The 111,423-nt window shown below is 48.6% G+C and overlaps 1 protein-coding gene across 1 annotated transcript; it reads left to right on the forward strand.

The window, feature by feature from the left end:
* Nucleotides 1-28,754: 28,754 nt before the first annotated feature.
* LMX1B (LIM homeobox transcription factor 1 beta) lies at nucleotides 28,755-111,088 on the forward strand. The gene is made up of 8 exons (XM_071454107.1): nucleotides 28,755-31,038; nucleotides 31,367-31,553; nucleotides 103,749-103,981; nucleotides 106,673-106,851; nucleotides 107,229-107,306; nucleotides 107,702-107,768; nucleotides 108,592-108,753; nucleotides 110,455-111,088. Exons 1-8 carry the CDS (start codon nucleotides 30,900-30,902, stop codon nucleotides 110,610-110,612), a joined length of 1,203 nt encoding a protein of 400 aa, XP_071310208.1. The 5' UTR covers nucleotides 28,755-30,899; the 3' UTR covers nucleotides 110,613-111,088.
* Nucleotides 111,089-111,423: the final 335 nt, after the last annotated feature.

Genomic DNA, 111,423 nt, shown 5'->3' on the forward strand with positions numbered 1-111,423 from the left:
ACCCCAATGCTTTTATCTGCAGGAGCAGTGAAAGAGTTAATGCATTAGTTAAAAAGATTTTTAGCACTGGTCTGAACTGAGGTTGACAATCCATTACTCATGACTCCTCAGAAACCTAGCCTCGTTCTTTTCTCTTTCTTTTGTGATTTACAGATTTTTACACCAATTGCAAGCACTTTGCAGTTGGATTTTTATTAGAAACTCCGAAGTGAAGAATTACGGTTCGGGATTCACAATGAGCAAAGCGTTCTGCTGTTTGTAGACCCTTTTCATCTCGTGTGTCCCCAGGCTGGCCCTGCTCAGAGCAGGCAGCTCCTGAGTGCACGGCAGCTGTGCTGGGCTGAGCGTGGGGCCAAGCTGCTGGCTACAGCCATGCCCCGAGCAGGGCAGCCCTGGGCACGGGCGAGAGCCCCTGCACATCACACCAGGCTGGCAGGTGGGCTTGCAGAGCCTTCCAGGGCAGGCTTGGCTTAGATCATAGGGAAAATGTCTTCACAGAAAGGGCGGATCTTCAGGCACAAGGTGCCCAGGGCAGTGGTGGAATCCCCATCCCTGGATGGGTTTAAAAGTCACCTAAATGTGGCACTTGGGGACACGGGTCAGTGGTGGCCTTGGCAGTGTGGGGGGAACAATTGGTCCCCATGGTTTTAGAGGGTTTTTCCAACCTGAACAATTCTGGCATCTCTTGGCAGTGGTGGCATGAAGACCCTGAGTGCCCCGGCAGCCCCGAGCAGGGGTGGGTGTGAGCCCAGTGTGAGTTGAGGTAAAAGGCCTCGTGAGGAATGCATTTTGGGATTGGTGGAGACTAAAACGCTCCCTCCTCTGCAGCAGCTGCACCAGGGCATGCTGCCAGCATCCTGCCTCATGCTGGTGTCAGATAGAGCAGCTGCTCACTGCTGCTCCCATCAGCTCCTGAAAGAAAATAATTGGAAAGAAAGCTCTTGCAGCTACAGGAACGCCTCTGTGCACAGGGTTTGTTGGTTTGTCTGAGGGCTGCTGGGCAAACGCAGTTACAGAGTGGTCCTTCATCCAAAAAGCATTTGGGTGCAGTTCCAGCTCTCCTTGGCTCTGGAAGGACGACTGCAACCAGAGACAATTTTTCATTATGGACAAGAGAATTATGAGGTACAAACGAGTGTGCACAAGAAAGTTCATAAATTACTGGGGATTAGCATCAGTGATGGGTAGATCTGCTGTGTGCAGCCTTCGCCTGGCAGAACAGGCAGGATCCTGCACAGTGTTTGTCACAGATCAGAAACAACAGCCCTTTGACAGATGCCACGTAGATCTTCATCTCCAAATTCACCCATCTGAGAAACATCTGTGCGCTTAGGCTGGCAAATCTCAAGGAATGCTCTGCCAAGCAGCCTCCTTCCGCTTTTATAGCTCCGTAATCCCCATTCCCCCTCTGAAAGGAGCAGGAGTGTGTGCGGCTCTTCAGGAAAACTGGGTGGGTCCGGGAGAGGTCTGCGAGGAAAAGATTCATGGCATGATCAAAAAGCACCCAGCCTTTTACAGGCAAGGCTCAATAGGTGCTTTAAGCAGCTGTAAATAACGGAGAGGAGTGAGGGAGCAGATTAAAGAGCCGGGCCGGAGGCCTGCGATGGGTTAGAGCAGGACAGGCAGCGCGGCTGCTCCCACACGGCCCCAGCCCCTGGCACACCACGGCTCTGTGGTCATAGCTGTTGTCAGGCCAGAGCACAGGGCTCTGGGGCTTGGCTCAGGCACCTGGTGTTCCAGCAGTGGGGCCTTTTCCCTGGAAATTCACCACAAAACGAGCACCGTCCTTCAGAGGGACTCTGCCCCCACGCCTGCCCAGGCCTCTGTCCCCAGGCTGGCACAGCCCGGGAGCTGCAGGGGTGGTGCCCACGTGGAGGAGAGCAGTGTGAACGTGGGCACAGCTTCTAGAGCAGGTCTGCCACAGCTTTCCTGCCCCCATCCCAGCCTGGGGTGAATTACCCCAGCACCAGCTCCCTCCTGTGCCTCCGCCCCTTTGGAGTCACTGGCTCCTGTACTTCTTATAAAACAAGGCCCATTTCCCCAGGGAATTTTGAATTTGAAGTAATTCTGGGAAGTCTATGGATTTTGCATAGTCTGCAGCAGCCACTAGGGACTTTTTTATAGTTTTGTTTTTTGTTTTATTTTGAGAGAAACCTTTGGAGAAGTATTACTTGCCTCAGGGCTGCCCCAATTTTTTCCATTTGTGCAGGCAAAAGAATATTGATGGGGAGGGGCATAGACACACACAGCACCCTCAGGGCTAAAGATGTTTCATAGGAAATTGTTGCTTTCAGGCAGATGAAAGCAGATCCCTTTAATTTTTCGTTAGTGCACGCAAGGAACAAAGTGCTGCTCAGGTGTGCTGATGCTGTCCCTTGGGTCCAGGCTGCGTCCCCATGGAGCTGGCTTGGAGCTAGCCTGGAAATGAAATGTTAAAGAGGAACAGCAGCGTTTTGTTTCAAAGAAGTATCCCCTGCAAACGGGTCCCAGCAGGCTGGGGGGTTTCAGCTGTCCTGGGGGACACAGTGACACACCATGGCTGTTGTGACACACCACTGTCACACGGTGACCCACCATGGCTGTTGTGACACACCACTGTCACATGGTGACACAGCATGGCTGTTGTGACACACCACTGTCACACGGTGACCCACCATGGCTGCTGTGACACACCACTGTCACACGGTGACCCACCATGGCTGTTGGGACACACCACTGTCACACGGTGACACACCATGGCTGCTGTGACACACCTCTGTCACACGGTGACACACCATGGCTGTTGTGACACACCACTGTCACACGGTGACACACCATGGCTGCTGTGACACCACTGTCACACGGTGACACACCATGGCTGCTGTGACACACCTCTGTCACACGGTGACACACCATGGCTGTTGTGACACACCACTGTCACACGGTGACACACCATGGCTGCTGTGACACACCTCTGTCACACGGTGACACAGCATGGCTGCTGTGACACACCACTGTCACACGGTGACACACCATGGCTGTTGTGACACCACTGTCACATGGTGACACAGCATGGCTGCTGTGACACCACTGTCACACGGTGACACACCATGGCTGTTGTGACACACCACTGTCACACGGTGACCCACCATGGCTGCTGTGACACCACTGTCACACGGTGACACACCATGGCTGCTGTGACACCACTGTCACATGGTGACACACCATGGCTGCTGTGACACCACTGTCACATGGTGACACACCATGGCTGTTGTGACACACCACTGTCACACGGTGACACACCATGGCTGCTGTGACACCCCACTGTCACACGGTGACACACCATGGCTGCTGTGACACCACTGTCACACGGTGACACACCATGGCTGTTGTGACACACCTCTGTCACACGGTGACCCACCATGGCTGCTGTGACACACCTCTGTCACACGGTGACACACCACTGTCCCCTCTGATGGACACTGTCACTGCCTGGCACTGCCTCACGTGGAGCTGCTGCCCGGTGCTGAGCTGCCAGCCCTCACTGTCCCTCCAGAGCAGCAGCTCTGCCCGGGGCCTCTTGCCACAGCACCAGGGACACCTCACCTGGTCCCTGCCCACACACCCCTGCTGGCCCTTCCCTCCCCTCCTGCCAACAGGCAAGGCAGCGTGTTTGCTTAACATTTGAGGGCATGACTTATAAACAACCCTTAATGAACCTTTTAACTTCTTTTTTTTCGTTGTTTAAATTTCAATTTTTTTGGATGCAAACTCCTTAAATCAGTTCAATATGTTCTGAAGGGCTTTGCTAGAATTTGGGCCGAATTGTTTCCAAATGGAAATACAGCTCTAAAAAAAAAGCATGTCAGTGATTTTAATTGACTCTCCACTGTGTGTGTACCCTGAAATAATTGAAGTGTTTCCAATACTCATAGATGCCTCGATTTGGCAGTTGTTTGGGTACAGGCATAAAAAAAGGCAGAATGTAGAAGTATTATACCTTGGGCTTCACAAGGGATTCCCCCTGGATTTAATTTGGATTCCTGCAAAGCTATGCAGAACATTGCCAATGAAACTGGAAACCAGGTGAGCTCTTGGTGAACCTGTGTGAGGTTTGGTATGACTCAAGTGGCTGGGAGGTTTTGGATGAGAACCAGGCAAAATTCATTGATTTCACCTGATCCTTCTTTGTAATTTTGGAGTTTTCTTTACTTGAAACGCAAAACCAAATCTGAGTGCCCTCAGGTTCTCTGTCTGGGGCTTTCTTGAACAAGGTGGATTGAGAACCAGGTTTGATGATTAGGCTGTTTCTCCCTGGAGGATCTGTGATGCTCTCTGCTGGCTCTGCACCCACTCACACCAGGCAGGTGACATTTCTTCGCTTCCTGTGTCAGCTCAGCACAGGCCTGAGCTCTGGTTGCAAACAAGAAAGTCATCAAGAGAACAGGAAATTCACACCTAAACACCATAACTCTGCAAGTTTTGCTCTCATCAAGTTTTACTGAAGTGAGTTCCTCCTAATCCATTTAATATAACATTTCACAGGCATGATTTTTAACTTGTGGAATACGAGAGACAAGGTGGTGTCTTGTACAAAAGCTGCTGTATGGGTAACCAAGTCCTCTCAGCTCAGCAGGTGCCTGTTCCCCTTGTCTGGCTGCTCACCTTCCTTCTCGTTTTTCAGAGGCACCTGCCCTGCACCTTGTGCAGAAAAACCCCTTCCCAGGTCAAGGGGCTCTGGGGAGAAAGAGAAGAGAAAATGGAGGAACTCTCTCATGTCTTTCCCCTTTTCATGAGGAAAACTGTATGGTGAAAAAATAATTTTCTGTTGATTGTTTGCTTTTAACAATCAGGGAAATGGCAGCTACTATTTCATGTCTTTCCTCCTATTTAAGGCTACTTTACTAGAGTGGAAAGGGAGAACTTATTTTTTCCTGCTTGTGTTCAGTCAGAGAGATGTCCGATACTCTTATTTTCCTCCGAGAAGGCAGCTGTGGTTGAGTAGTACAAGCACGCTAAAGAAATGCCAGAGCATTCCAAGCACCCGTGTGATCCCGGCGGGCTCAGTCCCAGCTGAAGCACCGCAGGGGCTGCTCGGGGCCGTGCCCTCCGGGGGTGTCCCCTGGTGTTACTGAGCTTCAAGGGGACTTGGAGCTGCTGGTGCCCGCACTCGGTGCCCAGGGCACGGCCTGGCAGTGACCCCCCTCTGCTGTCACACTGCCCGGGGCTGGGGCTGCCAGCCTGGCTCACACACGGCCCTGCCCACGCACCCGGGGCTTGTGAACCCTGCCTGGGTCTGTCATGGTGTCTGTGCCTCCAGGCGTAAAAACCTCTGACCCAAAATCCACATTCCAGCCCAAACGCTGCCAGTCTCATCCATTTAATATCACAGCTTTTTCAGTGGGTTTCCATTATCGATAAAATAAGCACAGTTTGGTTTCTAAAGTGTGTTTTACCACACAAATCATACAACCCTCAATGGCAATTATCTCCCACTCATCATATCACAGCACTTCTCACAACCTGACTGTATGTTCAGGTTTCAAACAGATTCCCCAATGCCCCCAGGACTCAAATTACCAGGCAAAAGAGGGAACTGGCCCACCATAATTGACTAAAATGTTTCTTCCCTGGGTACAAAAGGTGTATTTTAGACACTATTTTGATCGTGTGTAAAATCAGTTTCCAGCTTAGGTGCTGCTGCATCACGGCATGTTGCTGCCCTGCAGGGAGCAAAGGTACCCCACAGATTCCTCCCTCCTTCCTTGCTGGAAAGGAGGGCACACCAGATGTACCAGAGCAAAACAGATACACGTGCACGTTTTGCAGACCAAAGTCCAAAGCCTCACCTGCTCCTGCAGCAGTCCATTCTTGGGATTTCACTGTGCATTGGTACACGTTGTTCAATCTTTTCCTGTCTGGGAGCCAAACCATCAGGAAAGCATCTGGGTAGAGCAGCTCATCCCCTGGCATGCAAACTATGCACATGGGGAAAGATGCTGAGGAAGAAGAAAGAACTTGGAATTTCCACTGGCTGCAAGTCATGTTGCCCAAAGCAGTCTCAGAAGATGAGTGTTCTAATGAAGCACAGAGCAGGCAACCTTTCCTGGGGCTCCCACAGTCACCCCATCCTCTTGCCCAAGCGTTGGCTGCACAGCATCAGCAGGGTGTCTGAGGCAGAAAACTCTGGGGGATTTGCTCCTTCTATTTCCTGTCATTCCCTTCTCTGTGACCTTGTGCATTTTGTCTCTCCCTAGTCTCAGGTTTGGCTCCTGTCAGGTCCCAGGTGGCCAGATTCAGTTGTGCTGGAGCAGCACTAATCAAACCAGTTACAAACGCTCCCCTCTCTGTGCTGTGCTAAAGCAGACTTCAGGCAAACAGAAAAAGCTTCTTTTGAAGCCTCAGGAGGGAGTCTCCTCCGAGGCCTGGGGCCATCCTGGTGTGTGTGGCAGGAGGCTCCTTCTTCCACCACGGGCACTGCTGTGGCCCCTGTGCTGTGTGGGCAGGGTGGGGAGGAGGAGAGGAGCCAAAGCCTTTGCTCTTCTGGCTGCCAGTCGTGCCCCCAGTGTTTTGCCTGTTCCCTGTTACTGCCCGCTGCACTGAGCAGCTTTTCCCTGCAGCTTAATTGCCTTCCTACTTTCTCCCTGAGCTTCAGGAACAGAGGCAGAGTCTGATCTTGGCCAGGGACTAATAGATAGCAAAGCTTCTCTGCTCTGGCTGCTGACATGTTTCCAACCTGGAATAATTAAGAAGTATCAAGCATCTTGGAAAGTAGTTGACTCCCATTAGATTTCCTGCCTGATCTCCAAGTCAAAGAAATCAGATAAGATGTGGTGATGTTGGGGAATGTTTATACAAACCAGACTCACTCTTCTCACATGCTGCATACATGAATCCATTACAGCACTCATCTTTCAGCAGACATCTCAATAAATAGCCTCTAATGTATAAAATAATTAAATCCTCCTCATCTCCCTGTTAAATCTTTCTTGTGTTTTTTTCTCTGTTGTGCTTTCCTTTCCTTCTGAGCTGTCTTGCTGACACCAGCAGGACTTGTGGGTGATCCCAGCCCTCGGTGTGTGTGGTGGCACTGGGTGTGACCGTCTCCTCCTCTCCTGTCCCCGCCCTGCTCAGCCTGTGCACAGGTGGGGGACAGCTCTGGGCGAGGGCAGCAGTACAGGTTGTGACCCCAGGGGTCCCCAGGACTGTGCTCTGAGTGTTGTGCCTGCACTCTGGGTGCTGTATCCCCTTGCTGTGCCTGCCCACGGAGCTGGGGGATGGCAGCAGCTTGTTCAGCCACTGCTGGGGCTGTTTGCCAGGCCTGGGTGGTGCTGATGGCCAGCACATGGTAGTGATGGCCAGCACAGGGCTCTGATGGCCAGCACACAGCTCTGATGGCCAGCACAGGGTTCTGATGGCCAGCACAGGGCTCTGATGGCCAGCACACGGTATTGATGGCCAGCACATGGTATTGATGGCCAGCACACAGCTCTGATGGCCAGCACAGGGTATGGATGGCCAGAACACAGCTCTGATGGCCAGCACAGGGCTCTGATGGCCAGCACAGGGTTCTGATGGCCAGCACATGGTAGTGATGGCCAGCACAGGGCTCTGATGGCCAGCACAGGGTTCTGATGGCCAGCACAGGGCTCTGATGGCCAGCACAGGGTTCTGATGGCCAGCACAGGGCTCTGATGGCCAGCACATGGTAGTGATGGCCAGCACAGGGTATGGATGGCCAGCACAGGGCTCTGATGGCCAGCACAGGGTATGGATGGCCAGCCCAGGGCTCTGATGGCCAGCACACAGCTCTGATGGCCAGCACAGGGCTCTGATGGCCAGCACAGGGTATGGATGGCCAGCACAGGGCTCTGATGGCCAGCACAGGGTATGGATGGCCAGCCCAGGGCTCTGATGGCCAGCACACAGCTCTGATGGCCAGCACAGGGCTCTGATGGCCAGCACAGGGTATGGATGGCCAGCACAGGGCTCTGATGGCCAGCACACAGCTCTGATGGCCAGCACAGGGTATGGATGGCCAGCACAGGGCTCTGATGGCCAGCACATGGTATTGATGGCCAGCACAGGGCTCTGATGGCCAGCACAGGGCTCTGATGGCCAGCACACGGTATCGATGCTCAGCTGCCAGAAGCCTTTGCTGGCTCTGCACAGCATGGGCTGTGACACAGCCTGGGTACCGGGTGGGCACTCCACGCAGTGCACAGGTGGGCTGCAGGCTCTGGCCCAAGCACCCCGAGCTCCAGACAGTCTCCTGTTCCCTCCTCCCGTCCATGCAGCCCAAGGCACAGAGGGCAGAGCCGGCTCAGCCTCTCCCAGGTCGGCTGTGGCCTACCTGGAGCAGCCCCTTGTGGCTCTCACACCTTTGAGGCTGTGACAAGAAATACAAGTGTTCTGAGGTTTCTCTCTGTCACACATACAGGACATTTGCACGATGTAATTAATTGCACCCACAGTGTAAATATCCAAGAGGAAATAAATAGTTTTAAAGGTGCATAACGTCTGGGAAGCGTGCGCTGATCTCTGGGGAGCAGCTTGATTTCCTGAATGCATTTTGAAACTACCACTTCTGACAGGTCTCAGTGTTTCTACAAGCCATTTTCCCATCAGTTACAGAACCCACTTCAAGCCCGAAATAAGGTTACCAATGTTTTCTAGTATTTTTTTATTAACCACCTCCACCATCTTGTAATTTAAAGCACCTGTCCATTTAAATTTTCCTCCTGACCTACTAAATAACCCTGCATGATACATACAATGAAACTAATGGCTTTTGGATGATGTTGTTGAAAACTAGCTTATGAAAAGTGAGTTGAACGAACCACACTGCAGGAAATCCTTTTCATACCCCCTGGAAAACTGAGCTGGAACACCTTTCTGGTTCAGCATACGGGCCTGAATTCTTAAACAGTTATCACTCACTTTGCACTTGAAAAATGAGGACTGTCTTGTGATTTCTTGTGCTGTTGGTGTCACTGTGCAGCCCTTCCCATGGTATTTTGTGAGGAATACCAGAGGCATGGCACACTCAGGAGCACTTGCCCACTGAAAACAGCCATGCAAAGAGACTGTCTGCTGCCTTCTGCTTCACTTACTCTTGTTCTTACAAAAATAGAAAGCTTTGGCTTTTGTCGAGGAGTAATGAATAGATTTTCTCCCAGCCAGAAAAAGAGCAGCTCTGTGCTTTGACTCCAGCTACCACTTTAGTGTTGTGACTCCTAAAGCATGAGCCTGGTGAGGCCCTGGGGAATGTGGGCAGCAGGTAGGAGAGATGGCAAGTGGCTGTGGTGCTCCAGGTGCTTGCAGAGGAGGTTTCCTGCGTCCCTTGAAGCTGGGAATGGCAGTGACAGCACAGGTGTGTGGGAGGCATAACTGCAGCCCTGTGCAGGAGGCCACAAAAACAGGAACTTTGTTTTTCCATGGAAAGCCACCTCTCCTGACGGGCAGTCAGGCATCGTTATCCACATCCTGCAAGGGCTTGCCACAGGCCCCGAGATTCGTCATAGCAAGTAGGAAAAAGATAGTTCAAGAGTTAGGTAATGATGTGCGCTGAGAATTGGAGACTGCAGAGATAAAAGGCAACTAGTAGCAAAGCATAAAGACTGACACCACTTAAAAGGGCAGGAGAAGTAAAATGGCTAGACACATCATAGCCCTAATGGGAAACACATGAGAGATGTTGATCAGAGAATGCTGGCAAACAGATGAGGTCTCTGAAAAAAAAGGGAGAAAAAAAAGGAGGAAACAGAAAACAAGATGGAAAGATAAAATTTCAAAGCAATCCCTAAATGGATAGCAGCTCCAACTAATAGGAAGACCTGTAGTGATTTTGCCAAGTAGTACACAGAGAAGCTGATGATCATTAATATCTTGATAAATTTATTATCAGACAATTCCATCCTGTCAATGTCAATTCCCTCCAAGAGATTAGAGGTGGTTAATGTGGGTAAAAGCAAGTGAATTCCTAAAACCACTGATCCTCCTTGTCTGCATCTCCACACACTAAACACTCAGGAGTTAAGACAGGCACGAGAGCAGCCACCAGCAGCTTCAGGCCTGCAGTTCTGTCCCCTCCCTGTGTCCTGTCCCAGCATCTCCTGTGTCCCCTGAGGGGATGCTCACTCCACAGCATTGCCCACTGGCACAGATGGAGAGCTGGAGAGTCAGTCCCTGCTCCGTGACACAGCTTCCTGCCTGCTGCAGGGTCTGGGAAATGCCCTTTCTAACAGCCCCCGTGCTCGTGGAGCTGAGGGACACATGCAGGCAGGGAGGGCTCCCCTGAGCACACTGGCTGCGTGTGCCTGTGCTGCTGACAGGTGTTGTCTATGCAAAAGCTGCATGCCCACATCCCAGCTGAGCAGGCACAGCAGCCACTCTCCACACACAGCCACCGAACCCCACGGAGAGAGAGAAAACTGAATTTCAGCAGTCCTGTCTACTCCTGCCACCACCTGGAGAGCTGCTCCTGCATTTTCCCCATTGTTTCTGAAGGGTATGTGAGTTCTGACCCTATGCTGAAGTCATTCACGGGGCAGGGAGTCACTTGTGACTCACTGGCAGTAAGGCACAATAAAAGCACAGAAGTTCAGTGAGAGCCAAAGGCTCGGCTGTCCCACAGGCAGCACAGCTGGGGCACCGCGCTCTGCACATGGATACAGCCAAGGCAGAGCTCTGGGGAGGATTCCCACATTTGCTTTATGGAGTTTGATATACCTTGATTTTTTAAAAAAGTTAATTACTCACGCCTTACACCATCTTTTGCAGCAAGGCTCTGACACATTTTAAAACTAAAAATACTCTTCTTACATTTTGAATGAGGCTTCGTTATGAATGGCAGATGCTTGAAACTAAAGTGAAAATCATCATCAGTTGTATTTATTGGCTAAATTCCTGCAACACTCAAAGCTTGAGAAAAATCAAACATGTTTGACAGCTGGTAGAATGAAAGGAAAGGATAAATCTTACCCTGACAGCATGCACCATATTTATCATAAGCTGTTAAACTCAGAGAAGCATCAGCCTTCCCCCAGAGTACCATCACTGCTCCAGCAGGGCCCCTGAGCTCCTGGACAGCTGCTGGGGCAGCCGTGGGTGCCAGCTCTGCCCAGGCTGGGCTGTGCCAGGGCGGGCAGGGCTCTGTGCCAGCCCCAGCAGGGCTGCAGGGGGACACGGGCAGCACTCAGGTGCCACCCACCCCTCCTGTCACTGCCCCCACAGTGGGGAAGGGCCAGGCACTTCTCCTCAGCTCTGCCCTGGCAGCACGCTGCTGTTGTGGGCAGGCAGGCGTCTGACAGATGTGATGGCCTGGGTGCCTTGTAGGGCAGAGGGGCTGGGGCTTGGGTGCCCCAGAGGGGTTGGTGCTTGGGTGCCTTGTAGGGCAGAGGGGCTGGTGCTTGGGTGCCTGCCAGAGCAGAGGGGCTGGTGCTTGGGTGCCCCAGAGGGGCTGGTGCTTGGGTGCCATGCAGAGCAGAGGGGCTGGTGCTTGGGTGCCATGCAGAGCAGAGGGGCTGGTGCTTGGGTGCCATCCAGAGCAGAGGGGCTGGTGCCTGGGCACCCCAGAGGGGCTGGTGCTTGGGTGCCATCCAGAGCAGAGGGGCTGGTGCTTGGGTGCCCCAGAGGGGTTGGTGCTTGGGTGCCATCCAGAGCAGAGGGGCTGGTGCCTGGGCGCCCCAGAGGGGTTGGTGCTTGGGTGCCTTGTAGAGCAGAGGGTTGGTGCCTGGGTGCCCCAGAGCAGAGGGGTTGGTGCTTGGGCACCCCAGAGCAGAGGGGTTGGTGCTTGGGTGCCATCCAGAGCAGAGGGGTTGGTGCTTGGGTGCCGTCCAGAGCAGAGGGGCTGGTGCTTGGGTGCCTTGTAGAGCAGAGGGGCTGGTGCCTGGGCGCCCCAGAGGGGTTGGTGCTTGGGCGCCATCCAGAGCAGAGGGGTTGGTGCTTGGGTGCCTTGTAGGGCAGAGGGGCTGGTGCTTGGGTGCCTGCTAGAGCAGAGGGGCTGGTGCTTGGGTGCCATCCAGAGCAGAGGGGCTGGTGCTTGGGTGCCATCCAGAGCAGAGGGGCTGGTGCCTGGGTGCCCCAGAGGGGTTGGTGCTTGGGTGCCCCAGAGCAGAGGGTTGGTGCTTGGGTGCCATCCAGAGCAGAGGGTTGGTGCCTGGGCGCCCCAGAGGGGTTGGTGCCTGCTGCACCCCCGAGCACGGGCAGGGCTGCAGGGGAGCCGGGAGCTGGGGAGCTGTGCCTGGGACCCTCCCCAAGGCAGCCACGGCTGCCCTGCCCAGCAGCGACCCTCAGCCCCTGGGTAAGCAGGGCAGCACTGGTATCTCTTCCATCAGGGCTGCAAGATGATTTCCCAGTAATTTAAGTACAGAAAGATAAAGTTTCAGCTAACTTGTTAACCTGATTGGTGAGCACTAACTGCAGTGTCACATTTCACCTCCAAATAATTGGGAAATTGTGATTTGCGTTCATTCCCTCTTCACCTGTGGGTCAGAGGTCCGTGGCATGTCCTACAGCATTTGAACAGCTGGTTTGAGGTAATGCTAGTGCGTCAGTGCCTCTGAGCAGGTTACACCACTGTGGGCGACCTCCCCATCCCACCTCAGAGCTCAGTGTGCCTCAGTGCTCCTTCCTCATCACCAACAGTTTTGTGACTCTAGAACGCCTTTGCTAACTTTTTGTTGATACGTGTTTTATGGGCTAATATTGCTTGAAGACTGTCTGTAAAATGGATTTCCAAAGAGAACACTGAAAAAAAACCTGCCTAAAATAGAAATGCATGTGTTACAGAAAAATCCCATTTTACTATCAGAAGTTTGCAAATTATTATTTAGGTCTGTTTTCACTTGATTTTACATGATGTGGATTTATTAGGTTGCAATTAAATATTGGGGTAAAATAATTCTGCAAATGAGTGATTTACTGTGCTTATAACCCCATGATCTGTGTCTATAGAAATTAGCATTATATTTACTTTCTACTGAATGTAATCAATACCAAATTCTATCATCTTTCATTAAATATACATAAAAATACTGCAAAGGGCAGTAGAAGTGGCAAACTTTGTCTAATCCAAAAATGAGCAACAACTTTGCACTACACAGAATCAACGCCAGTTTTCCAAGTAGAGAACACATTATTTCCCCAAGCCTCAGCACCAATGAGTGTCCAGTGTGTTTAGAAGACACGATGCACTAAAAGGAAGACCCACGTGAGTTAGATTGACCCTTTTTAAACATCAATATGGGTAAGGTAGGCTTCCTCCTGATCCTGGGACTCCTGTTCAGGAGCAGTAATTCCACGCCTGACCCTTCACTGTCACAAGACTGCGGCTGCTCCCCTGCCAGACACGGGGCAGAGGCCAGGGCTGAGGGAGGCAGAGGAGGCTCTCGCTGGGCAGGGGGTGCACACAGGGGCTGTGCTGGCCATGGGCTGGGATAGCTGTGGGTCAGCTGAGCTCAGGCTCTGCGGGCAGCACTCTGAGCCCTGCTGGATTCAGTAACTCTGAGCCCTGCTGCAGTCAGTGACTCTGAGCCCTGCTGGATTCAGTGACTCTGAGCCCTGCTGCAGTCAGTGACTCTGAGCCCTGCTGGATTCAGTAACTCTGAGCCCTGCTGCAGTCAGTGACTCTGAGCCCTGCTGCAGTCAGTGACTCTGAGCCCTGCTGGATTCAGTGACTCTGAGCCCTGCTGCAGTCAGTGACTCTGAGCCCTGCTGGATTCAGTGACTCTGAGCCCTGCTGCAGTCAGTGACTCTGAGCCCTGCTGCAGTCAGTGACTCTGAGCCCTGCTGGATTCAGTAACTCTGACCCTGCTGGATTCAGTGACTCTGAGCCCTGCTGGATTCAGTAACTCTGACCCTGCTGCAGTCAGTGACTCTGAGCCCTGCTGCAGTCAGTGACTCTGAGCCCTGCTGGATTCAGTAACTCTGACCCTGCTGGATTCAGTGACTCTGAGCCCTGCTGGATTCAGTAACTCTGACCCTGCTGGATTCAGTGACTCTGAGCCCTGCTGCAGTCAGTGACTCTGAGCCCTGCTGGATTCAGTGACTCTGAGCCCTGCTGGATTCAGTGACTCTGAGCCCTGCTGCAGTCAGTGACTCTGAGCCCTGCTGCTGTCAGTGACTGAGCCCTGCTGCAGTCAGTGACTCTGAGCCCTGCTGGATTCAGTAACTCTGACCCTGCTGGATTCAGTGACTCTGAGCCCTGCTGGATTCAGTGACTCTGAGCCCTGCTGCAGTCAGTCAGAATCTGCATTCTGGGGCAGGCCCGTGGTGTGCCCCCTGCCCGTGGGGCAGCGCAGGCTGCCAGGCACAGGTGAGCTGGGTGGGCCTGGGGCAGCTGGGTCTCCCTGCCACTCTCCTGTTTGCAGAGGGTGCTTTATGCAGAACCATAGCATAGACAATGTGTAAACTGTTGGGAAAGAAGAAAATGACTTGGGGTTGAGCTCCTTGTCTGAACTTTGTCCTTTTCTCAAGCAAAAGAAAATATTATTTCACCTTTTAAAGAGCCACACATAATAAGAGGCAAAATGTCAAGACCAGTGTTGATATAAACCCCCAAGGAAAACAAACTCTATGTGACTTCTCCAAAAGGTCTCACTTCCTCACCCCTCTCCCCTAGTTTAAACAGATTTAGTAACTGAGGAGGAAGGGGGGAGGGAAGGCTCTCCTCTGGTTGCCGCTGAAGGTCCTGTGCATGCACCCACTTGTGCAGCATCCTTGGTGCAGGGGTCTGGCCCCACGCAGCACCTGGCAGAATGCACATCCAGCATGGCAGAATCTCTGACTCTGCCAAGGGAATCTGGCTGCACAAGGACAGAGAGCAGGACAGAGCCACAGATCCATTTCAGCACGTGGGGCAATGCAGACTGCCACAGCAAGGGCTCTGTGCAGCTGGGGAGCACCAGGGCTGAATGGTGGCACTGCTTGTGCTGTGCTGTGGGGGCTCCCACCAGCCCAGGTGGGCACAGGTGGGCACAGGTGGGCACGGGTGGGCACAGGTGGGCACAGGTGGGCACGGGTGGGCATGGGTGGGCACAGATGGGCACAGGTGGGCACAGGTGGGCACAGGTGGGCACAGGTGGGCATGGGTGGGCACAGGTGGGCACAGGTGGGCACGGGTGGGCACAGGTGGGCACAGGTGGGCATGGGTGGGCACAGATGGGCACAGGTGGGCACAGGTGGGCACAGGTGGGCACGGGTGGGCACAGGTGGGCACAGGTGGGCACAGGTGGGCACAGGTGGGCACACCCTCGGGCTGTTGCCTGTTTGGATCCGTTGGCTTCTCCAAGGTTAAAGCTGTTGGCAACTGGCACTGAGGAATGAAAAACTGCTTCTATGCGGGGTCATCCCCTTCTTGTGTCCCTTTGGTCAGAGGCACAGCGAGGTCTGAGGCCGCTGGCCGGGCCAAGGGCACTGCACGTTCACAGGGCAGGTCTCCCCTCTGCCTCTGCCCTGTGTCTTCACAGCTGCTGCTGGTCTCGCCTTCCCCCTGGGCTCTGCATTCCCCAGCATCCTGGTCCTGCCAAGGATCTTGTTTTAAATGGCATGTACCCCCTTGCTGGGGACAGGTTAAAGCTCTTCCAAAGCCATTCAGCAGTTAGCCTGAAATATGAAATTCCCAATGATAATGCTGTTACTGGGGAACACAGACCCAGTAATTCCTACCCACAGCCACAATAACTGTCACGTGGTGCAACACAAAGTACAGAAATTAATAATTAATAGCCTTGAAGAGGCTTCAGAAGAGCTGTGTTATTACGTGCATCAGAACCAGGATAAATCACAAGCAATTCAGAAGTATATTCCCAGGTTCACTCATAACCAGCATGGTATTTGGAGTCGCTTTGGGAGCAATAAATGACAGAGAGCCCATATTATAAAAATAAACATGAACTTAAGTGGCAAGGATTCATTTAAACCAAAAGGGAAAAGACTTCTCTACTTGCACTATCAGCTTTATGTGAGTAGAGCAACCTTTACCTTGGAGTATCTGCCCCGTGCTGGGAGGAGGAGACCATAGTGGAGGGAACTGCTTGACGCTGGCTGCTTCATCTCAAAGGTTTTAACTAAATTCTCCAAAACAGGAGCCTCAAAATGCTGTTCCAAAGTGAAAATAAAAGGCAAAATGCAGCTGTTTGTCTCATGGCACTCATACTCAGTCTTTTCTTAGATGTGACTGTGACCTGCCTGTATACAATACTGGGGTTTTATCAGAGGCATCATGGCATTTAAGGTAGCCTTTAGATCTGCCATCCCAGGAGCCTCAGTGAGATGCCCTGCACTGAGATTCCAGTCCTTGCACTCACTGCCAGAGCTGACAGTGCCCCTTGTGCTGCTCTGAAGGCACAAGGAACTCAAACTTTATTTATTGACATTAATGGTTTTAAGCCACCTGAGTGGATTTTAAGAACCTGGTTTGAAGCTTTTTTGCTAAGTAAGAATTTCAGCATTTTGCCCAAAAATGCTTGTTGAAGTTTATATGATGACAGGGGTTTGCAATCTGGCATCACTTTTTTTTTCCTTTGGTAGAAGCAATCTTACAGTGTCCTCCAGCACAGACCAAAAAATACCAACCGACCAGTGCCAATCATCTGCTCAGTCAAGCCAAATGTGAAATGCCATCCTCCCTCTGCTTGGCGGGGCCGGGAGGGGGCACAGCATGGCTCTGTAGCCAGCTCTTGGCACGAGAGAGACTGCAGGGAGCAGACAGAGTGCCAGCACTGGTGGAGGCAGCCCTGCCTCGCTGCTCGGGGAAGTTACCCAGAGGCTTGAGCAAACCCACCTTGCTCTGAGAAATCCGCGTTGCTCGGACAAACCAGCCTTGTTCTGATAAACCAGCCTTGTTCTGATAAACCTGCCTTGCTCTGATAAACCAGCCTTGCTCTGATAAACCAGCCTTGTTCTGATAAACCTGCCTTGCTCTGATAAACCAGCCTTGCTCTGACAAACCCTCCTTCCTCTCACAAACCAGCCTTGCTCTGACAAACCCTCCTTCCTCTCACAAACCAGCCTTGCTCTGACAAACCCTCCTTCCTCTGACAAACCATCCTTCCTCTCACAAACCAGTCTTGCTCTGACAAACCAGCCTTGCTCTGACAAACCCTCCTTCCTCTGACAAACCCTCCTTCCTCTCACAAACCAGCCTTCCTCTCACAAACCCTCCTTCCTCTGACAAACCATCCTTCCTCTCACAAACCAGCTCCTGGGGAGCCCAGCGGGCGCTGCCAGCCCGGCCTCCCCGCTCCGGGTGCCCACGGACCCCGCCCGCCCTCTGATCTGCGCTGCTTCTCGCTTCTGATGTCGGCTCCTCCTCGCAGGCTCCGTTTCAATTAGCTCCCTAAATAAATACAGTTTTGATGTGTGGTCTCATAGCGGGTTATTAAACTGGCTCCAAAATGCTTTTCAGCGAGAAGCAGCTCACTTTCCACTGGATTATCCTACTTCACACTTCTGATGTAAAAACCCCGCGGGGTAAACACACACAAGCACTTGTCTTTTCCTTCATAGCAGCTCTTTTCCTAATCTCTCGAAGAATTAGCCTTTAAACGATTCTCGGTGGCAGGCAGAGCAGTGCCGGTGCCTCGGCCGTGTGCAATCTGCGGCGGCAGCAGTAGATGGAGCCAAGCGAGAAAGGAAAGGTTTGAGGATTGCGGCATTTCTCCCACGGTGCAGCTTTAGCGCTTGACTTAACTCGATTAAGAAAAAAATTTCGTTTAGTTCCTGATGCTTTGAAGGTAATACAGGGAATAATTATGTGTAGCTCTGCCAGCACAATACCCAGTGGAAAACGGTGACTTTTGGAAAAGTAACAAGTCGGAGGCAGTTTATCTTGAGGGATGAAGTATATAGTGGAAGGGAGAACAGATAGTTGTATTATTTTTTGGGAAGTTGAGAGATGAGGAGAGTAATCCGGGGAGGTGGCAATAGGGCTTTGGGCACTGAAATATTCCTTCCTCTTCCGTGAGTCCTGAAAAGGCCTCAACTGGGCAGAGCTACCCTCAGCATGCCCAGGGGTGCACTGGGGGTGGTGTTGGGGGGCAGCAGCCTGAGAGAGGGGGCAGCACTGCTGCCATCAGCCATTGCCCAGGCCTTCCCCAGGGACACTGCCTTCTTGCCAGCAGTAGCAGGAGCTGCAGGGAAGGTGGCATTCATGCTCTGTGCTCTGTGGTGGGCTGGCACAAGCTTGTACCGAGGCCCTCTGCTCTGAGCAGGCTGTGGCTGGTGCATGGGAGGCTGCCTTCTCTAACCGTGGGCCACGCACTTCCCGAGCTGTGGAGGTGGTGTGTGCTCAGCAAACTTTGCTGCAATGGATGTTGGAACAATAACATCTTGCCCAAGGCACATTCTAGAATATGTGCTGGCTTGGTGTAAGATATACTTAATATCTGTGTTTTGGGGGAAAACACTTTGCTAACTGGGAGAAATGGAAAAAACCTCCAGTGCTCACAACGGCCTCTGTTTTGGTGCAGGAGAGGTACAACTGCCCTGATGCTGCTCAGAACTGTGCTGCTTGGGCTGGGCCTGCCTGGGGGCAGAGCTGCCCCCACCAGGGCTGCCCCATCCTGCCCTGGCTGCTCTGTCCCGGCCAGCTCTGGGGCGTGGGTGAATGCCCAGGTGAGAGCTCCGCAGAGCCAAGGAGAGCATTTACAGCATTTAGCCCGTGTGCCAGTGCCCCTGTGCCAGGTGGAACTTGGTTGGCCCTGGGAGCAGCGGATGGCTGGGCAGAGCAGGGCAGGGGCAGTTGGCACCTGCACGCCTCGAGCAGTTCGAGCAGGTTGTGTAAGGGGCAGGAACCAGAGCTGGCACAGGAAAAGATGAATGAGACCATATTGAGCCCTCCCTGCAACTTTCATAAAGCATTCCCTTGTTTAGTGTTTTTATTGGGCTTAACTCCTTCTGAATGTTGCTGTATGAAGATGCTGTTTATTTGGAAGTTGCTGCATTCTAGTGGTCAGTGAATACATCTCTGTGTGCTCCGAGGGCTATTAAACATCACATGGAGACAGGTGATGGAGAAAGACAAGATGTAATCTAGTCCAGTTCTTTCTCTTTCTACATTTGTTTTATTTTCAGCATCTGAGGTTTAAATCCTTGCCAGGAATACTTTGTATGGGAAGAATTGAGAAAGACAAATCACTTAACATTGTTCCCTTCTTCCTCTGCTCTTTCCTGTCTCTGTCCCTTCCCTGGGAAGGGGCTGCCCTGGGCGTGGCAAGGCCAGCATCGCTCTGCAGGCAGCTCTGGATTCTCACACAACACTTCTAGTACACGTCCAAAGGTGCCAACAGACCCAAAGGAGACGAGTCAGATGTTTTAAAGAGGCACAGAGAGCACTCAATCTGTACAGTTTAATAAATGCTTGAAGCAGTATTTGGTTGGGGGGATGTGGGGCCCCTTGGCTGCAAGAGATCTGGGGGAGGAGAGCCGTGGCTGCAGGAGGCCTGGGGTGTGTTCTGCCTTCACAGACCCCGGGGCAGGTGTCTGGGAAGGGCTGGCCAGGCCTCCTCCTTCCATGCCTTCTCCGTGTGCTGTGACCATGTAGAGACAGAAACTAAAGAGTAAGAGATGTGCAAGCAGGGAAAATATATGGAAATACTATGTTCCTCTGGAAGTATCCAGAAGGTGAATAAGAATCATAGATTTAAAAAGATTTAAAACTCCAGCCTTTTCTACAGTCCATTTCTACAAACACATTGTGCCCATGGTGCTCCAGTGTCAATCAGTCAATGCAACTGGCAAACAAAACAATGCTTTAGAGTTGTAATTACCTAAATGTTCTACACTTAGAACATAAATATTAAATCCTCATAAATAATGTTGTCAGATATATTTGATTTCAACTGTATTGTACAGTTGTTAAATGAAACAAACCCTATATTTAAATTTATTCCCCTTGCGGTCCCATTGTTCGGATTTATTTTGATTTCTTTTAAAAGACAAAGAGAAAAACACGTCCATCCTATGAAGAAGGCTACAGCCAAAACAAATGCACATCAAGTAAGTTTATTTAAGCAGATGTGCTCATAAAATGTTAACAAGACACGAGATAATTACAGGAAAAGGCTAAAGTCCAACTCAGTATGGAGTCCAAAGGTCTGAGTTTTATTTAAGACTGAGATCAAATAACTTATGCACTGACAGTGTAACACCAAGTCTTCTATCAGTAGTGATGCAGCCATTGTTTTCAAGGCCAATAAACTTTAATGTACCAGTGGAGTTGTATCCAAATCACATAAAATGCCTAGCCATAGAACATGTAGAACAGACTGAAATGGGGGCTACAGTTAAAAATATTGCCCTAGTGCAGATTTATTTATTCCCACTCCCGGTTTGACATGGAGGCTGTTCCTTACATCGAGATGGTGCTTCAGTTGTTGGTGTTTCTGCTGCAAACACACCTTTGTTCTTTGCAAAACGATTGTCTTCAGTCACCTAAATCAGCACACAGGCTGCAGATCCCTTGGGATCTCCCTGGGGATCCCTCCCCAGGCAGCTGCTGTGACTGTCACGGTGTTGGTGGCAGGGTGCAGCCCCGGCAGGAGAGGCTGAGGCCCTGGGGAGGGGTGGCTGCCGTGCTCTGCCATCCTGTGCCGGCACTTCTGGCTGGAAACGCCGGTGCTTGCTCCGCTCCCGTGCGGGAGGGTGCCCTAGCGCCTGGGGCAAGCTTCAGGCCCAAGAGCTTCTCTGCCCGAAGGTCTTCAGGCTCTAAATAAATGGCTTATCCCCTCTTTGTTTCCACCCTTTCTTATGGAAAGGGCTGGAATGCGGCCCCTCAGCAGAGAGCTCAGCCCCGCTCTCCCGCGGTCCGTGGGTGCCCGCAGAGCCCCGTGAGCCCTTCCCAGGGGCACGGCACGGACAGAGCCCTGGGGTGTCCCTGCCTCCGCGGCTGCAGGGGCCGGGGCTCTGCTCCAGCCGGGAGCCCGCCCTGGACATGCAGGTGCCAGTGCTGGGTCTGGCTCTGCGGGCAGCGCTGCCTCCGCTCAGTCTGTGCAGAATCCACTCGGGATGCGCGGTGCACAGAAGTTCGGCTTCTCCCCCACGCAGGCACATCCCGAGCAGCGCTGTAAGGTTAAGAAAATGCTTTCTCTGGATGCAAAGAAAACTTACAAATGTGACCAGAAAGGACCCTGTGCTTTAGCCACTAGGAATGAAAATAAAGGCTGGTTTAAGATCCTGTGCTTTTAAACTGCTCTTATAAGCTCTCTAAAGCTAAGTGATGAATTTTGAGCACCTTGGCTTAGTGCTACCGGAACTGCCTTCCCCTCGATGATTATTTTATTTCTTATTAATTCACTAACAATAAGCAGCATTCCTACCTCCACCTGCTGGAGACGTGCAGGTCTCGGTGTGCCGTGTGAGAGAAATTTGGGTAACATCTTTCACGTCATTCCAAATCATGGATCCAACTGATACAATTTGCATGTAGTAGCAACTGTAAATATTCCGGATTGGAGTTGTAGGATGGTGACCAAAATGTATGTGTTAGCAGATGCTCCTTTTAATGTGTTTCGCTGTAGTGAAATTCATCCTTTTGTTTTCTTTTTGAAATTTTCTTTTTTATTTTCCTTCTTATTTTTTTAAGATGCCTACTAGATTTTATATAATTTTCGAATATATAAACAAAGTTTAAATTGTTTTCCCTGGACATTGTCTGGATTGGAACAGCAGTCTCAGAGGTGAAAGTCTTGTAATTAATACAACCTGCCAATCAAATCCCATCAGTGACACAGATTTCTTTAATATCCTCTTTTTTTATCGTTGAGCTACATTATAAACATTTTAGCAGCTCACATCTGTCTTTCATAGAACAATTGTAATTGAAATTAAAATTCTATTTTTTCCTACATAATTATATTTTAGAAGCACACATTCTTGCTTGACAATACGATATTTTCAGCTCCATATCTCACAATGCTGAAAACTCTGTTAAACCACCAATAGCAACTGTTCTGTCTTTCACCTGCCACAGCGAAACAAAATATTACCCTGAAAATTCCTCTTCATCCATACCCTGTTTTGCCCTCTATACCTCCTGCTTTGGCAGCAGAGATGCCTTAGGACTCCCCAACAAAATGAAAACGTGCAACGTTTCTCTATTTTCTTTGTAGAATTGAGCTTGAAATTCAAAATCTTGCAAACTTCACACCTGTTTTTTCCCATTTAACAGTAGCGTTTTAATATCTTATTAAGAAAAATATATTTAATTAATGTCTTGTTTAAATGTATTCTTTTACTAATTAACCACAATTTTTCTTAACATTTTTGACTGCAACTCCCGCTTCCCACACAAAGGCGGGGAAAAGACTCTGCAGCGTACAAGGTGTCAGAAACGAGATCGTGAAGGCGCTGCCGGCTGTGCGTGCGCCGGGGCCGGGGCAGCGGGAGGAACCGTGCCCTCGGCGTGCTCTGCGGCGAGATCCCCCTCGGGACAGAGGGAGCCCGACCCAGCGACCCCTCACCTTCCCCTTCCCCGCTTCCACGGCGCGGCCAGCGGGGCTCGGGTGCCGCTCGAGCGGCTTGCGTGGGCTCCGGAGCGATCTCAGAGCCTTCGTGTGCGAGCCCACCGACACGCTCGCTCTGCCCTGCGTTTATGAGCAACGCGTTTGTTCCTTGGCACTTATAAAAACCGGGACCCGGGAGCTCATGCGCTGCTGCTCCCGGAGGGTCTGAGCTCGGTGTCGGTCCCAGCAGCTGCCGGGCAGGAGCGGAGGTCCCGCACCGTGGCGGGGCTCCGGAGCCTCCGCCGGAGGAAGGCGCGGACCCGCAGCGGCAGCGGGGCCTCCGCCGGCTCTCGCCTGCCCGTGCTGCTGTTCATTGTCCTTCCGAGCCCCAGTGGGGCGAAACCGTGCGGACCGGGCTGGTTCCGCTGCGGGGCTGTGCGCAGCCTGCGCTCGGCTGTAGTGCCCCTCTGATTTATCATATATTATCATATAAACTGATTTATCGATCAGTTTATATGATGGGCTGCTTGGGATTGAGGGGTTGGGGTCTTTTTGTTTTCTAAATCGGGTTTAAGCAAAGATGAGGAGTTGAGCACGCACGGAACTCGTTCTATGTGGGCAAGTGATTGAACAAATCACTTTTTGCAACGGAACTCGCTTCGTCCAGAGCATAAGATCATTCCGGCGAGGGTGGTAGGCTGTCCCCGACCGAGATTTCAGGTGACCGCGACTGAAAACGTGAATGTGTTCATATCCACAGGGGCCACATCGAAAATCACACTGTGAAGTTCTCAATACAGTCTTCCAGTTCCCTCTTTGCAGTCCCTTTACCCAGGTTGGAAGGATGCTCCAATCTGTAGTAAATGTGACTGTTTGGGCACGCGTGTGTCCCATAAACTGTCTGTTCCTGGGGAACATCTTTCCCCGTCCATTACGCAAATACTGAACTTCAGAAATACCCAGGGAATCCCTACGGAAAGGGCAAAGCCAAAACTGGTCTAGGAACGGGGACCCTGCTCCATCGCCCTCTGACTCTTTATCCCCGTTTCCACATGTGGAGCCCCGAGACATCAAAATGTCTCGATTAAGGCAGAATCGGTCACCGCGACTCCAACGAAAAATATGCGGGTCCCTGGTTTTGAGATGAGCGTGTCCGTGTTGCGGGAAGGGGTGTCATGTGGACCCCGTCCTTGGCTAACTGAGGCTGCGGGTGAAATTGCTTATTGTCCATGATAACTTTTTAGCCGTAGGATCAGAGGTGATCCTAAAGGAAAAGACCTTGGGAAAGGGATTCCTCAACAATTCGATGCCGCAGCTGAGTTTACATAAATTTACTAGAGATAAATAGAAATAGTAAGCAATAAGCTGGGTTTATTGCTAATGGGAGGAAAAATTAGCCGTGTTCCTCCATGCCCGCCGGCAGGAGCGCGGGCAGCGGCCGCGGCAGGGGCGATGGCAGCCCTGCGTCCCGGAGCGCTCCAAGACCCGCTCCAGGTTTCTCCGTGCCAGCACCTAGCACGTCAGGTAACTCAGATATGCAAGAAAAGGAGAGAGAGGACAAGGAAACGCTGCCAGAAGAGCCTGCAGCCTCACGTGTGTCTTGCGAGCGATCAGCTGGCAGCAGGTGAGGAATCCCACGCTGGGAATTGCATCACGCACCGCTCGGCGCGCCGAGCTGCCAGGCGCGAGGTGCTGGAGAGCAGGAGGGTCTGAGGGGAGCGGGGCAGGAGCAGCCCCCGGGGCTGGGCTCGACCTGGGGGGTAGGAGGGACGGCCTCCCCCGACTCCCCCTTAGCCTCTCTCGGGGTTTGCTCAGCGTTATCCCCGCTTTCTGTGCGGCACGCAGGCTGCAGCATTTTGCTTCTCTCTTGAACCGTGTGTGTTTCGAGTCCCGAAGCAAATCCTTCCACCCCTGCATTCCTTAATGACAGCACAATAATCGCTAATACAAACCAGAGCGGAGCGCTCCGCTCAGGACAGCGCTGCTTACTCGCGCGGCTTCTGCTATTTCCCGTTGTAAGTGATCGTTTTCTATTGACAAAGGCAGCTCCGGAGAGCCTCAGCAGCCGCTGCAGCGCCGTCACCCCTGACTGCAGCTCCTGCTGTTCATATCTTTACGTAAAAGCGACGTCGTCTGCAGGCAGAGTCCACTCCTCTCTTCTCTTCTCCTCTCTTCCTCCCCAACGCGTTTTTTCACGTCTCTTTTCAAGAAGAGCCGGGGCAGCGGCGCTGCGTGGGCGCGCAAAGGGCGCGGCGGCGGAGCGGTGTCTGCGAGCTCCTGCCGGGCCCAGGCGCTTCATTGGCGCTACGCGGAGCTCTGGGCGGCCCCGGTGCGAGAAGGAGAGCGGCTCGGGGCGGTAGCGGCCCGCGCTCCCCTCGGCACGGCGCGGGGAAACATTAGTTATAACGGAGAGGCCTCCCAGAACAAAAAGGAAACGATTTCTCCTTGTTGTTATTTTTTTCCCCCCTGAAAATCGAGCTGTATTTAGGTTCCTCGATTAAACCTACAGAAACCATCCCGCAGCGCTTCGGAAAAGCAGAGGAGCGGCCGGCCTCCTCCTCTGAGGAGCTGACCCTGTGACGAGAGCCCCGAGCGGCCTCGCCCCGGCCCGACGGCTCCCAGCGCCGCCCGGCACGGGCAGCCCTCTTGCACCGGCAACCCCAGATACAGCTCGGGGGGCGGCGGGTCCCGCGGGGGCCGGGATCCTGCCGGACCGCCCGCGCAGCTGCCGAGCCGGCGGAGCGGGCTCCCGCCCCGTTCTCGACGCCGCCCGGCCGGCGCCGAGCGTTCGCCGTGCCCCGCGGACAGCCCTGGCCCGGGGCCCCCGCCCGGGCTACTCCACGCACCTGGCAATTCTCGGGAGAAAAAGCAGAAGATTGGGGCGGCCTCGTCCTTTCCCGTCCTACTGCCCCGCTCAGGCCAGCTCGGGAGACGCGGCTCTGCCGAGCGCGTCCCTGCGGGAGCACGTCCCGCCGAGAGGGACGGCCCCGGGACAGGAGCGCCCGGAGCGGCTCGCTGATTGTCTCGGCCCTCGCCCGCTCTCTGGGGCACCTGCCGAGTGTCTGTGCGGGGAACGCCACCGGCGCGGGCACGGCCTCTGCCTCGCCGGCCCAGCCCGCTCCCCGGCAACGGCGGGGCACCGCCAGAGCCCCGGGAGCGCCTCGGGGGCTGCCGAGCCCCGCGGCCGCGCAGGGACCCCGAGGGCAGCACGGGTGGGGGGCGCCGCCGCCCCCATCCCGCTCCGGCCGGCGGGGCCGGTGCAGAGGCTTGGCAGATGAAAGGCTGCGCTCGCAGACGTTCCCCGCGCCGTCAGGTCCTGTCGTTCCCCCCCCAACCCCCCCGGGTGCACATGTCAGAGTTCACAGACCTGGCTGCTGCCTTTTACAACACTGAGCTGTAAAAGAGCGGATATTAAACCCGTATAATGGATCCAGCTCCAAGGAGAGGTTGAATTTCCCAGTGAAACGAAGGTATTTGCCCTGAACTGGGGAAGGACCCCTCCCACACCCCCTGGGCTGGAAAACCCGCAGAGCCGTCAGAGACCGGCGGTAAACTCTGCCCCCAGCCTCGCACCTGGCATCGGTCGCCGCGGGGGCACATGTGCGCGACACGCTGCTGCCAGCCGGGCTCCTCACGCCCGCCCCATCGGTCCCTGCCCCCGGCGAGCGGCCGCACAGAGCCCTTGCGTTCGGGGCGACCCGGCCCCGAGCCCGGCGGCCGCCACCGCTGTCACGGGGCCCGTTGGGTCGCTGCGGCTCAGGGCGGGTGAGGAACAGGGCTGAGCCAGTAACAAGGCCCGCGCTAGAGCTCTGCGAGCGGGCAGCCAGAGCCGGGGCCTGATGAGGATGAGGAGCAGCCTCCGCCTGGGGCGCAGCCCTTGCGGGTGTGCCCGGCGCCGGGTTAGTCGCGGGCGCAGCACGGAGCCGCCGGTCGCCGCAGGAGGGGCCGAGTGGCGGAGCTGCTCCGCGCCGGGCCTTAGAGCCGAGCCCGGTCCTGCGGCTCCTTGGGGCGGGCGGGGGGCTCGAGCCCTCCACGCCACGAGGCCATCAGGACGGGCGCTCCACGGGCGGAGGGAATGCGGAGCCCGAGCTTGTCTGCCGCGCTGCCCTCAAAAATCCACTTAGGGAAGATGAAGGCGCATGCAAATGCGTGGCGCCTCCTCGCCTGTGCCTTTAATCATGGTAAATTGGCTCCCGTTCCTCCAGGCCCCCCGAAAAGGCACTCGGCGGCACCGCACCGCGGTGGGGTTAGGACTCAGCGCTGCGCAGCACCCGCCGCTCCCTGGGGCTTTCCGGCTCCTCGGCGCGGCACCGACGCCCTGCCTGACCCGCCTCGCTCAGCAATTTTCCTACCCAAATGCTGTCGTGACGGGAACAGAGAGCAGAGATAGATAGCATCAAGCGGCCTATATCAAAGAGGTCCTGCTTAATTAAAATACCGGCTCCGTGCTCGCCGCTTTTCACGCGGCGCGGCCTCCGACCGCATTCTGCCTGATACTGCCGGCACCACCTTCCCTATCGGCCACCCTGGCTGGCCCCGTCCCTGATCGCTGGCCCTGTCACCTGCTCCGTGAGGCCACCGGGCGAACAGGGTCGTCTCTCTGGGCCGTGGAGCAGCCGCTCGTCAGACGGGCCGGTCCCGGTGGGGCTGCTGCGAGGCACGGGGAGACTCCGCGTGGTTCACGGAACATTTGTTTGCATTACTGAGCAACAGTCCGATAATTTATTGTTATTGTTATTAGTAACTACACTTAGTAGCTCGTTCACATCCATCCTTCCGAGGGGGGAGCGCGGGCTGGATCAGTCACCGTCGTGCGCCAGCGGCGGCTCCTCCCGGGCCGGGGCCGCTCCGCTAGGGCCACCGAGCCAAATCGGCCCGGTCCTGGGACTGCACGCACGTCGACGGCCGGGGGAGAGGCCCGGCGACGTGGAAGCACCGGGCGGCGGGCGCCGCCACCGGGGGCTCGGTCGGAGCTGCGGACTTGCAGCTTGGGGAGCGCCCTGTTGTGGGAGGCTCCGCGGACAACCGGCAGTGAGGCCGCCCGAGGGGCGGCCGCCGGTCTCCGTGCCGGTGCCGAAGCCAGGCAGCTGTCCTCCGTGCCGGCAGCCTGGTGCCCCGGATCCCCGAACGCCGCGGGTGTTTTTCTGTGCACCGGCGTCGGCCGCTGGCGAGCGGGGAAGGCCAGGGCTCCGCAGGGGAGCGAGTTGCGGAGTCCGGCTGTGGGTGGAGAAGAACAGGACACGGTGAGCCGTTGGCACGCGGCTGCCCAGGGCCTCCCCCCACGCCCCGCTGCCGCGGTGCCGCAGGGCTGGGGCCGGCGGCCGCGCACCGCTAGGCTGGAGGCCTGTCCGGCCCGTCCAGGGGTGGGAAGCGCCGCCGTCCCGGCGCTGCCCGGCTCCCGGTCCGGTCGGCCCCGCTCGCCCCGGCCCCGCCGCTCGCCCCGGCTGACCCCGCGCCCGCCGAGCCCCTGCCGTGCCGCCGCGCGCCGCCAGGGGGCAGGCTGCGCCCGAGCCCCGCCGCGCCGGCACCGGGCCCGGCCCAGCCCCGCTCAGCCCGGACCGGCACCGGCACCGGCACCGGCACCGGCACCGGCACCGGCACCGGCACCGGCACCGGCACCGCCCGGGGCTGCCCCGGCCGCACGACCGGACCGCACGGCCCGCACCAAACCGCAGCCTGCGGAGCGCCCGGCACCCCACTGGTCGTGCCCACCTCAGCAGGGGAGCGGGCGGTGCCCGTCGGTACTGGGGAAAACACGCGTCCGGGCAGCCGGGAACGCGCACAGACAGACTGCACGGACGCCCGCGCATCCGCCGGCACCGCACGCTTTTGCGGAGAAAGCCCGGCGCCCCCCTTGCCTCGTGCGGAGACGCCCGTGGCCCTCCCGGGTTCCCGCTCACGCCCGGGGTCCCGCTGCGCTCCCCGCAGCGCCGGGTACCGCGAGCATTTGCACCGGGCGGGACCGACGGGCCAGGAGCCGGGACGGGGCGGCGCGTCCCGGCGGCCGGTGGGGGAGTCGGTGCGGAGGGCTCGGCCGTTGTTAGTTATCCCGATGGTTCCTTCCTCCTGCCTCGTTTGGGAAGGATTGGGACCGACTGCTTTTCTTGTTCGACTCTCAAATTTAACTAAAAACAAAGAGATTTGCCTTGCAAATAAAAGGACAATTCGAAGGAAGCCGCGGGGAGGTGGGGCTACGTAGTCTGGTTAGGGTTTATTTCTGTGATGGTTTTGCGCGTGGGTGTTTTAATTGCATTTCGTTTTTCGTTAAAAGCATTATATAAACCTATATAACACCTCATCGAATTGTTCTCGGGGCAGGAGCGGGGATAACAATTACCCGGCGCAGTGCTCGTATACACACACGGAGAGAAGCAACAAACCTTTAATGTGATATTTGCGAGTAAAAGCCCACGAACAAAGCTGGAATTACTGCTGCGGGTGCAGGGCTGGGGGCTTTCGCTCTGCTTCCCGGTCCCGCTGCTCAGCGCTGCCTTTTCGTTGGGTTTTGAGGAGGTGGTTTTTTTCTTGTTATTTTATAGCCAGAATTTATGAAAATTCCTGCGAAACAGGGGCTTTAATTTTCCACGCAGTTGTAGAAGATAATTTGATGGAAGCCCTGTGTGATGGAGAACTCCGAATCCTTACACGAAAATAGGAAGGGGACATAAAAAATTAATGTGAACGATCAGCTTTTGCGCCACTGATTGAACTGTGAAATCTTAGCAGCCTTTATCTTGATCTCAGAATTAAATAATCATATATTATTTTTTCAGCATTAACGACAAAGATTTTCCGATTTCTACCGTCTAGAACAAAAACAAATAGGCTGTGTTACTGAAAACCTTTTCCAAAATAATTTACTAAAACACTGTGACGAATTTTTATCAAAGATTTTTTCCGTGCGAAAACTGCATAAAAAGAAGTTTTATCTTAAGACCCACAAAACAGAAGCATTAAGTAATTTAAGTTAACATTCGTCCTGCTTATTAAGTATCAATATTTTAGGAGCATTACAAAATATACTCCTTCTCTTGACAGGGTCATGGCATATCACAGGTCACATTAAGAATCTCCGCAAAGAATTTTTTCTGGATTTTCATTTCCTCATATTTAGATTTTAACGGTATCAGGAGAAAAAAGCAAACAAAGATACAAACAAAAACGAACGAACCAAAAAACAAACAAACAAACAAAAAAAACCCAAAACAAAACCACGAAAGGGGAGCCGGCAGCGCGGGGTCCGGCGCTCCATGCAGGATCCCTTTCCCGTCGTTTTCTCCTCGGAGGGAATCGCGGCGCGGTGAGCGCGGGCTGTCCCGCACACGCGCGCACCGCACCGACCCCGCGGTTCAAAAGCGTTGGCGACCAAGCCGAGCGGGCAGCGCCGCTGCGGGAGCGGGCACGGGCTCCGCCGCCGCAAAGCGCCCGCAGCCCTCGGCCGCTGCTCCCCCCGAGCTTTCCCGCTGGCAGCCTCGGCGGGACGGTTCGGAGCCGCCCTTCGAGGAAGGGCGTGCGCGGCGCGATCCCCGGTGCCCCGTCCCGCGTGCCCGCCGGGGCCGGTCGCGCCGCTGCCGTCCGCGGGACAGAGCCGCGTCCCCGCCGGTCCCGGGGCCCCGAGGGACGGTTCTGCAGCCACCTGCCCGCGGCCCGGCGCTGGACGCGCGCTGCTACCTACCCCGGCCAGGGCAGGAGCCGAGAGCCGCCGTCGGGCCAGGAGCAGCGCGGGGCGCGGACCGGGGAGCGGAGCAGCCGGGGTCCCGCTCATCCGCCACCCTCGGCAGCCAAGACCGCTCTCCCCCTCCGCGGCCCGCGGGGGCGCGACCCGGGCCCGCGCTGCCCGCGCCGCTCGGCCGCCCCGGGGTGCACGGAGCCGGCCGCCCCGGGCGCCGCCGCGCTTCAGGGGCCGCGGGGGCCCGGCGGGGCCAGGGCACTATTTGACGTCGAGGAGACGGATCACCGCGGCGCAGCGATACGCCGCGCACCAATGGAGTTCAAATGTCAGCAAGTTTGAGGAGGGGTGAGGCGCCGGGGGGTGTGTTCCTCCGCCGCGGCCCCTGCTCTAAACGGCGCGGCTCCTCGGGCCGCCGCACGGCTCAGGGGCTGGGAGCGCCGGGAGCCCCGTGCCCCGCCCGGCCCGCCGCGCCCGCGCTCCGCCCGGCACGGCCCGCCCCGGGAGGGCCCTCCGCGCCAAGCAGGGCGTGGGTCCGGCGCTGCCGGCGAGCAGGTGACACCGCGGCTGCCCGGCGCCGTGTGCGCGGCATGTGCGCGCCCGTGTAGCGGGGCGGCCCCATGGGCGGCGGCGCCGGCTCCTGCCTCTGCCCCCCGTCTCTGGAAGCCCGGGCAGGAAACGCTCCTCATGTCTTCCAGATAAAAATAAAAGCGACTCCTTCCTCCCGGCCGCAGAGTGTCCCCGCGCCCGGCCCGACGCGGGGCTGAGCTGGCCCCGCCGCCCGGCAGCGCCTCTCGCCGCCGCTCATGGACATCGCGACGGGTCCCGAGTCCTTGGAGAGGTGCTTCCCGCGGGGCCCACCGGACTGCGCCAAGATGCTGGACGGCATTAAAATGGAAGACCACCCCCTGCGCTCGGGGCCGGCCACGCTGGGAGTGCTGCTGGGTGAGTTGCCGGTCGCTTCTTGACTACGCCGAGAGCCGTCCCGCGCACCGCTCGGTGCCCGGGGCTGCGCTCCGAGGGGCCCGGCCGGTCTGATGCCGACCGTGGCCGGCCAGCCCCCGAGCGGTGCGGGGCGCGGGACCGTCTCGCCGGCATGTGCGGGGCGCGGGACCGGCGGCAGCCGTCGAGCTCGGTGTTACCGACCGGCTGGGCCGGGCGGACCGCGCTGCCCGGGACGGGGACTGCGGAGCGGGGCCGGGTTGTGTCGGGGCTGGGAGCGGGGCCAGGTGGGGCCAGGGCCGGCGCCTGACGCCGCCGTCTGCCGTTGCAGGGTCGGAGTGCCAGCACCAGGCCGTCTGCGAGGGCTGCCAGCGGCCCATCTCGGACCGGTTCCTGATGCGGGTGAACGAGTCCTCCTGGCATGAGGAGTGCCTACAGTGCGCCGCGTGCCAGCAGGCGCTCACCACCAGCTGCTACTTCCGGGACCGCAAGCTCTACTGCAAGCAGGACTACCAACAGTAAGGGCGCGGGGGGCGGCGGGGGTCCCGCCGGGGCGGCCCGGCCCGGCCTGGCCCGGCCCGCGGCGCGCGGCGGCTCGGGGCGTGTTCCCGACCGGGCCGCGCCCCGTGCCCGGCGGAGCGGGGCAGCCCGGCACCGGGCTCACGGCTACGGGTGGCGGCCACGGCGAGCGGGGACCCCGGCGTAGGCTGCGCGGCGGGCATGAATGGGACCGAAGACACCGAGCCGTGGCGTCCGGCCCGGGCAGGGCTGCCTCCCGCCCCGGGCCCGCCGCGGTCCGGTACCGTGCGGTGCCGTCGGGCGGGACGGCGATGGGGCGGCCCGGCCCGGTTTGGGCCGCGCAGGCAGCGCCGCGCCCGGAGCCGTCCCGCGGCTCTCTCCTGCCCGCCGCGAGTCCCGTCCCACCCGCTGCCCCGGAGCCGCCCCGAGAGGCCGAGGCCCCAGAAAGGCCGATGCCCCTGCCCGGCGGCGGGGCCGGGGGCTCGGCGCGGCCGTCGCTGCGCTGCTGCGGGCCGGCCCGCTGGAACGGCCGTCGGGCGCGGCGGGGCCCGGCCGAGGGACCGGCGCGGCGGCGGGAGAAGGCCGGCGCTGAGCCTGGCCCCGGCCCCGGCCCCGGCCCCGGCGTTGCCCGCGCTCTCTCTTATTGCGGCTTTATCCCCAAATGTCAGGCGCTGTCGGGAGCGGCCCCCGCCGCGCCGCGGCCCCGCGCAGGGACGGAGCCCGGCCCCGCGCCGGGCCGCCCTCCCCTGCAGAAGCCCACTTCATGCTTGTCACCTAAATTGAGGATCCTTTTTGTGCCGGGAGGGGGGCGAACATGGGCATTTCAATCACTAGGACATAATATGGCTCTGCTAGAAGTCTGGCAACAAACAAAGAACAACAACTATTGGTTTGCATCAACTTTTGTCAGGCATTCAGCAGGCATCCAGAAAGGCCTGAAGTGGCTTAGTGGCAACAATGTGCATTTCATAGCTACAGCATGAAAATCCATCTCCATGGAAACGGGTAGTAAATGCTAACATGACATGCTGAGTATAAATATTGTGAGGGTTATAACTCTTGTATAAATGGCCCAGATAAATGTCCCCCTGTTTAGGAATTACAACAAAACATGTTATTTCATGCTGCAGCCCTCGCTAGCTCCCAGAGTCCTCCATAGCCCGGGCACTGTGCATGGGAATAACTCCAGGCTTGCCCGCGGGCCGCCGCCATCCCGCCCTTGTGGGGCTGGGGCTGCGGCACCTTTAGGGTTTTCTCGTGCCCAGTTTAGGGACCCCGTGCACAGGCTTTGCCTTTCATTTCTACGCAAAATAAACCACCCTGTGGTAGCTGTAGTTGTAGATCGGCGAAACTTCTTTTTCTATAGGTAGTAACACCTTAGACACTTTTGTTAATTAGTAAAGAATGTCGAATAGTCTTTAGGCTACCTAAAAAAGCATTATCTGGCAATGTAAATATTTACATTAATTGCAAATAAATGTACTCTCTAAAGTTCCCAACTTTAGTTTCTGTAAAAAATAAAGAATTGTACTTAGTGACCTAAAAAGCAAGATCAGAGAGTATTGCTTTGTAAAACAAAAACACTATTCTGACTGAAAACAGAATTGTTGCTGCTTCAGAACTTCCCGTATTACCAAAAGCGTCCAATTGTAGAGGGGGAAAATGGGGTAACCAGGCTGCCGAGCAATAAAAAGATATCAACATGTTGGCCTTTGTTGAATCCCAGCACCTAGTGTGACATGACATGGTGCCCTGCTGTGTGTGCCCCCGAGGACTGACAGCGGCAGCGGCTCACGGGAAGGGGAGGGGAGACACGCTAAATCAAAATTTGTTTTCTCTGAGATTTTATTAGCCCAAAAGAGCAAACATGTGAAACTGTGCTGACACGGATTGTGTGCCCTTTCAGAGCTAGAGAAATACTCGTTTATGGTAGCAAGAGGATAAAAATAGCTGTCTGTCCGTGCAAGTGGCCCTGGGCTGTGCGGTACTGAGGGTCGGTTTCATCCGTCAGGCTGGGGGAGTGAAGCCATGGGCGAGCTGTGAGAGGCAGAGAGGACATAGCCGGTGGTGGAACACCGGGTGGGAAACGCTTGTGCGCCCACAGAGAATGCCTTGGGGTAGTGAGATGGAATGGAACCCGTACGGAGCAAGACAGGCATCCCTAACATCAGATGCTTTTTGTTATCCTGAGTCCTATTTACAAATATCTGGGAAAAATTAAAAAAAAAAAAAAAAGAGAATAAAGTTTATTTAAATATCTCAGTTCCTGAAATTTGCCTGAAATAGATTTTTCTGTACGTAGTAATGTAATTTAAAAGGTCAGATTTCTCCAGAACTCCCAGGACTATAATCAAGTGCTGTGTATATATCTTTGGGAAAATGGTGTCTCATCTTTCTAATGAAAGCAAGCTTCTGATGGGTCAGATATCAGACCTTACACCTTTCCCTGGGTCAGGAATGATTGCTGCCCATCCTTGGATGAGGGCATTTCACATTAGGGGGAAGGGTGAAAACAGTTTTTCTTTTCCTTTTTTCTTTTTATTTTTTTAAGAAAAATGTTGGCTATGGGAAGCTACCCTTATGCCTGGAATGTTACAGCAAATCCTGGGGGAGGTGGATTAGTAGCCCAAGCCCAGTTTGAAGTAGTCAGAGGTGCCTGATAAATGTAATTTATCACAAAAATATCATCAGTATGTCAGTGGGATAAGCTGGACATGTATTTTGGTCTCTTTTTAAAGAAGGAATTCAACTTGCAATGAGTACATACTGATGTTTTAAGTTAATGCAAAGTACTTATTTTGCTAAAATTTAGGATTTTGAGGGTCAGGTGCATTTGATGGCAAGGTTTTTAAGAAAAAAACCCCAGAGCAGTGGCATCAGGGAAGGCTGGCTTTCACAAGCCCCAGTCAAGCAGAATCTCTTTGATTTTAATTATAACTTTGCCAAATTGCTCCACTTTTGGAACCTTACACTGTGGGTTTTTGTTTTGGCGTTTTTTGTTGTTTTTTTTTTTAAGAAGTTTGCTTTCTGAGAAATTGAAACCTTCAGAATTAATGGTTTTGGGTGGGTTTTTTTTTTGCTTTTGTTTGTTTTTTTTTTTTTTTCAAAAATAGAAGGCTTTTGGTAGTTGTATTTTGGTTCTTTGCTTAAATGAATTTACTTATTGTATCACTCATAACAGTGCTTTCTACTACAAAATGTTAGCATTTATAAATGATACATTTATTTTCCACTTGTGATTTAATTTTTTTTCTTTTGTGATTGTGCCTTTCTGGTTTGTTTTTCTCTCACTGCCCAGTGTTATATAGAAATTTGCCCTAGTTCTTGCTGATAGTGAAAAAAGATATGTTATGAAAAATAACTGTTCCAGGATATGTATTTCATGTCTAAGCAATGCATATAATTTATAGAAAGATCTCTATTCCTGTTTAAGTTTTGGAAATAAAGGCTCTAAAAGAGCTTTTTATTCAGGGGACCAGATAGCAAACACCCACAGTCGCTATGTTAATATTTTTCATTAATGCATTCTAAGTTTTGCTTAGGATGAGAAAGAGAAATATTCAGGCTTTTGTTCTTTTCCATGTGTCAGGTATCGTTTTAGCATCGCTTTTGGATGCTATTAAAAAGACCCACCGTGTATTTCTGTTCTTCATCTTTGAGTCTTTTCTTGTCGGTGGCTGGGCTCGGTTTTGCTGTGCAGTCGGAGCAGCAAAGGAACGTCCCTCGCAGAAGGAAAGGAGCCCCTGAAGCCTCGGTGCTGGGGGAAGCCTTGCCCCCTCCAGATTTTGGGAATGCTTTCACGCGAGCTAACGCTGAGGCTGATGTTTCTCACTTCAGTTGCGTTTTAGATTCAAAATATAACAAAAGCTTTCCCGTCAGTGAGTGTCTCTCGGTTTTGTGCCTGTTATTTCTCGCAGAGCGCGGGCTGTGGAATGTGGTGGGAGCCCGGTGCGGGAGGGACCCGAGCTCCCGGATTCTGCTGCGTGCACAGTGGACAATAGCCATCCGCGAAGGGCAGGATTTGATGTGTTTCCAGGGTTCCTGTTTTATTTTTAACGGAGGATCTGTTCGGCTCGTGGGTGCAGTAGTGCAGCACTGTGAGCTCAGCGGAAGAACTGCGGGGATCGGGGATGCCCCCAGCTGCTTTCGCCCTGCGCTGGCCGGGCACCGGTGCTTGCGTGCGGGTCACTAGGAAACAGCACGGAAACCAGGTGAAACTTAGAGACAGGAGCAGCCTAAGCACATGCCCAGGACACGGAGTAATGATTAAAGTTATGTCATCCACTAAAAATGCTTTTCCAAGTCGCTGGAGCACTCCGGCGTTCTCTCTGGCAGTCCCGCCGGCCCCGCGCGCTCCCCCAGCCCCATTAAACGCCCTCAGCGGGGTCAGAGCTCCGCGGGGGGAGCGGGGCCGTTCCGCAGCCGCTGACGTCAGCGCAGCGGCCGCGCTGGGGCCGGGCCCGCGGGGGCAGCGCCGGGGAGTCCCCGCCGGGCCGGGCCGGGCCGGGCCGCGAGCGCTGCCGGGGACCCGGAGGGAGCGGTGCGGGATCCGGGGAGACATTTTGGTTACTGCTGCAATCGCTGCAGCACCGCACAAAATAACTGCGATGCAAAGATATGCGCTGATCCGTGACGGAAAACGATAGGGAAGATCTTTGTGCGGTACAGGCAATATGCAGTTAAATTAACAGGAGTATAATTTATAATGCTTTACTTCTAGCATGAGAAAAAAAAAATCATAGATGTGAAATACATTGAAAAAATTTTTTCACTTATTATAACAAACAGGAATACTTTGCATTCTGTTTAGAAACGGAGTCTGTTATTTTTGGGTCTAAATTTTTGAGGTAGTTCAAAGGCATACATCCCCTTTCCAACTATCAATAATATATCATGATGAAACAGCTGGATTATAACGTCTCTTTTTAAACTAATTATGCTATTAGTGTGTTTCAGTGGTAAATACACACCCCTGTCACTTCCCTCCGTTTTGGAGCAGCCTATAAAGCCTGGTATCTCCTAAAGTGCTCACTGCTCTGGTGAACCTGAAAGGGGGGGCGGGGGGGGCAGATTCAGCCAGCGGCTGCTTCATTTGGTCAGATATCTGGGCAGAAATATTCGAGAGAAAATGGAGTATGCTTTTCCTAATGCAGCTGTAGTTTTTTGGTTTTGCTTTTTTTTTTTTAATTCCAGATAAAATTTGGATTTAGGCTAAATCTGCTTTTTCTTGCTTGCAACAGGAACTGACTCAATTTTATTCACTATCTCTTCTGGAATGGCGAGTGCAGCAGATAAAGGGATTGGTTAGAGGGGAGCTGAGCCCCCTGCGCTCGGCGTGGAGGCCAGGGGGAGCTTTGGGAGCTTTGGGAGCTTTGCGAGGCTGCGGCGCTCGGGGAGCGAGCGGGGCCCTCCCGGCTGGCAGGGACCGGGCCGGGGCTGGCGGCTGCTCCGGGCTCCAGGGGCGGCTCGGGGCCGTTCCGTGCCCGCCGTCGCTGCCCCGCTGGGAGCTCCTGCGGGGCCCGGGGACGTGCGGACGGTCAATGCAACAGCAACACTTCAGGGCAGAATTGCAAATGGATTTTACACGGCTTGGGCCAGCCTGGACCAGGCTGCATAAAATTCAGAGTCAGAGAAAGGCTTTGGATTCCAAACCCCAGCACGATGGGAAAAGGCCGTTGCTGTGTCCTCTGTAGAAGGTGGGCAAGGGACAGGCTCACAAAAACCAGGAAAATTCTTCTCTTTGCCTACAGTTTTTTCCCCCACGTGATAAGTCGTGTTAATGCTCAAGTGAGGTAATGAACAAGCAAATAAATAAATAAAACGGTGAAGTGACTTGATCAGCAATCTCCGCTGAAGGTAAACAAACCAGGTATTGCTCTGGTATGGTTTGCTGTGGTAGGAAGGGGTTTTGGCATGATTTGGGATGAATACATTACTCACAGGGCACAGATTGCCTCGAAATGACAGTTTCTTGTTCATTGCAGAACATAAAATTTCCACATTTGTTTTAAAACAAAGGACAAGATTAGTTATAAGTAACCATGTGTTGTGAGCCCCAACAGCTGAGTCTGCAGCAGCCAAACAAGGGAACTAGAAGACTCTCGAGATAAATGGGTACAGTTAGGAACAGAATTTTCCTTTCTCCATGTGAATTGAAATAACTAAATGAAGTGGGCAGGAAGTTTTTATTGAATATCCACCTTGCGTACTGTGTAGTTGTGGTTTGGTATAGCCAAGCTATGAATGAAAACTGATCTTTTTGATAAAAAAGTATTAGAATTTATTTAGCAAGCAGAGGTGTTTTCTGAGTTATGGTATTTTATGAAATGTAACAGGCAGATAACCTCATTTTGCAGCAGTAGAGCATTAACAGCACTGTTTACATTTGGGAAAGAGACATCACTTTTCTCTATTAGTAACTAAGTAAAAAAAATACATTAACAGCTTCATATCTAACTTAAAATAAATGGTGAAAGTCAAGCTAGACTTCTGAGTCTGCGGGGAGAATGTATAAAAGAGAAAAAAGATGAAAATACTCACAAGGTAAAATGAGCCTGAATTTTTATTTGAAATGCAGTGTTAGTGTTTCTAACATGCATGCTAATATAGATCTGAATCTTCAGTGTCTTGTTCAGGCAAATTATTCACTGGTTTTAGAAGCCCCTTTGAATTCAATACAAAATTGAGACAGATACTCAACTTTTTTCCTTTTTTTAAAAAAAATATTTTTACATATCAACTTACGTTTACTTTACATTCCTGGACTTGCTTTAGCTAGACTCACACTCCTTGGAAGCAATCGTGCCTTAGCCTTGCCTTGCTCCTCAGCATACCTGCAGTTTCTCTGGCCACACCAGGAGCCCGGAGCCCAGAGCCAGCCCTGGCCCCAGCAGCAGGGTGGGAGGAGAGGGCTCCTGCCCTGGGCCCCAGCAGGCTGCTCTCGAAACAGCCATTTTGCAACATAGGCTCTGCTTGTTAAAAAACAAATTACTGGTAATGTTGTCTCCTCTTACCGACCAGCGCTACCCCGGATGAGTGTGCTGCCACGGCCCTGTTCGTGTGCTGAGCGTGCCTCACAAACACAGCACCATGTGCCCTATGGTGTGCACTTCTAATGCAGATCATTTTGAAGCAAAACCCTTAAAATGAAATATTTGTGGTGACCACAAAGCGTCTGCAGTCTCCGGAGGGTGCAGAGCTGAGGTCAGCAGGCACGCAGGGTCTGACGGCACCGGCAGCCCAGCCCGGACCACCTGCGCATGGCTCATCACCTCACTCTCACAGAATGGGAGGGGGTTTTACCTTTCAAAAACTATTTGCCTGTGGGCAGCCAACAAGTAGACTTTTCTGAGATTGTATTACAGTGAAGGGATTGTTAACATGACTAATTTCAGTTCCTTGTTTTCCTGGGTTTGAAATTTTACAGCGATCTTCCTCACAGACACAGCAGAACTGCTGCAGCACAAATTGAATAAATACCCTTGATATCAGCATAAAAAAGATATAGCAGATTTCTTTGTGACTTGTTAGATGTTTGTGCTCTGATTCTTCTGTAACAGGCAAATAGAGCACTTGTTATGGAGGTCATTTCTTTGCTTCCAAAACATAATATTTTCTTTAATATGCACAAAATTTTCCTCTGCAAACATTGACATGAACTTGTGAACACGCAATTCCTATTGGCTTCAGTGAGAGCCATCCTTGCTCATCAAAGGAGGGAATTTGGCTCTTGATTTTACTGCAATCAGTGTTTTATTTATAATGTACAAGAGTGCACGTGCACTCTCCCAGTAAGAGCTGATGGGATTTATGTACACATGCTGAGGACCAAATCCTCCTGGTAGCTGTCAGGAAGTTTACTTTCACATGCTTGTTCCTTGGTGTAACCTGAATCACCATTCACTGATGACAAAAAACAAAACAAAACCAAACAAAGAATAATTGTCTACATCAGTATTTTTTTTGCAGTTGTTACTTTCATCATGTTAGTATTATGATAGGGAGCAGGCAAGCTGGAATTTGCAGAAGAAACTACAAAAGCAGTTTTAAAGCATTTTTAGTTACAGCCTGATAGAGAGAAGCACCCCTGCTCTTAGAGGCTGGCTCTGGTGCATTCCTTGTGTGTCAGTGAGGGAGCACGTGTGGTCAGCCTGTGGATGGGGACATTTGATGGGCACAGCTCTGCAGTCCCCAGCTGAGGAGCTCACAGGGTGCTGGCTCTGCTCCTGCAGCTGGAGCCGAGGTCTGGCAGCTCTGTGGGACTGGGCCCTCGGGGGTGGCACCATACCTGCCAAAGATCCTCACTGAGAAAGGCCAAGTTCTCCCCGAACACCGAGCCCCCAAACAATGGGGTGTGACCTGTGAGATCCTGGCAGGAGGAGTGTTCAGATACGGAGCTGTGGTGGTGTGCAAGGGTCCAGAGCCACGGGCTGTGGTTGCTGGAGGGCAGCTGGCATGGGGGAGCAAGCTGGTGCTCCCTGCCTGGCTGGGGTGGGGTCATGCAGGTTACCTGGGCAGGTGGGTCTGCTGCTCTTCCAGCATTTCTGCCTTTCCAGAAGAGGAAGAGCTGAGCCTCCCCCCCCCCCTCCACCCCACTGTTAATAATCATGGTTTGCAGACTAAATATCTGTTCTGTGAATGTTTGTGTGTACGTGCAGGCTCGAGCCAGCCCTGCCATCTCCTCGAGCGCTCGTGGGGCTGGCAGTGCATTCCCCAGCAGCTGGGGACATTCCCTGCACAGGGGACTGGCACTGCCACTCGGCAGGCCCCGGGCAGGGGCTTGAGCCAGCAGATCCCTGCTCCCAGCAGTGCCAGTGCAGCCAATTGCCCTGGCGTGCAGCAGCTTGCAGTGTCATGCAGTGTCATGCAATGTCAGCTTACCTGACAGCAGTGGCGAGTGAGGGCTCCGTGGAGCTGCTCACTGCAGTTTCTGGGGCTTTTCACAGGCCTAAGCTTCTCACCCGCCCTAAGCAGAAGTTGCAGTTTAACATCATGAGATGTCTTCACAGTTGGATCTTGGCATGGGCTTCATCTGGCAATTAGAAAAGTTTCCCCTATGGATTTGACCCTGTGGAGTCAGGTCCCACTCGCACTGGAGTCGATATGGAAAGTGTGGTGGGACCCTGCATGAACGTTAGCACCAGCAGTGAGGCTGGTTATTGTTAAGTGTGCAAACAGTGCAAAAATACAAAAGGAGTAAAACAATTTGAGGGAAGAAATGGCAGTGTAATCTTGCAGCAATGCGATCTCTGCATGGCATCATTCATTTGAGCCTGCCAGGCTCACTGCTTGGAGCTGCAAAAAACCAAGTGATCTAGCTGATGGGAGCAGAAAGTGTTAATAGCACTGACAGCTCCTTTGGTAATGGAGGAGCAGGCGGATCCTACTACCAGGGATTCCCGCTGAGCCCTGGCTGCTCCTGGCCGGAGCTGCTGTGGAAAAAAGTTCCACGGAGGAGGCAGAGTTTGTATTTCAGCAGCAGGTTTCCTTCATGTCTTGCACTGGGGCTGCAGGGGCACCCATGACCTTTGTGGGGTGGCTGAGGTCCCGTGGGGGTGTCCTGGGCTGCAGGGAGCGGCTCTCCAGGGTGTCCAGCTCCCCCCGGTTCCCTGGATCTCGCAGCCTGTGCCGGGGCTAGTTCCCAGCATGGCTCTCCGAGCTCAGAATAAATTAGTCGTGATGGCGCCTGCATTAATTTTATGTGTGAGAATCCCCGGGGATTCCGGAGCAATTACAGGGAGCACAGTCTTGCCCCAGTGCAGCGTCCTTCCCATCCTGCTGCTGCTCCCCGCAGGAGGGCTGGGTGATGCAGCGCTGGCAGCATCCTCCTGGCAAAGCCAGTGTGGGTGCTCTGTGGTCCCACTGCGCTCCAGGCTGGCCCCAGGGTGCCTGCCTGGAGTGCCAGCAGCAGTGGGGCTCACTCGGCCAATGTGTCCTACAGAAAGGCTGGAAAACAGGCCCAAGGCAAGTGCACCATCTTGGCTTCATGCGTGTCCCTTGAACACTGCTTGTCTTGAGTAATTGAAGGCTGTCCCATTTGTGGCTTTTTTCTTAAAAAAAAATCAGCTCATGCTTTGGCAGGGTTTTGTCTGAGTGTGTAGCGGATACATTCAATTTTGTAATGTTCGGTTTGTTGGATGCCACAATTAAACCTCAGGTTTTTCACCCAACCATTCAAAAGCTAATTGGACATTGTCACTCAGGCAGGAACACACACAAACAAGGGCAATCCACAGCCCCGGATCTCAACAATGTGATTTTCATCACCTTACCGGTCTTTGGGGAGTCTTCAGCTTCCATCTGGAAGTACCTTCAACCCTTTCCACCTACAGATCTTGAAATAGCTATAACAGAGAGAAAACCAAAATTACATGGAGTTTATTGCCATTTCAGAAGGAAAAAAGTGTTTGAAAAAGTTTATTCAGGAAGCCAAGGGAAGTTAAGTGGGAGACATTTGCCATTTCATCAGTCTGTTGGTGATAGCCATTCATGTCATAAATGGCTTGTGTCATTTGATGCCAAAAATAACACTATTTTCCTCCCCAAAGGCCTATAGGGTTTTTTTGCAATAAATGTTTATTTGTTAATAATATACTTTAAACAGTCCAGCCTTGACCTCAAGTCTCCAAAAGAATCCATCTTCTCTCTGAAAAATCCTACAAAGTTTGTGTAATTTTTTCTGGGAAGGTGTAATTGATGGCGCAGTGAAGGGCAGTGTGTTTGCTTTAACTACTGCAGCTGCGTGGATTAACTGTTTATAAGGGCCTACTGTGCTTTGAATGGCGACTTGCTTAGATTTCAGGCTTTAGTTGACAGCACTTCCTAATTGTTCCTTGGATTTGCTTAAGTTCAATCAGTAAAAATAAATTTCTGCACTGAGCTCACCCATGGTTCTTCCCTCACTGCTGCTTCAAACCCTTTGAAAGGCTCATTTGTAGGAGTTTCATTCCATGGGTGACCCTGCAGCCGTGAAATGGGGGTGACCAGGGCTGGTGCTGAGAGGGGCTGAACTTGTTCTACATCTCCTGTTGATTTCAGAAAAAACGTCAGAGGAGTTTGGGTGCTAAGCAAATAACCTGTATGCAGATTTTTTTTGATGGGCTTTTGGGTGTACTAATGGGAGTCTCTAGAGTCGAACATAGAACTGACAGGTATGAAATGTGATTAAATATTCAAAAATGTAACAAAGGGTTTTGTAAATATCCTTAATATAGAAACTGTTGTTTTGGGAGAAAACAGTAAGTAAGATAATTAATTTATAATATGCTGCACTGTTTTGAAATTGCCCTGCCAAAAGCTGGAGTTGGATTTCTACTGGCAGAGTATTTGTGGAATGCCAGTGACATGTGACCAGTACCACAGTAAGGCAACAATTGTCTCTTCACTAAATCATCAACTACCACTGATTTAACCAATGTTAAGTCACATTTTTAAGCTGTTTATGTTCTGCCATCAGCCACTCTGATCCTTCTCATACAATTTTTCATGTGAACTTTCACTAAACAAGCAAAGTATTAAGGCATTTGTCAGATATTTTTTTGTTAGTCCTTAAATGAAAATGTGGTTTTCTAGAACTCTGGAGGACTTATTTCCTTTATAATCATCTGAGTTGTTGGAGAGAGTTACACATTTAATTTCTCAAAGCAGTTCAGATCCCAGTGCTAGTTTGTTTTCAGTTCAACAGGCACTTGGATAAAATAAAGAACAGTATGTATAAAATGAATGGAATTCATTTTTTTCTTTGAACATTTCACATTTGTGGAGCTAAATCGTTTGGATAACATGGACACTCAGGTGCTTTGTATAAAGCTTATTTTAGTGGAACTCCATACTACTAAATGGCACTAGTTGTTTACTGACAATATGTTTGTTGTGTATTAATTGTAACAATTATATGATGCTTTAAAAATCTGTATTTTGAGAATCAAAGCTTCTGGCTTGGGCTGTGCTCCCACATTTTGTAGCTGGCCAATTTTACTCCATCTCCTCGAGCGCAATTTACAAGGAAAAGTTGCACACACAGCTGGTTGAAGAGCTGGGTGCCTTCAGGTGCCCAGGCTGTGTGGTGGGCGATCATTTACTTCCCCGGGCACTTTCTGGGCAGTCTGGGGCACAGAAAACTGTACTGGCAAGGGTTTGGCTGTTCATGGGATGGGTAAGGCAGGAGAGGACCACGGGGGTCCCCTGGCCCAACCTCCCCGCTCCAGCAGGGTCATCCCAGAGCACATGGTGCAGGATTGCATCCAGAAAGTTCTGGAATATCTTCAGGAAGGGAGACCCCAGGCTCTGCCTGGGCAATCTGCTCCAGTGCCTGCTCACCCGTGCAGCAAGGGAGCTCTTCTCACACCCAGGTGGAATTTCACATCCATTGGTTCCTGCCTGTTGCTCAGGGCAGACACACACGGGTAGGCTCATGCAGTGGCTGCACGGCCACACAGGTGACACAGCTGCTGTGGCCAGGGACAGACAACAGCCTCCTCCTCTGTGCCAGCCTTCAAGGTCTGCCCTGTCCCCTCCTGTCCCATCCTGTCCTGTCCTGTGCTCCTCCTCCCTCTGAGTCCTGTGCAGACCCTGTGGGTGTCCTCTCAAGCCCTCCTCGGGCTGGGGAGTGCTGTGGTGCCAGGGCTCTCTGGCCACCCTGGCCTGTGGGACGCAGGCTGACCCTGGGCTGCTGCTGGCCGAGCCCTCAGCACAGCACGGGGGGCCTGGAGGCTGCGGAGGGCACACGGGGGTGCAGACACCCACGCTCCCTGACCTGTCCCTCCTGGCTCCATGGAGTTTCTCCTGATTCACTCTCAGGTGATTCATGCTCTCAGCATCAGCTGTCTGTTTGTGAAACTGAAAAGAAGCAATCTGAAAGCAAAACAGTCACATTACTGAGGCTAATATGGATTTGCTCCTGTAAGAGGAGGTTAAAAGTCCCTTTGTTGTACAGAGACTGAGCTTTACCATGTTTTATTCTTTTTGTCAGCTTTCTTTGGTATTAAATCAAGTGACAAAACATTTAACTTTATCCCTGTGCATAAGCACTTGTGCTAATTAATTCAGTAACTCTTTTGACCTTCTGTTTAAACGATCACAACCGGTGCTGTTCCTGCCCAGACACCACCATCCCTCAGCAGCCTTGGCTGTTCATGTATTCGAAGCGTGGCTCTAGTGGGGATGGCTGGCATCCGTATGCTGTTATATTCTTGAAATAGCAAACATTAAAAAAGTTAAATGGACAAATGAATAAGAGAAAAAGCAGAAAAGCCAAGGAGCAATTAAATGTAACGTTTCATCATGAAAAGGATTTTGCTGGTTTATCTTCTAATAAGATTATGTCACTGACACAAGTACCTAGGAGCCTGTGATTGACAGCCTCCTGTACTTTTATCAGGCAGTGTGACACTAAACCTCGGGGCCTTTTGTCCGATAGAGTGAGCTCACGGAAACTCTCCGTCCTAATCCCCTTATTCATGTCAGGCACAGAAAAGAAGTTCTGATCAGATGGCATCTTACAACAGTGTCACCTCCACCCCCTTGGTGCTGGGTGGACATGGGACATGGGCCGCTTTGTTCGCCGGTGTGCCGGGGCTGGCGCGTCCTGCCCAGCACTGCCCTGCACCCTGCGCGCTGCTGCCAGGGCAAACTGTGTCTGCAGGGCACGAGAGTCCCCGAGACATGGCAGGACGATCGACAGGCTATCTGATTTTGTTTATAGTCTGCTTTTATTTCTCTGAAGAACGTAAGACCTTTAAAGGAAGTACTTCCTTTTGTGTTGTAAGACCATGTAGAGAAATGTCTCCCTGAGCTTCTTCAAACTTTGCACCCAGGCAAAAGAGTAAGTGGAACTAAACCCCCTATCTTTTCAGATGCACAGGATCAATGTTGTAGAAGTCAGCAATCGATCCCAGTGCTGGTATTATAAGTTTCATAGCTCCAGCTCTTTCTGAGTTGCAGGAATTCCTTTGTGCGTATCCCTGCGGTAACCTATTGCAAATAGCGGTTCCCTGTGGTGCTTTATTTACTTGTCCAACTGTTTGGAAGTCTGTTAGTCTAAAGATCAGATGCTCTGAAACAAATCTTATTACCTTAACCAGCTCTGCAAATTCTTCTTTCTCCATTTTTATTGACTTCTTTTCAGCTAGAACTAATACATGTGCAGCAGGTGGGCAAGTACATCTTTCAAAGTTTAGCCCCTCAGATTTAACATGAGAAACTATAAATCTTTTTGTTTTCCTTGGAAAATGTGGGAAACCACAGGTATTTGAAGAGTTGCCTCCTCAGTGGATTTGTGAAGTTTATACTGGTTGCTGTAATTCTTGAAAGAGAAGTCTGGGAAATTTTGAAAGAATGCTTCATTCTGGGGCATAGTCCAATTAATTACTTCTTTCCTTGCATGAAGTATTTTTTCAAGTTGTAATCAAAAGCAATGGAATGGGAAAGTTTTAAGATATTTTTCTTTTCATCCAACCTGGCACCACTGGCAGAGAAACTGCATCAAACTTCCTCCAACTCATCTGCTACAAGCTGGTTCTGTCAGCAATACTCACCAGTGCTCATTTGAGAAGGCGTGTCCAGCTCCTCCGTATTTTTCATCTCTATGCACATTTTAAAAGTAATTTTAGATGTAAAAAGTCAGTGCTAATTAAATGTTTTAAGAAATCATCCTTCAGGAATTCCCCTTTCTCCTCCCTGTCCCCCGCCCTGGCTCCTGGCGACCTCGTGCTCCCCGGTGGGTGCTCACATCCCATCCTGGGCAGATGCTTCCTCTCTTGTGGCACTTTGCTCCAGCAGATATCAAAGTCCTTTGCAGAACGACCTGTCTGGGGATCCTGCAGGCTGGGGCCTGTCCCAGGCACGCTTCTCCCTGCGACACACAATTTCTTCCCATGTCTCCTTAGGACCAGGCTGCCCCAGGAGCCGGGATGGGAACGTTCCCATGTCTGGGGTGTGCGGAGCCATTCGCTGCTGCTTTGCCTCTGTTTGTTTTTCCACTGTAAGCACCAGCAGCTGCCAATGTGAAGTGTGAAAGGGAGCATACACAGAATCTCATTTTTAAAAAGCAGCACGCGAAGGAACCTGCAAGGCTGCGGCTTTCCTGCAGCAGAGCATGTTTGCTTTGAACAGCCAGCTCTGCTGGGATCTTGGGAGCGCAATCTGGTGTCAGTTTGCTGTGGCCCCACAGCACGGACAGGGCTGGAGGTGCTCTGCTGAACAGAGCCTTATGTCCTCTGCAAATCTGCGAGGCTGCTACAGTCCATCAATGTCTGTAAACTTCTCGGGTCAATTAGCTGATAGGTGAATTGAGCAGACTGTGGGATGGCAGGGTGAGCTTGGGGAGCAGGTTCAGTAAAACCCCAAAGGGAATCAAAACATTGGGAAAAGCCTTACTGAAATCCCAGAGTGTTTAACAGATATGAAGTGTCAAATGCAAGCAGAAGTGATGTGGTATGAAGCTGTGTGTATGTCAGAGAAGGGGACTTCAGAAAGCATCTGAGATCCTGTTAGTATCCCAAGTTTGACCGTGAGGGCTGCTCACCACTCCCCTCGGAGCTCCGCCAGCTGTGGTGCCAGTTTGGGGCGTCCTGCCCGAACACTGAACGCATCTGTTGCAGAAAGGTATAGGAAATAAACATGTTCTGCACCTTCCAGAGGGAACCAAGCCTCACTGTGTGCCCTGGCACTACACAGAACAGCTCCTCTTGCTTTCCTTGACATGTCCTGTCCTTCTCTGAGCAAGAGGATCAGTAAACAGGGAAAAAACATCCACCCACAGTGAGTTTGCACTGGTGTTCCTGCATTACCAGCACTTGATGCTACAGCATTCTCATTTAAAGAAAAATAACGTTTGTTTGGACCAAAAAAAAAAAAAAAGCCAACAGAAAACCCCCTTTGGGGATTGAATTTCAGAGACTCCCTGCCTTACTCTCAGCCCCCTCTGAAGGCTGAAATGATTTGTGAGCCAGGTCCTGTGACCCAGGGAGGCATCAAGCAGCAGAGAAGGGAAACATTTGGAGTTCAGAGGGACAGTGGGTCTTGATGACCAGTGTAAGACAATGCAGATGTTTCAGATCATGAGGTCTCTTAGGAAGATGAGAAAATGCCCCTAACAGCCTCTGGGCTGGGGTCTTCTCTGCCCTTTTTCCTTGGTATAATGTTATCACATCTCACAGGTTTACATTTTTAGGGGTCGATAATGGAAGAATCTTGGTGCTTATTGCACTAGGTAATTCTGATGAGCAGGGTGGGATTCTAATTTCCCTCTGGGAAGTGAGTTACTGCTCTGCCCCGTGGGTGGTGCAGGGGCAGGAGCACCCAGAGCAGCGGTGGTGGGGCTGGGCTGTGTGTGCTGCCAGCCCTGAGAGCCCAGCAGGGCTTAGGGACCAGAGCCCCCACAGGGCCTGGGGATGGCTTTGTTCCCAGGCAGGAATCACAGTGAGATGCCTGAGAGACCACCCTGAGCACCAAGGTAGGCGTGGGTGCGAGCACCTCCCAGCACAGCTGGAAGTGACAGGGGGCACCTTTTGCTGGTGCCATGGGGGAAAGCCCCGTCCTGTGCTGCTGCCAGGGTACTGAGCAGTGGGGCTGGGGCTGGGCTCACCTCACTGGGTGTGCTGCAGCCACTGCTGCCGCAGCAAATCTCCAAATACATCTGCAGTGAGAAAATAGGATACAGAATTTAAAATACTGGGTGTTTGTTTGTTTGTCTGGTTGGTTGTTTCACAAAAAAAAGCCAGCTGCCTGTTGGCTTGGGGCAGTGCAGAGGCTCTTCAAGGTCTCCCTGGCATTTTTCTCGCTGGGAGGAGGGCGTGCCCTGCACCCAGTGCAGGAGGGGATGGTGCAGGGGGTGGTGCAGTCAGCCAGAGCTGCTGGGGCCCCCGAGCAGGCAGGGCTGGGCAGCAGCAGCAGCTTTGCACCCTGGCACTGCTGCGAAGGCCACTCTGGCTGGAACAATTGCCCTGGACGCTGCCAAGCTGGAGCCTGGCAGCAGAGTGAGAATTCCCTAACTGTGAGAAACGCCTGCCTGAAACAAAATGTGTTTATTTATCAGTGGTGCATTCAATTAGCCTGAGCTCTGGAAAAGCTGTCTCATTGCTCCAGCAGTCTCCCCTGCCATTTGAACCACCTCTGCTGAGGAAAAGACTAGATAATGTTTTGCTTTAAAAATTTTAGGAACTGCTTATTTCTGGTGCTCCCCTTTGCAGCCCAGCTTTGCCTTCTGATGCTAACTGGAATGGAAACATGCCTTCTTGGTTGTGTTTGCTATCAAGAGCCAAGTTTTTTGGGCCTTTTGTATCTGATGGTAAGTTACTGTTTTCTTATTGGCTATAGCTAAAAAAATGAAACCAGAACTTGGCCCCCAGAGAACTTCTATCACAGGGGGTTTGATTAAAAAGCCATGTCCATGATCTGTGATTGTGATAAAATTTATTTTGTGATTTTGGAGAGGTGGCTGCCACCTCAGTGTGGTTCCCCACCAGTGGGACAGACACAATTTTGCCTTTTGACTTTGGCATTCTGCATTGGGCTTACGATGGAATCTGAGCATGGCCTTTATTGTCATTATGGTTGAAGGAGCATTGTTACAGGCAGAACTGGAGTTTTGTAAGCATATGCTGGAACATGCACTTAAGATATTAAAAAGAGGCTTTCAATAACAATCGTGTTTAGAAACAAATGACCTTGGTTTTCCATTTCTGGGCTGTGCTTGTGAAGCCAAATGATCACTGTTCCAGGGATGCAATCTGCTGCATTGACTTTGGGGTTTCAGGCACAAGAGAAGCAAGCTGCCTACTTTAAAATGGTGCTGAGCTAGCAACAATGCTTCTGCCTCCAAAACAGCTCCACAAAGTACCATCTCTGGTAATCAGCTGATTTTTTTAGATCATATGTAAATGAAGAACACATCTGCTTTCCATATGTCTCACATACACAGCATACATATGTTTTTGGATGTATTATCTTAATCACATTTATTGGCCAAAGCAAAAAAAAATTGAATTTTAAAATATTTTTGGATTCATAATATTATAAAATCAACAACTATAAAGCAAATGAGTCATGTACTGCACTGCAGTTACAGTGTACAATTGCAACAAGTATTTAAGGGCTGTATTTCTTCATTGGATCAAACTCTATCGGCAACTTTACTATCTCTCCTGTATTTTTGTCTAACAGAGATCTAAAGAAAAATTAATTACACTTCTCTGACTGATTGTTATTCTGCTGAAGTATGGTTCTAATCCTTATTAACATTCTCTAAAGTCATGCATGAAATATGACTTTTGCACCACACTCTGTGGCATATGTTTTCTCTTTCCAGTGTATTTTTCAAACTATCTTCAACCCTCACTGCTGTTCATTATTTTAAGATAGGTTTAAAGTTTGCCACAGTCTCAAAACTGATCCAGTACAGAGCATTGCAAGGAAAAAAAATGACACATCATTCTGCTCATGAACACAAATTGCTTCTGATTATTTAGCTTTGAATGTTCCCCTCATACTGTTTTTATTAAAAGCCCCAGTATATTTATTCTTGATAGTGTCTTCAATTAAGTTAAAAAGAGTCCCTTTTCTATAGCAGTATGTAAAGAAAATAGTTGTTACAACCGCAAAATTACCGAAAAAACCTGGTTCTAGTAAAGTACTACTTCAGTTCAACAACCACAGCACGAAGTTTGCTGTTTTCTTGTAAACTTTCCAGCCATTAGATAAACAGTGTCTGTGTCTTCACACAGAGCTGCACCCTCACATTGTTTGAGGACAGTTGTTTTCCTGCAGGTCTCTGCAAAATATAAGGTCCATTAGTCCATTTATCAGTATTGGAAAATCTCTCTATTTGGTTACAGAGTGACTCTTTGGCCAGTGGGGAGTAGGTCTCTGCTCTAGGAACAGTTTGTGTCAGAAATTGCTGGAGGAGCTGGGCAGAGCAGTCCAGTTCTGCTCATTGCCTCCCAAGTGCCATTAATTTGAGCTGTGACAAGGAAGGAAAGTTGTTACAAGTGGGATCCTGTGACTTCTGCACACATTGCACACAGCTAGGAATGTTTTCCTTTTCCTCTTATAAAATAGTGATTTAGGAAAATGGTCTAAGTTTAGCAGTTTCTGTAGCTTCTGCTCTGTTTTCTTGACAATAACTGATTTTTTTGAAAACACTGTCTTTTGGTGCTGTGATGTCACAGCCTAATATTGTGCAAAGGTGTAACCGGACCAAACATGTCAGGAACATGTCAGTAACTTTCCATAAATTATTCAGTCTCTTTGGGAAAACCCCTAATTATGTGTTAACTCATTTTCTACTTCAGAGAAGTTTCGTCCTGAACTTCAGAGTCCAATTGCTGGGAAGCTTTTATTTATTTATCTATTTATTCAACATTTTTTTTTTTCTTTTTAATGGGAGTTTACTGTATTTCTGCTCAAAATTCTTTGTGTGTGAGCTCTGACAGAGAACTGCAAGGATCTGGCAGAAATAGGATGTCAGAAATCAAAGAGTGGAGTCGCTTTAAACTGGTTTACAAACAGCCCTGGGAGTACAGGATGCAGAGGTCCCTGCCGAGCCGCTCTCGCCCTGGCTCAGCCACCGCCGCACGTCCCCGAGCGGATCCTCACCCTGCTCCAGGCAATAAAGCTGCTTGTGCTTTGAAGGCCATGGGGTACGGAGGAGAGGGCTGTTTGAAACATGTCACTTTGAACTGTGTTGGAGGGTCCCAGGGAGCTGGCCACCTCCATCCCTCGGAGGTCTGGTTCCAGTCTGCGAGCCCTGGAGCCAGCCCCATCGTCTGCTCAGGTGGCCCCACTGTGAGATGTCAGCCTGATAAGTGAAAGTAGAGACTTTCGAGAGGAGATCAAGAGTTTACTGCTTGCACTGCATCCCTCTCTATGTGTAAGAGTTCAATATGGCAACAAAAGGGGTTTCCTGCCTGCAGACAGATGCTGCCTTTTCAAAATGTTGCTTTACATTTGAAGCCTCAGCATATGCTGTAACAAAGGCCATCCTGAAACTTCAATGGGTTGCATCGTGAGGAAATGCAGAGAGGAAGGAGCTTTAGGTGGAGCTGTGGAATCTTTTATGAATTAATCCTCTGTGAAAAAAATGGGACTATCAAGTTGGGGTCAGTCACAGCTCAGAATCAGTGTTTTAGCTGTCTTGTGTTTTAGCTTTGCTAGCATTCCTGACAAGATGACTGGGAACAGAACAGGGGCTGGAATGCTGCCGAAACACCCAAATTGCAGTGCTGCAGAGGGGGGAAATAAAAAAGGAAATGTTGATGCTATGTTTCCTGCCCAAAGGGTACACTGTCCTGTTATCTGATCCACAGACCTTTGGTAGGTGCAGGATAAAGGCACATTTAGCCAATTGCTGCACCAAGAGCTGGGAGCTGACTGAATCTCCCCTTGGAGTGAATCCGTGTGCATCCTCTGTGTCAGTGGGGCCCAGCAGGCAGACGTGAGGATTTGGCTGTTCTGTTGTCACCTTGGGTGCAGTTTTCTCTCTTTTTCTCACCATCTCTGCTCCTCCAGACAAGTCACAGACTTGCACCGTAAGGAAGCAAGAGGCCAAAGGCAGGGGCATGATCCTGACTCCCTTGCTGAGGAATGTTAGGGCAGCACTCCGTGTGTCCTGTGAATGGGGAACGGGGAAATAATTTCCCTTGGCTTTTTATTTTAAAGCAGTTGTTTTCAATATGCTTCTGCATCCTGCTTCTGAAGTGGGCTGGCCATTAAGCTTTACTTGTACACGTGTTTGTGAAAAGCAAAACAAATAAATGATTGTTTATTCTTCAAAATTAATCTCACAATGTGCATTTAGTAATGCTGGAATAGTTGGGAATAGAGGTTGTCTAAAGCAACACATGGATGCAGGGTGCGGTGGTTTATGGTGGATAATGACCAGAGTACAAATACTGGGGTTAGAACATGGAAAATGTGCGAAAGAGAGACAGAGTAATTGTGGTGAGGAACACAGTTCATTTTCTGCAATTTGCTCAGTGACAATGTTGAGTGAAAGAAAGGCTGTAAATTCCTGTTGGGTTTGGGACTGACAGTAGGGAGCAGTGCTAAGCTGGCTGCCAGCGAGAGTCACATGAGCTGGAATGGATTCTTGCTTAAAAATGTAAGGATTTCTAAAAGAAAATATTTTGTGCCAGGAATTTGAATTCAGATTGTGTTATGGTGGGATTTTTAGAGGTTGGATTTGTATTTTCCCGTTTTCACATATAAATTTTTGTCTGGCAATAGTGTAAATCTACAATACTTTGACTGATGCAGAGCAAAACTAGTGCGAAGTTTTTGCGACTCCATCTAGCTCAGATCTCCAGAGCAGGGCTGTCAGATGAGCATGAACTCTCAAGCCCCCAGTAAAGGTGCTGTTATTAAGTATAAATACAGAGTAGCTTTTAATAGCTATAATTAAGATGTGTTATAGTTTTAAATTAATAGAAACAGGTTTTGGTGGCAGTGAGCAGTTCAGCCCATCCAGCACCGATCCAAAGATGCCAGGTCGGTTCCAGAGGCGGAGCTCGGGGCCAGGGCTCGGGCCAGGGCTCGGGGCCCGGGCTCCGGGGCAGCACCCGGGGCCCAGGACAGCGCTCGGCGGGTGCGCTCGGCCGCTCTGCCGGAGCTGGCCCGCTCCCAGCTGAGCGCTCGCCAAGCGGAGCTGCCGCCGCTGCTGCGCCCGGGCCCGCGGGGCTCGACGCCGCGGTAGGCATGCAGGAGCGCACCGCGCACTCCGACAAGATCGGGTTTCGCACAGAATGCAGCGGCAGCCAAAACCTTCTCTTAAAGCGCTGCCGGAGGAGGAGCCGGGGCTGCACCCCCTCTCCCGCCTCCGGCACTCCCGGAGCGCTCGCTCCCGTGGCAGCGGCCTGGGTAGGGCCGTGGGCAGCCCCGAGTGGGCAGATGAGCGTCCTCGCTGCTGGGCACCCCGGTCCCACCGGCCCCCGGTGACTCATCTGTGTGGCGCAGGGTGAAGATGGGACCTGTCACCCCCTAGCTCGGGTGAAGATGCTCTCCGGGCTGGTGAAAGGTGTGCACCTCTCAAGGGCAGGGGAGAGCTAATGTCTCCCACATCCCTAATCCACAAACTTGCAGCTCACAAATGCCATTTCTGCAGGCTGCAGGCAAAGGCCACTCCATAGGACCAGGCAACTGAGCCCTAATTGCTCGTTGCAGTGTTGTAAGATAACATACACTGATGCGTGTCCCACGAAGGAGGAATGAGCAGCCCCTTGGCACTGCTCTCAGGTCTGTGTGGAACTGTTCACGTGTGGTACGGAGGTGCCATCCCCTTGGCAGGGGAAGGGCTGTGTGCTGCCCGTTGTGAGATGTGGCACACGCAGCCCTGCGCTGGCACAGGTGCCCACAGTGGAGCCAGAGCAGGAGTGCAGTGCAAAGTTCTTCCCTTCCCAGAGGCTGAGGGTGCGTGGGGTGAGGAGGCGATTGAACAGGCTGGCCTGGTGCCAGCGGGGTGACTCTCCACTTGGATGAACACTGGCACCAGGACTGCTCCCACACACAAGCTGATGGGAGGCTGCTGCTGCTTCGGTCCTGGGGGAAATAACTGGTGTGCACGTGTGAGCCTGCCAGGCTGATGCCTGCATGATACTGAGCCGGATTCCTGAAGCTTCTTCAGGACAGGTTGAGCGTCAAACAGCCTCTGTCAGCATTTCCCAAGCTGTTGTACCCCCTGTCCCACTTCCAGATAAACTTGACTCTTACACCCCCACATTTCTCAGCCTGGGCACAGTGCCGTGCTGACAAGGCTGTTCCAGCTCCCGGAGTGAATCCAAAGCCCCCAAGCATTCCCAAATCCTGTCAAGAAGGAGTACCCACAGTTGGAAAGTATTGGCATGTGTGGAAAATACTGGTTCTGTGGTCTGGAGAGCTCCTGGAAGTTGTACCTCCTGCTGATGTGCACCGGCACTGCTGGCAGCCTGTTGGAGAGGTGCTCACGAGGTGAGCAGGGGGATAGCCAAGAGGCTCCTTGTCTGAACCTGTGTGCTGCTGTCCATGAGCAGAGTGGACAGGACCCTGACTGTGAGCACAGGGCCTGCACTGGTTCAGCCATATCTGTGCATCCACAGGCTCCAGCCCATGCACCCATTTTCACTGGAGCCCTGTTACACCTGTGGATGCTTTTGTGTCCCCAGCTCCTGCTCCAGCAGTGCCTGCTGCAGTGGCTGAGTCTCAGGGCACATGGAGTTCAAAGGCACACAGTCCTCTCACGTTCCTGATGTTAGCAGGTAAATGTCTCAGTGTTTGGAGTCTCCAGACCCAAGCATTATCTCACGGTGTGTCAGCACTATGACTACTGTCTGCCATATGCTGTTTACTCTGTCCTTCCCATGAGGACAGGCATGTCCTCTGTTGCTCTGTGTCCTCTTTTGGTGAGGTCCTCAGACTGTCAGCTGCACATTCAAGAGGCAAGGTTGGAAAAATGTAGATAACAAAAAAAAGAGCACTGTGTTTGTCCTTTTCTCTACAGAAGGTCATGATGTGTTCACTGAGAAAATGCTTTATTCTCTCTTGTTCATTGACATCATCACTACCTTATTCACTTATGACACGACCTGGCCACTGATTGTTTATAAGTTGGCAACACGTGGGCACAGACTTCCTCTGGACACAACCTACACAAAAGCTTAAACTTTATTCACCTCTTTTTTCCCAAGCCATCAGCTGTATTCCATATACCAAGGCAATGAATGTACCATGTACAGAAAGTGTCAGGGATGGAGGTGATCTTTGCAGGGACTTTAAACAAGGGATCCAGCAGAGTATCATGAGGCCATCTTAGAACCATCCTGGGGACAAACACCTGACCATTTCATTACTCTTCCCGGAGCCTCTGTGCCTCTCGTTTCAAGAGGCACAGTTGAGGGCAGTAGCTCCTTATTGCTGGCTTCACCTGCTGCCAGTTTCCCCAAAGTTTGAAAATGGCAACTCCACCCAGGCTGTTTCCTGGGGGCTGGGCTGGGCTGCAGGTCTGGACTGGCTGCAGGCACAAGGGTGGTGCTGTTCTTCGGGGCACCCTGAGTTTCTGGGCAGATAAATGTGCTGAAGTCTGGGAGTGCAGAGAAGTTACTGATGTGATCCCGTTACAAGTGTTTCTTAGGGCCTGTGGGCTTGCAGCTGTTTGACTGCTGTGGTACCAAGGTGGATCATCTGTCCAGACAGCACCAGGCACAGAGAGCCCTCCTTGTTGCTGCGTGAACCAAGGTCAGCTCAGCACCAGGAGCAGGACCACAGGAGGAGAAGAGCTGTGGGAAAAGGCTGAACTTCAGGCTGGTGTGTGGTGAAACCTCCCAGGAGAATGAGTTGTGGCATTTTGCTGCTGCTGCAGACAAGGTACCTGTGAATTTCTTGGTGAATCCTTTAGTCTCTGGTGGTCTGTAAATAAGCATAAAATGCGTGTTAGTTTTGGCTTAGGTTTCTATTCTCAGATGAATGAATTTGAATGAACTTGTCTTATCTGTGGAATCTCACTTGGAACTGATGTTTGCAGAGAAGATAAATGTGCTGCTGCCTGCCTGCTTGTCCTGACTTAATCTGTGATGCACCAAACAGTGTCCTGGGGGAATTAGGAAGGCTGGAAGCAAGCTTGGGATGTCAGGCTGCCAGAATCTGGTGCTGTGACCTGTATCTGTTTCTCTGTCGATGATAAGGCTGTGGATTGTGTGTTAGCAGTAGAACATCATGGTTGCAATGTTTTCCAAAGTGGTTTTTTGGAGGGCAGCATTAGACACTGGTGTTCCTGTTATAACAGCATCCTAATGAAGATACATACTGGATGAAATTCATTTCCCATTTGCATAGGGCAGGCCAGCATACCTGTCCAGTACAGCACATACCAGGCTCGTCTGCCCTTGCATGGAAATGTTTTTCAGCTTGTTTTTAGAAAATGTTAAACCAGCTTTGGGTTAGCTGGGCTGTTTTACCAACTCCTTACTTAAATTTTTGCTAACAAGAGCTTGTGAAAATCCTAAGTGAGAGCCTGCTGTATGCTGCAAATGTCATTTGTGTAAGTTACATTTGTAAGTTGTAAACCACAAAAAAACCCAAACTATTGAAACTGTTTTATAATAGGAGTCCTTAATGAATAATTCAAACTTGCATTCAATGTCCTTAAAGATGCAAAATAAGCAATATGCTCTCAAAATTTCATTTTCATATAAATGAAGTGTTTTACCAGAGAATTGCTTAAGCATCTTTTAGTTCAAGGATTCATTCAAGGTGGAAATAAAAAGAACTGAAAATGACTGAGGAGGGAGCAATGAGCAGTCCCCATAGGCCAAATCTCAGTAGGAGAAAACACTTAAAGTTTCTTTAGTGCTGGCAGGTTCAAAAGTCAGGGCTGGTTTCAATTAGCTTGGGAGAGTCTCAGTGATAAACAATTCCTGTGGTCTTGAAGCAAAGGGCCTAGCTGCATGCAGCCATCCGAACTACTTGAGCTGGCCCTTTTCCCTCTGCTCTGGGAGTAACTGTCTGTTTGAATGAAGTATTTGTCATCGTTTGTATATGAATTCTTCTGAGTTTTTGAGAGCAAGGAAAACATGAAGTTTTCTGGTTAAGGCATTTTTGGTCTAAAAATCCCCCAGGGTATCAGTTTAAAATATGCACGACGCTCATGCGATTTATTTTCTTTAAGGGGCTGGAAAATGTGAGTGTGTGCAGATGTATTTGTGTGCACATGTGCTCACGGCTGTGCGAGCCTCAAGTGCTGCCTGAAGGGGAAGTCTGAGGTCTGTCCCCGTGCCCCTGGGCAGTGCAGCCCCGCAGGTGAGGGGTGGCAGCCCTGGGAGGGTGCTCCCGCAGGCAGGCTGGGATCCGCAGCACTCCCCGCTCTGCAAACCTCGTTCGTGTCTGCCCGAGTGATTCCGAGAGAGGGGACAGCATTGCAGGGAGCTGCAGCTCTGTGTGCGGCACAGGAGCCCACCCAAAGCTCCTGAAGCAGCTCTGTCTCTGTGGCTGCAGCACTGGCAGAGCCCGGTCCTGCTGGCACAGAGCACGGGCACCAAGGGACCAGAGCATCCCCATGGCACTCAGAAACTGCTGAGAGAGGACTTCCATGTCCTGTACGTGTTATGAGGCTGGGATGGGAAATGCTCTACCTTTTATTCAAAAAGATCAAATCCTCAATGTACGGTGCTGCTTGTAGGTAGTAAGGTGACAGTCCATCCATCGTTGCCTTGACCCTCACTCAGAGCTCATGCCAGCTCCTTTTTTCCTGCCTGTAGTGACTGGATGTGCCTTTTCAGATGACCAGAACAAAACCCTTTAAACTAAAATCAAACACCAATATTTCAAATAATCTTTAAAAAGGGTCCTGGTACCCAAATCTGTGTCTACCCAACTTTTAGAAAACATGAGGGTGAATATATTTTTTTAGAATCACCATTACAGCATTTCAATTTTAAGAGCCTTGAATAGCCAAATCCAGCAAAGAATGCAAACAATAGCCCCTAGTCTCCTGTTGGAAATTTTTAGCATGTTTTGGACATAGCTGTTTTGATTGTAGACTTGAAAAGTCTGAAGCCACAAAACTACTAAACACACACTACTTTGTGATCTTGGATACCTCTATTCAGACTTACTTACTGTTAAAAGATTTATGGTAGCTTGCTTAGGGATGGGTTGTATAAAAATTATGAACCACCATATGCTCTTACTCCTTAAAACTTTTATGTCTAGACAAAATGTTAAGAAGCATAAGCTTTTGTTTTACATTTGGGAAAAAGAGGCTCTATTTTCCCTCTGTGGCCAATACAACATCACCTATTCAAATGAATCTTGGGGAAATAAAGGAATTTTTGACAAACATGATTTTTGTGCAACAAAACAAACTGCACAGGGTACTTCAGTAAGGGCCCTTAAATCACACACAGTACAGATCCCGTAGAGCAGGAGGATCTATTTTTATCATGTGAGTTTCCATGGCAAAAGCTGATTTAACTCCTTAGGGTGAAGTTCACGCCAGTGCATGTCTGAGTGAAAGATCAAACTCCCTTTAGCACGAGCGAGTGACCTGCAGAGATCCTGTGTGTGCAGTGCAGAGCAGATGTCTGGGCACAGCCACCCCGGCGTGTGCTGGGGACCCTGTGCTGCTGTGACATGGCACAGACAGGGTGTCAGGGAACCGTGCTGAACAAACTCCCTGGCAGTTTAACTGCAGGACAAAAACTCCCCCCTGGGCTTTTTGGAGCAGGAGGCCTGGCGTGGGACAGCTGAGAACTCCATTCTGTGCGGGGCAGCGCTGGTGAAAGCGAGCAGAGAGCGAGGGGTGAGGGAAGCACCTGGGGGCAGAGGGCTCCTGGCACTGGCAGCTCTGTGGAGCGTGGCTGCTGAGAGGGCAGGTGAGAGCTGCACACCCCTCTGTGCTGCTCTCTGAGCAGGGCGGGCTCCCGCAGCACTGCAGCAGGCTCCAGCCACTCTTACAGGGTGTCATGTGGACGCCGTGGTTTCCCTACAGGCTGTGATCCTCTCAATCACAACACAGTTTCCCTTTTTTCCATTTTCTATTTTTTTTTAAGTAAGTTTCTTGGTGCAGCTTCCACAGAAGTGAAACATGGGGAGGGCTGGGGGGAGCTGTGACCCTACCATGGCACCTCAGTCACCAAAAGGTGGTTGGTGAAGGAGCCTGCACAGTCATTCTTGTTTGGCTGTTGTGTTCTCTCCTTCATGGTATAACACAGGTTCTGCCTATTAACTCTACAGATGGATACTTGTAATTAAAATGTTTGCTTGAACTCAAAAATGGGGAAAGCAACAAACAAAAATTTGATTAGCTTTGCAAACAAATTTGAATAAAAGTTCTCTATTAAATAAATACAGAAATTAAAAGATAATTTCTCCAGCCTGAATCCTGCCCCTCTCACTACAGTAGAGTTTGGTTCTAAACTTTATTTCATGTTGAACTTCTTCTGAAGATTTCTGCACACCTCTTTAGTGTGCAGAAATTATTTGGGGAGTTTTGCTTAAGGTCCCTAGAATACCAACTGGTTTTAAACAGGAGTTGAGTTCCACAATCTCTAATCAAGCAGGATTCCCACAGAGTTCAGGGTAGGCTGTGTTAATTTTAAAATGCACAAGATTAATTCCAGTTTCAAAAATTTGACTTGTCATGTGTAGGTAAGAATTCAGAGCAATGTGCAGGCTCTGCTGTTGAAATGGCTCGGGGTGTCAGTGTTGAGTTGTGGAGAGTGTATAAATCATATGTGTGTGTTTCTCAGGCTGGTACCTGGGGATTTGCTTGATATGATTATACGCACTGCTCTGCTCACTTAGTTCATTTCACGGCTGCCTCAGGAGCGACCTCAGGAGGCGTTTACATTGATTATTTCCTTCACAACAGCCAACACAGTTCAAATAAAGCAGACTATGCATAATTAAAGGCATCATTGCTTTCTCACTCAAAATAGTAATGGGGCAGTGGATCTAATTTCCTACTTAACACAGCAAAGCTGTGCTTATTAACTATTCCTCTGATTATTGTTTACTAAACTAATTTTAATAATGGCTTGTTGTGTGTTTTTTCTCCTGGAAGACCCAAGCTGTTGTGCATGTGCTGTAAGAGCATGACAGGGCAAACAGCGGGTCGAGAGAGGGATCGTGCACAGCCCCTCAAGAGCTGGGCCAGCCAGGGCACCCTGCAGGTGCTCAGCTGGAGGTTTGCTCTGCAGACTCAGGTAGATGCTGTGCTGCAAGACACACACCAGTAAAAGCTGCCACTTGTAAAGTGCCAAACAGAAGCGTGTGTGAGTAAATGCCGTGTTTGGAACGGCCAGGGAGCCATCCTGCCCCTTGCCCTTAGGGAGGCAGGCAGGGCAGCTGTGGCACAGCTCAGCTCGGTGCCCTCGGGGGTGCCGGGCTGCCAGCTCGGAGCACAGGGGCTGCCCTGTGCTGCAGGGAGCGCCGGGCTGCAGGCACTGACCTGTCAGCGCGCCCGAGGCAGGCCTGCCTCAGCTCGCTCATGTGGTGGACAGCTGTGGTTTCTGACAATGCAGTGGTTAGTGTAGAAGACGCCCACTCTCAAAGCCAGCCTTGTATCTGTTTTTCCTGTGGGAGAAGTTTTTAGCACTGCCCCTGGCCTCTGGCTTGCATGCTTCAGACGACTATTGTGTTCTTATTTCATTAGCATAATAAAATCGGCACCTCCCAGATCATTCCAAAGTATCCAGCTCAAACACTGACACCACTGGTGGCACTGAGAGAGAGCTGGTGAGGGATGGTTGCAGGAGTGCGCTGATGGCACGGAGAGGTCTCTGATGCAGCCTGTGTCCGCTGTGAGCCCCCATCCAGACGCCCACCGTGCCCTCGCAGCAGGAAGCGACTACACCGCGCAGGGCTCCTGCTCGGGCAAGGCTTGCACGTGGTGTCAAGCCCTAAATTATCAGCTCTCCAGAAATAGAAAAGCTGAGACTTTTTGTAAACTGCTCTTATCATCTGGTGGAATTACTAAGCCCAGGGATCCTTTGCTAAACTAAAAATCCAGGGAAGCTTGGGGCTGAATTCTGGGTGAATTTAGCCAGAGGTGGCAGGCAACACACTCAGCTTGGGGGCATGTAGTGAGAAAATGTTAATCTGATCATTTTCTCATCTTCAGCTTTTGCTGATCCTTCCCAGGGCTGCACCGTGCTGGTGGGTGTCCTGAGGCCAGGCTGGTTTGCATTTGCAGTGCTCATCCTAGCAGGGACACAAACGACAGTAACTTTATGATGACTTCAACATGCTCTCACATGTTGAAATTGTTCATATTTTCTGGGAAAGATAGACATCCATCCTGACAACATCTTGCTTGGTGAGTAGGGGAGCCTATAACCTGTGATCCTTGAGAAAAATATGTCAAACCTCATTACTTTCAGTGAATGAGCGCTGTCAGCTTTCCTGGTTTGTACTTGCAAAGTTATTAAATTTCTTATAAAATGAGGACACCACTGGATGGTTGTTCTCCTCCTGTCTTTTGGCCAGTCCTACCACCCTTGCCCACCTTGCCCTATGCCAAAGCTGTGCCCTGCATCTCCTGGTGCAGCTGGAGGCCAGGGAGGCGCCTCACTCAGGCCAGTCTGCTGCCTTCTTGAACAAACTGAGTTAAACCAAAAGCTGATGATTTTAAGAAATAACTGACCAAACTTATGTGAAACAAGTCCCAAAATCAGTTTGCTCCATGAGCTGTTAAATATCTGACAAACTTCTGGTTAACTTTAGGAAGGACCAACGACAAGAGGGTTATTGCCATTGTAAATTGTATCTAACAGTTTAATAGTTGTAATACCTGGTATGTTCTTTTTAATCATAAGTGTCTGGAGTGTTGCAGAACAGAGAAAGCATCTGGATCTAGAGCAGCTGAAGTAGAAAGTTGTTTTTCTATTTACAATATGACTCTGCTCACAATAACTAAGTGAAATGCCTCTGGTGTGCATTGGCTAGATATTTAGTGTGTGAAAAAGGTGTATTTTTGTGTACCGAAGTTAAGATTATAGTGATTTTTTTTTTTTTGGTGGGGGGTGGAATGAGGAAACAAACACTGTTTCCAGTTTTTAACACTGGAAAATGTCAGTCAGCTGGCTGCAAGGCTGTGTTACATTGAGAGTAGGAGGTGAGGGATGTCCATCTGGGCTGTGTCACATCCACAAAGACTGGCCTTACTGTCCTTGAGCTGCAGCAGCCTAAAGCATTTCCACTCCACAAATGCCCTGCAGACAGCTCCAGCAACTTAAACTTTTCCAGGCTGCAAGTACATGCCTTTTTAGATTCTCTTAATGGAATAGTTTCTCTTTAATTTAATAGCAGTGTGTCCAGCTGAGGGTAAAGGGGTTGTAGATGTGGCCCTATCATTCCTGACTGTACTTTAGAGACTTTCCCCAGCAGCTTCTTTTACAGAGGAAATGTTTGCTTTAACTCATAGATAACTGGGAGGTAATAAATGTGATTTTGCAGAGCTTGGTGTCATGGTGTCTGGTCTCTGTGCAAGATCAGTTTTGGAATAGGTGAAAAGGATTCAGTTTACCTTAATCTGATGAAAACCAAAGCTGTACAGAGGGAAGGGGCTTTTTCAACACAGCCAGAGAGAGCCGTGGTAGACCTACAAGGTGTGTCAGATGAGACACTGAGATAGGTTTTTGTTTATTTCGCTGATACTCGTTTTTAGCTATTGTTTCTGAGCTGTTTAATAGCGGAGGATGCCGTGCCTCAGAGCGGATTTGATTCCGCAGCGCCGAGCCCAGCCCAGGCCAGCAGCCCCGCTGGGGAGGGCCCCGGCCCCGAGCATCCCCGGTGCCCCGGCGGGGCCGCCCGGGCGCGGCTCCTGCTCGCTCCTCTCGGCCTGGAGGAGGGAGGGCTCGCTGCCGGCGCTCCTTCCCCTGGCGGATCCCTCGGCCTGCCTTTAATCCCCTTCTACCACCCCAGACATGCTGGAGAGATAAAGCAAAAACATTTTAACAGGACTGTTGTGAAAGGGAAATAGAGTGAAATAATTCCCGGGCTGGGGGTGCTTTGCTTCCCTCCCTCCTTCACCTGCAGTGTTGTAAATGTGCTGTTTCCAAATCTCTGCTGGGGCGTGGAGGACCAGAGCCTGGTTTGCTGTGCGCTGGTTTTGGGCACAGCTCCGGGCAGGTTTCGAGGCGGGCAGAGCCCCGGCTGCAGGGCTGGCACCCTCAGTGCAGCAGGGCTGGGTGCCCTGGCAGCCCTGCCCGGGGGCATTGCCACAGACCTGTCAGACACAGAGACAGAGGTCATCTTAATCCCTGGGAAACAACGAGATATTAGGGGAGCACGCGTGGCAATTGATGCTTCAGTGAAAACTGGAAAAATTGCAGGATTTATCAGAGCAAGTTGCCTCCTGTAGCCCGTTTATCCCAGCCAGCTGCTAGTGTTCAATCTTGCCAGATTTCTTCCTCTTGCTTCAAAAGGGTATTAGCTAAAGTATTTTTAATAACAAACAAATGGTTTGATCACAAACAAATGTTTGAGAAATTTGTAGGGTATAGGAGAAAAGCCTCTGTGTCATTCCCCTCTCTGTGGATAGACAGGAGGGGACTGGGGAGCCTCAGGTTCGGACTGGTGTAACTTTTGTCATTAATATGCATGAGCCACTTGACAATTGGGCTCTGGAAAAGGATCTGGCTGGCTGGTTACACAAATGCTGACACCTGCACTTATGATTTCATGCAGTGAAGTCAAGCTAAAAATACTGTGATGGGCCATAGAAGAGATCCCTAGCCACGATGCTTTCACCCCTTTACAGGGATGAAGCGATGTTGACTGATTTTGACAGGTTTTGCGCAGGAAATTGAGCTTGCACGGGGCTCATGGGCCAGCCATACATAAGGTCAATGGGGTTCTCCACAGCCATCCTAGCTGGTTTTGCCTGTCCCTCACCAAGAAAGGTGTATGCACCATTGTGAGGTGGTTTTTGTCAGGACTGCAAGCTTGCTTTATGTGGGCTGCTGGTTTCTGGTTGATAGGCTAATTGTGGCTACTTTTCTTTTTTCGTATGGAATATTTATTTCTTGCAAGCCTGTAGGAAGTGATGCCTTGTGTTACTGATGATCAACTGTGGCTTAAGACTGTCTCACAGTGTTCACACAGCTGAGGTGCAGATACCTCACCTGAGTCTTTGAAAGTGTGTTTTTTTTAATTTACACATTTAACATATGTCACTTAATGCTTGTGCAACTTCTCACCGTGTAGAGCTGGAAGGAGTATGTCATTTGTCTAAAACTTCAGGACAAATGGTATCAGCAGTATCCAAGCTCAAAGAACTGCTCATATGGAGGAAGATGTAGTTATTGGGTCTGTGATGTGCTCAGTTCTGAGATTATTCTTGGGATCAAACAAGTGGAATTGACTTCTAGTAAGTGTCCCAGTAGGCCTAAATAGAACTTGTTTTTTTCCGATTCTGGATTTGTGCTGGTGTTAAATGAAATCACTAATGTATCATTTGAGTCTGTAGATGTTGACACAAAAGTGGTGAGGACCTGGAACGTGGTCAGCCTGCTGCTCTGCTAGCAGTCGTGCTGCTTTGTGCTGGCCTTGTTCTCCAGCTCACAAAAGGAAAAATAACTGAGATTTGTCTTGTCTTGGGCTGACAGTATAGCCAAGTGATTGCCAGTCCAATTTGGCAGTTTTTAATCATTTTATCTCTGTTCTCTTCTCTCTGGGGAGACAGGCAGTGTTTAGCAGTCTGCTCAGAAAGACCTTGGGGCTAGTTTCAGCAGCAGTGGCTCAGAGCTCCGATTATTAGCTCTGCTCTTAGGAGCACACTGCGATCCTTCCCAGGGGAGTGGTGTGAAAAATTAACACAGGCTTAGAGCAGCAGTGCAGCAGCAAGCTATGTAACTGTAATTACTCCATTGATATTCCTCACACAATAACACTGTCATCAGTCATTTACATAAACTTTTTCTCCATGAAGAGGGAATGGCTGCTTATAACCCTATTGGGTGCTTCCAGAGCATGCATTATACATTTTATTTGTTCTAATTTCAGACTCAAGGCCTGTAGGAACAGAGTGAGGAAACGTGCAGCCTTTTTGTTGTTTTCTTTTCTCTTGCAGCAGTAAGTGTGCCACTCTGCCTGCAGGAGCATGCAAGCAGGCAAAAATGTGTCTTGACAGGGTTGTGGGAACTAATTCCAGGATTTTAAATGTTCAATGTAATTTCAAGAAATACAACAGTATACTTTAAATATTTTAAACAATGTAGTACCAAGCTCTGTTCCAGGTCCCAGTATCTCACCATTTTGACCAGGCTGGGTCCACAAGCAGCAAGTAGTGTTGGGCTCTAGAACTCCTTGGGGCACACTGGGTTTACTTAGGTTCCTTTTTCTTCCTCAAGCACCACGGCATGGCTCTGTGCCCTCTGCCTGTATCAACTCTCCTGTAGCTATATTTCTTTCACTGTCACCAGAAAGAATGGGTGTTTAAGCCACAAAAGTGCTCTTCCTGCCAGCAAATGATCAAAGAAAGCAACAGAAAATAGGTGGTTAGTAAAATTTAAAATTAGTACCATCTTGTCTTCTGCCAGGGACATTAATTTCTTTTGTGTGTCTCTAATGATGTAAAAGACAGAGCTGCACAAAGCAGATTACCTTCCTTCAGGCCAGAGCCAGGCAGAGATGAGCATGCCAGAGCTGTGCCCATGGATGCCCCCTGGCCTCAGGGTCAGGCTGGTGGGGTGGGCACAGGCTCTGTGCTTCTCAGACAGGGGTGCCCACTGGAGTCCTGGCCAGCCCGAACTGCTGGGCACGCTCCTGCCCCAGGGTGTGCAGGGTCCTGCAGTTGCAGAGGCACCCACCTGCAGAAGGGGTAGAGAGGAGGCCATTTAGTGCTCAGCTTCATTAGGGACCAAATGGCCCTGTTCTCCTAGCAGGAGTGTTAAACTTCTGCAGATATTACGCTTGGTCTAATTAAAGTCTTTGGAGGTATTCCCGGGGCCAGGACTAATAACGCATTCAGGAGAATAATCACCGTGTCTGGGCTGCCGTGTGTTTATTGATGGCGCCGGGAGCTGCCGGTGCTGCCCCGTGCCCTGCGCGGCCGCGGGCCCTGCGGGGCACAGCCGCCCACGAAGCTGTCACGGCGAGACCCTGGGCGCTGCAGCACGGCACATCTACTGGGGAAAAGGCACATGATAGTCAAATTTCAGTTGCTGAATATTTAATGAAGCCTGCAGTGTTTATTTGGTTAGCCTGTCGATTTTTATCGTTCTGTCAATAGCTTCTCATATGTGGCACGGTGATGATCTTTAGCAGCCTGTCCCCTGGGAGCCAAAGCGCTAAATGCAATTATGGATTTTATACCGCAATGTGTTTGATATTTCCAGTGATCTAATTTGCAGTCTGGTAGTTTATTGTTTGGCATTTTAATGGCGTTCAAATGCTACGGAAAATTTGATTTCTCTGTATAATTCATCCTAACATCATTAATGCTGGTAGCCGAATGGCATGGATTTTAGAAGGCTAAATATATAGGAAAGTAAATTTTTTAATATGGGCCAAAACGAACAGAGTTTTAACTAAAAGGAAAACCATGTTGTATTTTTTCACGCTTCCTCTTTGTCACTTTCCATTAAATATTAAGATTACTTTGAGGAAATAGTAAAACAAATGCTTGACCTTACCAAACAAAACACAAGTGCAGTGTGTTGTATGATGGAAGCTTCACCACATAGCTCACAACTCCTCAGGAACCTTTTGAGAGAGAAACAGAATGAGAGTTATTATATTACAAAGTCTTTCCTGGCTGTTTCTCTCTTCTGTTCCAGACCACTTGTGACTGATAATTAATCCTCCATGTATATTTTTTCCTCTTTTGTAGCTCACAGAAGTCCTGAGCCAACCACTTGAGCAGATGCATCTATTTCACTAAAAAACCAAAACAAAACCCAAGCCCACCACCACCAACAATCCCAACCCCAAGCCACAGTGTGGTTGAGTTTTGGGTTGGGGCCATTGGCAGAATGAAGGGGCACACAAAACTGTGTGGGGCTGAGTGGCTTGGGGGAGTTAATCATGGTGTTATTTTACACATCTACACCACTTTTATTGTGCAGTAACTCATGAGTTATGGGTCCTCTGCAACTGCAAAATAAATCCTTTAATTAACCACCTACTCAGAAACAATTTAACCTCCTCAGTGTATCTCATAAACTACATTAGCCCCAGATTTATTTAGAATAGTGTTGTGCGAGTGTGATCTATTTACATTAAGGAGTACATGCCCTTTGTTATGTCAAGTATTCTGGGACAAGAAAATACAGATCTATTTTGTATGGCTTCATCCATGGCTTTTAATAATTTCACTGAGTGTTTCCCAAATAGAAGCGACACATTTTTGCACTGTTAGGTGAAAGCAGAGAGGGCGATAACTCTTTCACCTGGGCAGGTAGCATATGAGTTCATTCCTTGTTGTTAGAGGCTATTTCACAGAGAACAGTGTTAGAGAGGAATGTCGCTCTCCTCTGATGTCCAGTGAAGTCAAACTACACAGTGGCATGTTGACAAGAAATTATTCTTTTCCTTGAGTGCTGAAGAATTTGTTTCTGTCTTTCAACAGAGGTGAACACAAGTCCAGTTTGTGTAATACATCTTACAGACTGACAGAACTAGAACATGCTTTGTGGTTTATGATTTAAGAACACTAGAGAAATTGAAGAGAGTTCTGGTTTTAATGTAATCAAGTAGAAAAGATGACAGAAAAATAGGAGTCACAAAGGAGAGAGAATGCAGTGCCAAAAGCAGTAAGAAATGAATACAGGACATTCAGCTTTGTGTTTCACAAAATGCTCCAGTGCTGGGCAGACTGACCTGTTTGCTGTCTGGGTGAGGTTCCCACTGATGCAGAGGTTTCCAGTGCCTCTCACAGTCTGGTGACAGGGGCGCTCCTGCCGCTTGTGCCGCGCTCGGCAGTGCTGGCAAACCTTGATTACATCCGTAACTCATCTCAAATCCTTCCCCTAAACAGATTGTCCTTGAAAAAACCTTGATTTTTCTCTGAACTTACTGAGTGACAAGAGCACAGGTGATCATCTAGAGGAGAAACAGTCAACTGCCGTATTTCTTTCAATGGGGCAAAAGTCCTTCTCAGGTACTTATTTTGTCCTGTACTTGTTTGAGACAGTGTCGGGTCACAGCACTGCTGGCACTTAGTTTGCTAGTGCAGGAGAGGTGGTATGGAGGTCACCTGGAGCCAGAGATATTCTTGGCCAGACCCTTCTGGAAAGCGACTTTGCAGGAAGACCAGGCAAGGATCGGAGGGGATCAGATCACAGGCAGTGGCTCTTTTTCAGGGCCCTTTGCTGGAGCACAGGTGAGAGCAGTGGCATGACCTCAGCAGGGTGCTGGGCACTGTGGCTGCTGGGAGCACTGTCCTGCCCTGCTCTGCTCTGCTGTGCCCTCAGATGATAGTCATGGCTCAGCTGGGAGCCCATCTTCTTCCTCAGGAGGTGCAGAGTGGGCTGGGAGTGTGGGAGAGGGCAGGACAGGAGTGGTGCTGCTGTAAAAGGGAACAAAGCATTTGGAGAACACTCGGTGATACACAGACTGAGCAGTGGCAATGGGCTAAAACATCACACAGCTCTATAATCTCCAGAAAATATATCAAACCCTCACTGTGTTACACAAGCTCAGGCCTAGGATGTTCCAGCTGATGCTTTTGTTTGTAGGAATGACAGCTAACAGGCCCTCCCAAAATTGTTGAGAAACCTAGTTAGCAGGAGTTAAAAAAAAAAAAAAGCCACCAAATTGTGGTGTGCTGCAGGCTAATGACATGAGGCCTGGCCCTCCAAGTGATCTGCAAGCAGATGATGGATGGATGTGCACCTCACTCAGCAGCACCACCAGCTTTGCTCCATTCTTGAATATCTGTCAAGATGTTAAGTGGATGACTGCAATCAGCAGTGAAATAAGACCTGTGTAATCTGATGTTCCACTTAGAAAAGAAAACAGAATTCCTACCACCTAATATGAGACTACACCAGCCAACACTTAAAGGTCTTTTGAGCCGGCCAGGTATCTGATAAAATCTTTACACCTCATTATCACTTGTAATTTAGAGATATGGGTACAGCTGTATCTACAAACAGGGCATGATGACATTTCCAGGGATTTTTCATCTGTGTCCCTTTCCAGTGAACAGCTCTTCCTTCACACGTGTACTTTTCTGTGATTTTTAATGTGTTCTTTTATTCAGATTTAATCTGGTGGAGAAGAGAGGGCTGCCTGTTATGTCCTTTGACAATTTATGAAAATTTTTGTAGATTAACAAAAAAGGCAACCTTCTGTTGCTCTGGGAGGGAAGTTCAGGTTTGGTGAGTTCTATTTAGTCAAGTTGTTATCTAGAAGGCAGCAAGAAATATAGCATTTTGGTATATGGTAAAATCATGGCAAAGATTATTAGGGAAGGTATTGAAAAACACATGGAGTACCAGGCAGTCATCAGTCACAGCTAGCACAGCTTCATGAGGGGAAGGTCCTGCTTGTCAAACTTGGTTTCCTTCTATGACAGGATAGCCCACCTCGATGACCAAGGGAAGCCAGTAGATGTAATCTGTTGGGACTTTAGCAAAGCTTTTGATACTCTCATGTTATCCTTCTGGACAAACAGTCCATCTCACAGCTGGGTAACCACGTGGTGTGATGGGTGAGCAACTGGCCCATGGATGAAGTACAAAGAGTTCCAGTGGCTGGGGTGACACCTGGCTGGCATGGTCACTGGAGGGGTTCTGGGGTCCCTCCTTGCCTCTTCAACATCTTCATTAATGACCTGGACGCAGGACTCAGTACTAAGTTTGCCAGTGGCACCAAATTGGGAGAAACAGCCAACTCCCTTGAGGGCAGAGAGGGCCTGCAGACACATCCCAGCAAATCAGGAGGGAGCTCTTATGAGGAACAGACCAGGGCCCTTTGTTTGGAGTTGAGGAGAGTGGCATCAGACCTTGTGGGCTTTAGCATCCTCAGGAGGGGAAGCAGAGGGGCAGGTACAAATGACTTTGCTCTCGTGACCAGTGACAGGACTCAAGAGACCAGCGGAAATCTAAATTTAACTGGAAATAGTGATTGAAATGCATATATTTGTCATATAAAAGGGAAGCTCTTGACCATACAATTGTCTAAGCTATTCTATTTGTTGTTAGTATCTCTGGATAATTTCCCTGGGAAAAAGATAAAGAATGTTTAAAGAGAAAAGGTAGGAAGGAAGAAAGAAGGGAAAGGATGAAGGAAAGGAGCAGGATGAGAGAACAGGTTAGACAGGCCCAGGTAGTGATTAATGAAGATGTGGACTTTCCCAGACACTAAGGCAGCAGCTTGCCAAAAGGCTGGAGCAGGCAGGGCTCTGATGGGACTGCGAATCTGAGAAGGGAGAGCAGGTCTGGTGAACTGGAAAGCTTATGGCAGATGGCTGCTGCTCTGTGCTGGTCTCCCAGTCCAGCATGACTGATGCTTGATGTCTAAAATCTGTCACCTCTCTGGGCTGAAAACAGTCTGTGTCCCATCTCAGGCAGTGCAGTACAATGTACCATGAAACTGCTTAATGCTGTAGAAAATTGCTAATGCAACAAAGCAGAGCCCCTTGGAAAATCAGCTAACGCCTCATGATGCCGTTCTGGGTCCTTTCTGACCCCATTCACAGGAGCATCACTTCACACAGAAGAGTTGATCTCCATGTGGCTGCTCCCTGGGATCCTGGAATACTGAGATTATCTCTAAACCTCAGTCCAAGCGCTGCACTGGGACCTGCAGCTCCTCAGCAAAGCTCAGACCCATGTCCTGGGCAGGGGGAGCCCAGAGGAAACAGACTGTTTCACTGCAAAAGGAAAGCCAGTTTCTAACACTCCCCTGCTCTGTATTATGGCAGTTTCTGAGTCCCTGTCTAGGCTATCACTGGGTTCTGCCTTCAGGATAATGCTCAGGCACAGACCCTGAAATACCTGGTGGCTCTGAGTCTCCCTTATTTTAGTATATGCAGACAAAAACCCCATATATAAATAAGGTCTCCCTGATTTAGCAGTGCCAGCATGGACATCACAGCTTGCCAGGCCATAAAAATTAGATTAACAAAGATTACCAATGTAAATGCAAGGGAAAAAAAACCCCAAACATTGTCAGTATATGTAAAAATATATTCCATGCAAAAAAAGAAAAAAAAAATCAAAAAAACAGGGACTCCTAGGGGAAAAGATAATTATAGAATTTCATACATTCTGGGAGGATGAAAAGACTTTGAGATATGTCAGCCTTTCTTAGGGCAATGGGAAAGAGCAGCAGAAAAACCTGCAGTGGTGATTCCAGGTATATTTTTATCTGCCCAATAAATTACCTGGGCAGGATTACCTTTGCAGTCATGGATAACCTAGAGAAGGAGAGATGGGGACAGGAGACACGAGTCGTGGCTGCTGTTCCCATGGCTGCCTTGGTTGCAGAAGGAGCATAAAAATCCTCAAACCCAGAGACGTGTAAAGGGCTCCACATCACTGAAAGTCAGGCAGCATAAGAGGTGCTTGAGCCCTTCTGAAAGGAGGGGGAGCCTGTGGTTGTGTTGATAGACTTAAGCCCCTTCCAGCCTCTCTGCAGCTGGGTAAATCTCCCTAGGATTGGGCTGGCTAACAGAAATATTGGCATTCCTCAGTGCTGGGTGAGAGAGTACAACTGATTCATTTCTTTGCTCTGCAGAGTAATTCTCAGCAGCTTCTTTTTAACTGAAAGGATCAAAGTCCCTAAATGAGAATGTGGTGAACTTGATACTTCTTCACAAGCCCAACAGACATGGACAATATACGTTCTGTAACCGAAACCTTTTGGGGTTTGTGTAATACAATACCCTTTCTGTAACCCCCACCCTTCCCTCCATCCTCTTGACCCTGTTGCAGCTAAGGGACTGGACAGTAGAAAAACATGTCAAGCATGAAAAGCAGCAACTTGAGGGCAAACATGACCCCTCCACTGCTAGTTACTGAACTTCTGAAAGTGCATCAAGCAAGCAGAATCAGCTAAAAAGGGAGGCCAGGGACACCTCATGTTGTGCAAGATGGGAGGTGAGGTCTTTGCTCTTTAGAACTAAAGTGTTTTGTTTTAATCATGGGGAGTGCTGCTGGCTTGGCACTGTGTGAAATAGATTTAGAAATCCTGAGGAAGGAGGAATTTCTCAAAACAGTAAGGAAAACAAAAGTCAGCAACAGGGAAGAATTGGCCAGCATTTTTACAACAGGAAATGTGGAGGATACTGAAAAGAGAAAATTAATGGCACTGGGAGTATGATCCTGTTAACCGTTATTGTTGACACCTCATCATTTCCAGACTAAAATGCCAGCTAAGGCCACGTTTCACTTCACACTATCTTAGGTCATCTTTGTCTTGCTCAGAGAAAAAGAAACTCCATAATAAAAATGGAGCACATGATGAGAAACTCCTTTGTGTGTGGAGTCAGCTCAGCAGCCAGGACATGGCTGCAGTAATCCTCTGCTTGATTGCACCAATATTGTGCTGCATTTTATTTTCTGAGGTAGAATAAATGTTCCACTCTGAGGAGTGGAAAATGCTAGCTATACCTATTTTAAACACCAGAGTAATGCTTTATAGCCCATGGAGGGATAATTACAAAGTACAAAATCACAGATTTTATAGCACATTTTCCCGGGAGTGCATTTAGGAGAACAGCATGTGTCATGTAGCCAATTTAGATAATGATTCTGATAAAGATAAACTGTATTGTTTGTAATAAGTAATTGGGCTGACAAAGGCCCAAAAGACACAGAGGAGAGTGGGAGCTGCAGCCCTGGGCCGGGGCAGCGGCTCCTGCCTCCCGCTCGCCCCGCTCGGGGCTGTGGGACAGCAGCCCTTGCTTCCTCAGCAACGGCAAACAGACTGAAAACCGTCCAAAGGTTCCCCATGGCTGAGACTCCAGGGCGGTGGCTGCTGTGAGGGTCTGCGCTGGCGAGGGATGAGTTTAAGGGAGATGAAGCAGCTGTACTGGAGAGCCAAGAACTGGGCACCCAGAAGCCTGAAAACAGGAAAGGAAAGCCTTGGCTTCCTTGCTCCTAAGGAAGTCCTAGGGCTTGTTCAGAGCTGAACCATGAAGAATACTGGCCTGGTAAATATACAGTGGCACTTTACCACAGGCAGGAGATTACTTGTTGAGTAGATTATCTCTCTTGAGATAAGGCAAAATCCTTCAGATGCAGTGGAGTATCTTGCCAGGCCTATTAGCACATGACAAGATGCAGTTTGGGTCCAGTGAACCTCTATCAATCACAAGATGAAGTAAAGCCCTAATTATCATTTAATTGCTGCCTTCAGCTTGAGCTGCCCTTCTTCACAGCTTCCCGCATCCATTGGAGATTAGGTTGCACTAAAATGAGAACCGTAAAGGGCCTGGCAAAGGTGTGAAATTCCCTGGGTAACTGAATTAATGGCAGCGGGTTCTGCTGCTGGGGGGGTTCTGGTCTCTCTGCAGACAGAATGAGTGAGGGCGAGGGCTTTAATGGGGAATTGGAGGCGATAGCTCTCAGCCATTTGTTCACGAGGAAGAATGACATATAAAATGCTAGTTCGGCCAGGCTCAAGGGAACAAAGAAAATACCACTCACAAACATTTGTTTTTATGCTAATTTTGTGGAATTATGTTGTGAACTATTTTGTTAAATAAGAAAAAGTAGTAATATGTTCATGTAGGCATGTGCAGGGAAGTACGAGTAGCAGAATAGGAGCATGGGTAACTAGTTTCTTCTGGCCGTTTGGAAGTGGATTAAGATACAGATTTTGGATATTTGGGCTCTGGCTTAGTTTTTAAGTCAGACTCATTGTTGATCTGTTTTCATATGCTCTGCACAGCAGGTGTGTTTTCTAAGTAAATTGCAGCATCAGAACAGTTTCTCATGATGAAACTCTGACATCAGTAGGACACTTGTCTGTACCATGTAACTTTGCAACATCAAATCCAATTTCAAAGATAATTACAGGCCATTAGTGCCTGACACAGTGTTTAATAACAGAGTAAATATTGTGGTGATCTTCGGAAATGCATAAATAAATAAGTAAATACACAAAGTAGAGTTGTCTGGCTTTAAAAATGAGCTCTTAAAACTGGTATTGCCTGAGAAACAGGCATAGTTGGAATTGGTCACTTAACCTCATTACATGAAAGACAGAGCTCTATAAATCCATCATTTTATTAGTCTGCTTGGCAAGCAAGTGCTTCTCTTCCCAAGCAGTACCTGTTTGCAGTGCCCTGGAACAAGGTGAGCTGGGTAGGCAATACCTGGGAGCCTGTGTGCTACAGTATAAAACAATAAAATCATAAAATCCTGCTCCTCTTGGTGATGGGCTTATCAAGACGTAGCATTGTCTCAGCAGTGTCAAATGCAAGCACCGGATGGCTCTCGTTCAGCTCTTCCTTTGCAATCGTTACGGGTTTTTAAGTGTCTCATTGTGTTGTTTGACTGCACAAAGCTGGTCTGTGGCTTGGCACAGCATCCTTGAAAGGGCAGTGATCTGAACACCATGAGCACTGAAGAGATTCTCAAATTATGATCAAAACAAGAAATCAGAGTTATATAGCAACTCTGGCAGGTAAAAATGCCAGGAAACTTCTGATTATTTCACTTGTAATAAGTCACATCAAGTTCTGCTGGTTCCTGGGAAGGATCTGAAGCTTCCCTTGCCCCATGGGAGGAGCTGGCCCTGGCCAGGCAGAGGCTGAGCTGCTGTGCTGGGTGCTGGGGGTCACCTTCCCCCAGACCAGGCAGTTTGTCTGACCCGTGGCTCCATGGAAGAGCCGGGCTCAGCTGAGCACTCGGGGCATCTCCTGCTGCTGCTGTCCTTGCCAGACACTGCCTTCCACCCTGGCCTTGTCAGCTTTGCCCCAGCAGACTTTGTGGCCCAAGGTGGCCTTGCCTTGCTGCTGGGCTGCCTGGGACTCCTGTCAGGAGGGCTTGGAGCTCCTGTGGTCGCATGCAGCTGGAGCTTGCTGTGGGTAGGCATAAACACACAAACTATAAATAAGTGGTTAGGATTCCGTCCTTTTTAGACTAAGGTTTATTGCTAGACTGAGGACTCATGTAAGTTTAAGGTAGAAAGACTGGATCAATATTTCGGGAAATTGTAGGCCTGTTTAGGACTTCAGTTAAAACAGAGATTTATTTTAGCTTTAGCTACAGCATCTTGAGAGCTTGTCTAATATATTGCCTTTTTTTATGAATGTACACCATACGGCATACATCTGGACTACTAATTCAGAAGATATTTGTCTTTTAAATGCTCATTTTATTTTCATAACTGAGACTTCTTAAAAGATTTTAAGAGAGAATATAAAAATAATCATAAAAGGAAAATAAGAGAAGCTGTGAAAGGTCCTTCTGCATTTCAGGGCTCAATGCTGTGGCCATGGATCCTCCTGCAGGCTCATCACTGGCAGAGGCAGGGCTGGGCAGGTGATTAATTGCTGCATAGGTATTAACATTGCACACGTACCTTTGAACTGGTTTAAGTGTTAAATAGTGGGCTTGGGTCAAGCGTGAAAGCCAAGAGTAACAAACATGACTCATTGACTGAATTGCAGGGTAGGTTTTGTTCTCCCATATTCACTTTGCTGTCTCTGGTGGGGAAGATTGTGCTTATAAGACCAAAATGCAATTAGAAGTGGAGCTCTGTTTGCTTTGCAGCTATTATGATGTAAAACTGAAAAACATTTTTTAATCTCTCCATTCCTTGTACTATTGTTTCCACTCCAGCTCCTTTATTTTTTTAATTATTGTTTATTTCTCAAGAATTCTGATGCAAATTTTTCTTAACTCACAGAATATTTCAGAGAATGAAAAATAATTTCTTTCACTTGGAGCTTGATTCGCTTACAACAACAATTTCTCATACTTTTCCTAAATAATAGAATAAATAGACCATAATTGGGAGCAAGGAGTTTACATTCCCAATAGAAAGAATACATCTGTGGAGATGAGTTTCATTACACTGTTAACTGAAACAGTGACTTTTAGAATTGATTCCATCTTTAGCCAGTGTAGTCAGTGCTCTCCAGAAGACTGTATTTATGAACTATTCTTTACTTAAGATAAGCAAAAACATAAAAGGAGGCCTCCTCACCCTCCTTTGCTGCTCTGGGTCAACATCACAACCTCTTGATTAGATTTTGAACCTACTAATTAGATATAATTCATTACCTGCAAGAATGAGATCAGAAATCAGGAGCTGCTTTTCCGAATAAGGCGATCCTTCCCCTCATCCATCATGGCTGTTAGTAACCAATTTAAAGTCAGACAAATGCATAACCAGCATTATTACCTTGTCATAAATAGTTAGGGAGAAAGACCTGGAATAACCTGGCATTATAAATGGTTTTTATCACATTATTTTGCAGTTATTTGTCAGCCACTTTGCTTAAGATAAATGTAGAACAATAATCAGATTCTAAAACAGAGCAGAGAACAAGGTTTTGCTAATTGTGAAACCTCTTCTGCTGGCAGAACTCTGTCACGGGGTGCAGTTTATAAATTTCCTTATGGAGAAATTGCACTGAGCATATCTCCATGTTTGGGCTTGAAAGTCTAATAGGCCAAAAAATAGCAAAAGGGGTCTTGTCCCCTCCTTCAAACACGGTGAGGTCTCAGCAGTCGATGTCGTGGCTGGTGTCTCCGTAGGGCTGCTGAGCCAAGGGAGAGCTTCTTCAGCTCCTGCTGGTTCCTAGCACACTGATCCTAATGCAGCGTGCCCCACCATCCATGGGAAGGAGCCTTGCACCACGACAGAAGGGATGGTCCTGCCATGGGAGGCTTCTCAGAAGGGCAGACACGCTCCTCGGGTTGGGTTTTGGCGATCACAAATGTTTGATGGAAAGAAGTACGTGAATAAATGCCAATTGCAAGAAGATTATATTGTTATGAGAAAGGCCAGGGAGCACAGCACCGACCGCACGATGCTTCTGGAGCACCACATTCCCATCCTCCCTGGGGTGGATCGTGGTGGATCCCTCTGAAAATTAGATTTCAAACATGGAGGAAGGTTTCAAGCTTGCCAAAGGAGGCCCCAACACCCAAATTAATGTGCACCTTTCTGAGGGATAAGACATCGAGCTTCAGAGTGGGGAGCTTGTACCTAGGGTGAGTGCTCCCATATGTGAGGGGAAAAAGGTTTTCAGAGATCTTCTCTTCTGATAATAAGAATATTGAATATGATTTAGGGGAACACGTTTCAAAGCAACAGAATTACTGCAGTGTGGTTGAGATGACAGAGAACACTTCCTCTGGTGTCAGAGGATATGGAGCTTCTCAGAAGTGGTGCAGTACTAAAATGCAGACAGAAGTCACAAAGTCAGCAGATCTGATTAACTGCAAATCCTGGTTTTTATTACACTCCCCCCACAGGTAGAGAAGGACAATAACTTGATTTTGATCTCAGCTGCAGCCAAGTAAGATCTGAGAGGAAGATATTTACTAAATTATTTACCTTATATAGCGCTGTCACTGAAAAAACAATCACGTTTGAAGTGCCATGTCAGTGCAGCTGCCCTCAGAAAGAAATACTGAAGGTGTGTTTGCTGTTTGGGGTTTCTGTTCATTTTCTTAAAGCCACGTCTAATTGAAAGTGTTGATATAATTGCAACTTAAAGCAAAATGTAGGAGGAATAGGGACACTTGCAAGTGACAGGCCTTTAGAATTGAATTGTCCCTCTGTCATGTCAAAGCTTAAGCTATCACTAGACAAGGTAGGGAGCGGTTATTTCCCTGTTTTTTATTGAACTGTCAGTGGCAGTTTTGGGCCCTGTGTCAGCCCTCTGCTGTGCTCCCTGGCTGGGCTGTGAGGTGGCTGCCAGCGTGTCAGTGCCCCGGCTCCATCCAGCGCAGCCCCAGCCGCGGCCGCTCCCCGGAGCTGCTCCAGCAGCGCTGCCACCCGCAAACAAACGCATCCTGGAAGGCAAAGAAATGGCTCCACCTGATCTTTGTACCCCAGGATCACATTAAAGAGCTGATCAATCACAGCCTTTAGACAAAATTTCCTTTTTTGTTTCTGGTTCTTGCGGTTTAGGTGGCTGTAACAGGAGAAGCAGTGACAAACTGTTGGCATTAATGTACTGAGCATAATGAACACCAGCCATACAGCACATGGTGCTTGTCTGCTTATTGGTGAATTTAACTCACTTTAATTGCAGTGTTACTTAACATGATGGAGAAGTAGCCCTCAGAGGGATCATTTGAGGGACAAATAATGTATTTGTGTAAAATTAAAAAAAATAAACCAAACAACTAGAAGATAGTACTACTAGCTGTAGTAAATTATAGTTTAATAATTATTATCTAGATAGTACTTGGCTTAAGGTTAAAAAAGAGGCACTTCTGGAAAACAGGATGAAAGCTTGCCTGGAGCACAGCCATGGGGACTGTCTTTTGCAAGCTGCACTGGTGGCAAGACATTCAGCGATGCACCTGGGAATAAATTGAGTCTGCTGGGAGGGGAAAGTATCTACCCCTGGGGCATGTCAATGGAAATAGAAGGTGACAATGAGCCCAAGGCCTGCTTGGCCATATCACATGGGTCTCCTGATTCTATTGAAGGTACTGCACAGCAACCTGCCTCTGAGCATATCTGACACCTGGGAGGTTTTCTGTGCGAGTGGGAGGTGTAGGACCTTTACCCCCTGGAACAGAGCTAGTGCCCTAGGCACTGAGACGCTGGTGGTGTTAGAACCTCCTTATGTCTGTCATTTGTACCCTGAACATTAAATATCTTTCTCATTATTCATCCCACCACACTAGAAACAGCTGGTCTTCAAGGGAAATTACCTAATGAATCAACAATAAGGCTATTGTGTAGGCGTGACATTTCTGATAATAAATTACTGCTTTCAGGAGGTTGACCACACTTGTCAGGGTTTTGTGAGTTACAAATTCAGCTGCCTTGTCTTATGCTGTTTTACATAACTGACAGTGTAAAACCTTGGCATTTGACTGGAAGTTATTCCCTCAACTTCTAGATCTCTATCATAAAATTTCTTTCTTCTTTCATTCAGAATAATCTTTGAGCATTTCCAACTCATACATTGAAATTATTTTAATTTGGTTTGGTTTTATTATATTCATTGTGTCATATATATCTTGGACTTAAATATTAATTTAAATATTTTTAACTAGAAATGTAAATAGGCTATAAATGTAAGGACTGCATTCTATTGGACTGCATTGTTTAATTTCGTTTAGATAAAATATGTGTTTGCATATTTCTTGTATGCTTTGCTTGAAGGAATACTTTTTCCTAAAACCATGGTATGGAGGAAGATCTAAATATTGCTTTAGCAGCTTTAAAAAAATACCTGGATGTACCTAATTAGTTTAGAAGTGCTTGGCCTATATGAAGTAGGCTTCAAGGATGAATATTTTAAAGCATTTTTCTTTTTTCGCATGCAAGTGTTATTTGCCTTTTATTTTGTGTATCCAGGGATGTGACTGGTTAGTGATGAAAAGCAGAAGTCTTTGCTCCCTCTTAGCTGAATGCAAATGGCCCTGAAATTCAGGCAGTATCCGCACCAAATTGCGTGTTTATCTCTGTGGAATTCTGTGGAACCAGTTCTTTAGCTTTTAATACTGTAAGTCTTTTCATAAGTAGCCAGCAAGGAGAGAAGGACAGGAGTTCCATTTTCTGCCAGATTTCTCGGGGCAAAATGCATTCTTGCAAATGTGAATGAAGCCTGAGAAGGTGGGGCAGGCTGGAGAGGAAGTTGGTATTCTTATGCAAGGAGTTGTGGAAGCTAAAAATGAGATCTAAGACAGATGAATACATGTTCTAGCAGGTATACTGGGTTTCAAGTACTCCCAGTTTCTTTGTTACGCTCCCTGAGGAGGATCTGTCTCCCCAAATGTCCTTCTGGGGACGTTTCAAGGCTCGTGGCCCCCAGGGCCCAGAGGATGAGGACAGCCCCGTGAAGTCACTGTGCACACAGCCCCGTTGGAGGGCTCGGGGAGGTGGCCTTGTCACAGCTGGAGTGAGGCCACTGAGGCTGCTGACAGCAGCAGCATCCTCTCCAGCCTGCTCTGGCTTGGTTGGAAGTCACTGGGATCTAGTCAGGGTCTTGTGCTTCACATGAAGGCCGTTCAGTTAGGATACAGAGACAGGATGAATGAAAGAAGAAGTGGAAAAAGAATTTTAAAACATACAGCCAAAGATTTCCCTACATTGGTTTTAGGTGGGATTATACTGGCCCAGAAAATTTACTTAGATGTTAGTGATAATCAAGGTCCCCTGAATTCTATAATTTTTTTTCTTTAAATAATGTAGTTTCAAGGAATCCACTGTTGAAAGTAAGTACCTGCTGTGCTCTTTCCTTTTCCAAATAATGGAAATTCAACTGAAGCAAGCCAAGGTGTTATAATGGTGTCACATTGTCATTTCATTTTCCTCAGCAGACTTCTGATAAAGACATGTTGTATTCAGCAGCATACAGACATAAGAGCAGTTCTGTCTCCAAAATCTGGCTTTGCAGTGTAAGGCCTGTTGAGTTTCCATGGCAATGGCCACAAATTCCTCCCCAGCTCTTCAAAGTGAAAGACATATTTGTTTTGCTGGCGCAACTTTGTAGCACAAAAGCTCTCTCTCCTTTTTCACGTAACACCTGCTAATCTGAGCCTGGGCCCTTTGAAGCCTCCTGCTGATCAGAAATTCAAATACATTTTTGCATGCTAATCTTGGTGGTAATCTAAAGCTTGTGTCTTTCACGTTGTGTCTGTGAAAACAGTTTTCTTTATAAATCACCAAAAGTGTTGGCCCTGATTGCTGTCCATGGGAGGATGAGCTGATAGGGCTGTCAGCAGCTTGGATGCCCATTCTCTCCAGATGCAGCCTAGACAGAGCTATCAGATCGGGGCTTTTTAACCATGCACTCACCCTTTGTGAAGAGAAGGGCGCAGGGAGGAGAGGGAGAAGGGCTTTCCCAGATCTGCTTGGTGGTGCTCTGTGTGTTGCTGTCTGGCTGTGCAGGGCACCAGCCTGCGAGGGACAGAGTGTGGCACTGTCCCTGGGGTCAGCCTCTGCTGCTGCTGTGCCAGGGTCAGCCCCTGCTGCTGCTGTGCCAGGCACTGCCCCTGGGGTCAGCCACGGCTGCTGCTGTGCCAGGCACTGCCCCTGGGGTCAGCCACGGCTGCTGCTGTGCCAGGCACTGCCCCTGGGGTCAGCCACGGCTGCTGCTGTGCCAGGGCTGCCCCTGGGGTCAGCCACGGCTGCTGCTGTGCCAGGGCTGCCCCTGGGGTCAGCCTCTGCTGCTGCTGTGCCAGGGCTGCCCCTGGGGTCAGCTCCTGCTGCTGCTGTGCCAGGGTCAGCCACGGCTGCTGCTGTGCCAGGCACTGCCCCTGGGGTCAGCCTCTGCTGCTGCTGTGCCAGGCACTGCCCCTGGGGTCAGCCACGGCTGCTGCTGTGCCAGGCACTGCCCCTGGGGTCAGCCTCTGCTGCTCCTGTGCCAGGGGCTGGCCCTGGGCTGTTCCTTGTGGAGCCTGTCGCTCAGCTAAGGAGTGTGGCTGCAGAGCCCAGCAAACAAACATCAGCTGCAGTGCTTTTCTTGTGATCTGATGGACAGACACACGCAATGCTGAACCCGCCTCCTGCATGGGATTCCCTCTGCAGCTGAGCTGCTGCATCCTCATTGCTGAAGGGCTGTGGGAGCTCTGCTGAGCCAGGCGCTGCTGCCATGCTGGGACCCCTCGTCCTTCAGCTGCCCACGCTGTGGTTCCTCCATGCCACCCAGCCCCGGTCCTCAGCCCTGGAATGTGCACAATGGACCTGGCTGTCCAGGGAAGGGGGTCCCAAAGCTGCCAGGCATCCTGATGCTGCTGGTGCTGCAGGGGTCTTTGGCTGTCCAAAGGCCTCTGAAGGTCTGATGCCCCTTAGACTGTGGCTGGAGATAGAGCTGTGGTGCTCCAAGAATGCTTAGTGGTATCTCACTGTTTGCATCACCAGTAAAGGATTCAAATGGTTTGCCCTTGAGGTACTGCTGTGAGTCCATGATCTGCCTGTGTTTTGCAAAGCACATTAAACCCGCAGGTGCCCCAGGTATTCCATCCCCACACCTCCTCTCAGGTAATTTTCCAGTGGTGCTGTGTCCAGCCAGGGCCTGTGCTGGCAGTGCATGCCACAGACATGCTCACAGGCCATGTAGTTCCTGCATGCTCTGTGCTTCGGAGGTTTAAAACAAAAGGGTTTGAGTTTCACTGCAGCTCACACCTAGGCAAGCCTCTGGGGCATGGCTGCTTTAAAGGAGTCAGTCCTTGCAGGGCCTCTGCTTGTTTAAAATTATCTTTTTTTCCACTACTTAAAAAACCAAAGAGACCTTCCTAGTTAATTTCTCAATAATTCTGTGAGTGGATATGACTTGCCTCTTGGAGGAGATGAAGTTTTCCCACTTGTACAAGATGGGATCCCTGTTTAACACTTGCAAAGCTCAGCCCTGCCATCTCTTTCCTGCAGCCTGATCCCCCCAGCTGCAGAGCTGGATCAGTTTCCCCAAGCACTGGTTGGGAGCTCTTCTTCCTTACTCTGAAGTTTACAAAATCTGAACCTTCAGAAAAATCCTTGTTTATGTGAGTTCACAGTGTATTTCAAGGAGGAATGCAGACTTGCTGTTTTGTACAGCAAAATATTTGAAAGAGGGTTTTGTGTTCATTGTCTGCTGCATCTCCCTGCTATTCAGGCTCTATTCTATTCAAATTTTCTCCTTTCTTTAGGGGGAAGAGTCTGAGTGCACAAAGGGGCTGTGGTTTCTGCCAGCAGATAGTATAACCATGTAATATAAACATGGCAATGATTTCCTTAGGCCCTGTGATCCATCAGGCATGGTAAGAGCAGTTCCAAGGGTCTGGGAAGTTCCCACTGCTACACAGCAGCTATGGATAAGATGCCTTTCTGCCTTGGTCAGCTGCAGGATCCACACCCCTGGCGCTGGAAAGGTTCATCCCATCCTCTTTCCTGGAAGGGAAAACCTCTGCCTTTGAAGTCATCTGCCCACAGCTCACAGAGCTGACTGATGCAGCAACATCAGTAATTTACCAAAGTGGGGGGCAGGGGGGGAAGAAAGCTGCAGCATAAATCTCAGTCTAGCTTTATTCTTTTACCTTAGGTTATATGTCTTTAAAGGAAAAACGCTGACAACATGCTTGCTCACAAAAAGCCTTTTGAGCCAGTGCCAAGAATTTGCTCAAACCTGGTAAAAAGTCACAGCTGGGACCTACGAGCAGCACTGAATTCTACTTCCTTGCTTGATCTTAATTTTCTGGGGCTGAGGAGGTGTTCACTATGCCTCCTGCTCTGGGGCTGGGTAAGAACCTGCTTTTGTCCCTTGGACCAGGCGGTCACTGGTGTCTGGTGTGGTGAGAATCCACTGTGGTTCTATGTTTGCTCTCTCTGTATCACTTACTCTTCAATTTAGAAAGTTTAAAACAATATTATTTGGGCTGAAATCATGCAGCCAGGCAAAAGGGACCTCCAGCCTGCAGGAAGGGCTTCTCCCCTCTGCAGAGGGCAGCTTTGTGAACGGCAACATCTGCAGCCAACAGGCCTGCAGAGCCCCAGCCCTGCCTGCAGCACCAGCCCCGTGCCATAGGAACCAGTGCAGCCCAGCAACCGCCCCACCCGAAGCATCCTGAGCCTGAGCCTCTGCTGCCTGTGCCCCCAGCTAGCCTTGGGACGCTGCTGGGCTGCCTTAGTGCTTAGGACAAGGTCCTGCTGACTAGCTCTGGGTGAACATTTATTTCTTCATGAAATTTTCAAGCATAATAAACCAGAGGGGGCAGTTTTTTGATGAGTATTATGCCTAAGGGGAGCTGACCCCACACATTTTTGTTCCCTCAGCAATCTTAATGCCTCCTCTAATCACTGCACAGTGACTGCTTGTGTCTGCATGCAGCTATTCTTGATTTTGGTAGAGATCTTCCAAAGGGAATGGAGACAGGAGGCTTTGTACCACCATGGTTCCCACCTGAGCCCTGCATAGAAGAGCACTACTGGAAGAGTAGGTGGACAAGCCACTTCTGCACCCTCTGGAGCGCCAGGAGTAGCCTGGCCAGAATTGCTGCTTTTGCACATGGGCCTGAAGCACCAGCGTTAATTGTACAAAGTGTGAACAGCAGCTTACTCACCTGTACAAATCTTCTCTAAGAATTAACACCCACCCCCTGAAATGCAGAGAGTAAAGGGCTTGGAACTACTGAGGACCTCAGGATATGAATCCCAGGGAATCTCCTGCCAGATTTTCTTTTTCCCCTGAACTAGGGGAGGCAGTGAGTGCGTTGTGTTCCTAGAGATGCCACATCCTGCCACAGAACAGCATTCCCTGCTTTCTCCCTTACTGATGGCTCTTCTAGCTACCTTACTTGTATCTATCAGATGTGATGTCTTCTTTTCCACTGAAGCTGATGGGTCAAGTCTTATGTCCAAATCTTGATGATTTAATTTAAAAAAAAAAAGTATGTAAAAAAAAGAAACCTATTTCTAACCTTTTTATTACAAAATTTGATCGGTATGAAATTATGAAACCCCACAGCTGCAGTAATGATAGCAACATGCCTAGTTTTGATTCCTGTGCTGCATCATGCACTGGTGCTGTAGCTCCCCAAGAGAATGTAGGAAAAGTTCTTCAACCTTGGTGGCTTCTGTGATCTTCTCACTTGCTATTTATAACTGATTAGGGCTCAACCATGTGATATAATGATAGGTCCCCCCACAGTTTATTGATCCCAGTGGGAATGAAGGGCATTCAGCACCTCACATAAGCAGACCCTTCACGTCTGTCTTGCTGCTCCTTACAGAATATGAGCAGTAAGGCTGAGCACTCCTCGATTTTCTTATTCAGACTCATTTCAAGCTTCAGCTCAGACTGGAGATTTGCTGAGTAAATAGTCTCAACAATAATCTCAGCCTGATTCCAACTAATTAAATCCTGTACAAACATCCCTCTCCGGGCCAATATAGCCAAAGACAATGAAAACACAGAAAACCAGACATAGCTTTCCTCCAGATTTTGCTCGGCCCTTTAATCCTGTATCTTTTGAAAGATAGTAACGTCCATAAGATGAGGGGTCAGCCTTCCTGCCCTTAGCATCAAGCAGTGGAATTTTTCAATAATGAACAGCTGGGTCACCAGCGACACAAAAGCTGCTGTAATATCCTGTAGGCTTATGGGGCACAACAGAAATCCCAAAGCAAATCATGATGTACACAGAAAGGGACCGTCCTTTTCTATTAAGGAGACCACTTCAAACCAGTCTCAACACCACCTTTTCTCCAGCTTTTCGAAGGAGAGATTATCCCCTGCGTATATTTAATCACACATTATGGGGTGGCTTTGATTGCCTTTTTAGAGTCAGAGAAGTTAAAGAACAGAGTTTGAAGGCTGCTATTATCCGCGCTCCATCCGCGTGCTCTCAGCCAAGACGTGTTTACAAACAAGGCTTGGGAAGGGGGTGGGGAGGCAGAAATGCTGCCCTGGGCCCATGGCTGGGCCTGGCACTGCTTTCACTGAGCTGCTTGTACAACCCTGACTGGCCACTGCCAGGGGGAGGCAGCGGGGGTGCGTCTGTGGTCCAGTTTTTATGAAACCCTGTGGAATTCTTCTCCTTTTCCAGGGAAAGAAGAAGTTATGTGTAGAGCTTTTCCTACACAGTAAAGCAAAGAGTAGACTAGGGTAACACGAACAAAAACTAAATGCTATAAAGACTTTTTAATGTATCACAAAAGTCAGTCTGAGATGTGTGCAAGATATGCTGGAGATTCCTGATTAAAAGCAGTTTGTGTCAAGGAACTTACCACTTGCAGCATGTAGAACATCTGACAGTGATTAACTGGAGCTAGCTATTAGATTTTCCTAAAGAAACAATGCTTAAACATATCTCCACAAGTATGAAACACTTTATGTACTGTATCTGGTACACCTCATTTAAATTGACTTAGATGGAACAGACATACTAAGTCTAACTAGTAGGTTATTAAGAATATAAACCTGGTGCCCAAGAATTTACAATCAGTTATATGGGAGGTATCCTGACTTTCCTCCTTTTCCCAGGGCTTTCATTTACTAAGCATATGCTGTAAAGATGTCACATTTACAGCAAGGGACATGTTTAGGATGTTTCTTACAAACAGTTTTAAGTTACATACCTGTAACAAATGCATCTTGCTATGCTGCAATGTGCTGTTAGAAAGTCTGCTACGAGCTCAGGAAAATGTGGGTGAAAGGAAGAATATATGCATTGATACAAATGTATTTGTAACCTAGTTTTTCAGTTTACTTATTAGTGCTTGCGAATTTTTGATGGAAAAATGACATAAAATTGTTTTCTACAGGAGGATGAATTTTCCAGCTCTGTTAAAGCACTTAGAGGTTGCAGAAATATGGTTTAAATTAAGCATATCATACTTCTGCTTCTGGGGGGGTTACAAAGAGAAGAGCTTGGAGATTCATCCAGCCTGGAGTGTTTGGTAGTTGCAGATAAACTGTGTATTATATGTAGTGATCATTTTCCTAAGAAATTCCTTTCTGTTTCCTTCCCCTTTTCGCATCAGGAGGCTGATGATTACTGTGGGGCTGTGCTTGCACATAGGTGCTGCTCCATTCATGTTCCTACATTGCAGGGGAGGAACAGGCAAGTCAGAAAACTTGGAATTCAGCATTTCAGTTTCAATTGATTATGGATTTCCCTACTGTTTGTGAGATGAGTGATGAGAATTGCTGAAGTAACCGCTACAGTGCTATGAGCCCAATTAAAAGCACTGCTTCAGAGTGAGGGATTTGTACAGAGCGTTTCTACCTCTTTGCTGTTTGTCACTTACTTTGGAAGGTTTTTAAAAACAATTGCACTTCTATTACCAGCCACAGGAGCTCTGCTCTCCAGGCAGGCTCCTAAAGTCCCAACATACCTCACTCCCTCTATCCATACAGGGTAAAATCAGGAACTGCACTGAGCTTCTCCAGAGCAGAAGAATGCTGAGGGTCAGTGTTTAATAGGTGGGAAATCATGGAAACAGTCCTCTAGGGGCTGAGAGGTAATTTACGGTTAAGTCCAAAATTCTCTAATTTGCGTAATACCAAGCCTAATAAAATATTCATGGTAGCTTCTCTCACTTTCAGGCGATTTAAGATAGGCAAAAATTAAGTTGGAAAATACTGCTTAAAAATAAGAGAAAAAATTTGAAGACGATGTCTTCAAATATTTTCCTGCTTTTAATTTAATGATATTTTTCAGAGTTACAGAGTTGTTTGCAGAGTTATTGCCAGATAGAAGTCTGCCTTGTGCACAGAACTGTGCAGAGTTTGATCTTTTTAATGGGAATCGCAAAAACTACTGGAATTCCGGGGTGTGGGTCGGGTGGAAGATGGAGGATGAAGCGTGTGTGCTTCATGGGCTGGCACATATGAGAAATGACAGCTTGAGAGGTTTTCTGAGTCGGGTTCAGTTGAAATGACCAGAGCCAGAGTTCCCCTTATCCAAGGGACCGTGGAACTCCATGAGAGTCGCGGCGAGTGCGTTCTGTGGTGTCAGAGACTGCAATGTGTGGAGAGAGGAGAAACCGGCAGAGTAAAGGGCAGCTCTGGGCTTGGTGCTCAGCCCCGGGCATTCCTGTCCTGTGCAGGTCCTGCCCTCTGGCACCTGATGGCCAAAGCAGCTCACACCAAGCCAGGCAAACGCAGGGGCTGTGGTGCCTCTGGGCCCCTGGGATGGGGCACGGCCACGGGGCAGCTCCTCCTGTCACAGACAGACATGAGCTCCTCTGGACCAGCCTGCAAGTTTCTTACTGGTGGCTATTTCACACAGTCTTGATATTACAGCATCTGTCTAGAGTCTTGTGTTTGGAAAATACTGATTTCTGCATTGCTATTAACTACCAAACCTGCACAGTCTTTCTCAGAGTTCTGACAGAATTTGGAAATAAAAATTAATATATATTTTCCAAATGAGATTGCAACTCCAGTGGTTCAACCCACTGGTCACTTAGATGTGTGTCTTAAAGAGTGTGCAAGGGGAGCTGATTGCATTTGTTCTTAGCATTTTTGTGCCAAATGATTTTGTTTGTATTGATTTCCTCACGTGAAAGCATCAGATTTCAATTAGGCTTATAAATTTAGTCAATGGTAAAATTTAATCACATTAACATTAGCAAGCACAGGTTTTCATAGCATACAGCTGTGAGATGGTGCCTTCCTGACCAAAAGAATTGACTCCTGACCTGTAACTTTCCTTGCTGCTGTCAAGTTACATTTATTTTTTGGTAAGAAAACATGAAGTGGAGCTGTTAATGGTGCAGAATTGCTCTCATCTGAATAGTGCTAATGGCTGCAGCAGGCACATAACTGGAAACTGCTTCTCAAAGCCCCCCAGGCCCCTGGAGTGTGATTGTCCTCACCCACAAGGGTGGGTGAAAGCAGTTTTGTCACTGGTGCTTCCTTTATGCAAAAGTAATCATATCACATGGTGCCAGTATAAAACACACTCCTGACAAGGAGACATTAAACCAAAGCCCACATTTGGGGTGCAGAGGGAGGCTGAGGCTGCCAGCTGGAATCAAATGACAGATATTTTTGTTAGGAAATAATACCTTCCACTGATTTCCTGAGAGGTTGAATATAAAGCATAAAACAATGGACAGTGATGAAATCCAGAAGAATTACCTCTGTGTATTCTGGAGGAGAGTAAACAAGTACCTCTATGCTGTCCAGGTACAGCAGGCACTGTTTGGACAGCTGCACTGCCCATTTAAAGGTGTTGCTGGCCAATGGCTTGGCAGTAGGAATGCCAGGTTCATATAAGGTTCATATAAAATTGTGCAGCTCCGTAGACATGGCCATGACAATAAACCCAAGACAGCAGAAAGGCTGGATTTTCCAATGCACAACAGCTACTGATGTAGAACATGCTCCAGTGAGGATTACTTGAAAAACTGCATTTAATGCTGCAATAATACTGAAAGGTCACTTTGGATCACATTTGCAAAAGGTCAGAGCTGGTGGAGATAACAGCCTGTGCACACAGAGCAGAAGGTGGTGGGCTCATTTTAGCTCCATCTACAGTCACAGCTGAAAACCAGTCAGGATCAGACATGGAAAAAAGTTTCTTCCATTTTGACTGATGCTGTGGTAGAGAAGGAGTTCCTCATGTAGTAAGGGACGTCCTTGGGCTTGGTAAAAATCCTGAAAAATGGCAGAAGGATTTAAGGATTTTTAAATGCACCATTCTGTATTCTCAAGGTGCATTGGGGTGAATGCATGTTTCCACAGTGGTTTTGGCAGCAGAGTTTCAGAGAATATTGTTTCATGTGACATGGTACGAGGTGTGTAATGTAAAAGCACACTTTTCAGCTTGAAATCTCTCATATAAATCTCGTATGCATAAGGAAATTTTGTCCTCAGTTGGCTGGGAAGCTTTCAGCATGAAATGGTGGGAGTGCAATTGTTTGGTGCAGGGGATACTGCATTCTCTAAAGTCAGTTTTCCAGAATTCAGGAAATGCATCCCTCACAAGCTGCTGCTCTTCTGCAGCCACTTTGCAGCCCCACCAACAGCTGACAAACCTCAAGCCAGGGACAGAGAAGCTTGTACCCAATACTGCCTCTCCAGCTGTTCTCAGCAAGTTGTGATGGGAATATAGCAAGCTTATTCTGAACGTTGTAGCTTTTTGCTTTGAACTAAATATATTCCTGGAGAGGTTCCCGTAATTGAAATGGTCTCAGGAGGAATTAGCGTTTTTGTACATATCAGCTCTCTGTCTGCCAGGCCCAGTGGGAGCAGAGAGTGGAGGGGACTGAGGATCCCACCTGGAAACTTCAAGTTATCACCAGCATCTCACAGTGGCCTCCCCAGTTCTGGTGTACAGGGTCTGTGATCTCCTCCAGCACAGCTCAGGGAAAGTGAATTCTTTGTGATGGATCTACATTGCGTTGAATGATTCTGCTGGCAATTTTTATTTGTATCAGGGCATGGTCCAGAGGTGCCCTCTAAAGTAAATAAGTCCTCTCCCTGTGCAGACAGTAAATGAAAGCGTTTGCCTAATGAATTTGTATTCATTGTAAGCAAGGTGCATCCTTCTTTCTCCGAATTTTCTGATAGCAGTTGAGAGACACAAGAAATGTCATTTATATTTGAAAACACAATGTAGAGGCTCCCAAATGCTTCAGTGAAGGAAGGCAGCATATATTCGTGGCTGGAGTCTGCCCTTAAATCTGATTCTCTGTGGGCCCCTAACTCCATCACGGTGACCCTTGCACCACAAGGTATAATATAAAGCAGGAACTGACAGTAGTTCCAGCAGCTGCTGGGACAAGGCAGGGCCTTACTGGGTACACAAGGGCATTCAGCCCCATTTGCTGGGAGTCTCTGAAGGATGCAGAGTGATCAGTGTCTGTGGAAATGAATGGGCTTTTCATGCTGATGATTTCATTTCTGGATGGACACAACACTTCCAACCGTCGTGATTCATCATCCTGGCTGGATGCAAGTGGAGGGCAGCCAGCACTTTGCACTGATGCTCAGAGCAGACACTGAAGATAAAACGTGGGATTCTGACAGAGCTTTCCAAATATTTGACACAGAACTGCCAGGGAAGAGCAGTGCTATCCTATTTCTAGGTTGCCAGCAGTGTCTAGTAAATTTTCTCAGAGACTCTCTGCTGTCCATGACATGGCTCCAACATTGCACTTTCTTAACCCCCTTGTTCTGCTCAGGATTTACCTTTGCCTCTGAGGCAGCTCAGTGTTGCTAAGCAAAACTCTGTGATCGTGTGTCTGGCATGTTTGGGGCACTGGTGCTGCTGAGCACACTCAAACCAGCCCCGGGGCTGGGCTGGGGGCTGCTCTGCTGGCACCCCCTTCCTTGTGTTGTGCAAAATGAGGCAGAGGCTCCAAGGAGGAATGGCCAAGCGGTGCTGGAGTTGACCGGGTGGGAAGGGCTCTGTGGGCAGCCGGGAGCCCTGCCCGGGGCTGGAGCTCAGTGGCGCTGCCCAGCATCAGGGTGGCAAATGCCACCTGTCCTGGCACACGGCTGCCTGTGGGCTCCTCACCTCTGTGGGGAATGGGGCAGGTACGGACACGGACCCGCCATCTCAGCTTTACAAGGTGTCTGGGTGGAATGTTGATGGATTTGGGCCTCAGAGTGACTAATTAGCATGCAGGGTTCCTCAAAAGGGTTAACATGGGATCTTTTTAATTGTCAAAAGAGTTGCAGGCTATTAGGGTTGGCATATTCTTCAATAATCTGTTTTATTTTTACCTGCTGGGAGCTTAATTAAAAAACAAAGAGGCTCAATTTAAAGCCCATTACTATGCTAATTTTGTAAGAACTGGGCGGTGATTAAGAAGCTTTAAAAAGAGGAGTTTAGTTTGCCCTAGGGAATGGGTTGGAGGCAGGTTTTATTTCGTTTCATTAGCTAGCTACAATTATTTATAAACTAAATGGAAATGATATTAAAGAGTAATGAAAAAAACAGCATCTATGTATTATTGAACAGCAGAACTTTTTTTAATTTAGCATCGAAGTGTGCAGAGCCTTTATTACTGCAACTCACAGTTAACACAGCTAAATGCAGTTGTTAAATATAAGAGGCTTTTAAAATATGCCCATAAATACAGAGCTGTCTGGTTTGCTTTTCCTGTAGATCACTAGAGTAAGTTTATAAAGATATCAATGTGACAATAAAGATGAACCACTGTCTCTTTAAAAAAAAAAAAATCTGGGGTTTTATATAGGAAAATTTCTTAACAGAATAAATTAGAAAGAGTTATTGTTTTTGTATTACGTATGTAATGTTGTATAATCTAACAGCACTGCAAAACTTCTACTGCCTTTTTCCTGTCATGTGAGCCCAAAATAATACCTGCAATTCCAGTTATGTTGGAGTACTTGGGAGGAGCTGCGGCATTGCACGGATGTTGGGAGCTGATTCCAGGCAGGGACAGCACGGGCTGGGGATGTCACCCAGATGCGGTGGGTGAGGAGCAGCAGCAGGGACAGCCTGGCTCCCAGTGTGGCTGTGCCGGGGGCAGCAGGGGTGCAGGGCACAGGTTTGGCCAGGGAGAGGCTGCCAAGCCGTCAGGAGCCTGGGAGAGGCCTCCAAACCCAGGCAGCAGCTCTGAACTGAATCCCCCAAACCAAGGTATCTGTTTGTGGCGTCTGTGAGGATGTGGGCAGGGAGATGCACCCTGTTTCTGCCAGAGGAACTGGTACTGCTGGTGTGAATCCTCTCAGCATTGGGAGGAGGAGGAGCTGCTGAGCCTGTACCTGGAGGAGCCCCATCTCTGGTAGCACCAGAGCCTTGTACAGAAGCAACATGCTCCTGTAAAACATCCCAGCTCAGTGGCACAAGTGAGAGCTGGTTTGCACGTGCAGCCTGGTAGCTGAGTCCACTCGGCATTTGAATTCCCACTGAAATGCCACTCTGATCTTATAAAGGACAAGGAACCCCATGCCCCACCAGCCAGCACTGCCATTCCATGCTGAAACCCTTTGTGCTGCTGCTCTTTCTGGGAAAGATTTGATGCTGTGCTAGGGATGGGGAGTGGGAGGGAGCCTGGAACAACTGAGAGACATCAGTATCTACTAGACAGAGGGGTGAGGAGGAGGAAGAATGGCAGGAGGGCCAGCAGAAGATGCCAGCCCATCCCCTGGGCCGCCTGGAGCAGCTGCCATTTAACTTTGTTAGGGTCCACATTAGTTTGGCTGTGACCAAAATTGTTGGTGGGGCATATTAATTTAAATAGATGTTGCAACCAGTAAAGTGTTTCTACATGAAAGAAGTCACAAGAGGAATTAAAATGACCTGCACATCAGTGATTCAAGTGTCCATGGACACTGGCAGGACTCCTGCTGCCCAAGCCTTCTGCGTGGCTCCTGCATGGATGCCATGAGGTACAGCATCCTGGAGCCATTCAGGCTCTGTCAAATCAAAGTTCACGATGTGGCTGCCCCAGTCGTGCTGGGGAGAAAAGCCTTGCACTGCAGGTCTGCTGCTCCTCGGAGCCGAGCCCAGAACTGCCTCTGGAGATAGAGGTCATACAGCAGAACAGCTTCAATTCCTCTAGTGGTTCTAAAGGCGAAGTGAGCTATCCAAGATCCCTGAGGTTGCAAATGTCCCGTGGCCTTCTTTTGACCCTATATACACCTTACATTCTTCCTTTAATGATTGGCATTCGGTGGGTTTGTGCCTTCGGGCATGCTGAAGTTGTAGCTGCTTCTTCATCAAAGCAACTGTTTACAGCTGGTTTGAGTTGGATGCCAATAAACAGTATTCTTTTTGTCTCAAAATAAAAAGCAGCTTAAGTCCCTAATGATAAGGATTTTGTGCTTTGTAGAGGAAAAATTCAGCTAGTTTGGGACAGCCAGCCACTTAGTTTAGCAAGTTGGAGTACTTTATACTTCCTGCTAAACTGCCTTTATCTCCTCAAGCGAGCCGGCTATAGATTCTTATCATTGTGGCAGAAGCATGAGGGTAACATCTTTAGTTGGAAATCATTGGCAACATGTGGAGAAAGCTTAAGATGTTGTCACACTTTAACTTGGTCCTAATCTGTTCAAAGACAGTTGATACTTCTAACTGTGCCAGCAGGTAGTGAGAGGGAGTCAAAGACCATCAGGGTGAAATAGCTCCTGCTTTTCTTTGGAGAGTTTATGACTTTCATAAAGCGGACACAAAGACACTGTGGCGGTAACTGTTATTGTCTAAATTAAGAGCTTATGTTCACCCAACCATATTTCATTAACTTGTACACCCAAGCTTCTACATTTCCTGCCTGCTCCATGCAGTGCTAGAAGCAAATCTTAAATATTTTAACGCCTATTGTCAGTGCAGTGACAAGAGCCGTGTGTAGGTCAGCCCTGCGGTCTGTGACAAAGCGGCTGTGAGCAGCACGGACAGGCGTGCGCTGCCCCTCGCGTCCCAGGGCAGGCTGCTCTGTGCCTTGGGACGTGTGCTGCTGTGAGATCCAGACAGAGAACTGCTTTCCTTCCAATAACAAACTGAGGTACTGTGAACGGCCCTCCAATGCCGAAATGTAGGACCCAACTGCCGATGGAACTGGTCGGTTCTAAAGTCATCTTCCCTGTGAGTGAGGACCCAGTCCTGTTCCTGGTGCTCCCGAAGGAGTTTTGCATCTCACTTACTTGAAGCAAAAGCTGACACAGCTTCTACTCCCTTGTTCTTCTTTAACAGACGATCTTAAGAACATCAGAACTCTTGATGAGCAAACTTCAATGCATTTCAGCAAATACTCATCTTTGAAAACATATATTGAACCCGAAGCGACACCATGCAACATTTTGGTGCTTTTCTAGAACAATTTCAAGCCATACAAATTTTCTTCCTGAAAGAAAGGAATGTGCTGATAAGATATGAGAAGGATTTTGTACACTTTTTCTCTAGCAGGCATCTTTATTTTTTCTCTCTGTGTGTGTGTATAGCATATATACATATACTTAACCAAAAGTTAAGTAGTATTTAAGTATTTCAGCTTTGACCTACTTACAACTTTTCATTTAATTAAAAAAAAATCTAAAAAAGTTAATAAAATGTTTAGACAAACCTTTCAGTCTTGTGAGCTTAAAGGAATAATCCTCTTTGCATGCCTAATAATGTTGTTGGTGTCTAATGGGATTTCATTTTCACACATGTGGAAGTGTCCTGTGTTATAAATGTTTGACTGCTGGAATAACTTAAAACCTGTGCAGACGTTCGAGGCAGGAGGAGGACCTGGGCGTGCTGTAGGGCCCTGCTTACTGATAAATCTCTTTGTATGGCTTTAGAGCATCTAGTTTACTAAAGCCTAAATACAAACACAGATGCTGATAGCTGACTCTTAGGACTCAGACTGACTTAGTCTCTCAACCATATTTGGCCTTACAGAAGCCAGAAGGTTTTCATAGTTCTGTGTCTAATCTTAAAAATTCAGTTTATAGAGCAACTTTAGTAGTCATCCATACTAGAACAACCAGGCTCGTCTGTTCTTTAATTTAAAAAAGATGATTCAGATGTTTCAAGTCTTCAAAAAACACTGTATTAAGAGGAGTATTTATTTTCCATGCTAATATTAATAGTAGGTAATTGACATAAGCTTAATAAGAGTCACTTCATGTTACAAGAATAAATTACCATTCTTAGGCATGGCAGCAGACACCTTTAGTTAGCTGAGTTTTGGCTGTTTGTGTCGGGGTTTTATACTGTTCCTTTTCCTTTTTCAGTGGTACTTTTTACAAAGCTCCGTGCTTCTGGTAAGAGTCTCTTGTTTTTATCAGAAGAACAAAGTTTGTGAAAGGAGGACTATAAAGAGAAACCATGTGAGCTGACTGGGGGAGAAAAATTTCATCCATTAAGGGTCAGCCTAAAAGAGCACGATTTAGAGCAGAATATAGCTGGAACTTTTGTAAGACAAGCAGCAACTTTTCATGCTCGGATGGGGATTCTTGGGTTAAATTGCTATCTTTGAGTTCTGAACTTGGAAAGGTATTAAAGTGGAATTAAACCTTTACACAATCCTGCTCTTGTGTCATTCAGGATTTTTTTGGGTTCTGTTTAATTGTACATCACAGCAGGGTTCTGAGTGACTGGTGCTTTAAAGAAATGAAGGGTAGGGTTAAGTCTGCAGCCCACTGCTCCCTGCTAATCCTTCTTGTTCCTTGAAGAAGGATTTACTTTTGCTGCCAGCTTGTGAAAGACTTTCCTCCTCCCGAAGAGATTGTTGTGGCTTTCCTGGGGAGGTGTGGTTGCTATAGCAGGGAGTCACGCCTGGGTATTCTCTCAAACCCTACTGAGAATGGGCCAAAAAAGAGCCAAAGAAGAGTAAAACTGGGGATTAAAAAATGGAACAATGGGAGACAGGAAGATAGGAGTGGGAACAAATGGGAATTACAGCACCAAAAATAATGCAAAGTGACAAAAAGAGGAAATAGAAAAATAATAGCTGACAGTTGGACTGAAAAGACAAACACTACAAAAGAACAATTTATTTTCGACCGGCAAAGAACATAAAAAGGCATCTGGGAAATAAGACGCAGCCCTATGTTGAGGACTTTTTTTGTTCTTACTGTATTGCAAACATGTATGCACCAAGTACACAAAACTGCTTCGTGCTTCCCTCTCAGTTCCACCTTTGCCACAATCTGTTTATTTGAAACAAAACCTTCTTGAGTTTTAAACTGTGTTTATTTATTTGCTGCTAAATGATCTCTGTAACTGTGTCTGTTCCTAGGGACTAAAAGTAGGGTAATTCTGGGCTTTTCATATTAAATCTTGTGCTCAAACTCTGTTCTTGAGTGCTTTCCAGAGAAATAACTGCCTCCAGTGGGCACTTGGTTTTGCTGCTGCTTACTGGAGACAAATTCCTTGGCTCCTGCCATGGCAATGCCCTGACACCTCTACCTGGCCTGCCCCGGGCTGTGCCCTCCCGGCCCTGCTGCCCCTGGCTCCTCGCTGCGCTGTGGCTCGGCCGCTCATCCCTTTGTCAAAGCGTTTCCTCCCGAGGAGTGTCGAAGCTGTATTTTACACCTAGCCCCCTTTGCTCTACTGACAGAACACGGCCTAATTTTGCAAATATTCGAATATTTCTATCTCCGTGAAAGGAGCAGAAATTTTCTTTCGGTGTAAAATTTGTCACAATACAAATAGAATTTTAAAAGGAGCCTGTGCTACATCTAACAGCAAATCTCTCTGAATGCCTTTCCTGCACCCCACTGCTTTATATACAGGGGAGGCAGAGAGATATAATAGATGAAACATTTTGTTTATGAAGTGTCTATGTTTTGTTTTATTTCACATGTTTTTGCAATATAGATAACAGATTACACCACAGAGCTTTCATTGCCTTGTGCTATAAAGATACTATAAAGCCTTTCTGGGTATTAATAATAGATTGTGTTGATGAGTTTGGAGAAGCTGGCAATAGACCCCCCACTGCAAAGACATTAACACCACAGGACTAAGGTATCTTTCCCTTGCAAATCAGTTGCTAAATTGGCTGTGCTGATGAGTTTGGGCACAAGCTCTCCACCAGCATCACTGCAGCAGGCACAGGAAGTGATTTTGTTTTATACAGGCAAATAACGTTTCTTCCTCTCAATGCTCTTAGTTGTGAGGAAAGCCTTGAGTAAATTCTTTCCCTAAGTCATTCTTGCCAGCCAAGAAATAACTTAGAAATTACATTTGAATTGCTTTGACATGATTATTTTTTTCTGTAAAAGTGAGGACCAGGCCAGTGAATCACAACAGTACAATTTCCCTGCTTATGGGGCCTTTAGGGTGGAATCTCATATAAAAATTGCATTAGAAGATTTTCCCTGTGTTGTTGGTGATGTAAATTTAGTGTGCCATTTAGTGAACAAGCAGGATAAGATGTCTGTCAGAGCAGAGACTGGAGCAGCATCCCAGCCTGTTCCTCAGGGCCCCTCCAGAGGCCACTTCATCCACTGGATCCTGGCGAGGGCACAAAGGGAGATCGAGGTGGATTTAATTTAATTTGTGTAAATATCTGAAAAAGAATCCAAAGGGAAAAAAAAAGGACTGCCCGTTTTGTTTTGGTAACCACCGCCCCCCAGCTAGGTAGAGCTGTGGCAGAAGCACAAATGCCCTGAGAAATACGATGTTTTTACAGCCCACCAGTGTGGTTTGGAGAATGCAAAGAGCACAGCAGCAGAAGCCCATTTAGCCTCTTTGAAACTTATGGACAAAAATAATGTTATCTCACAAATGTTTGCACTGCCTAGAAATACAACTCTAACAAAATCACATATTTTGTTAATTCATTAAGTCTTCTTAATTGCAGCCCTAGCTTTATCAATTCAGTTGGTGCCCTTAACTTTTATAACAGTTTCTGTTCTACAGAAAAGATTAGGAGAAAATTGCAGCCATAATCTGTACAGTGCAATTGCTGTGCTATAAAGAGGAATGGGAGTAGCTGAGAAGAGCAATTGGATTCCCAAAGGTGGAGCACAGTAGAGCAATATCAGTGACTTTGTAAATGAAAAATTGTTTTAATTCCCTTCTAACAGCAATAATTCTATTCTTCATAAATTTTTCCATCAAAGTGTTGTATGGAAAAATGCTATAAAATAGAACAGCATGGCAGTGATGGAAGACAGTTGAACAAAGTGGTCAATTAGGGGATGAAAATTAAGCAAAGAGAAGAATTCATTGTGTCACATTCTACTCAAAGCGAGAAACTGCTCTGCACTTTGCATTTTATGTTGTACTTTATAGTTAGGGGAGATGTAACTATTTCGGTCATTCTGATCCCACTTGAGCAAGGTGCATTAGGCTGTGAGCTTTAAATACTGTGTGTCTTTGTGCTTTTGTCTGAGCATCCCAGCTCCACCCCAGAGCTGCTGGTGGCACAGGGACAGTGGGTACTGGTGGCTCTGACCTTGTCCGTGGTCAAAGTCCCACCAGCTTCACAGCAAGATTTGGCATGGCATAATATGTGGCCCCTTACAGTTGTTTGAGCCGTCAGCTTCTCTTGGCAGGGGAGTACAGCACTCCTCACAGAAATACAGGTGAAATATTTACATGAAGAAAAAGTCATTCATTACCCAGATAGGCAATATGTAATTTGTGAGTCTAAATCCACATTGTGAAATGCAGATTTAACACAAGCTTTCACCAGTGGCTGGTGTTCATACTACAGCACCTGTGGGTAGAGGGTTAATAAATATTTTCTTCCATTCTTTCTGAAGAATAAAAAGGTTTCTTTGTTTTAGTTTCTCTCTAGATGTCACAGTTTTTTTCTAGAAACTTAAAAATTTTGCACGTTTTATTACTACTTGATGAAAGGGAATTATCTTTCTTATACTGAAGTTTCAGCTATGAAATTGGCTTTAATAAACTATGTAATTATTTCATCTGCAGGGAAAATATGTTAAATGGCTTATTTCATTTTTAAGGGGGTGGGGGGTTTCAAATAATAAATTTATAATATTCCCGTTCTGCTTTATGTCATTCAGGATGTTTTGTGTATTCTGAATTGAGTGCAACCAAGCAACAGTTTTTCCACTTTATAAGCACCCATGAACATTTTTTGTAAGACACTACAAAAAATATTCAAGTCCTGTGCTAGAAAAACCCCATGCATACTGTTTTTCCAATCCTATGTCATCTAAAGAAAGAATATCAAAATTTTTCCCGGAGATTAAGGAACAGCTATCTTTCATTAGTAATTTCATTTCTTCTCTTAATAAGACTCACTTGTGTGAAAAACATGCTGTATTTTACTCTGGCTCTACCCTGTTTCGTAGCACAGGAGTGTGGAGGTAACTTCCAGCATCAGAGCAGGCCAGCAGGGATGTCCCAGCAGATGCAAAATGTCACACGTAGAGCCTGCACCAAGAGTACTTACAAAAGCCGTGACCCCTACCTGTGCATCTTTATTAAATAAAGAAAAGCCAGGTATCTGCTCTGGTTGCTGCAACACATAATGTCAGAGTAACACTGAAAGGGAAATGACTGAAGGTCTCTGATCGGTAGGAAGCAGCATCTGTCCTCTTGCATACATCAAACACAGCTTAATAACTTCCTATTTACTGCTTCATGGCAGAGGCCCAGTAAATAAACAACCTGACTGAATTAGTCGATTTTTCTACCTTTGTCCTGTATAACAAACCTCTTGAACCACGCTTAATGTGAACGGCAAATTTCACACTGCACATGGACATCTCTCAGCACAGATTAAATTAGTTATAATAAAACAATTAAAATCTATTTGCCCACAGACAGGAGGAAATGAAGGACCTGGCTGAGCCACAGAAAGGTAAAGGGTGAGTTGTCAGGGCACCAGGAGAGTAAACAGCAGAGCTGAGATTCTCAGGAGCAAAGCAGGGTCAAACTTACTGTGAGATAACCGTGTGGGATATAATAAATCAGGGCTCCGTATTGCACTCCAGATGGCTGTGCCATGCAGGAAGGCACAGTGGATCATGTAACTGTGGTTGTTTCTAAGGATTACTGATTCAGCCTGCCTTCACAGGGATATCCTAACAAATAAAATCTTTATGGCCTCTTCCACTGGTGAACATTTTCATCTACTGGTTAAAGTCAGGACATGTCTTAGCATTTGCATTGCCCCGATACATATGCAAAATTAATTTAAGTTCACACAGTTTTGGCTGGTAAAGACTTTTTGATTATCTAGTACTGTAAAGTTGCTTCAGAGCATTTATTGTAAATACTCTGATGGACAGACAGGCCATTGTTCTGAGCTTTAGCTTGGCTGAGTCCCCCAAGTGTTCCAGGCATACAGGCAAACACACTTAAAAACTCCTAAACCTATTGAGTTGTCTTTCAAAATTGTCCAGGCAACAGAATTTATTTATAAAACTCCGCAATCATTGATTCAAAACAAGGTTTTCTTGTTCTGCTTTTCTTCTTTGTCCTCTTTGAACGATTTTCTCTGGAATGTTTTCGTTGTGCTTAGGAGTCGGAGATTTCCTGCGGCTTCTAATAAAGGCATTTGATTTCCACTCTCCACATACTTTAACACATCCAAGGATTTTGAGGTTTGACATTAGCTTAAGAGAGCTGGAGATAATCAGCCATGGGAGTAAAAAGCCAGAGTTACGCAAATTATTTCTAAAAGGTATAGAAAGCAAAAAAAATTCCTTTAAATGTGGTTGGTATGGGACAGAGTCTTTGTCTCAGCACAGAATATCTGTGTGCTCCCCTTCAAATTTATGGCTTTGATTGAAACCTGTAAAGGGGTGATCTGTAAAGTATTCCTGCTATCCTACACTTCCCAACAGGTTTATTACCATTCGTTTATAAAATGAACAGTCTAACGAGCAGTGGTTTAGATCACAGCTATCAAAGTCTGGTCATTTGTCAAGATTAGTTTCCTGTTGTGAGATTGCCTTGTGCAAAAAGAGTGCATAACCTTGTGTTCCTCTTGGGAAGCTGAAAAAATACCTATAAACACCCTATAAGATAGGTTTAATGAAAATTTTATAATCTCAGAATTCAACCCAACACGCTGCTCTGTGTGTGTGTGTGTGTGTGTGAGTGTATTTGTGTGAATGCATGTTATAATACAGAGGACCTGTGTACAGGGGAGGGAATTTTCTTGACAAGAGTTAAATTCAGGATATGAAGTCCGTGCAGTATTGTCAGGGCAATTTAATGTTCATTTGAATGAGTTAATCTACACTGATGACAGTGTAATTCGTTATAGCTTAAAGGCTGCCTTGGGAAGCGCTGTTGCAAAAGCACCATCTTTACGGGAATAGTCGGTTGCCAGTAAATAACACAAAGTATTTTCTATTCACATTAGTTATATTTATTTTGAAGAAAAAGAAAAAACACAAACACTAAGGCAGTATGACAGCAAAGGTGCAGGTCAGGGAAACAACGGGCTCCACGGGACGAGGAGGTTATCTTTGTGTCCCTGTTCGAGGCAAGGCGCAGAGGATTTATGCTTTCCTGAGCTTTTCTTCTTGCAATTGTCCGTAAACTGTCTTGCATTTGTGTTTTCACTGCCACTGGACGGTGGCGGATCGTGCGGTTTGCTTGGAAGGCAACCGGAGGCAGCCGCAGCCCGTCCTGGAGCGGTCCCAGCCCTGCCCGGGGCCGCAGCGCTCCCCGGCCGCAGAGCCCTCCCGGGGAAGGAGAGGGGAGGTGGGCACCTGCCCAGGGCAGGCGGGGTCCCTGGAGCCGTGTGCGAGCGTCCCCGGGGCGGCCGCAATCCCGGTGCAGCCGGGCATCGGCACCCGGGGCCGGGCATTGGCACCCGGGACCGGCCCGTCCCTCCCGGTGCAGCCGGGCATCGGCACCCGGGGCCGGGCATCGGCACCCGGGGCCGGCCCGTCCCTCCCGGTGCAGCCGGGCACCGGCACCCGCGGCCGGGCATCGGCAGCCCGGGGCCGGCCCGTCCCTCCCCGCGGCCGGCGGGAGCGGCAGAGTGCCGGTACATGCGGGGACAGAGCCTTCGCACCAGCTCTGCCTCTCCTGAGGTCTCCTCCAGATGTGCCCATCCTGAGGGAATCCCCTCGGACAGAGAGGCCAGGCTTGGTTAAATGAGTCAAATAGGTTTAAGCAGTTGAACAGAAACAAACACTGTAGTGCACCTTTTTTTTTTTTTTTCTCCCCTCTTTGTGTGTTAATCCTTTCAGATATAAAATTGTGCAGAGATAAAAATATTTTCTGCTTAGGAATTTGCTGGCTAAAGCATTGTAAGGAAAACCTTGCAGACAAAGCAAATGGAGCATATGGAGTAAGCCATCCTGTTCATGGCAGTGCCCAGGGTCCGGGGTGCATCAGTTTCCTTTGGATCAATTTAATTCATTACATACCTGAAGAAGAGCCACTCAGTCCACCTTGCACCGCTGTTACCCTGAGGCTGTGGTCGTGCAAAGGTGTGCACCGAGCTGGCCAGGCTCCTGCTGTGGTCACTCCCAGGTACAGCCAGGAGCACCCCAGTTCCCGTCTCTCAGCCGTTTTCTGGATGCTGTGTGCAACCATATTGACATTTGCTTTTCCCTCCTGCCCACTCTGACTCCAGCCCTTTGCCGAGGGCTTGTACTGCCATTTTCCTGCACTTCTCAGCTCAGACAAAATGGAGGCTCTGTAGGAATGAATAACTACCACAGCTTTAGCCTTCTAAAATCAGACAGAATTGGCTTTTTTGTGAAAAATTATAATTTTGATGACAGAAAAAAGTCAGCATACCCCATGCTAAAAGGCAGAATCTAATTTTTTTTTTTTTTTTCTGTGAGCACTCTGGTGCAGTGGTGTTCATTTCCTTGCTGAAATGTAAATGTTCATGCACCTTGCACTGTGATGTATTGCCATAAAAGACACTGAATTTCAAATCACCAGCACACCATGTGACACAGGGATGTAACAGCAATCCGTCTTTATTTGAGGCAGCCCTTTTCTGAAATCTCACTTAGGGAGATTCCCAGTTGCCATTAGGAAAGCAAAATAAAATTAATCTAAATAATTCTAACTTAAACCTAGAAAATTAATGATGGATGAAAGACAGGGTTTACAGAGCATTAATAAGAACTAGTCTGGATGCAGTGTGTGTTCTAGGGTCTGTGATTATACTGGTAATTTGACAGATTGTATCACTGCCTATCTCTGCCAAAGGATGTTTCACACCATTTAAAATGCACAGTACTTCCTTCAGAGACAGGTTGTTCTGGAATAACTCAACATCCAAAGGAAAGCTGTGTTATTTCACTCCTCTCTTTATTGATTGCATGTGTACAATCATGTGTGTATGCACACGTGCTGACTTTGCCTCAGCAAAAGCACAAAGTTTTCATGCTCATTTCTGTGTTTATCAGCCTCCTCAGAGACAGAGAATACCAAAAATGGAAAGTCTGTTCAGAATAGGGCTTAAGTGCTGAAACAAGAGACCCTGCATAAAACAAAGCATGAGCTGGTCCTTCCTCTAAAAGGTGAATTGAAATACATTTGTGTTTAAGCAATTATCTGACTTTGGGAGCTCCGTTTTGCTTCTCATTTTGAAAAGGAAAAAACCACTGAGATAAGGACAGATCTTAGTGGACTTAGTCCAGGAAAGGTGATTTAGGGAATCTCAAGATCAAAGGAATTGAGATTTGAAAAAATTGCACGTCTATGCTATTTTCAAGCCTAAGGATGCAAGTCTTGCCGTGTGCAGAAGCACGAGCCAGGCTGATGTGTGCAGACATTGCTGGATTTAGATCCACGCAGGGTGTGATCTGCTGCTGCCCTTGACTGTGCTGCTCTCCCTTGCAGGCTGTTTGCTGCCAAGTGCAGCGGCTGCATGGAGAAGATCGCGCCGACAGAGTTCGTGATGCGCGCCCTGGAGTGCGTGTACCACCTGAGCTGCTTCTGCTGCTGCGTCTGCGAGCGCCAGCTGAGGAAAGGGGACGAGTTTGTCCTCAAGGAAGGGCAGCTGCTCTGCAAAAGTGACTATGAGAAAGAGAAAGACTTGTTGAGCTCGGTCAGCCCAGACGACTCAGACTCAGGTGAGCTTTTCCCACATCTGCTCTGACTGGAAAAGCTGCATGGGTCTGTAGAGCTTTTGTATAGAAAAGTGCATCCATCTTCACATCTACTTCATCTGTATGCATGTGCCACCTATGCAAATTTCCAGGCACAGCTGAAAACATTCCTACTGGCAGTCTGTTTTCCCTAACCTGACTCTCTTCCTTAACCTCCTGCTTAGTAAAAGACAAAATCTTTTTGCTTTCATCAATGTGTTTTTCTGTAAGATCATAAAGCATGAATCAGACTGACTTTAGCTACTCAAGGTCTCACTTAAGTAAGGTACCAGTACGCTGTTCTCTGTAGGCATTCTTCCATCCACTTTAACATATTTTTCAGGGGATCTTCTTCACTATATACTATATACTAACAATGTAATATCACCAGATTATATGAGTATATATATGACAATATACTAACACATGTAATATCACCAGATTATATGAGTATTCACATACAATTTCAGCACTAAACTAGGAAAATGGGCAGAGCAGTAATATGATTTTCAAGAGGAATCTCTCTGCCAATTACAAATAGTACCTTTAAAAAAGATTGCAAGTGCAACACAGAAGTACTGAAGAGAATCTGAAAGTAACTGAGATGTGGGTTTGTGCCATCATAATCACACTGTTGTTTTCCAAGAAAATCAACAGTTACCATTCCATTACATGTACAAATTATATATTTGCCTCTGGTTTATGGGAAAATGTGTTACTCTATTTTAACTGGTAGCAGAAATTATCTTTGATCTCTAATCTGAGAGTCATATTCTCCACATTGCTAAAATTTGTATTTCCACACCCGGCATACCTGGTGTGGAAATACACAAAGGTGTCTGCATGGGACCAGGGCCACTGTTGGAGCAGTGTTTTAGTTATTGTCATGCTGCATTTGCAGGACCTTGGGTGCTCTGCTCAGTAAATCTCAAGTCAGAGGCTCTGGGTTCTGGTGAAGGGGCCTGAGGCATGTGAGGCATGTGCTGGCAGCTCCTCGGCCATCAGCAGCCTCGCCCCAGCAGCCCCAGGGACCCACAGTGCACCTGCCTCGTGTCCACCCACCCCCTGACCACTCCTGTGAGGCCATCCCCACGCTGGGCTGGCCGCAGCACCTTCCCCGCTGCTGTCCTCACTCACACAGCTGCTGCTGGCAGCTGCACTGGGCACCAGCTCTGAGCAGGGCTGGGCTCCTCTTCGGGACCAGACTGACTTGTGATCTGCAGCGAGCAGCTACCACAGGAGCACAAACCAGTCTTGGTTTCAATTTCATTTCCCTTTGGCACAAAGGGGAGTTTCTTAGTCCTGGAGATGCTTTTTTTTCCCTCATTATTCTCTGTTAGTCAAACCCAAACCTGAAAAACAAGCTGACAAATTAAACAAGTTGTTTGTCTCCCATTGTCTAACACAGTGAAAACACTGATCTCCCAGGGGTCTGCATGAGAGCACACAATCTGCAAAGCCCTGGCTGAGAATGTGTCCTGCTTCAATCAAATATTTATCCACTGGACACAAGAGTAACTCTCCAATGAGCAGTATTAATCCTCACAAACCTTTCCTTAGAAATGGCATGCTGGAAAGTTAATAATGTCATGGTTATTAAAATGACTGAACTTCCCTTTAATCATTAGGCCAAAGATGCTTATTAAAGTAAAAGATAATTAGACTGCTAGGTGCATAATAATCAGACCCTAAAATGAATTAAAGTCTAATTTGTTGATTCCCCAAATGTAGTCTTTCAGTATATAAAAAATTCCATGTGTTTCTTCATGTTGAAGTCCCTATAATAATGTGATAGTGTTTTCTGGAAGAAAAATCAGTAGTCTGGTCAAATAAAATATGCTGACTTGAAAGGTTGATTTTCTCAACAAAATGTGTATTTACCCATCAACCTCTGCCACTGTGCTTGAGATTTCCCAGGACAATATACTAACACATGTAATATCACCAGATTATATGAGTATTCAGAATTTAATTATAGAAAATACAAATAATCTCTTTGGTCTACACAAGCACATAGATACTTGTATGCATTTACTGAAAAAGAGAAGTTTGTGCTTGTACATACAGACACGTTTTAATGCACAGAGGAAGATTACTGACGTTTTCTGTGGGAAGTAGAAATGAGATGACAAAGATTATATTTAATATTATTGCTGGAGCTTCAAAACATTCAAAACAGTATTCAATAACTGGAATCTGTACTATATTGAGTTAGATGGGCTTTGAGATACTTGTGTGATACTTGCTTTATGCTGTTTTGCTGCTGTAGCAGTGCAGGCAGTAGTACCTGTCTGCAGATAATGCTTTGGGAGAAGCTGAAGTTCAGCTGTGAAGGTGAAGCTGGTGCTGAGATTGGGGCAGGTGAGCACATGGGACCAAGAGGTGCTGGAAGAGCACAAAGTGTCTCTGTGCCCAATTCCTGGAAATACTGAAGCATTTTCTGCGTTTCCATCCCCTGATCAGGACTTCAATTAAAAATTGAAAACATTTTTATGCTTTTGTGGCATTTGATTTAGTCAGAGCACACAGATCTGAGAGAGTCTCTTCCTGCCCACAGCTGCTTTAGGTATTCAAATAACCATGGGACAATAGTTGAACCTGTTGACTGAAGAGCAGTTCTCAAAGATCCTGTTTTCTTGGTGGAACAAGTGCAATTATATATCCTTTTTTCACCAGTCAAAAGTGATGATGAAGATGGAGATGTTAAGCCCACCAAAGGCCAAGTAACCCAAGGGAAAGGAAGTGATGATGGGAAGGACCCAAGAAGACCTAAACGACCAAGGACAATACTTACTACACAGCAGAGACGAGCATTCAAAGCATCCTTTGAAGTGTCTTCGAAGCCCTGCAGAAAGGTAGGTGCTTCAGCAGGGCCCAAGCCAGCCCTGACACCTGGCCACAGCCGCAGACAGCCCCTCCTGGGGCAAGAGCAGCTCTCCCGGGGTGAAAGCAGAGCACTCTTTTTGCACAGAAGTCTTTTATGGGTAAAATTTGGTGTCATTTTCCTCAGCTCAGACTCTTTGTTCAGTAGTTACAGAACTGGTAGCGCTATTGGGGCAGAACTTGACAACACTATGCAAAAATATGATGAATTTTTAAAAGTAATTCCATACATGCAATTTTTGTTCTAAGTACAAACATTCCTCCTAACAAAACTGATTAGTGGTTTTTTGTGTTGGGTTTTTTTTTTTAACTTATGAAAAATTGCATCATTAAGCATTTCCTCCTGCAGGTCAGAGAAACATTGGCAGCTGAAACAGGGCTCAGTGTGCGAGTCGTCCAAGTCTGGTTTCAAAACCAAAGAGCAAAGGTAGGCTGTTTGTCCCATCCTCCAAAGTCAAATGCAGGCTGTGCCCCAGCGTGGGCTCTTGCCCTGGCTGCAGCTCACACTGCAGAGGCCCCACAGCTGAGCTCTGCGTGTTCTGCCTGCTCTGCTCTCTACATCCACTGGAAAGGCAACTTCCAAACACAGACATTAAATTAATATGCTCAAAGCAATTCAGGGTTGGGAGTAAATTTTGCATGCAAATCTGAACTGGAAACTGAAGTGTTTAAGCTTAGAATTGAAACTGAACCCACAACAGTGTGTGCATAAGTATAAATGGTCTGTGTTAACTGATAAGATGTTTGCAGAGAGTTTTGTAAGAAAACAAAATTGTTGCATTTGGAGCTACAAGAATGTTGTGTTCTTCTGCTTGTTTTCAGATGAAAAAGCTGGCACGGAGGCACCAACAGCAGCAGGAGCAACAGAACTCGCAGCGACTAGGGCAAGGTAGGGGATTTGTGAAAGAGCAAAGTGAGAGAGAAAGAATCTGCAGCTGTCTGGAGGTGCCATTCCCACATGACACTCCAGTAGAGCCATGCAGGGCGCACGCAGGGCTGCGGGTGACGTGTGCCATCAGCAGTGGAAGGACACAAAGGTGTGCCTGAGTGCCCATGACAGGTTACTCCAAGTTCTCCTGGTGGGATCAGACCCCAGAGGTGCTCATGCAGAAGCTGTTACCTCGTTTCTAGTAGGAATGTGCCACGTGGAAGTGTCTGCACTGGAGGAAATCTCCAGGAGCCTTGCTCCAGGCAGGTCCTTCAGTTTGTTTTCTTCTGCAGGAAGGGGCACAGTGCTCAGCTGGCAATCTGCACAGGCATCAGCGTTACTGCCCCAGCCAAGGCACAGAGAGCCCCTCCTGTGCCCTCACAAGTGTCTGGACCCTGGGGTCCACTGCACCCAGGAGCTGGAACTTGCTCTGCTGCTCTCTGGGTACTCTTGAGTATCTCCAGCTCCCAAGACCTTGCAGCCTTAAATCCTCGACTTTACCCAGAGCAGAAAAACTGGGATCAGCAGGAGTTAGAGAATAACTGGGCTCTGTCAGACAGAATATATGGACTTTGGGAGGATAAGGTCCAGGACCTAGGAGCTCCAGAAATTATGTAGAAATTACAAGTCTTTCAGCTTATTGCTCAGGCCTCTACGCTCAGACAAAATCTGGAAAGTTTCTCTGACTGACAGGATACCCCAGACTGCATTTGCTAGGGTTCATTGTTGCCACTGATTCTGCCCTGTTCCCCAGCAGTAACTGTTCCTCCTCTTTGCTTTGCAGAAGTAATGTCCAACCGAATGGAAGGGATGATGACATCTTACACCCCACTTGCACCACCACAGCAGCAGATTGTAGCAATGGAGCAAAGCAGTTATGGCACAGACCCATTTCAGCAGGGTCTTACCCCTCCACAAATGCCAGGCGACCACATGAACCCCTATGGTAAGGCATGCCTCATTCTGCCACATCCCAAGTAGCTGGGTCCGTGTGCTGGATCACACTCCATAGGGGCAGCAGCTTTACTGACTTTTAGAATATTTTTTCTGGGATTTGTACCAGGGAATTTGTACCAGTCAGTTTTATGTGTGTATTTTCTTGTACACATAAAGGGGTAGAACAGAGCTCATCTCAAGCTCTGAACACCTTTCAGAACTATTTCACAGTATAATTTTGATAAACAATAAGCAAGCAACATCACCTCTCCAAGCTCCACTTTTTTAAACCACTGTCCAAGACACTGAAAAATAAACAGTACCAAATTCTAGCTCCCTCACAAATTTTTCCTTTTTTCTTAGAAGCTTTGAGGAAAAAGTGCCTTCAATAAAGAGAAGTAATCTATTCATTACAAAATGAATAAGCAGCCCTGTAAGACCACTCAGATTGGATGCGTGGATTTGTTAAAGAACAGCTCTTGAGCCACTAAGAGATGGGTTACCACAGGACATTTCTCCTGCATAGTTTTATTCTCTGTCCCAAGTCAAGATGACGGTTTGCTTTCACGATTGCTTGACCCCACATCAAACGCATTACAAGCACTAAATGCTCAATTATTGGCTCTGGACAATTGCAGTGTGGCATTTAAAAAGAATGTCAGAGGATTTTTCAGACTGTGATTCTCGGCCTTGCGGTAGCCCACAAGGGCCTGTTTCAGACTCCTTTCTGCTGACCAGGAGCACTTCACTGTAGAGGCTCACATGCGCATCACTGTCCCGAGCACAGCGTGCACAGGCCAACAGGAAATCTGCTTTGGGTCTGTGTCATTACTTTTGCCACTGAGACAAGTCCATGGTGCACACCAGGAAGTTTGGGAGGTCCTGTAAGGAGCTCAGGACATATGAAGTGCCCTCGAGCAATAGGTGGCTTGTGATTTTGTTGGTTTGCTCGGCTTTCTGAGTGAAACTCCTTGGGAAGTAGGTTCTGTGCTCCAAAAGGGGTGCAGGGGATGGCACAAAGCCCTTTCAAATGAGTGTGTGAGGAAAAAGAACCAGACTAACACTTTTGCAGAGCCCCTAGGACTTGAGCTAGAGCTTTTTCTGGTACCTTCAGGGTTGAAGTAAGCTGAAATCTTAGATGCTAAGGGAAATACAAGGTGCTGTTCCAGACCAGCCCTAAAAGAGTGGAATTTTCTGAAAGGAGACCATTTTTAGAGCTGTAGCTCACTTGAGGCCAGGGAAACTAGGTCTCTTCCTGGGTCCTGTCACACTGGTAGAACTTTTGCCTTGTGTGTATATGAAGACCAGTATGATTATGGCCTTTAGACCATGCCTCCCTGTCATGGGCACCCTGGTTCCACCTTTCTTGACAGTCCTGGTGCTCCCATGAGTGCTGGAGCCCGTGGAGAAGCTGGGGACCTGCTCCTCCCCAGCACCCTCTGCTCCTGTTGTCAGCCAAGACTCTGTTTTGTGCTGCTGGCTGAAAGTGAAATTAAACCCTGGCAGGTTTGGGCGCATTGCTGCCGGCTGACCCCTGTGGGTTGATTTCAAGACCTCGTCCTTGTAGGTCAGACCCTCGTAGCCAAAGCGTGCTAGCATGTGAGCACAGGAGCAGGAGTGTTCCCGCTCGCTGCAGCACGTGAGCATCCGTGTGTGCTGTGTCCTCCCCGGCTGCGCAGCATCCAGCCTAACGTGTGCGTTTCATTTGCAGGAAACGACTCCATTTTTCATGATATCGACAGTGATACCTCTTTAACTAGCTTGAGCGACTGTTTTCTTGCCTCTTCCGAAGTTAACTCCATGCAGGCTAGAGTAGGAAACCCCATTGACAGGCTGTACTCTATGCAGAGCTCCTATTTCGCCTCATGAAAGTAAAGAAAACTAACAGCCGGCGTGTGTTTAGCCAGTGACTTTTCCAGTGCAGACTCTACAGCCATATGTTGCCCAGCTCTTCCTTCACAGTGACTCTGCTGCCTCTGGACTGCAAAGAGCATTTTTTTAGGAAGACTGTCTCTGTTTGCATATATGTGTATGTATGTACATATATTTTAATACCTACATACATACATATATAGAGAGACAAAACACATCCACCCGTCCCATACCCTTGATTCCCAGCTGGCGCCAGACCACGAGACAAGCACGGAAGGAACAGAAGAACCTGCTCGTCCTCAGCCTTTGATCTGGTTTGGTTTGAGCTCATCATCTTAAAAGAAATGGATTTTGTGGAAAGCTAGACCTTTTCCTCCTCTCTCTTCTCCTTTCTTTTGGATGTCTAAACTTTTTTTTTAGCCACTGATACTGACATCAGTCAACCATATGACAAATAAATCAAAGAAACTGGAGATTCCTCCTTTTCTTACTGCATGATTCATACTATATTGTGGATAAATTTCCATTTGAACTGTGAGAAGTTAATGTAAATGTGACGTTCAACATTTGTTTCCTTTCTACACTTTTTCTACATAACCTAGATCTGCTCATTAGTTTATAGCCCTTATGCGTATGATACTGAGGAAACTGGTTAGCAGTATTTGTGGAAAAAGCCAGTGATTTCAGAGTAAGAAAGGTCTATGACCCCGGAGAGGAGATGCATGTTAGGGGCAGAGGCATTTAGGTTAGTATTGATCTTAAATAATTAAAACTAAAGGTGCTTACAAGACAGATCTATTTAATTTTT

Source organism: Agelaius tricolor, unplaced genomic scaffold (assembly GCF_023055355.1).
Source record: "Agelaius tricolor isolate 1412-34295 unplaced genomic scaffold, bAgeTri1.0.p SCAF_38, whole genome shotgun sequence".
Taxonomy (NCBI): Eukaryota; Metazoa; Chordata; class Aves; order Passeriformes; family Icteridae; genus Agelaius; species Agelaius tricolor.

What these genes read in the sequence shown, in the direction of transcription:
- LMX1B (XM_071454107.1), top strand. Translation starts at nt 30,900, where the DNA reads ATGGACATCGCGACGGGTCCCGAGTCCTTGGAGAGGTGCTTCCCGCGG. An exon ending in TGCAAGCAGGACTACCAACA is followed by an intron (nt 31,554 to 103,748) that starts GTAAGGGCGCGG and finishes TCTCCCTTGCAG; the next exon opens with GCTGTTTGCTGCCAAGTGCA. An exon ending in CTCGCAGCGACTAGGGCAAG is followed by an intron (nt 107,769 to 108,591) that starts GTAGGGGATTTG and finishes TTTGCTTTGCAG; the next exon opens with AAGTAATGTCCAACCGAATG.